General features: G+C 31.4%; 4 protein-coding genes across 15 annotated transcripts; 3 read left to right on the top strand and 1 right to left on the bottom strand.

Moving 5' to 3' along the window:
- Nucleotides 1–10,639: 10,639 nt before the first annotated feature.
- LOC113401554 (ecdysone 20-monooxygenase) lies at nt 10,640–45,872 on the top strand. Of its 2 annotated transcripts, XM_026641506.2 has the most exons (9): nt 10,640–10,868; nt 33,025–33,238; nt 34,012–34,210; nt 36,842–37,032; nt 43,090–43,285; nt 43,593–43,755; nt 43,936–44,169; nt 44,491–44,688; nt 44,917–45,872. In XM_026641506.2, the coding sequence occupies exons 1-9, from the start codon at nt 10,818–10,820 to the stop codon at nt 45,019–45,021; spliced, it is 1,551 nt and encodes a 516-aa protein (XP_026497291.1). In that variant the 5' UTR covers nt 10,640–10,817; the 3' UTR covers nt 45,022–45,872. The 2 variants fall into 2 exon arrangements, with proteins under 2 accessions (XP_026497291.1, XP_026497292.1); XM_026641507.2 differs by lacking the exon at nt 10,640–10,868 and having other exon boundaries at nt 33,029–33,238; nt 34,022–34,210.
- A 2,842-nt stretch (nt 45,873–48,714) lies between these two features.
- On the top strand, nt 48,715–50,532 carry LOC113401559 (putative hydroxypyruvate isomerase). The gene is made up of 4 exons (XM_026641513.2): nt 48,715–49,006; nt 49,133–49,417; nt 49,600–49,730; nt 50,229–50,532. The coding sequence occupies exons 1-4, from the start codon at nt 48,817–48,819 to the stop codon at nt 50,403–50,405; spliced, it is 783 nt and encodes a 260-aa protein (XP_026497298.2). The 5' UTR covers nt 48,715–48,816; the 3' UTR covers nt 50,406–50,532.
- LOC113401558 (aurora kinase B) lies at nt 50,473–52,683 on the bottom strand. The gene is made up of 6 exons (XM_026641512.2): nt 52,508–52,683; nt 52,238–52,429; nt 51,719–51,875; nt 51,279–51,415; nt 50,867–51,098; nt 50,473–50,617 (listed from the first exon to the last, which is right to left on the bottom strand). The coding sequence occupies exons 1-6, from the start codon at nt 52,582–52,584 to the stop codon at nt 50,534–50,536; spliced, it is 879 nt and encodes a 292-aa protein (XP_026497297.1). The 5' UTR covers nt 52,585–52,683; the 3' UTR covers nt 50,473–50,533.
- Nucleotides 52,684–57,241: 4,558 nt separating this feature from the next.
- On the top strand, nt 57,242–118,311 carry Kmr (kramer). 11 transcript variants are annotated; one of them, XR_003369148.2, is made up of 24 exons: nt 57,242–57,449; nt 63,062–63,200; nt 99,842–101,094; nt 101,184–101,391; nt 101,503–101,548; nt 101,799–101,890; nt 101,997–102,765; nt 102,838–103,530; nt 103,639–103,834; nt 108,284–108,525; nt 108,655–108,777; nt 108,878–109,042; nt 109,236–109,480; nt 109,628–109,785; nt 110,006–110,121; nt 110,511–110,640; nt 111,130–111,252; nt 111,328–111,561; nt 111,979–112,685; nt 112,845–113,012; nt 113,776–113,871; nt 114,638–114,734; nt 116,204–116,430; nt 116,557–118,311. XR_003369148.2 is itself a non-coding variant. In XM_026641503.2 (23 exons), the coding sequence occupies exons 2-23, from the start codon at nt 63,082–63,084 to the stop codon at nt 116,664–116,666; spliced, it is 6,081 nt and encodes a 2,026-aa protein (XP_026497288.2). In that variant the 5' UTR covers nt 57,242–57,449; nt 63,062–63,081; the 3' UTR covers nt 116,667–118,311. The 11 variants fall into 11 exon arrangements, 10 of the variants coding, with proteins under 10 accessions (XP_026497288.2, XP_026497287.2, XP_026497286.2 ...); XM_026641503.2 differs by lacking the exon at nt 116,204–116,430 and having other exon boundaries at nt 102,838–103,521; XM_026641502.2 differs by lacking the exon at nt 116,204–116,430 and having other exon boundaries at nt 110,006–110,112.
- The last annotated feature ends 475 nt before the right edge of the window (nt 118,312–118,786 follow it).

The raw sequence follows: 118,786 nt of genomic DNA, 5'->3' as shown, positions 1-118,786 counted from the left end.
CAATGTCACTTGAGCTTCCCACTGGATGTGGTGAAGTTATGAAAATAAGACGCCTGAATAGAAAGACAATTACTGACAGTGTAACTACATGGGTTCCTACCCAATCTGTTGTAATTACATTTAGAGGTCAAATACTTCCTTCAAAAGTGTATTCCTACCATACGTCCCTTCCAGTAGAAACTTATAAACTTCCCACTATCCAATGCCTTAATTGCTGCCGTTATGGTCATATTAAAACTCAGTGTCGATCTCAACCTAGGTGTTTTAAGTGCTCCAAATCCCACACAGGTGAGTCTTGTAGTGTAAGTAAGGATAACGCCACTTGCTTACATTGCTCTGGTAACCATTTTACAACAGACAAGGATTGTCCAGAGTTTTCTCGCCAACAATCGATCAAAATTGTTATGTCTCAGGACAACATTTCATACATTGAAGCATCCTCTCGGTTCCCTCCTGTACGTAGATCCTATGCAGAGATTGCAAAGGAGATGTTTACCCCTCCCACATATTCTTCAATTCTCCCTAGTCAACCTATCCCTTCAACTACCAGGTCCTATCGGAAGACTGTTATCAGTACTCCTCGCCCAAGATCACCTCTTGGGAAAGGGTATGATAAACAGGCCCATCAATCGATCGTTAGTAATTGTCCCTCTACTGCTCCTAATGGTTGTGCTCTCAACCAAAACACTCCTAACCCTCTTAATAACAATCCCAACTTCTTAGAAATGCTAACTAAGATACTTCTTAGTATTATCTCAACATGTAATGATATCCCCTTACCGTCCAACGTTGCTCAAGACTTATGTCAGTTATTCTCCATCCTTCACAATGGCCCCAATCAGCTTCCTTCAATGGAACTGCAAGAGCGTCCGGCCTAAAAAACATGAACTCCTCTCTCTAATAAACCTCCATAAACCTGTCATTATTGCCATCTCTGAAACATGGTTGATCCCTGGATCCCGATTCCGGGTCCCAGGCTTCTCCTGTTTGAGGGATGACAGAAGTGATGGTTATGCTGGGAGTGCCATTTTCGTTCGGCACTCTCTTCCCTTCTCCCAAATTCCTTTATCCCTTCCCAGCCAGCATATTAATGCTGTTGCTGTTAGAGCCCTTAACATCTCTTTTCTTTCCCTGTATATTCCTCATCCTAATCCAGCTTTAATTCCTGATATATCTGCCATCATTTCCTCTCTCCCTAGTCCTATCCTAGTCATGGGGGATTTTAACGCCCATCACACCGCCTGGGGTTCACATTTCTGTGACCCATTTGCTCTCTTGTTGATGGACATATTTGATGATGCAAACCTCTGCATCCTCAATAATGGCTCACCAACACGTAGAGTATATCCTAACCAAAACCCAAAATCCGCTGTAGACTTATCCTTAACTTCTCCAGCCCTTGCTTCTCAAATATCCTGGAATGTCCTCTCATCCTCTTTTGGCAGTGATCACTTTCCTATCCTCCTTTCTTTAAATCACCGATCCATTGCCCATATCAATCCAAATCCCTTATTAAAATTCAAATTAAAAAATGCTAACTGGTCTGCATATGCTGAGTCTGTTGATTCCATGATCGACACCCTCTTTGTTTCACAAGACTATGGAAATGTAATTCTTTGCTATGATCTTTTCCTTAATGGTATTTTAACTGCAGCTAATCTCCACTTCCCTAAAAAACACACCTCAAAAAATCATTTGCTTTCCACCCCCTGGTGGGATGAGGAATGCAAACGATTATCTGAACAGAGACTAGAGGCTGAAGCATCATACTCATTGTGTATGTCTTTGGATAACTTTTGTAAGTATCAGAAAATCGACGCCAAATTTAAACAATTAATTTCTAAAAAGAAAAAGGTTAGTTGGATTCATTTCTGTGAATCCCTGAGTCCTCGTTCCTCTTCCTCTGTAGTCTGGTCCCAACTTAAAAAATTCCGCCGATGCCTTAATTCTGTTGACCCTTCCTCAAATACTCCTTCTGAGTGGCTTAACAATTTCGCTGATAAGCTTGCCCCCCCATTTGTCCCTTATGAGGACAGTTTTCTAAATTCTACGCCAGCATCCACATCCACTTTGGATGAAATGGATGCCCCCTTTTCTTTTTCCGAACTTCAATGTGCGTTAAATGGTTTATCTGATTCTACTCCTGGGGAAGACGGCGTTCCTTACTCTTTTATTTGTAAATTAAATGATAAAGCGAAAAAATGTTTTTTAAACATAATTAACTCGGTTTTTATCAAAGGAATTGTCCCGCAATCTTGGAAGACACAAATTGTTATCCCGATCCTTAAACCGGGTAAGAACCCTTCGGATTGCAACTCATATAGACCGATAGCTTTATCATCAACTTTGGCAAAGATCACTGAACATCTGTTGAAGAACCGCCTGGAATGGTTAATGGAAAGCAGAAATATACTTGCTCCCTCCCAATTTGGCTTTCGGAAGGGGTTGAGCACCATTGATAATCTAAGCATACTCACAACAGACATTCGAATTGCCTTTGCTAAAGGAGAGTACCTTGTGGGAATCTTTCTAGATATATCTTCTGCATATGATAATGTACTTCTTCCGTTACTCAGGCAGAAAATGCAACAGCTGAGTATTCCACCGAGGATAGTTCACCTCATATGTAATCTGTTAAGTTGCAGATCAATAACGGTTAGACACCAACATCTCTCTCTTCCCCCCAGACTTATCTGGAAAGGTCTTCCTCAAGGCTCAGTACTCAGTCCTCTGCTTTACAGCATATACACCCATGATCTCGATTTGTCTGTTAACAATTTTTGTAACATTCTCCAGTATGCTGATGACATTGTTTTGTATTATAAATCTAGCTCCATTGAAAATTTAACATTTCGATTAAACTCTGCTTTGCATTACCTATCCCAATGGCTCTCTGACCATGGCTTATCGCTATCGATAGCCAAAAGTCAAGCAGTGGTATTTACTAAAAAAAGACGTATACCTACCTTTAATTTGTTTTATGAGGGTCAGTGCATTAACTTTGTAGACAAAACAAAATTTCTTGGTATTATTCTCGATCACCGACTGAACGGAATTTCACACTCTGACTATTTAGCCAAGAAATGTGAAAAATCAATTAATGCCCTTAGAGCAGTATCTGGAGTTTGGTGGGGAGCTCACCCTTATACATTGAAGCTGATCTATAACGCAATAGTTCGTAGTCATTTGGACTATGGACTGTTTGTTCTAGATCCATTCAATAAATCAGCTTCAGAAAAATTAAACAAAATTCAATTTAAATGTTTACGCATAATCTTGGGTGCGATGAAATCCACTCCTACTAATGCTCTACAGGTTGAGTGTGTTGACCCTCCTCTACATATAAGGAGGCAATACTTATGTGACCGCTTTATCATCAAATTGTTACAGCTATCTTCCCATCCTCTATTGGCCCGATTAAACAAATTATCCCACCTTTACAACCCAGACAGACCGAAATCCTCATTCCTATTAAACAGTTTCCTCAAGTATACCAACCTCCCTCATCCCCTTACCACTTTTCCCTCTAATCCTCTTTTTTCCACCTCCTTTAAAGCTCTTATTTATAATACCCCCGTTATTACAAACCTTGGTCTTATAAAAGGTTCCCCTGATACTAGTGTCCAATTTCAAAAAATGTTTCATCAAAATTGGCCAAATCACCTCCCTATATATACTGATGCCTCTAAACTCTCACCGACCGGCTGCGTTGGCGCAGCTTGTTGGATACCTAAATATAAAATAGCCCTTTTATTTAAATGCCCCCCTGAAACCTCTATATTTTCCGGTGAGGCCATTGCTTTACTGGAAGCTATTATGTATGCCCAGTCACACAACATACAACAATCAGTTATTTTATGTGACTCATTAAGCTGTCTGTTGGCCATTAAAGAAAATCCTTTTCGTAGCAAATTAAGACTTTCTATCGTTTTTAAGATCAGAGAGGCTCTGTTGTCCTGTCACCAACAAGGCCTTCAGGTTTTGCTGGTCTGGATTCCAAGTCATTCCGGTATTATTGGAAATGAGAGGGCTGACTCATATGCTAAGATTGCCATCCAATCTGGTTCATCTGAGCATTTTGTCAATTCCTCTCGAGACCTGCTCACTCTTGCGAAAGCTCAAATGGTTAAATCCTGGAATGCTTTTTGGATTTCATCAAAATCGGTTAAAGGTAAGTATTATTCGGCGTTACAACCTGAAATTCCGAGGCGACCTTGGTTTTCACTTCACAGGCACGCTGACCGTTGGGTCACATCCACTATCTGTCGGTTACGCCTCGGCCATTCTTGCACACCTACCCACCTAGCAAAGATAAGAGTTCGAGATCACTCGCTGTGTGAATGTGGCCTAGACGAAGGTTCCGCTACCCACATCCTGTTCCGTTGTCCTAAACTTCTTCATCCCATTTACGACGTTCTCCCTCCTAAAGTTCCTCGTCCTATAAATGTTGAATGTTTGTTGACGTTTGTGTTTAGTCCATTTTGTTCTTTTTTGTGTAAATACATTAAATGTAATAAAATTAAGTTGTGAATAGTCCAATTGAGTGATATATCTTATTATATATAGTTTAGAATTCTAACAATTATTTGTAATTTATCCTATTATTAACCCTTAATGTTTGTGTTGTTCTAGGTTACGGATTAACAAGGAAATTACTACTACTATACTTGGCTTTAAAATTTAATTGAGTTTGTTATCTCACCCATACCGATCAATCTCATTCGTGTCTTCTCCATCCTACGTGACATTGGCGAAATAATCTGTGCCCTGTCGGCACAACTAAAAGCCATTAAACTAAGAATTGAATGAATGATTGAAGTGATAGATTTTGACAAATCTAATTCAACAACTTGCCGCTCGAAAATCCTGACTTGCATAAGAATGCTGGGTGACTTAAGAGTATAGGAAGCCCCGTTTAAGAATCTATAGACGCGTTAAATACGTTTCGTTTAACCAAAATTTTATAAAAAGTTACTGTTGCCGTTAATGAGATAAAAGCTTTAAACAGTATTAGCTTTCGTTTTGACTATTTTTTATATAAGTTGGTCGTTATTAATCAGTATAAAATATAGTTTATTGACTTTTTTATGATTATTTATGGTTGAGATTTTTCTTATTTTTTATTCCATATTAGTGCTCCAGTGTTTCATTCTTAACGTTTTGTATAATTTAATATTTCTCTCGCTTTGAAATTGGCCTTTGTGACCATAATTGATCACTAGGATATCATCATCTTTATGAACTCGATCCTCTAAGCCCAAGAATTATATGTGCCAGTAAGCAATATAAGCAGCATCTGTTATATAACGACACATTTAAATGTTTAATTATAAATAAATATAATATTTTGTCAATAAATCCCATCAATATGTAATATTTTGTTATTAACACAATTACTGTATTCAAATGATAAAATGCATTGATGTATAAATCAATCAAAATTTAACCTTTATTTTAAAAAACTACTATTGGTTTGGAAAGGTCAGTATTAAGAATAGCTGTCGAAAGAACGGATTTTGGATTATTTTATTTTTAGCATTGTTGTTAACAATGAACATATACAGCTAGTACCTTTCACATTCGAACGTTTTTTCAATTTTAGTTTGTTTTTAAGCTAAAATTTCTTATTATTTTTCAGAGGTTTAAAAATATTTTTAAAAACGTTTAATATATTATTCATTAACATACATACATTAACAGCCTGTAAATTTCCCACTGCTGGGCTAAGGCCTCCTCTCCCTTTGAGGAGAAGGTTTTGGAGCATATTCCACCACGCTGCTCCAATATTATTCACTGTCTTATAAAATAATTATAAACAATGGTAGTCTAAGAATTACTAAAAAAATATCTATTATATTTTTAAGAATACGCATTATATTGCAAAGTAGATATTTTCATATATAGAAAAGTATCATCCGATATTTTTATTTCTTTAAATGTATTTTTTCAAGAAAATAAAAAATATATCGAGTAATAATCGATTATAATGTAAATCAGCTATTTACATAACTATAAAAGCAGAAGCGTATTCGCATCACTAGGCTCAATACCAATCTTCTTCCCACTTTTATTACTAATAAACTGTTGCTAACTTAATTCTGACTCGCGCTTATTGTATGTACGTCTTTTCTAAACGTAAAAAAAGTCTTTATTGTTCAATATTATTGTTTATTATTATTATGCTAGACAAGCTTACCTAAATCAATATTTGAACAAATTGTACATGGACGTTCTTGCCTATCATAAAATATATATCAATACTAATAATGACCTAGGCGCCTTACCACCTTACTATGGGCTTACTGTATAAAAATAGATTGTTTAAACTGCATTGGAATGACACTCCATTGCTTTTGAAACTAAAATTGTAAAATATTAATTATTGTACATATTTAATATAAAAAGTTTGGTGTGTTTATTTCGGTTTCATTCAAAAATACAAATTCTATTAATATGCAACTTCCATTGATATTTATTTATTTATATAATATTTTAGGATGGTTTATATTTATATCATTGCATAAAAATGACACTCGAATCCTTATTCTACTCGTACGAAGTCACGACTGGTAGCTAGCTTATTTTAAACACAAACACTTGAAAATTCGATGCTGCTTGGCCTGGTTTGAACTCACAGTCAACGTTTAACATTCACGTATTCTAGTCTAAAGGCTTTCTCGGATTATATTGAACTAGTACTAGTTTACTCAATGCAGTGGTAGTTTCAATGCATTGAGTAAATTGTTACCTTGTATCAATGAAGTACCTTTAACTTAGGATCTTAATAATCCATGATTTTCTTCGTATATTATTCGTTATTTAAGAGCGTTCAGTATGCAGTTCTCATCGGCAAACATTCATTCCATTTCTATTCAGTTAAAATTTATATTGATAAGCTATATTATAAAGTAATTTAAGTAGGTAGTTTTTGTTTAAAAATGATTTAAGTAAAAAAAAAAACATCTATATACATTTGTATTTATATTTGATTTATTAAATTTTACCGAAGATATTCAAATCAAATACATTAGGTATTACTTTAATTAAAAATTACTTTTATATGAACTATAAAAAGTAAATGTTCTTTTAATATACGAAAATTCGCAACGCAATTAATTTATTTCTTATGTTTTTATAATAAGCGATCGAATGTCGCCCTCCGGCTGCGATGCATATAAATGTTACATCTGCAGAAAATAAAAATCTTATCGTAATTATTGTATTCAATGTCGCTTGTCAACAGTTTTGATTTACTTTTCAGTATCATAATAAATCAAATGTTTTTTGTAGAATAGTGTATCTCAATATGGTTGATGTGTTTCACTGCTACATATACATACTAACATACATTTCACTCATAAAATATTAAGAGATATTCGATTTTTTAATATTATTACGGCTAGAGCTTTTTACGAAAAGCTATGTGACCGCAGTTTAAACCAATACAACCAAACCGATAGCAACATAACGCTTTCGGTCCTATTCTGGGTGAATTTCGAAAAATCCATAAAATTGTTTTTAGTGATTATAATACCCTACATATAAGTATAAAAAAGCGATAAATGCAAGTTCTAAGTATTGATAAACTTATAAATTTTGAATGATATAAAGACTGAAATCTATCTTGGAATACTCCAATAGGAGTAGGAATATATGTCTAATAATAATTAGACATACATTAATAATCCCATGACAATGACATAAAAATCATATTTTTATCCTAGATTTATAAATGACAACAGTTTTTCCAGTTTTCTATTCGTTTGTGCGCAACAATGATTAATATCCGTTTATTTGATAATTTTTCTTTTACTACCTCAAAGGTTTCTCTGGGAATGTATGCGAAGTGGATTTAATTAAGTTCTCTGGTTGTAATATTATTTGTTTAAATAGATCGAAAGCAAGAAGCATACTTAGGAGGACGAGCCAATGGGCCACCTGATGGTAAGTGGTTACAATTGCCTATACTAGAAACTGGCGTCGTAAGAAATTTTAACGATTCCTTACATCGCCAATACGCCATCAACCTTGACAACTCAGATATTATGTCCCTTGTGTGTGTTATCTGTACTAATAGTGTAAATGCGAAAATAACTCTGTCGGTCTTTTCATGGTTAAACAACTGAATCGAATTTGATAATATTGGTACGAAGCAAGCTTAAACCCCAAGGACGGTCATACGCTAGGTTTTTCCACACTGAGTGGGTAATGTTGGGTGTAAGGGTTGTATACAAGTTCTTGAAGCAATTTCGTGAATTCAAAGCGGTTGAAGCCGCGGGTTCATTTAGTTATACATATATCATCACTCTGTAAACAGTACAATGTTAAGGATTCTTCTCCCCTATTAATATTGATTAAGTATTATAAACGTTTAAATGTTGTAGTCTTATAAGAGTCAATAATATAATTTATTTTTAATATTAATAATACAATTCATATAATCATAAATGATTATTCTTATAGGCGGTAATTGTAATAAAAACATAGATTATTATTAATTGCTAATTTGTTATATCTTTGAATCATTTATTTTATTAAATATTGTATATATTTAAACATACGTAGCAATTTTTTTCGGGAAACAAACAGTATATTAAAACTTAATAACTAACCGTGCATAAATGAAACATTAACCAATTATGTTGCCACTGATTTGTTAAACATAAAAAGTAAGTAAACTAACCAGCAATGATTTATAAAAATGCACGCTGTCGCCCATAGCTTCGCTCGCGTTTTAGGGGTTGACCGTCAGATTTTAAGTATAAAAAAGCCTATGTACTTCCTTGGGGTTCCAGCTTGTTTACTTCGAGGCAGGATATATTACATACATATATAATTGTATTTAACTACCATGACTGTACTTTTAGATGTTGAAAAAGAGTAACTACTGAGTTTCTTGTCGGTTCTTCTCGGTAGAATCTACATTCCGAGCCGGTGGTATACTTAATATAGTTTGTTAAGTGACGATTCAAAAGTGCTTGTAAAAGCCTACTTGAATAAAGTATATTTTGATTTGATTTTATTTTATTCATACTAAATTTTATCGAATTAGGTTCACTAGTTTGACAGTAAAAGCGTAACAAACAGAGTTATATTCGCATTTATAATATTAGTGAAGATATATTTACCATTTAAATCAAAATATATATTTTTTTCTTGGTGGTAGGGCTTTATGCAAGCCCGACCACCAAGTCTCGGTAGGTACCACCCACTCATTAGATATTCTACCGCCAAATAACAGTCCGTGTGTTCCTGTCTGAAGGATGAGTGAGCCAGTGTAACTACAGGCACACGGGACATCTTAGTTCCCAAGGTTGGTGGCGCATAGGCGATGTAAGAAATGGTTAATATTTCTTTGTCTATGGGCGGTGGTGACCACTTACCATCAGGTAACTCATATACTCGTCCACCGACCTATGCCATAAAAAATCCTGCTTATGACCATCTTCAAGAAGTTGAAAATTGGCACACCTACTGATGACCGATGACAATATATTCATTTAAAAATTTTGTCGTAGTATCCTGGCCAGGATCGCCAGGATAATAAAAGACTGGTATTAAAGGTTGCCTACGTACAATTTTAAGATTTTTTAAAAACGAATATAATATTTATCAAAATCTTTCTTTCTTCTATTTTTTATATTTATATGTTAAATTCTTCCAGATTTTATATTATTAAATAGAGCGCGAACATGAGTCAAGTGTTTAAAATAAAAGAAATCATTGTAAAGATTTTTTATTGAAATAATTACACATTACAGTAATATCAAAATCATAGAAGTACATAGATATTATTAAAATTAATAAAATATATCTTGTCATAGTGTAAGCATTTTTATCAGAACATAAATATATATGTTTTTATTACCGCATTTAAACTAAATAAATATTTTTTTCTCGGTACCTTATACAGATAATATTAGCTAAGTTTAATGACTTATTTGAATATCAGTTGCTAACTTTTTCTTTTTATCTTAGGAATAGATTATGGTCGCTATTTTTACACTGCAGTGATATGTACATAATAAATGAATTAAGCGTCATTTTTACTTTATTATAATAGCATACCGACGGTTCCTTTTGTTGAAATTCGCGTAAAGAAGTTTACTACGTGTAGGTACATTAGTGAAAGTCAAAAGAAAGTACTGTCTGAAGCATTTTTTTATTAGGATTAATGAAACAAAAGTATCATTAAAATATTCGTATATTTAAAAACAATAGAAAAAAGTTTAACGTAAAAATATTTAAATACTAATTATTTTTTTATTTTTTTGACCGAAGTTTTATAAAAATAAAAACTACTATAATAAATATATCTATAACTTCGTACTTGGTTATAACATCATAAATAACAAAAGGGATCGTTATTAGTTAACAAGCAATTGATCTTCCAAATGCAATAGGCGTTTAATGACAGCCTTGAGCTGATTTTTGATTTTTTCACGAGGCCCTTACTATTTATATTAATAGGTCGATGCGATGAAAGTCTGACAATCAGTCACGTATACATACATATGTCCTGGTTGTCGATTGATATCCAAGATCCACAGTTATTAGTTCGTGGATATAGAGCGTGAAATCAAGCGTTCGGTAAGAAGTAGTAAGGTAGGTACTAGGTATATAGGAGCAAAACGTGCCGCCGACTCCTCAGTCGCAACTTGCTAGCTCTCGAACCCTGAGCGTCGCTCTGTAACGCTGACTACTGACTATCGAAAAGGAATTTCTATGTACTGTGATGTTAGTAAACAATAAGTGTATAAATAAAAAACGCGTCGTGAATCCCCCGACAGTCTTGTTGTGAATTTAAATGGACAATCATGTCTCTTCCGGGAGTTTTCCTTTTTTCGCATTACGTGGAAAGCTTTTGGGTGAGTTATGTTCATTTTACTAAGTCAAAAGTTTTATCGAGTTAATTATAATATAATTTCTTACGCTTCTTAATTTTATTTTAAAAATGTATTGTATTTTATAATAATAAAAAAATATATAAAATACATAATATTTAAAAAAGAAATATTAAAATATCATGTTTAGTATCGTACTATTTAATTGATGAGTAATTTTAATTACTGTGACTTAAAATAAATAACCTAAGGAACATAATGAATGTGAATATCGTTTCGTGTACATACAATGTAACATTAAAAATTGCATTACATTAGTGGATCCATGTACATAAAGTATAAAACATTAATGTTTTTTTGTCTCGGTGGAAGCTATACATTATTCACGCATTTTTCTTGTGTATCATCCGTTGATTAGACGTTACAACATTATCGCGTGTTTCGGGATCGAAGTTACTACGGTCGTGGTTAGTTAGCGACTTTAAATTTGTTTTTTTACGTTGTATTCACTGCGTTATATTTGATTAAAGAGAACGTTATATTTTTAATTTACTCCATTATTGTATTTTTCATTTGTTTTTGCCGCAGCTTTATTTTTATATGGTTTTAAAATATATGTAGTTATATTTTAAACGTAAAGTCCTAATATTATGTGTTATTGATATAAATTTACAACTACAATTAAGAAAAGTCAACTACTCATCCATAAAGCAGGTTACGGTCGATGTATTTTCTTTAAAGTTCATAGCTTCCTGTGGATATATATAATTGTTTTAGTGAACTGACCTTTTCGATAGTACGAAGCAAACGATAGGATTAAAGTTTACATATATATATATTTTTTAATTACTCTAAAATCGGATTTTGGTGAATTTAGGGATTTTCTATTGGATTCAAAGATTGACGATATCTCTAATACATTTGGCATCGCGACATTGATGACTAAGCTAATAAAATTATTGAAGAACAATTTATCGTTTTTTTTCCAGATATTATTAATTTAGTGAGTGAGTAAAAAATCATAGATGTCAATGGAATACGTATTAATTAATCACACTGTTTTATATTTTCGTCTCCAAACAACACTTAGGAAAATTGTATAATTACATTTATTTACTAATAAATATCTCTAGCACGTCTAACGTTCTTCCGGGGTCAAAGATTTTCATATACTTTGATATATTTCTCTAAATATGAATACATTTTAATTGATATTTAATTGATAAGGTACAATGAAACTATAATACTATAAAGCTAGAGTTTATTGAACGAACGAAAACTCGGTCGATTTTTGTAACATTTCTATTTAATTATCGCGTAATAATTTATTCAGACATGTGCATAAAGCCTAAGCAACCAGAAGCAATATAACATGCGACTAGTTAACCGCGACGTTGAATATTCAGTAGTTGTTCACTCATCACGGTTTAATATTCAAACGGTCGCTTACTCTTGTCTGATTCAAGGTTAATTTTTTGCTCTACATAATGTATAATAGCATTTTATTGAAAACATTATGATATCGGTCATTTGAAAATGTAAACAGGGATCAGTCTCTTGGTTACAATGTAATTTTATTACTTGAACATAGGCTGCACGCTAAATACGCGACGTCTCATTTAGAGGCGTGAACTATTAAAAACGAGATCAAGATTTCAAATTTAGAACGAGTATTAAAACTACAAAATAAAATGGTCATTACAATTCACGTTCTGTTTTATAGAAATTATCGTAAATGTTACAGTTTAAGTTTACCATTTAGAATAATAATCACTATATTATTGAATTATGAAAAGGTTAAACTAAGTTTAAATAATTATTTTATAAAGAACATATGTTTATAGAATAATTATTTACGTCGTGGGCTTTAATAAATGTAAACAAATAAAAAATTAAAAAAAATAATTGTTTTAATTTTTCCGTATGATATTTTTTTTTTATAAATTTAGGTATAGCTTTATTTAAATATTTTTCTTAAAGTATTACAAAAAGTCAGATATTCAATAGTGATTTCCATTAATATACTAAATCCATATTAAATACGTGTCATTAATTACTTAGAATCTTCTCGTTTCTATTGGAATTTCTCTGTTGATGAATATTGCATTGGTCCATCTACCTACGTCGTAAAAGGAATGTGCCCTCCAAATTTCCTGTTTCTAGAACCCGTGGTTTAGGTTGTGCGTCGATACACCAACGAGACATGTTATATTTTCTTATAAGTTATTGCATCACAGTTAATTATATTTTAAAATTTACACGGGAATTGTAATATTGTACTACCGGAAGATGTGTCAGCTATTTCTAAGGAGCTTCAAATTACTTCTACGCATAGTTTCGTTTACATCTTACGCAATATTTTATTACAATATTTATACGCAAATATGTGCCAGACCTGTATGAAATTAATACGATTGAATTTAATTAGGTTGTTGTTTATATCAGAAGTAGATCAGAAATATAAATCGAGAATGATGTAATAGTTTTATATGAAATAAGTCAAATCCTTATTTATTTGCGATTAATATATTTTCTGCATGCTTTGCATGAAACTGTATGTACCAAAATAAGTAATTTTAATTCGATGCTATAAGGTTTACGGAGAGGATACAATTTAGTTTATGTTTAAAATTCTAGAACACCACATACAGTTTTATCGATGTAATGCCTGATAGAGTCAATATGATAACAGTTGCAAACATGAAATCGAAATATTTGTTGCAAATTGATAAGTGATATTTAGTATAAGAGATACATTAAAAGAAAAATCATAATGTTCGTAAAGAGACACGTGAATTGTGTGTTTTGAAACAAATAAAATATATACTGCATCTACGCAGCGAATGCGCTGGGACAGGATGTGGAATTACCGTTTTTCCGTATCCTAGAGAAGTTATTTCATTTCCTTGGATAAAAATTGTAGTATATATTAAGCCAAGGCCTGAGCTAGCATAATGGTGAGTTTGTATAACAATCAACTATTCATTTAATTGTAATATGAAGAAAAAAATATATAAAAGTACTTATTTCGTGTATAAGTACAATTACCTTAAATTTTAACTTGCAAATATATGCTTTACACGGAAAACACTGCCATTTAAATTTGCGTGACTATATATAAGAATTAAGTAAGGTGATATCTAACTAAACAGTCACTTTGACCACCCACTTGAATGTCAAATTTTGACCAGGTGTTGGGCTCTACAGCAGCGTCTAACCTTCTTGGAATACTCAAGGAATTTAATATCATGAAAATATAAGGCTGACAGTCTTAAACAAAATAGTGTGTTACAGTTCATATCATTGAACTGTTGTTTTACAAAAAAATAGTTTTACAATGTTTGAATATTTATAAGACAAAAAAAAATAAATTCTATAACACATAATTTATTTATTTGAAGGAAATACGTCGCTATTTTTATACATATGTAGGTATATGTTTTTTGTTTATGGTTTAACAACATGAATATGTATTCATAATTATGAAACATAATAATTACATATTTTATTATGTTTTAGGCAAATTATAAAAGATAATGATTACACCTTTCATCGTAAGCATATATATTTTTTAAATTTTCAAATGAAACTTTTAAAAGAATAAAACGGACGCAATGCGGTTTCTTTTATTGCCCACACAAAATATATTTAATTTTAACTTAGAGTTAGAAGGAACAATATGGATAGTGTAGTTCATAGACATGTATATTGTACTGATAAGATCGACTTGTATTTCCTGTACGCAAAGCCTGTAAAATGACTCACCTTGACACGTAGACGAATTGTTCTTATTTTAAAACATCCTCCATGACCTTTTTGCAGACTGAAACTCGAAACATACGTACATTAATAGAAATAAATGATTATTGAATTCGTTAAAAGAGGGTTGCTTTGAGGGGTCGCTCCCTCGCGTCGGAGGCGGTATATAGCAGTTAGATGAAAATATATGAGAGTTATGAGTTGGATTCGGTTGCGAACTTTTTTTTCGATAAATAATTGAAGTCTGCTTTTGTATCTACACATAAGTAATAATTAATCAATATAAGTTTAGCTTAGTAAATATTTACATATATAGGAGACTATATTATTACTGATTTAATACTTTATTACATTACATTAAAAATATAAATTTTACTAAAAGCGCACTTAACTCTGAAAGCATCTCCTCTACCAAGCTTAGGAAGTATAGAACTTTGATTGGTGTGTTAAAAAAAAGGATTCACACAAACAAAGTCAAGAAGTTTACGTACTCTTAACCTATGCAATACATTAATAAAATATATAATATTATACATATGTGATACGTATATCGTAGATTAATGTTTTAAAATGTTAGTATAACTATTTAATAACCTTGATATTGTTATACTTAGTCAAAATTAAAGTCAGTTGACTACTAATTAAATGAATTAAATATATGTATTTACAATTGAAAAAGCTCTACAGACAAATAAACGCCCCTTCGTCCTATGAAAAGGGGAAAGGATCGCGTGAAACAGTATATTTTATAGAGTAATAGTTAGCTATTTACTGTTAGTTTATAGAATAACAGTTATACACAATCGTGTAGTCCTGACCAAACGGAATAGCTGTGAAACAGGAATAAAATGGGGTCGCTATGGTAGGAAGATAATCTGATACTATTTCCGCGTATAGCTGTGCTAGGTAGCTGCATTAGCTGTTGCGTATTACTAGATATTATTATTTTTATTATACGGTAAAACTATTGTTAGGAACAATGAAATGAAACGATTAGAAAAATTGTCTTTAAAAAGTTTTTATATAATATTTGACAGTACGCCAGATGACTATCTTAGAGTAGTCTATGACGGGGGACTCTGAAGTAATAATCAATATATATTATAAATAGTAACTAAACAAGACTACGAGTTCAATAGTGATAACAGGACAACTACTATTATGTAAACTTAGACTTTGTGGTTTCTGGAAAAATTAAAAGAGCGAACTGAGGTATTTTTTATTTTAGACCAGCCGAGCGGCTCACAATTCGTATGTTGACGATAAACGAACATACCAGCAAAACTATACCCATGGAGATATATTAGTGATTTTTAAGTCAACTGCCCGAGTTGCCCGTGAGAGCCTCCTAAATACTTAACTACTACAAGTATAACTATGTCGCATGCAATATATTTCAAAATGTATGTGAACCGAGAAGGTTGAATTCTGCATATTATGAAGGAGGCCCCCAACTATTTATATTTCAGTCGGAATCACTGGAGTATTACCAAATAAATAATGAGGACAAGCAAACGATGCTGGTGTGTAATATAATAAGTACTATACAAAAGTAAAAACAGTAATCAATAGTAATCCTGGTCGATCGGCGAATGCAAATAACGGTGTGTGCGAAATCTCGTCAAGTGTAATTACTAGAAGACGCACACAAAAGTATTTTATCGATTCGCGATTCAAGAAGCAAAAATAACTTTATGTTATGATACACCAATGATCATTCCCTGTATAATGTACCGCATTAAATTGTAGTAGTAATAAAAAAAAATATATAGGTTCATTATCGTACAACGTTCAACTCGACAAATCTTAATCTTGAAACATTACAATGTATGAGACTTACCTTACGTGTTATGGAAACGTTCGTTATGTGGCCATTATGAAAACGGTTATTTTTTAGTACGCGGTCATTTGTTTCGGGAACGCCAACAGGTCAGATCATATTCGTTATCAACCCACCTGTTTTGTTTGCATCAATAGTTTAATCGATTGCTCAGTAACTCGTTAACTTACTAAAACTACCCTATTAGTATGATAATGGATTGCCAAACCGGTCGTAAACCTTCATGATACGAAATTTCGTGACGGCTACGCACCTACGGCTCGCCTTGAACCTCTATCAAGGACATGCAAGGTTTATTATTCGCTATTCAATATCGGAGCGTGTGCTCGACCTCGTACTTGTGAAAATATTTACGACGAAATGTACTCATTATCATTTCTCTTACTCTCATTACGGTTTACAAATAAATCGGATGGGCATATCAGTGGCGGAGCTATTTTTATGAATAACATTTTATTTACGTTAAAATTATGTAATCTCGACTACAATTAAGTGCAGGAATGCATAATGTTTACTTTAGTGAATAAAATTAGAGCGTCATTTTATTTGAATGCCGCGTCTCCGTCTCGTCTGAAGGTTATACGAAGGGAAGCAGACGTATGCGTAGTGTTATAGTGACACATATCCGATGTGGCGAGACGATCGGACTGGGCGGCCTTCGGGATACAAAACGAATAGCGCGGGCTCCGCCGCCAGTCTGCAGGGAAGCTGGGCTGTATATAGCTGTAGCTAAGTTCAGATTGTCGCGAGAAATAAAATAATTATCAGATACGCGCTGCACGAATTAAATACCGGCTTGAAATGTCCATCAAAATATTTTCGGATGTCCTTAATTTACAGAACAATATTTATCGTGCTCGTCATAATTAGCGCGTCGGCGTTGAAATAATTTATATTAATAAAGTTAATCTAGACTGAACTTTTCTTAGAATATACTTTTGAGGCGATTGTACGTAATTATTTTAATACATTGTAAGCGATATTAGGGCGATATAAAAATGATTTGTATGACTTTCATATTTTATATGATCTTATGCTGTATAAAATGCTGAATCGGGCAAAAGGAACGTTTGTATAAGAAACACTTAGATCTTAGAGTAATAGTCAAAGCTTTACATTCTATCATGTTATTAGAAATCTAGGATTGCTTATTTATTGACTAGAGTACCGAAATCACGATTCATAGGAAAAATGTTGACAGCGTTCTAGTCGTCATTATCATGGTTTGTGCAGCTTTAATTTCAAAATTTAATCTGTATTTTGTACTGTATTAGATTTGTTGTCCATATAATACAAAAATACGACAATCCAAAAACTCAAAAGGTTATAATGAAGTTATATTGCGTAAACACAATACTTGCAAGCATCAAGGAAACGTTCTATTAATATAATATCATGAATATATCTCAAAATCATGAATGCTTTAAATTTAACTGGCATATGCATCACTGCATTATAGAGGCAATTAATTAAACAGATGAACTGTATGAACTGGCCTCGATAAATACGGAAGAGTTGTTCGGTCCAATACCTTCATCCATATAACAAGATATGTATAAACAATTTATTAATATTTTACTTTAATCACTTAAATTTTTCAACATTATATAATTTAGATATAATAGATAAATTTTAAATCGCTTGAGATTATGTGTGTAGTGCATTTTTAGTAAAAAAGTTTTGCATAGTATTGATTGGGATATGAGTATGTAAGACTTTATTTTTAAAATGTTGTTTTTTAATAAATATTTGTTGACAATGTTTAACTTTTTATCTATAAAAGATATCGTTTGTAGATTTTTTTAACACACGAGTCACGGTAAATAAATATATAAATACTATCGAAAGCTGTTGCAATATTAAAGTAAATGACGATCTGATGTTTTTTTTTAAGTTTTAGCCTTTGGCCTAATACTATATTATTACAGGCGGAACCACATGCAACGCAAGTTATAATAATATATTTAGAATACCCAAGTGCGTGTCAAATTTCTTACGGATAACAAAAAAAAAAAAAACATACAAGATCTGGATAACAAAAGGGCTCGTTCACACGCATTTTATTTTAAAAGAACGGATTACTTTAGTCACGTCTGTCTGGAATTCTGAACCAATTCGTAGGTAGGTAGGACCAGTTTTGGCTTGAGTTTTATTATAATACGTTATCTACACAGAATACAAACAAGCATCGCCCAATTTTACGAGGTTTTTGACCTAGGCATCTTCTTTGTTTCGACTCAAACTATTTAGATAAAAATATAAACGATAATTTTAAGAAACAGCTATTCGGCGTGGCGATAACCCCTTCTTACGTAAGTTTTAGGAAGAGTTGTTGCTACAGAAACGTCTGGAAACACGAGAATGCCGTATATGTACATTCGACAAACATTTAATACCTTTATTTGGTTTGTATTTCAACGGTGCAGTCCTGTTAGTACTATAAATAGGTAATAGCGGTTATTTTAAAGTTGTCTAACTGTCCACACCCTTTCGTGTTTGTAACGCGGCTACTTAACACATTAAGCCGGTAATTGCAAATATTGGGTGTGGTGATATTTACCACCGATCGTTATTACATGTTAACATTCTGATTATAGGCTGTGAGCGAGGACTATTTTTTATTTATTTATTTTATATTGATAAAATATTATTAGCTTCGTATAAAAATAAATAGATTGGCTTGCTTTTAAATATTTTATTTTTGAATAAGTTATTATGTTTATAGTAAGTAATAAATTAACATAAATTGTGAATGAGTCCAAAAAATTTTGAAGACATGAAGAGCATGTTGATATCTTTTAAGGTGTATTTTAGGATTTATATCTTCTATCTTAATAACTTCATTTGAGTTTTTGAGGCTCTAATTGGTGATATTTTTAGTTATGTTTTTGTTTATACCAGGAACACTGCTGTAGGTTGTTTCTGTGAAAAATTAACCTCATTTATATTAGAATAGTTGTCGGCTTTGCTCGCTTTTTAGAGGATGTTTGTTAGGTGTTAGGCATAAAAAAGTAGCTTGTTGCATAGTAAATTTAATTAAATTCGGTTCAATGGTTAGCAATAGACATTCAGACAGACAGACACTTTAAGTCACTTTAAGTTTTGCCGACCCGCTTATTCTCCTATCAGTAATGGCTTATTTTGCTGTGTTTCGGTTATATGATGAGTACCAAGGTAACAGCAGATATAAAGGGACATAAGATCATGAATTATGTAGATGACTTTTCATACACTTGCAGTATATATGAACGAAGGTGACTGCTTACCGCCATGTGATCCAATTGCTTATTTTAAAATGAATTGCAGAAAAAATAAAATAACATTTATTTTTAATGTTTCATTGCGATTATTATTAGCATAAAACATTAATATAACTAATTATAAATCTAAAGAAATTAATATATAAGTTAACACAAAGCTACAAATTATACTGTATGTTTAGCTGCCAAGGAACGAATAAAAGTTATTATTAGTTGGTATAATAAATATTTAATTCTAGATTTGTAATATAATAAACAATTTAAAGTGGCATTTGACATTTTTTATTCATACTAATTGATATAAATGCAGCTGATATTTGGTCGATAATAAATTACCGGTCACAAAAAGTAAACCGATGTCTAAACGAAAAATCTTAATGCATCGCTCGTATGTAAAACATATGGTGATTAATTTATTTATTATACAGTATAAAGATGAAATTGTATATTTGAGTTGAATGAGTAACTCCGTATGCACATGCACGTCCTTTTATTATGTCCAATGAGATGTAATTGTTATCATTGACACCATGCAACCAATCAAACTCATTACGTGTCATCTCTTGGTCATAAACTAGGCGCTTTATGCAATAGACAAACGTTTTTAACTTTATTTAAATTAGATACATTAAATACTTCTTTACTGAAAAATATAAAATTAATTGTTTATATTTTATATTTTACAAAGTTTTTTGATAATAAATTGGTACTTTTAGTTATTAATAATTTAAAAGTATGTATTTTAATTGTACAATTTGGTTGAATAAAAATATAAAATTACATGAATTCCATTAAAATGATAATTAGATATATCAACTACTATATTACTAATTTAATCTAACAAAATAGTCTAATAATAATAATACAAATGTTTGATTTAGAATGTTCAAAACGCTTACCAAATAAGAAATAGTCACAAATTAATCATATTATATTTAAGTACGAGTACCATAGTTCAACGCATTGAGAAGGATTAGATTTGAATTTTTTTTCTCATTACTAGTATAATAATTTAACGTATTCGATCAACTGGGTATTTCGATAAAAATATTAAGCTATTTCTCAAGTATATTTTTAAATACTTATGTCGTTTCGAATATCTTTTACTATTTCACCTTTAACCAACGACGAATTTTGATAGGACTGGTTTATAATAACAAAAAATACAATAAATTTAAAAATGAATGTATTTTTACGTTGAATTTATATAATGTAATATTTGTCTTTTTTTAAGTACATTGAATTATTGTATTCTTACATATTTTTTGCTTTTATATAATAAATCTGAAATATTTGATTATTTTAACGTTTATTATCTTCAAGCGAGTACGATACAGATAACTTGTTTGTAAATCTGTCGGTAGAGCTTAGCTCATATAACTTAACTACGCATAAACTTCAAACATCATAAAGTTTTTTTACGTGGCGTACGTGATCACACTGTCAGAATTCGGCTCGTTGAACTTACACAGATAATGTGTACATTTCCTGCTCAGGAATATTCAAGGTAGGGTTCGCATTGACCTTGGAAGGGCACCATTCTCGTTTGCGACTGCTATCTGACCTTCACAACCCTATCAGTTGGGGAGAGGGAACGTGACTTGAGGGACGCTAGTCGGAAAGTAAGTGCATAAATTATTATAACAGGCGATTACTTTTATTGTTATAGTTATGTAAATACACGAATTATTTTTCAGATTTAAGTTGAATGTCAGCCAAATTTTGTTTATTAGGGAATAATGAAAAGTCAATCGCATCGGACAATTGTTTATCCAAGTGCACGCCGTAAGAAAACACTTGATAAGGTTTTTAACTGCAGCCGAATGTTTACCGAAATGTATAAAGAATTTAATGCTAAATTCAAACATGTATTTATTACTCGTGTGTTATTTTTATCCCTAAATTGATGCAAACAAAACTTTATCGCTAACACCACGTGGTCGTGCCACGTTGAGCGGTAATTTCAAGTAAAAAGTTCGAGTAAGGGCAAAGATACGCGGTTTTGTTTTCTTTATAATATGTACCTTAATTATAGCTCTCTAAATAAATGAAGAAGTAAACTTTGTAGGGCAGTAACAGGCAGTCTATATTATACAATATAATTATATTTATTGTATATTACTAATAAATTTAATGAGTTCGTTACCTATTAAATAAAAACCCGACCCAACGTTGCAAAGGAAAAATTAATTTCCATTTTCTTCAAAATATGAATAATCTTCAAAAAAAGGTAAATAAACCTGTTAATTTCCTAAATTAAAAAATGACTAAGGTCTTCTCTCAGTTTGAGAACGAGAACATTATATTACGCAGCTTTAGTGTTATTTGTTTTTTTCTCAATTTTATGATACAAAAGCAAAAAAAATATGAATCCCATAATTGTTGGAGACATATATATGTATGAAAAATTAATTATAAATACAAATTACGCATATATATATGCATATATATAATAGGCACATGAAAATTCAATGTAGTTAGCAAGTATTGTAATACAAGTGATTAGGACTCGCCTCACGTACTTTTTCACACAATATATTTATTTTAGTTCAATTTGCACAGTGTAAAAAGTAATTTTGATATACTGAAAAGGCTTAAAATTAATATGCTATTTATTTCGATAAGAAAAACTGTGTGGTGAATAAATAAAAAAAAAATTATAATGCTCTTTTTTATATATGATGTCTACTGAGATTTTTTAGAAGATTTAAGCTAGGATGGGATTTTATGTAAACATTTTAGACATCTATAAATGTTTTATACAAATGTTTTTGTGTATTATCTGTTATTATTTTTGCAGCGCTCGCTTTGAACGCGCCTGGACGGTTATTTTTTCTGCGACTACGTTGACATAACATTTTATATCTGAAATGCCTATTTATGTCTATATCCAATGTAGCCAATAACTATAAACTAAAATTATATAAATGTGACCGAGTTTAGCAAATAAAGATTGGATCGAAAAAATAAACAAGCAATACTTATTTCTATAAGATGAATATAATGATGAATGCCTATAATTCCCATCTAATCCATCAAACGAATAAATCCGGAGACGTTTTTTGTAATAACTAACTGAAAAACCTACCAAAACCAGGGCCAGAAGACGCAGCGCCTTTCGGAGAAGGTTATATAATGTTATTATATAAATAGATGAGATTCGCAGTTTTACCGACATTAAATTAAGACAATTCACGTGACAAGCGTGATTTTTATGTTTATGTAAAATATATATTTGCTACCTTATAACCTCTACTTCGAATTACTAGTCTGTGTATGTAGATTGTTATAATCTACCTATCTATGTATGTCTATAAAATGATCGCTTTTTTTTTAAAGCGTATCATCATATCCAAAGCCGCTGAATATTTTGCCATTAGTTTTTAGTTAAACATTATCCCACAATATCATTCAAAGTATAACGAAGCCAGTAACGTGTGGCCGGATCTGTTAGTATGATTGTTTATATTGGAACAGTCTAACTAACCGTATTTGTATTTTCGTAGTCATATTTGATTTATGCAGTTTATCTATTAGTACTATTATATAAGGCAGAAGGTTTTGTTGGTTTGTTTGAACAGTTTGAACTGGATGTACAGGATGTACGAGTCTGATATGAAAAAAATGCGTTAGATAGCTCATTTATTGAGGAAGGTTACAGACTGTTTAACATCACGCTACGACCCACGGTAGTTGAGCTGTAACGTCCAACACGGCTGAAACCACGACAGATATTTTATTTATAAACTTTATGTTCTTTTACAGCGTTTAATTTATAAGTTACAAAAAGAAAAAGTAAATATCGTCTTTGTATTTCTTTTTTGTAATCGGATTGTCCCAGTGGCCAGAATGTGTGAATTTTAATCGGAGATCATGGATTTAAAACTAGACGAGTTTTCATGTGCGTATATGTATTTTGTTCAACGGTGAAGGAATAAATATTCATGTATCGGATGATATGACACTTGTATACCGAGTCCGAAAAACATTGTGTAATAATCTGCGAAGTATTTCCTTAACAAAAGAGGTCTTACCTCATCTATGAACTGATACTTTTATACTATTTTATTACAGCGATGGTTTATTTAATGTTTTCATTTTTTTTTAATCTAGAGAAGTATTTTGTTTCATGGATTAACTAATATTTTAGCATTAATGCTCAAAGTTTATTTATAAATGCATCTGCATTGGTATCGTAGTCATTCCTAGCAGTGATGATAGAATAAAAATATTATTAATTATACCTTTATGAAAAGTAATACAATAATTCTATCAGCTTAATGTTATTATTATTTATAATTAAGAACTTCATACGCATGAAAAACAGATAAATAAATAAATAATAGAATACCTACCTAAAATTTAATTTGATTCAATGTTCTTTTAAAGTATGTGAAAAAAATACGTATTTTTATTTACAATTATTGAAATCAAACAATATATAAAATGTGTTCTTAAACAAAAGATATATATTTCAATATTTTAAATGTTGTTTTTTATGTAACTCAATTAGCAGTTGATTTAATTCCTTTACTTATTATAAAACTGATGTAGAACGTATTTTCAATGAATTTTATTACAAGGATGTTGGAGCTTTCAAACTGTGGTAATGTCTAGACTCACGACGTCTGCTGAAAGCTCGTGCTATTGATCGCAATTTGCTGCGCTATCGAGTTCCTTAAGAGTCTGTACAAATAGAATACAACGCTTTCTTATTGTATATCCAAGTCAACATAATTATATGCAAAACTTCTCCTTTAATACACATAATCAGTTTTTATTATGAAATAACTATTTAAATTGAATGTTACAAACTTTGATGTCTATCGTATGTTCTAGTAAAACTGGTGATAATAATTACACATTGAACTACATATCAGACAGTTAATTTTATTATTTATTTCTGATATTTAGGTACGTTTGGGAGGAATATTTGTCCTCTAATGAATACTTATCAAATGTAGAGCAGTAAAGCACTGGTGCATTTATATGAGCACTACTTTAAACCCAATGAGTCTTATTTTAATATACATAAGGTCCATTATCTGAATCCTTACGACGCCCTTCGTATCCTTACGTAGGACTGTTTGGTTTTATTATCTTATCTTTTTGATTGCTCGCCTTGTACCCACTTCTTTGTTAATGATGTCCTTCAACTTATATTTAATTTAGTTCGGAATTCAAGGTTGGTTACTAATTAATTAATCAAATAATTTAACATAAATGATCATAATTTTTTATATAAGAAAAATAACTAGTTCTACAGGATGTAATTACAATTCAATAAAAGCAAAATTAAAGTTTAGCTTGCATAGTGTACTTGTTTTGGCATTATAGTTTAAAAAATTAGATATTTCAATATCGAAGCATCCATAAAATTACAAAATATGATTAAATAATTACTATCATAACGACCCAATACGATTTAAAACATCATAATAATCTATTCTTTCTAAAAACGCCGTATCATGATTATAAGCACTAAAATATAACGATAAATTTATTTTTAACTCGTATTCCGTATTCTTATCAAAATAAAAAAAATCTGTTGTGATTATTTCAAACTTAATCTTTTGATTTTTTTTATAATAAATTGTAGATTTACCAAGCTGTTAGAGTAATCTTTCACACTCTTACTCAATAACTGTAGTGTATAATAATATAGTTACAAATGAATCAAATAGTTATAATTAGGTTACATTTTATTGCAGTCAAGGTTTATTTTATATTTATCATAATAAATACATATTTATTAGGCTATCTGTCTATGGAGTCCAAAAATAGATTTGATAATGATATTTACGTCCATGATGTGGTGTATATTATAAAAGTTGTTTTCGTCTAACCTAAAATCGATAGATCTGTACCTTTGAAATGGGGTCAATAGATAGTAATCAGTACCTATTGTAAATATTTCTATTATAAAGTCAACATTGTTGTTTTTGTTTGTTGTTCGTATTTGATTAGTTATATCATTGTTGTATATCTAAAATGTTTCCTATTTAAACATAACAATATGACATACTTAATATTTATATTAAATATTACATAAAATTATGTGAGGTTTACATAATTTTATGTAATATTTACTTTTAAAACTCGTCTACGTGTTGTGTACGCACATATTGTCAGAAAACCCCAAACTCTTATGACTTCTATTATGCACTATTATTATTATTATGTTATATTATATATATGTTTTTACTATAGACAGTATATATCAATATTTATTTTGTAGATACTATATGGGTATGTTTGTATATGTTTTTTTATATGGTTTAATATATAAGTACATATGTACATATATGTTTATACTATATTGTTAACTCATTATTAATTACCGCCTTCATGGTTTTCTGTTTGACCTAAAGGTTGACTGGCAGAGAATGCCTTCAGGCATTAAGTCCGCCTTTTGTCCCATTTATTTTGTCGTGGTCAATATAGTATTTAAACAAATAATTTAGATTAAATTTAGATCATTATTATCTAATAAATGTTAAAAAAAAACACCACTGATTTTTCATGTGCTTAATTTGTGTTTATAATTTATCTCGTGCTCGGCAGTGAAGGAAAAAATCGTGAGGAAACCTGCATGTGTCTAATTTCAACGAAATTCTGCCACATGTGTATTCCACCAACCCGCATTGGAGCAGCGTGGTGGAATATGCTCCATACCTTCCCCTCAAAGGGAGAGGAGGCCTTAGCCCAGCAGGGAAATTTACAGGCTGTTTATGTATGTATGTATGTAAATGTTAAAAAAAGGAAACAAGTTACCTTGAAGAAAAACTCATCTTAAACTATACAAAACAGTTTTCATAACAAAAATATATAATGATCGAGAAGAAATGTACCATATTTCTAAGATCCAGTCATTACAGTGCCATAATGGCAGTACTAATAATCACAAACAAGAACCTATACATTACCGAGCTGGGGTAACTGCATATTAGACGAAGATAGACCGGGAATTATCTGCGACTAGATTCACATCGGAGTCTAAATACAAATGTATCGATTTAAATATCAAACCCACAACAAATCTGTAGACGGAAAATTAAACAGGTATATCGTATACTTGTACGTAGTATAAGCAGACGACGTGGGTTTAGCGGGCTGTTCAACGACTTGTTAGGATAAATGAAATATCGATTACTTGCTACTCGTTCCGAGTTCATACGGGAAAATTATGGTTTTAAATAAAGACATATACACAAGTATTACATAATATATCATAGACTTAGAACTAAAAAGGCAGAGTCGTAACACCAAGTGTCCGACTCCGCAAAATTCAATTCGTTCTACATGGGGCATATTATTCGCTTATGTAATAAAATACCCCAGTTTATTTTTAGCGTTTGCCAATTAATCATTTTAAATCTCAAATTAAAAAAAAATAACCTTAATAAGTACAGAACAAAAAACAATATTAGTCAATAATATATTATATAGATTAAATATCATATAATGTAATTGTTTAGTTGTTTAATTAATTTTCCTATATAATTTAATTGGTGGAAAAGAGACATGGAAAATTTAACATTCGACTGGGTAGAATCTAAATTCCGAACCAGTGATAGCTTGACATTTAATATAATTTTGTAAACCTCAATAATTGGAGACATTTTTGCATAAATCTCGAAAAGCGAAACACAAAATCTGATTTCATTATTATTGGTTTGATTTTTGTTCACAACAATACTAGTAGGCTGTAAATAGTCACTAGTAGATATTAAATATAAGATTATATTATACATATTATTTTTATCTATAAAATCTTTGTGGGATATTTTTATTATATCATTATTTTAAATTGAAAGTCATTAATTTCGATTCGTTTCAGTCCAAGGTCCAATATTCTAGTATCTTAATTTTTTTAGCCTATAAAAATAGTAATTATAAATTCTGACCAAAGCGGGGAATTAAATGTTTAATTTCTAGACTAACCTTGTAAATCTTAATTCGCTTGAGATAATCTTATAAGTACGATATAACCGATTCACGGATAAATCTAGTTTAGCCGGTATCGTCACTAAACTAAAACTAAAAAATGGGACGGTTTTTCGCAAATACTTTATGACTTAATTAGTATAAAAATAACATCAGTTTATCGTAATACTTGTGACCCGTAGAATTATATATTATGTTAATTGTACTGCCAGATATTATTACACCTCCGTAGTATTACAATATCTTAGTATTATGTTATACATATACTTATGTATAATATATACTGTATGTATACAACAACAGATACAGTTATTGGTTTGACTTTTATGAAAATCTTTTTATATATAAACAAATTAAATAACGAACTGTTTTGATAATTTATTTATGATTAAAAATATTTTCGCTTTTAAGATTAGTAATAACTGCTTTAAATTGTTTTTGAGATGTTAAACATTAACATAATTAGTATAAAAGTTTTTGAATTTTAAACGTGCAAAACTAATTGATCTTGAGTAGTAATTCTACTTGTCTAAAAATAGATGACCTTAGTACGAAAAATAATGTTAAAATAAATTGATTCATCGATAGACAAACAAGCAAAGTAATCGTAATTCAGCGCTTTAAAATTAAATTCCTATAACTGCAAAAAAATTTATCCATATATGAAGATCTGAAAGTGCTATTTATGTTTACAAGAGACAGCTTTTTAAAATGCATACGAGATTAAGAATAATCCGTCGGATTTTGTAATGTAAGTAACATGCGTTTTGGTCCAGAGGCCAAGATTTCCTTTAAGGAAAAGTACTTTTTTAAATCTGATTGGAAGTATTTTTTTTTGAGTTTTTTTTGATGATTTACAATGAAACGCTGTCTGATTGTTAAAGCACCCCAAATTACTAACAGATGTACTTGACAACGGTGCAGCAACGGTTAATTAAAGGGGCTCTCTGATTCGAATAGCTTAGAAATTGTATTTCATGACTGAATTATTGCTTCTGTTAAAAATAAGAAAATTAAGTTTATATTTTATTATTTAGGGGTTACTTTCGTATTCAAATTTAATTTTTATTTTAAATATCTAGATTATTTGCAATGCAATGCAAAGAAAATAATATTAGACATCAAGTTCATATTAGACGATGCATTGCGTTTCAGAGAAGTTTTCAGTATATACATAATATATGTTTAGTTTAGTATATATGGCAGCCGTAACGTGAGAATATGTATTTCATACTATACATAAAAAATAATTAAAATTAAATTCTAACAAAAAAAAATCTTCCATTTAGGCACTGGCAACTATTTTTTCTGATAAGAACATTCATAGCTATTTACAACATATTAGAGATTTGCTCAGGATTTGACGATGTTTTCAAGGCATCTCGATTAAAAACATAATATAGTGATCAATCAAAGGTTTATTTTTCTTTAACTCTGTCTGGTTCTTTGCACTTATTGCTAAGCAGCTCCACAGAAATAGCATCCCGATCAGTGTTGATCTTGTTTCCAAAGCACTCACATCGTTGTCTACGTTTTGCCATCGACGTTAACTATGTCTTCAACATATTTGGCATATCTATGAGTTGACACCTCACAAATAATATAACTAAATATAGACCTGAAAATGTATTAACTAGGTATATACTCTATATATAAAATATATGTATTGCGTAATAAAATAAATCTTTTATTATATTCGAAATACGTTGTCTTTTTGCTTGAATGGAAGAGAATAGATGAGAAAAAATACATTGAATTCTTATATTTACAAAGTTTTTATTCAATTACATTTTTTACAAAATTTAGTCGATTTCGTTTGAGATGATTCAAATTGTCAACACTCAAGCCTCGTCTCTGATACCTACTGTAAGAGATTTCATAACTTAATAATGTATTTTATTTGTTTTTCAATGACTTAGACCATGTTTACAAAATATTTAATTATACTATATGTTATATAGTAGTTGAATTTTAGAATTTTTATTTTCACTTGCTTGTTTTTTTCTATAGAAATTATGTAGAAAAAACAAATTACATTTCAAATATTGATTGTTATATTTTGCAGATACAATGAAAGACCAAACAGTCTTAATAAGTTCGCCTTTTAAATATGCAAAACATAGACTATTAGAGTATAATATCTGTGACCGGCATTTGAGTAAAATACAATGAAATACTTTGAAATCAATTAATTTTATTTATAACTATTGACATATATTCTACGACACACAAGAATGTCCATGTAAATATTTTGTTCAAATAATGGTAAAAAGTACTAAAGTCATCTATATATATATATAAATGTCATCTATTCTCGTCATTATGTCATTTAAAATCAAACTATTAAATAACATCGCGCTAGATCGCTTATGGAGAATAGTTTTCTCGTGACTAAAACATTGTAAGGGCCGGATTTTCATGGCGCTTACGCTTTTCGTTCAACGTATGTAGGCACTATAGATTTAAATAAATGTTAAAAAAAGAATAACTCTAGTGCAGATTCGTGAAAAGGCTTTACTCGACGATTTAATCACGACTATTTTTGTTTGATGGAAATTCCTCGTATTTTTTATTCAGTAATGATTTTTTAATATAATCAGTTTCATTGTAACATTGTAGCGGTTGACCTTTAATATGAAGAAATAATGAATTAAGATAAAAAATATTCTTTCAATGATCAAGTTTAATAAAGATTTGATTGTATTTATGAAGACGGTCGTTTAAAAACAGTTATGTTACAATCATTCAATTTATATTGAAAATTAAATCAGCACGAATTTATGAAAAAAAATCTTTCCATAAGATATTTTTTTATCATTAACAACTTTTAATAAGAATGAAAAGATAAGCAATTACAAATGACATAAATAAAAATGGTGTTTCAATTTTATTTTCGAAAATAAATATTGCGGTAATCATAATCACAGGACGTTAAATCTTTACATATAATTATGCATAACAAGTTCAAGAGTCATCGACATATCAATACCGTTAAAAGTGAAATCCCGTTAAACATCAATTTGTCCGGAATAACAGATTCGTAAAATAAGCGGGTCCCGTAATCGCAATAAAAACGGCGCCTAAGGCGTCAATCTTTTGCGTGATTGTCGACTGCAGTGCGCTGGCGCAAAGCGTATGGCGTTACGTCTGCGCCCGCGCCGGGCGGCAGCGGCAACGCGACGTTACGTTACGTAAACGACAGTTACGCAAAGCCAATGTCAAGATCGCTGCGTCAACATATCACCACTAGCTGCCGGGTCGACGACCGCGATAGCAAACAATGTTAACCCGACACCCGAACGCGTTCATATGCGATGAAGCGATAAAAAACGAAGCTCTTGAACTTGCGTTCAGTTCATTCATAACTAACGACTGCTGATTTCACCTGTCGTTCAAATTAGATACTATTCAACTCGACTGAATACCTCAATTAATAATACATATTAAGTCGACGTGAGTTACTTATAATGCGCTGTAATTTGTTTACGATCACTAATAATAATAATTGATTTCGTGTTGCGTAAGTGTGTTTAGAAGTCTAGACTATCATTATAATTTCATGTTTTAGCATTATTCTCTCTTTAAAATTACTTTGTTAGGATAAATTCTAACAATTCATTACATTTTTCACTTTTATTTTCTTTACTTCTCATTGTTTTCGTTTAATAGTATCTACATTATAGAATGTGCAGTCAGAGTAAGAAAACCTTCGTCAGTTTTCAAATACATTCCTTTATCAAGTCGTAAACTCTTACTACCTTTTGAAACTAAAATAATAAACAGATAACTGCATATAAAAATAAACCAACATAGTATGATAACATGGTTCAAAATAGTGTAACATCTTTGGACTACGTCTAGTGTCATATCAACATAAAAACTTTTTTATGGCCTAATTAGTCATTATAAGATTTAAATTATATTGTAAGTAGATATGATATCTTAATTGTCAATTGTCAAAGTCTGTCAGTATCATATATTTTCTTGCAATATATTGCAATCTTAGAATAAAAATAAAAATTGTAATATTATTCGGCCGTTATTTCAAGCGACGGTTAATGTAATGACGTGACGTGTGATGAGTGGTTCCATCGGCACCGGGAAGTGGTGGTGATTCGTTGGTCTGCAAAAGCGGCGGATATACCCTATCAAAAATCTATGGGGTTTGATGGTGCAGCGGTGGATAAATAATAACGATAGAACCAAAGCAGCTGTCGTAGAACATTGCCGAAGTGTCTACGAGGGCTTCAGAGGAATTGATATATACTATCGCCTTGTTGGATCAATGCGACAGCGACTACAAGCTGTGATTGTTACGAATGGTAGATATACTCGTTTTCAATAAAATAAATAAGATTTGTTTAAATGAATAAATTTTACCATTATTACTATTTATTTTTACTATTTTATTTACTACTTCCGTCTTGTGGTTTCACCCACGTTCCCGAGAGATTTTATATTTTCCCGGGCTATAAAGTATCCTATATGTTATTCCAGTACATATTCTATCTGTGGGCCAAATTTTATCCAAATCCGTTCAGTATTTTTTACGTGAAAGAGTAACAAGTATCCATCCATACCTCATAGAAATCAGCCAGATCCATACACACAAACTTTCACGTTTATAATATTAGTAGGAAGTAGGATTACTACTATGCACTCTCTTTTATAAGAGATAAGACAATGTCCTAATCTCCAATGTTACACGAGCATTCACGAAGGGCTATAAGGTTTCGTGAAAAGTTGGTAATTATCATCCCGATTGACGGCGACCGACAGCCCACTGGAACAATTAGAGGCTTACTAGATGCGAGTATATATTATTTTACTCTATGTACAACCCGCACAGTCGTACATAAGCTTACTTCGGGAACCAGTAAAACACTTCAATTTTTACACTGAAATTTTATTCTTCACGTATACATTATTATTTTTGAACTGAATACACAAACATTTCTCGCACATTAGTATTTACAACAATACCAAACGTTAGCGCGATTTAATTTCGGTACAGTGACATCTATTATTTAAATAATAAAATATATTAAAAATGACTTTTAAGTAAATACTTTTTGTATAGCTCTGACGTTGTACCTAATGACACAAATCGAACTATAGAGATTATACACTCTATCTCTTATTATTATAGCTTTTAAACGCAATTTTACTATTTGCTAGATGCGACTTATTATGATATTGCGACGCAATATGTCAAACTCAATCGGTAAAACAGATTATCGCTCATACTATGCACACGAAAATAGATCTTAAGGTGACGAACCTTTTCTTACCCCGACTGTACATTTATTTGTAACTTTGAAGAACGTTGTAAGACGACTTTTGATCAGCAATATTTTGTTTTTCTTTTCTACAGAGTACACCACCACCCCTCGTAGATTGGTCAGGCGTGCCAACGTTGGTGCTAGCTTTAGTTGCACTTGTAATGGCCGCAACAGCTTTGTTGACGCGGTCAGTAGAAGGGAAGAGACCATGTCGGCTTCCTGGGCCAGCAGCTCTGCCCCTTCTAGGGACCAGGTGGTTATTCTGGAGCCGATACAAGATGAATAAGCTTCATGAAGCATATGAAGGTGAGATATTTTAATTAATTAACATGTTTAGAAAACACCTACCTCGAAATACGTTTATGAATGAGGATGTTTGTAAATCTTAGTTGTAAATTGTGCCTTTTATTGAGAATTAACAAACGTGAAGAAATCGTAATAATTTATTATTTTTAACTTTCTACGGGCGTGCCGTGAGGGGTGGTCTTAGCATTTTACATATTATATGTAATTAAGAGTATAAATAATTGTACAATTTGTACTAAAATAATTTATGTTTAATAATTATTCAACTCATGAACCACTACATTTATTAATTTTGTTTGATTATTTTAATTTTAAATTATAATTTCTCTTCAGACACTATCGGTATCGAATCTTTTCTTCGACAATTGTTGTAAATGTTTTGGATTTGGAAGCGGGTAAAACTTTCAATAATTATTATGATTAATTTCTTTACTTGGTTTATAACGTTCTTTCCAATAAATTGACAATACTTATATTTATCGTTATTATTATAACTTTTAATGTATATATGTAAATTAACGTCCACTATAAACAAGAAATTTATAGTGGCCATTAATTTACATATGTACAACATAATAAAGAAATTTTAGTGTTTTTATATTATCTATTTATAAGAATAGTGACGTCACCAGATATCCAATTACATTTCTATCCACTAAAAATAATAAGGAATTAAAGTTTATGCGGAGTTACAGATATCCTGTTCTTTTTAATTCCGAGGGTCTTTCAGTTGATTTGCACCCTCGCCGTCACAATGAGATATTTGCACGCAGATATGTTCAGGCGTTACGGGCCGGTGTTCGCTGAGACGACGCCGGGCGGTGCAATGGTTGTGTCCATCGCTGAAAGGACAGCGTTGGAAGCGGTACTACGGACACCAGCTAAAAGACCATACCGGCCACCCACTGAAATCGTTCAAGTATACAGAAGAAGTAGACCGGATCGCTACGCTTCCACTGGACTTGTAAATGAGTAAGTATTTTTTTAGCTGGTATTATTATGTTAGCATTTTTTTTTTAATACTTTCACAAATACATTAACTGTAATTAATTTACTTACTTAAATTAAAGAGCATGATAAATTACTTTATAAATCGTGCTCGTAACAAATGCGTACCTATATCTAAAAAAAAAAAAAACTTTTTGTTAATACTTTTAAATAATGATATGAATTAATATAAATGAATATTTCATTATATTTCATTTAATTTATTTTCTTTTAACTTTGTAAAATAGAACTCAAAAAATACCAAAAATATATATTACATTTTACATTAACAACATTTATATGTGAAGTCGTAAATGTCTTCAAATATAAACAAACCATTTCTGTTACGGAATTTTAATTAAAATTAAGATATATTGTTATTGTCATGTGCATATACATACTGTTTAGCTCCTTAAATGGACGTTACACAATTAACCTTTTATATTATTTACATAACAACAACCACATAATCTGATTTATGTGTTTTTTACAACCATTTTAAGCGTTTTCTGATTTTTATTGCATATTAGAAAAGAGAAAAATAAATTGATTGATCACATCTAATTATTTTTTAATCACTATTTAATTGAGGAACAGGACTTACCTGTTTGAGATATACTTCGGTTAAATTTTTAAGAAACCTTCCGATGTGAGAGGTGATTTCGAATATTAAAAATCTGCAACATTGTATGATTAGTTAGAATGTTTATTTAATAAAGTTTCGATACTTTGAATTGAATATAAATGCGACTAAAATAGCATATTTAACAATTGTAAATTATATTTTATGAAATCAATTTGCACTAAATAAATTTGAAGCTCGTATCAAATCAAATAATTATATCTGAATAAGATAAAAAGCGTTGAATTGATATTATAATGTTGTTTTTCTAAAGAATATATTTTATGTTATTGGAATAAGAGTATATATGACAATATGTTGTTATTGTCTGTTGGGTTTCTCATACGAATTGAAGGTTAACTCTTTTAGGACTATTTAATTAAACAACATTTTATATTGAATTTTAGTTATTTTAATTGATTACACGAATATAACTACTTCGTTACTAAATATACTTATAATATTACCTAGGTAGTTTTGTGCAAGTTCACCTGGGTAAGTACCACCTTATCATTTAATCTACCGTCAAACAGCAACGTTTGAGCAATGATTGTGTGTTATTACAGGCACAAGTTGTTCCAATTATTGAGTCTGGCCAACTATCAGGCCTATTTGCCGGTCATCTTACCTATATCAAATAAAACAAATCTTTTTAACAGGTTTATTATAAAAGTGCATGCAAATGTTTATGCATCTTATTAGCGTCCCGATAGTTCCGCGATGGGTGAAAGCTGTCTAGACCTGGCTACTATCTAAAAACATGTAGTAAGAAATAAATTATCAGGATGGTGCGGTAGCGAGCCGCTCATCCGTTATTATGTTTTTATGTAAAATCCTTTTACGTGTAGCCTTTATAATTAAAATAATTTGTGATGCGCTTCATCATCTTGTTCCATATATTTGAATAAATATCTCAATCATTTGAAAATAACGGATATTGAAATACAATACGTATAGGCACAATAAATGTATTTTAATCAAACTGCGGTCTTATTTTTTAACAAAATATAATTCCCTAACTTAAGGCCTGGTAAGTTCTCTCGTTCATACGAAACAGGAAAATGACATATTCTTATATTTCGGTTGCTTTTTATGATTCCGGTCACGTTGCCTTGTATTTGCGGCGTAGTATCGAGTCAATAGCTTTTTAGCACCAACTTCCTTTATTATCATGCGATTATTATTTGTCATACGAAATTATATGGAATTTAATTCCCTATAATGTCAAGCTCATTTCATTCAATTTGTTTTTTAATACAATTTTTTTTTGTTGCTGTTGCATTCATATTATTTTGAGTTCATGTAACTAAAGAAATAACTGCATCTTAATGTCAAACTGCAGGGCTAAGAGACCTCTCGTCTTTAGGAGTAGGTTAGGAGCTTATTTCAGCACGCTGCTCCAGCGCGGGTTGGTGCGGGTTTCCAAACGATATTTTGTGTATGAACAGATTAAACAAATGAAAACTCAGCGTTGCTTGCCCAAGTTTGAACCTCAATTTTTTCATCTGAAAGTTTAACCCACTGGACTATCTCGGCTCTCTCATAACTATGTGTATCTGTGTAATGGACTATCTCAGTTATTAAATACCAGTATAGTTTGCCAGAATCATTGCAGAAAGCTAAATAGATTTTAACCTATTAAAAATATTTTATCATAAAAGACTCGTAGTTTTTGATATTCTCCATTATCGTAATATAAATTATTGTAAATGTTTGTCCGTTTGAATGCGATAATGTTATATATTATATAATAATAAAGGACTAACCTTACCCGAGGACTAACTTTAGTCCGAGTTTATCAAATCTTTATTTATGCATTAGCACGTTTATTGATTTTTTTTATAGACAATCCAATCATTGTACAATTATAACATACAGGGCCGGATAATTAAGGTTTAAGGATATATTATATAACATTAGAAACGTAACATATATTAGATAAGGACCATATACTGTTTAGGAAAAAAAAAACATGTACTATTTTTATTCTTCAGGCAGGGAGAAAAGTGGCACCACCTTAGGCGTCATTTGACCTCAGAGCTGACGAGTCCGCACACCATTCAGGGTTTCATTCCTGAGTTGAACAGCATCTGTGATGACTTCCTCAACTTGTTGAAGAATTGTCGACGGCCCGATGGTATCGTTCATGGATTCGATCAGCTTACCAATCGCATGGGATTAGAATGTAAGTATTTTTTTGTTATATTGTTTATAAATGAGAAAGCGAATGTGTATGTACTTTGTTAATACATCAGGACTAAACCACTGAACTCGTAGTGATGATATTTGACATAGAGATAACCCTGGACCTGGATACTATGGGATGGGAACTAGCAAATAAATTAGATTTACGAAAAAAATATATTTGACAGGAACCGTCGCGAGAAACATATTTTAATACGTAATTGGGAACTATTTAACAATAAGAGAATATATAATTCATTAATTCATAATTTCATAATTATGCTTATTATTATCATTCATAATTTGCATTTATAATTCGTCTTGAGCTGGCCGGTGAGGAAACCTGCATGTGTCCGATTTAAAATCTGTCAAATGTTTATCCATTTAACACATCGGAGCAGCCTGATAGAACAAGCAACAAAATATATTTCTTAAGAGGAGTAGCACATTTATATTAACAAAAAAAAAGGATTTAATGATGGCCTTCAATATTCCGTGTATCGTTCATTTGCACGTGATCCTTCGTCGAATGTTACAAAAAAGCTGTTTCATTCATAATTTTACACACGATACCGGATGTGGCTAATAGTGAATCTTCAATGATAAGACGTTCGGTCAAGTAAACAACTGTGTTATTTTATATCCTAAAAATTCTGTCGTTGCTCGATATTTGTATACCGTGATAAGTATCATGCAGTTCATTCACTATCTTAATAGCCTACTGACAGTTCAAATTTAAAACCGGTAAGTTTGTATGTACCTAAGTATATATTATGTTAAACTAGGTCTTTATTTATTTTTAACATTCAAAGGTTAATTATAGGTCATCGATATGTTTTTTAGTACAGTTGTTTTTAGTTGTTAATTTCTTTTAAATGTAAATTATATAACGTACTTGCGCGACAATACCACAGATATTTTTTTACGATGATTATGGTATGATTCCAAATTTAAATATTGTCATTATTAAATTAAAAAAATATTTTTAATGACATGTATAACGTTGTTTACCATAAATTATTGGCATGTTTTGTTTTCTTTGATTGCCAATTGGTTGTCAAGCTAGACTATATGACAAATTAATATGGTATTTATTAATTCCTTTTTATTATCGTTTGTAAACTTTCTTTGGGGCGAGTAAAATAGGATTTAAGGGCTTAAATATATCATATAGATAATTAAAATTCAGATAAGACATTTACTCCGCTCGGAATGTAGACAAATGTTTAATTTCATGTATCATTAAGGATCCCAGAAAAAAATATTTGATAAACAGATACTAACAAACTTGTTTATTTTATCTTAAATTATTCAAGTGTCTCGTCGTAAAATTAATGGATTGATATGATTAAGCCTAATAAAAAATGTGAGTTAATTAAAGGATTTAAGTTATCTCGTTAGTGTTTATAGCGTATAAATAAATCTGTCATCGCTGTTTGACAATATACGATTGTTTGTATATAAAAACAAATATATTTTGAACTAGTAGTGCAGTTAATAAATCGAAGGTCACAACGGTTAAAATCTGGTCTAAATCAAAATTATGCACTATTGAGTTTTAATACTTGGCAATTATAAATGTGTCACACAAATTCTATCATATGAATCCTTATTGGAGCGCGGTGGTAGATTAAGATGTAAACCTTCTCCTTACGGGAGATAAAATTTTTTTTTTTTTAAATTAAAGTTTGAATTTATTTAAGTAGATACCTTTTTTAATCTATTTACAAATATAATTAATTTACAAATAATAATTTCAATGAGTATTCGAAGAGTAAGGTACATATAGTGTATATGCTATAAACTGATAAATACTAGTGTAATTATAAAGCATTTTTTCCTGGCTTAACGTAACAAATTTTATTTTAATTCTTATTTCAAAGTGATTGTATTATTAACAACCAAGGCCGAGGTCAATTTTTTCCTTCAAATGATTCTATGGACTGATCCGAACTTTTTTGTTTCCGACAAAACTATAAAGATAAACAGTAAAAAATATTAAAACGCAGAATCAATTGATGAATAAATATTAACTCTTTTTGTGTATGACCATGACAATGATTTTCGTATCTTTATTTTTATCGGAAGCATTGTGTATTAATATTATACAACAATTTACATTGTTATTATAATTATGTAATCATTGAGAAAATAAATTAACGTATTGCGTTGTATGGAAGAGGTTACAACGAATTCGACAAATCGAGTAATCTCATAACTAGATAAAGACATCATCAACTAGTATGTCACAGGTGCGCACTCTATTCCCTAGCTTTCACTTTACGTTTCACTGATAACTTCCTATTACAAGTCTACCAGAAAATCACGACAATTTTATTAGATTGAATCAGGATTTTAAATCATAAGCTTTATAGGAAACCTGAATAACAGAATAACTTAACCTTAGGTTTGATCAGTTTTTTTTTAATACCCTTTTTTGCTACGATATCTAAGGCTATATGCATAAACGTAATAGAATCATCGGCGGTAAATATAATAACATATAGAGCGAATATGTAACGGAAGCTTGTTAGTTTCATTGTAGCATAAAGTATATTTTAAATAGACTTTAATATTCATAGAAATTCATGAACCATTTCCGCCTGTTCTGCTTTATATTGGTTTTCCCACGATGTTTCAAGAGCGTATTATTTTTGGAGTATAGGTACGTTAATGTTTTTGTGTATATGTAATTATGGGAAGTTTAGAAACCCAATCTAAAATGCAATCTTTACATACAAATATATATAAAGCGCTTTTATTTTATTTTCATTAGGACAACCAACAGTAGATACAATATCACATCCAAAATAAAAAAATAAAAATTACATTTCAAAATTATCAAGGCAAAAGTTCTACTACTTACAGGTAGTCTCACCATGCATTATCATATTACACAATGGACTTATTGAAAATATAAATTAAACATAACCATAATAATTAAAAATAAGAAATATAATACATTTTTTAAACTATTATATAATAAATAATAATTAATAAAACCAATAAGATAAACCATATAATTAGAATCGAGCACAAATAAAATTAATTTATTTATTTTAATGTTTCTATACCATTAAAAGTATGTTTTATAAGTTTTTACTCATGATTTAAAAACTGATATAACAAAACAACTCTTCCATAACATTTTCAAAACTTAATGCGTCGTATTATTTTCTTTGCAAATTAATTCGAGTAGGTTTGATTGCATCATCGAACCTTAGGAAACGAAGACTGACGTAATTTACAAGTTCTCGATTAAATAAATATAGATATGCTCAACGTAAGCCGTAACTTGTCTCTTCGCTACATCGAATTTTAAAATAATATTATAAATATCTATGTTCGGATTTATTACGGATAGTTTATTAACCTCAAATATTTTTAATACGCAATATAAAAAATAAAAAGCTAAATTAGTCTCAAATCATATTTTAACATTTTTATTTTTAAAATCGGCCATAATCAAGGTTTCCGTATGAAACCATACATAAATTATCATATTTATAATGCTGTCACATAGATTCGATGACGATATTATTAATTTCTATGTTTTAATGTAATTGGGAGCGGAGTCGGCGTCTGATTTTTAATCAAGCGACAGTTCTATCAGTATTGTCTGAACATAAATTCTCAATGAAATATGACGTTCGGTTGTAGATAAGAAATGCAATATAGGTCAGGATGGTAATAGTGTAGAATGCAACATTAGAAACACGTCATACTACATATCACATAACTGGGACGCCTTATCGTTGAACGCGGTGCTCGTGGTCTGGCCAATTCTGTGTACATAGGATACTTTATACATATATTTTTTCAACGATGTAGATATTATACATGTGGAGTACGTTCACGTTATTCCTTATTAAAATATGTAAAGATGTTGTTCAATGTTAATTGTATTAATAAAGATACATAAAGTTCATAAATTATTATGAACTTTATGGATCTATACCCTGTACAAGATAGCTTGATCTTTTTGACAGATGTAAATTTTTGTGATCGACATAACTTTCCAAAGACGAACATATTATTTTCTTAATTTAATTATTTTAAAAATTGTAAAAATATTTAAAAAAATACATATAATACAAAAGTTCCTAAAGATTTAAGCGTTATCCGAAAATTTTAAGACCATTTCTATTATATATTATTGCTTCAAAGTAAAATTTAAATAGAAACACTGAAAATAATAGACGCTTGTACAATGTTACATCGGTCGGACGGTAGGGACGCGAATAACAGGCAGTAACTGTTAAAAATATCGATTACAAAAATCCTTATTAAAGATCATTGTTAAGTTATTGTTACGAACCGGGGTTCTTTTTATTGGGGTCTCTTTTTAGAAAAATAAGTTAAAAAAGAAATTCTAATTTGAATTACGCATTCTATCGTTCCATCGACTGTTATATATATTATATTTTCTGTTTCGCATCACTAGCCCGTCTGTCAAAAAGATCAAGCTAACTAGAACAGGGTTTAATCTGTGCCAGTGATGGTTAGGCCTTACTGAGAAAACATTATTAATACTTGCATATTCGTAGACTTAACTGAGTACAATTCGTTCTTATTCATATTCAAAAATAAACTATTTATTTTATAACATTCCACATTATAATCTCAGTTGGAATTTTATTACAATAATTTGACATATACTTATACTTAATATCCGAAATGCAGATGCTAATAAACCCATTAAATATGGCATAAATGTCATAATTTTCAAATCGAATATCTATCTATATTGTTTACAACTTATACCGACTTGATTCGATAAAATTTGACTATTCGATTAGCTGGTTTTGCTGCTAAGCATCGTCTCTTATAGAAATTCAAAACCTATCTTATACATCTTTATTAGTCTCTTTGATAACCAGTTCTGCGTAATTTTAACTCCGTTATTATGAAAAATATAGCATTTTATTGATTGGTATGCAGAATGACGAGTTAGTTAGAGTTGAATAAATCGATAAATTATTCGATAGTTCACTTAACATTTATGAATACAGATGGGTCTATTTTCTTTCATTTCATATTGGTAATTATAAGTTTTATTCTTGTTAAATCAGTCGATTTAAAAGTCGATTTATTTTTGGCTCACTAAATAATTAAGTATGTATTTAACAAAAGAAGATCGCAACACCCTACAAATTATATTACAACACTATGTGCTGAGAATTATACCATATAATTATTTAATTCAAAATGAATAGTTTTACATAATCTTGTCTCTAAATTTGTAGCATTTGTTGTAACTTTTTATATTTAATAGAATTAGTACGGTATGAAGTCGCCATTAACTTTTTGCATTTGAAATGAAATGCTAGAAGTTATTATATATAACACAGCTATTTATACACATATAACACAGTATCTATCACCTGATGTAATTTTATTCACGTATTTTCGTATTCATATTATATAGGTAGGAAATAAGTCAATGAATTTTCTTTCTTCCGACCTAAACATAAAACTAATTAACATTTTAAAATACTTACAATATCCTCAATATAAATAATGAAATAATAATAAAGTTTCTAATGTATCGAAATCAATACAAGGTAAATAGTAAAATAGCAACGATAACCCTAGCAATCTTAATATATTCCGGTCAAATAATAAGAATTTGTATGTCGACGTTCACGTCATCCACACGTAATATTTGGGTTAAGATCATTAAACGACTATTATTTGCATATAGTATTGATATATCATAGATAAACAAGTATCCCTTACAATTTCGTAACGTCTATTTGTCTGTAGGATTTCAGAGTTTTTTAGTAGCGCTGAAATGGCTGAAGTGAATGGTGACCTTATATTGTGAGCTCAAGCCCAGGCAAGCACCTTTGAATTTTCATGTGCCTAATTTTATGTTTATAATTCATCTCGTGCTATAGAAACATCGTGAGAAATGTTCGAGTCAGATGAAAATCTGCCACACGACTAGTTTCCAACTCGCATTGAAGTAGCGTGGTGGGATAAGCCAAAACTTGGTGTCAGTAATGAGACGTTGTCAGGCTTATGTAATGTTCAAATATGTTATTTTAATTTTTAGCTGTTTGTGGTTTGATGCTGGGTACGAGACTTGGGTTTCTCGAGAGGTGGATGTCAGGTCGAGCGGCGGCTCTGGCGGCAGCAGTGAAGGCGCACTTCAGAGCACAGCGAGACTCCTACTATGGCGCACCGTTATGGAAGTTCGCACCAACATCACTCTACAAAACATTCGTTAGAAGTGAGGAGACGATACATATGTAAGTATGTATAAGGTACTTGCATTAATATTCTTGTACATACTTTTTATTTAAATGTAGTCATTAGACTATTGTTATTAGTTTCCTGATCAATAAATATTTGAAAAAAGAAATCTGTATCTGTAGATGACGCCAATTTAAAAAGTGATGAATGTATTTGTTTAAACCAAATTATATCATTACTATTTAAATATTCATGTAGAAATATCCTTAAACAATTTTCAGCAGGAAAGTCTTATTCATAACGTTTGACTATAACCCACAATGTCAGTACCATCTAATCTGATTACCAACTCCATGTTGGTAGGATAGTATCAGAACTAATGGAGGAAGCGAAGTCTAGGACACGCGGCGCGGCGCAAGACGATGGCATGCAAGAGATCTTCCTCAAGATATTGGGCAACCCTGAGCTAGACATGCGCGATAAGAAAGCAGCCGTTATTGACTTTATCACCGCTGGCATTGAGACGGTAAGCATTGCTTAATATACATACTTAATAATCATTCAAGCCAGATAATACTTGTATGTAAAATCAAGTGCACGAGTACTTTTGGCACTTAATATATCGAGTACCGTCGACTTCAATATAATTTACTTAAGACTTAGAACTCAATATGAAGGTTATTAAGATAGTATTTTGTTTGTCTAGTTGGCGAATAGCTTGGTCTTTTTGCTATACTTATTAAGCGGAAGGGCGGACTGGCAGCAAAGGATCCGATCAGAACTACCCGCTTGTGGTGATCTACGCGTTGAAGAGTTAGCGGCTGCACCATCTGTTCGTGCGGCGGTGAATGAGGCGTTTCGACTCTTACCTACTGCACCGTTTCTTGCTAGGCTGCTAGACGCACCTATGACAATTGGAGGTCATAGACTGCCTGCTGGGGTAAGGTTATTATGGTTTATGTTTAAATATTTTTTACATTTAAAACTTTCGCGATGTACAAAGAAGCTTACCGCGACCTGTGCAACTCTGTTGAAACATTGGTCAAAGTAATTGTCTTGACCGGTATATATATAGCTGGTCAAGACCTAATAATACTAAGTATAAAGGTATTTTGATTTTCATATTAAATTAAAAAAATATATATAAGCAAGAAGCATTCTGCCATTAAGCATAGAATTTGTGCGTCTGTGATTAAATTATTATTAATTATACAAGAAATATTGGCTTTGTATAACATGATCTTTCCACTAATTATTACAGACGTTTGTGTTGGCACACACGGGTGCAGCGTGTCGTCGAGAGGAGAACTTTTGGCGCGCAAGCGAGTACCTCCCCGAGCGTTGGATAGAAGTTCGCGAGCCGCACGCTCCTGGTATTGTCGCGCCGTTCGGTCGAGGACGCCGGATGTGCCCTGGCAAGCGTTTTGTAGAGCTCGAGTTGCATTTGATACTGGCTAAGGTAAAGAAATTATTTATTTATATAGTGTACGTAATGATTGTGTCTATTAAAATATCAATATCTATAGCCTTAAAATACACTGCAATTACTTACCGATTTTTTCTGTTTTTAACTAAAATAGAGTGACTATTAAAGTAAACACAATATTATGTTATTTAGATGCTCGTTATTTACAAAATAAAGTAAATAGGATTGACTTTAATCTTTATTGAAATATATAATCAACAGATAATACAACACTGGCGAGTGGAATTTGACGGGGAATTAGACATACAGTTCGACTTCCTCTTATCACCAAAGTCTCCAGTATCGTTGCGGCTAGTTGAGTGGTAAAGCAAGTAGCTTACTTGCCTCATGCTTAGAGTTACCAGTTGTTTTATAATCTTGAAATAGTCACTTCTTAAATAATTAATTTTAAAATTAATATACATTGTAGCTAACGTGCTTCGTATACAAATAAAAACTTCGATAAAGGTGCTTTTTATAAAACTAGCGATCAACATTCTATTTTAGAAATTACTTCACATCATATTTCTATGAGATCAATCTTTTAATTTTTCACCTGGTAACACTAAACATGCAACTGTCTCTACCACTTATTTGTGCTCTAAACGTGCTCATTGTACTGATTATTTTGTAGTGATATAAATTGCTCCTATGTTGTGTTGTTTTAAGTTAATAGTATTGTAAGAATATTTGATATTTTGTATGAAGGTAGAGCAAGAATTTCGAATTTATTTGCAAACTAATTCGTGGTGTGGAATAATAAAATTGAAAATCATTCCTAGTTTGATATTATATGAAAAATGGTTTGAAATTAAGTAAGTGCTTTTTTAATGTATATGTTATTGATTACTATTATTAATATATAATAAGCTGTTTTTATAAAGGGTTGCCATGACTGAAATTCAACAGGATGAAAATGTTTTACAGGGTATTGGCACAGTCTGCTCAAATTGTACAATTCTTTCAAATTTTGAAAGAACTGTTCGCGAACGCACTATTAAATAGTTAAGTATTTTATATTTACATTGTATGCTAGGCTTAGTTTATAACTATACAACGTAGTAAAATATGGCTGTGTTAATATCAAAAAGCATATTTATATAATTATTATCAACCATAAATACCTCCTTTATTAAATACTGCACGCTGCAAGCAGACGACACTGACTCCGCAGATAATATAATCAATTCCGTGCAGATAAAACTATATAGTTTAGTTGTAAGTTACTTTATAGAGCTGCCAATTAAAAAATAGTAATACCTAATTAAATTCAATGAATTGATATATCTGTATTGTTTCACTAAATAATTTTGTAATGCACAGATTTTTCATACGAAGTTACAATAAGTTCAAAAATTTTGTTGTGTCAAATTTAAAGTAAGTCTTATTTCTACATACATTTATTGGCAGCTCTATTTTCATTCCACCTTTACGATTAAATCACATGTATTATTACGAGCAGCTCCGCAATTATGTTAACCAAACATAATATGGCAGTGGCCATTTCCTATATTTAATTTATTTTTAACGTATTAGCGATGCAATCATAGTTAAGATTTCATCCTTGTTACATTTTTATATGGTCTTATTATGATCAAACATTTACTTATGTAATGTATAAACATATAATAGGATAGAATATAGGCATTGCTATATTGTATTCCAAAAACGCTGAAGTTGTTTATATTAAAGGAAAATAAATATTGCAATTTTTAAATAGATGTTTTATTTCAAGGAAAAACGAAATATAATAAGATTTTTGCAACTTATTTAACAGGACTGTTCTTTTTTCACGTCTTGTGTTTAAAAATTGACCTAGTTAAATGCTATAGTAAATTAAAATTTCAGAATAACTAAATTACACAAGGCGAGCGGTACCTATATTGATTAACAGTCTTTTTTATATTGCGTATGCTACAGAATTGAGTCTACGCGCCAATCTATTTATATGGAGTCCACGTATTGGAGTTTAGCATCTACGGTAATGCTAAGGAATTCAGATATTTCTAAAACACCAAATGCAATGAAATAGTACGTTTCTAAATACATTCAATTCACATTAATTGGAGCTCTGTGCTCTTATTCTTTTTATTTATATCAACCTTCTGAATTTGATTGCTCAATTACTATGAAGGACCGCAGAAATAAAACTAAGTTTTGCTGTTTGGCGGTACAATATATTATGAGTAGGTGGTACCTAACTACCCAGACGGGCTTGCACAAAACCCTTCCACCAAGTAGAAAATAGTTCATTGGCAATCGGTACATATAAAACGATTAGCTCTATTTCAAAAGTAGACCTTAATAATATTTACTTATTTGTTTGAGCACTAATTATGTAAAACCTGACGTTACCTTTCCGCGCTTCGGTATCAAATGAAAAAAGGGGTAGGATCAACAGAATTTAAAAAAAACCAAGAGCTTATAACTATATACGGACCGCGTCAATTTAGTTTCATTCCGATACGTTCAGCAATTCTGAAGTTATTGACGCAAAAATAACACAACCTTTAATCATTTAAAAATTAAAATTGGAACAGACTCTAAACTACTAAATGCAACATTATTGTATTCGTTAATAGCAGCAGCGGCTGAAATAACCAAAACATTAGTTGTTTATGCAAAAATGTAATGTGAATAAACACAAAAAAAAAAATCGAATCCAGAACCTATTGTTTTGCAATTAATTTTAAATACTTCGATTATGCATATATGTTTATCATATACATTAAATATTGACTACCTAGCTTGTGTAGTGGCTATAAGGCGGCAGGCTATAAGGCTGCAGGTTCAAACCCAAAGTCAAGCTCTTAAAAAATATTGGTTTCGCGTAATATTAAGCAGCAGTTTATTTAAAGCATGTAAAGCCAGCGCTTGAACTGTTTCCTGTCGTGTCGGATTTGCTGTCCCGTAGGATTAAGTGAGTAAGAGAGTCGAGAGAGTGCTGTGTTTGCACACTGCATTTTACACATTTGTGCACTATAATATGTGCACTTGGCTGGTTTCTATTGACAATGGCCGCCGTGACCAAATTCGGTTGCCTCTCGACCTCTATAGTAAAAATAAATTGAAACTGTTTTATCATTGTTATTGTTAAAATTGTTTATCTCGAAATCTCATATGAATAGGGTCTATGCCTGCCTAATCTATATAGAATTCTATATAATGTAATTAGTAGTTAAGTAAAATAATAACTTAAAAAAAACTTAGTATAAACCCAAATCATAAATAATATGCCTGGCAAAACACAATAGCAAAAGCGCAAGAATAGCAATGGTAGCAGAAAAAGACGTCTAGCGATCGTCGATCAATACAGAAATATTCATTAAAAAAATATATATTAAGAAAATAGCTTATTTTAACGTTTCATTGAGATTATATAGTAATGTTATACAATAAAATAAAGAATTAACAATCTTAATATATTAACTGTGTATTCAGTAATGTTTAACGATATATTTGTGATATTATTATAGATAGAAATAAATTTATAAACTTCGGTTGCAGTGGCTATCGTAGAAACAATTAAAATAAGAAAGTTGTAAATTTTTGTCAATATTAAAGTTTTATATACACCACAAAAATCGGATTGGATAGATGACCCGAGCAAATAGAAATGTGATAAGTGTATAAAAAAAAGAAAGCGTATACAATTTTTGCTTAAAATTACTCAAATACGATAAAATATCGTCTCTGGTAGGAGATGCCTTAACACTTGGACTACATAGAGTACGTGAAAGATAAAAAATGTTATATTGACATTTGACAATGACAGTTGATTCCACAAAGACTGAGAAAAAAGTCAAATATACATATATATATTCTTTTTTAGTTAATGTAGATGTTTAAGTTGTATATGTATTTATAAATATAATGTGTTTTATTTTAAATTTTCTATGTTGTCGGCTGAGTTAACCGCATAAGTAACTTTCATAGCACACTTGCTTGACATAACAAATTGATAAGAGCTTGATAACAATATGTTATCAGAAATTTTATAACAAAAATAGTCGTTGAAATCTTATATATACACTTAATTGCTTGTTACCTTTTATTTAGTTACGGATCCTCTTACAACTGAAATATTATTTACTTTGAGACTAACAACGAAAATTAATTAAAATGAAGTTTTGTGCGAATCTTGCATTTATGTTTACGGAAAGCTCAAGTATATTAGAAAGATACGCTCTAGCAAAAGATGCGGGCTTTAGAGCAGTGGAATCTGGATTTCCTTTGGGTTACTCTTTGGAGCAAGTTAAACAAGCAAAAGAAATGGCTGGTATTGAACAAGTATTAATTAATCTCAAGACAGGTAAATATTTATTTTTAATGTTCTGATTTTTTAAGCCGTTACGCAAGCAATAACCATAATGTTTATACAAAAAATGCACAAATTTATTTATTTTATTTACATTATTATTAAGTTTAACATTTTAAGGAGATGTAACTAAAGGGGAATTAGGAGTTACTGCTGTACCAGGCAAAGAAAATGAATTCAAAGACAATTTAAAGTCAACTATTGACTATGCAAGAGCTCTTGGTGCCCAAAAAATTCACATTATGGCTGGAAAATTGGAAAATGTATCCTCTGAAAATTGGACAACCTATGAAAATAACTTGAAATATGCTGCAAGTGTTTTAAAGAATGAAAATATATTAGGTGTCATTGAACCTATAAATCAACACTCTGTGCCTAAATATTTCTTAAGTGACTTTCAGAAAGGTAAAGTTATTTAAAAAATATTTATATTATTTAGATGAGTCATATGCATAATTATGTAATTGTTCTCTAGAAGTATAATAGAAAAGTTACTTAAAAATCAATATACAAATATATAAAATATTTTTTAAATGTGCCTAGTTCAATTTTTATAAACAATACTTAATTTACAATTTGTGTTTCAGCTGTTGATATAATCAAAAGGATAAACAGTGACAATCTAAAATTGCAATTGGACATTTTCCACCTGCAACATATCTGTGGTGATCTCTCATACAATATCAAGAACCTAATGCCATATGTGGGTCATGTGCAGGTACATCATTTCTTAACATAAATGTTTTTCAGTATTAAATACACAAAAGGTTAGTTCACAAACAATACAACAAAAGAAACAAACCATGTACCAACTATATCATGTTTGCCCTTTTATCCCAGACGTTTGCTGATGCTCCAATTATTGTATTTGTATTATTAATTTTTAGCAAACTTTTTTGTTATTTTTGTATTTCATGTAAGTATAATAAAATATATTTCATGTTGAGATTTTTACAAAGCTACAAAAAATATAATATTTATGTATTGGTTATTATAAATGTATTCAACTTATGAGCAAACTAATAATTTATTATGAAAAATGATTTACATTTTTTTTTATTTGATTTTTAAAATGTCTTTCACTAACAATAATTATTGAGGTACTCTTATAACTTCTTCATGTTCTTTTAGAACTTTTGGTAATGATACCTAAATTGAGATGATATTCATATTATTTTTTTTTTGTATAAATGTACAATTATTTTTATTATTACAGATAGCTCAAGTCCCAAACCGTAACGAACCAAACACACCAGGAGAAATCAACTACAAGTACATACTTGAGCACTTGCAGAGATGTGGCTACAATGACTGGATAGGCCTTGAATATAAACCAGCTGGCAACAGTAAAGAGGGACTCAAATGGGTCAAAGAATATGGCTACACATTGTGATGTAAAAAAAATATGTTGTAAATATGTTTATATGAAATACTGGTGAGGATTCTGTAAATAAAACAAATTTCTAGCAGTTGGTTTGTAATATTAAAAAACTCATAATTAACATAACCCATAAATAACATTTATACATTTTGAAATTGTTGTACCCAATAGTGTTTTTTAACTCCATCTAGTGACAGTCTTTCTTTGCTGGTATGTCGTAGAAGCTGGAAAAGAATCGAAATTAATATAATTATATATTTATTGATATAAAAAACCCCATTGGTATATTTACAAAATAAAACAAGAAAAGTTTGATGTTAATAGACTAGTAAAGTGGAATACACCAATAGGCATTTACAACAACATACCTTTTTTTAAATGAACAACAAGACTACATTTTAAGAATGAAATTATAAAAAAATTAACCATCTATACAAAACCTAAATATTCTATTAAAAAAGTATATAAAATACCTTCGAAATTAAATCCTTAGCTCCTTCGGGTACATGTTCTGGGTATGTCATATCTAGGGTTAAAATCCTTGCATATGTTTTGTCTTGGCCTTCACTTTCAAAGGGTGGTTTTCCGACTAAGAACTCATAGAGTAATACACCAATACACCAGTGGTCAACAGATACATCATAAACCTCTCGTCTAATCATTTCTGGCGGTAGATAATCAAGAGTTCCACACATCGTTTTTCGTCTGGAAATGTTTATTTGTTTTAGAAGATATGTTGATCATAATTAGTATTTTTTACCATTTGACTTTTAATTAAACAATATGTACAACAAATAAATTTATTATTTTTTAACAATTGAAGCTATGTTATGGTTATAAATTTTTTTTAATAGAAATTATTCATAACTATGTTCAAAATATTACCTTTCTGATGGAGCATGAACTGACCAGCCAAAGTCTGCTAATTTGAGATCACCATTAAAAGCAACTAAGATATTCTCTGGTTTAATATCTCTATGTATTACATGGTGTTGATGGCAGTACTCTACTGCATCGGCAACCTGAAAGATTATTATAACCGACAAGTTATTATTCTAGTCATAACAAGATCTGGTCTGATTAAGTCATATGGGGGTAGCGTCTCCCTTGGCTTGTGTCAATCAGTAAACTTATTTGACAAGACTCTTTTTACCAGGTAACCAGGTATATTTCTAAGATCTTTATGTTGATTATGTCAACAAATTCAATACTAATAATTTATTATTTCAATAAATAAATTATATAAAATACTTAGATAAAATAAATTATAGAAAATTCAGTTATAAAAATAATGCTTTTAATGAATTCATAAAAACTTAATTTACCTGGTAAATATATCTAGCTGCTTTATTTTCTGGAAACCGACCCTTGGGTGAGTTTGTCAAATGTTTGTAAAGCTCTCCGCCCGCAGCAAACTCTACCACTAGGTATATCCGCCTTTCATCATGGAACCATGTCAGTAGGCGTAGAATATTTGGATGTCTAAACAACAAATTAATAATTAATTTAGAAAATTGATGTCTCCTTACCAATGTCAGTGAATACAGCTATTCTTAGAGAAGACTAACTAGCTATGCAGGTCATATTATAGTATATAAATATGTTCAGTAACTGTTACACACAAACAAATGTGCATAAGTGCATTTTCTATTCTAACACTTATTAATTCTAGGTGCAGATGTCATGATTTTTCATGTTTACACTACCATAACTTCCTAATTTCGGATATTTACTGAGATTTTCTTTAAAAAATTACTGCCTATACGGGCCTGGGTTTGTAATCCTTACAAGATAACTACTTCTCTGTGGTATACACTTACTTAAATTGAAGTAATTTAACTTACTTTAAATGTGATTGTATTTCAATTTCTCTCATAACTTGTCGTTCACATTTGGATTTTATTATTTGCGATTTGAATAATGCTTTGATAGCCACTAAATAGCCAGTCTTCTTCTCTCTAGCAACATGAACATGTCCAAATTTACCTTGTCCCAAAGCAGATCCTAGCTCAAAATCTTTAGGAGACCATTTGTATCTATAAAAAAGCATATGGAAAAGTTAGATATTAGTTTTGTTTCAATTAAGAATTTAAAGTAATAAAAACAATAATTACGAGTTTCCATAAGCTTCATGCGTAGTTATTTTATGTTCTAGGTCTAACACTTCACTAAGATCACTCTTCATAGTCATAATAGATAGCTTAAACAAATTAAAAATATTTCTCTTGCTACACAAAAATAATCAAATAACCGTTGTTCGTTGGCAATTTGACAGATACTTTTATTTGAAAATGTATTTGTGTCATAGACAATAGCGACGTACTTATTATATTAACGTCCATGCCCACTGAGAAAAGCACAGATAATCATGGTACAGTCTAATATTAAAAATGTGAAAAAGCCATTGATAAAACGAATACATTTAAAGTGAAAAATAATATTATAAATAATTATTCAAAAAAACATAATGTTATTTATAATGTTTATTTAATAAAACGAGCATTCCAGATACCTACCCTAAGAAAAAAATTATAGCAAAAACAAATGAGCCTGAAATATGAAAATATACTTACCAATTATAATATTAAATCTATTATAACATTATAAGTTTAATTTCAATAAATATTTATTATATATAATAACTTGTTTATTATGATAATGAATTATTATGAAACTATTAGCCTGTAACACAAAATATCCTTATTGTGCTCGCCAATGCAAAATTATATGCTTTAAAAAAAACTGTCAGCGCATACATGTTGATTTTGTTAGATTTGGCTAGAATTATAGTTCATGTGGTTATCTCTATCTGTTTTTTTTTTTCTTATTGGTTTGTACAAAGTTTAAGCTAATTAATTTAGCTTTTATCAAATCACTTCAACTACTGCCGTTAGTGAATAAAATATATGTAAGACTCCATACAGGTTATAATTTTTGATATCCCAAAAAGTATTTATTTGATTTATATTTTATTACTGCATTTGAGTCTACTTATACATATAAGAAGTACCAATCTTCGTATAGGTATTGAATTATCATTGGCGTAGCAACTTAGAGCCCCCGAAAAAAGACTTTAGTAAACTATTATTTTATTAAAACCCAAATTAGTAGAACCTTACGAGACAACTATAAAAACCTCTGGCTAGCCAATGTGAATAATATTTTATAAGTCTCCGAAATTCATGTAATCATAAAAAATGTACAGCTTGCTTTTCAAAGAACAACGAAAAAGGAATTTCGTTATGAGATGATCGATATTGATTACGATGCTCTAAACAACATCATAATCGAAATCGTGCATATCTAGACGAAATTTCTTTTTAGGTTTCTCCTTTTTAGTAGTGTGGAATTTAAATAAAGTGATTCGTGTTTTAGTACTGACATCATACTGACATTCATAAAAACGTACACTCTTGAACCTACCTTTTTGATGTATTACATCTGTCGTCATTCTTAACTTTTTTACAACTAAGTGGCTGTGAACGCTTTCAAGTAGATAGTCTAGCGTAAATGGGTAGTTATATTGCGAAAGTCCAGGTCAGTTTATATGACATGTTATGGAACTAGTTTATTGGGGTGTTTTAATACCTTTGCACAATGTAATTGTACTTATAAATTTTTATATATACTTATCCACTAAGCTTAGTCACACAATGACACAATTAGTAGACAGCGACATATGTATGTCACATAGGTGATTTTATCTGTATCTAAAACTCGATGTGGTATATTTAATAGCTAAGTGCTCGTGAAAGTAACAACACGAATAATACTTTACACTATTTTCATTTTATGAAATGATTCATGGAGTCTTCTTCATATCTTCTTTGTAGGTACTATACTTTGTTGCAGTGCTTGTATATCAAGCACTGCAACAAAGTATATGCAGATTGCTAGGAAGCAAATAATATGCATTTTTAATATTGTGCATTTGTAATATGTTTATTTTATAATGATTAAAATAAAAATAAAAATTATCCTGTTTTGAATCCGTAAGCTGTTAGAATTCCGTATCTATGATTGTTATTTTTCTTTTAAGACAATGATTGGCTAGGATTCGTACGTAGATACTTACGCACAATGTATGTAAGATTTACTAGATTCAACGGTCCATAAAAAGTTATCGGGTTCTGTTAGTCAAGTCGTTAGTGTTCAGTCGATAGTGTCGGTTAGTCAAGAAATCTTTTGCGGCCAACAGTTTGACAGTTGCCGTCTCATCGGATTATGAAAGTGCAGGAATAGGTAGTTGAATAATGATGACATGAATGTTTCATATGTACATACTTAGAGAGAAATGAGACAGAAAAAAATGAAAAATTGTTGGAAGAAGTTAAACAACGCCTAATGGCTTAAATACTTTTTTGTTATCTCTTAACTTTTCCTGGTGTCTGTCACTTGCACTTTTTTTTAATAAACCGTTTTTAATGCTTCCGTTCTAAATTTTATTATTTCTACAAAAATGATTGACGCTGACCTCTGATCTCTGACCTTTATGAATTTTCTCGCGATTTTAGAGCTCACAAACACATTTCTGGTCATAATGTTACTGATCTGACTATTATGTTAACTTTTAGATTTTGTAAAAAAAAAGGTACCGGGCGGCTATAGGTTTCGAACGAATCAACTGATTTTGGTCCGAAACGCGGTATTTTACGTCGTTTGTTGAGGAAAAGTAGTGAATAGATTTTGAAGTCTATAAGTTGAGCAGTTATATCGTCTTCTCTTAGGGTTGTAAAAAGCAGCTCGGGCGCTTATGGACCAGTTCAACCGTGAGCCATGGTTTTTTTTAAAATCGATATCGAATAATATTAAGTTCGATGTAATTTGTTACAAATAACATTTTAAACTTGGATGAGGAAAGATACTTACGTTTATTAAAATTGATTGTAATCTCCAATATAATGGGAATAAATTAAATAATATTAGAAAACATCATTACACTAAAACAAAGTGATAATACAATCTGTTACTTTTATTACTAAGCCGTGACGGTGCAGGGGTTGATCCCCTACGTATTGGGGTTGGTTAGGAACAGCCACCCCACTTCCTCTAAAGTATTTTCACAACACGTTGCCTCTTTGCTACTCTTTTCTTTTGAGCGGAATGTGTTTATTCAAGTTTTTAATTTCTCTTGACTAACTCTGTGGAGATTAATGAAGTGTCATTTTTCTATTATTGTACCACTTAAATGCTTTATTTAATCAACACCATATGATATCACGTACGAAATGGTTGTCTTTTATTTATGTAACGAAATCGATTAACAGATATATTACGTCATTTTATATTTAAATTTTCACAAAATAATTGTAATTTCTTTGAAAATTGATTACTTAATTCATTTTTAATCTAATAATTTATACCGAAGAAGTAAGTATTAATTATGGATAAATTCGGTGTAATCAACATGTCATATGCATTCTTCTTTAAACAGTGCCCATATACTAGCTGTTAAGATTTACGTCTTACAGTTTAACCTTTTACACTGATTTATCTCTGTCTTTCACGTGTAGATTGAAATACGAAAGAAGAAGACAACACATTACGTAACTACAGAAACACTACTTATCAGTACGTGGAATAAATAAATGCATAATAATAGAGATTTGTATCACGGTATATGACAGATATAAAATATATATTTATATAGAGGATTAGTGAAATAATTTGAAAGACCATCAAATGGAGATTAACTGAAATTGAACCTAGAATTAAGACGGTACATATATTATTTAATTAATGATGAGAGTTTTTTTATTACCTAACTTACATAACTTAAAATTAAACACAACTGTATGTGTATAATTCATGGCTGACGACTGTATTTTTATAGGGTTCTATTAATTATACTGCTTTGAATTCGGAGTAAGTGCGTAGGTAGTAAAATATAATGAATTTGTAAAAATTAAACTGTAGGTACGATTTTTTGTTTAAGTAAGGCTCTTTCTAATTTTGGTTGCTTAAATTAACATATTATCATCGAAATAATCGAAGTAATTATATTTATGGTGAATTATATAAAGTTTGAATCAACATTATGCTTTTTTTATTGACAATATATTCATTTACGTCAATAAAATAAAATATTATCATCCCATTTAAAACACCTCTTGCCTTCACGACGGTTGCGAGTCGACATTGATTTTTATACTAGTGGGCCGCCCGCGAAACTTGTCTTATTTATTTATTGTACAGATTTTTAGGAATTTCGAAACCTATGACAGATTTTGTTTTGATTTAATTTCATTGTAAACTGACGATGTCTGTTCGTACATTTCATATTTGCGGCTATCTTTCCTTAATCACTGGGACTAAAATCGGCTTACGCTATTAATATATAAGATGCTTAAATATTATTTATTGAGCCTCAAAATAATCAATCAATTACTAAAATTAGAATATCAATCATTAATAATATATATTTTTTTAATTTGTTAAATGCCCATAGGATAGTTTTAAATATTTATAATCTTTAAGAATACCAAATAAAAATTAATACTATTAATTAAATAGCAATACTGTCTTCCGCATAACATCGTATGGAAGAACAACTCCGGAACTTAAAACTATGCCCGCCTAAATATTTGATTAATATTATATATCTAATATTTGTTCCTCATTTTATACATAGAAATACGCTAACTGTATAACTATTAAAAACGAAATATTATTTCAAGAGAAAGGCGGTAATCATTTTCAAGGTCATAAAAGAATTCTAAGGTATCGTGTTAATATTTGGTAACGTAACGTAGGTATCACGTCACTAAGCAAATCCACAAACCCACCCTCTGAGTGGCGGGAAAATAAGGAAAACGCGCGCACCCCGGCCGCTTTCATTCGGTGACAGACCGCGCGGCCGCGCGCCGCTCAATCGATACCAAGCCTTTATATTAAAAAAAACATCATATAATCTCAATAAAACCGAATAATATTGTTCCTTAAACGATAAAGATAAATATTTTAACGTAAAACAGTGCATAACATTCTTATAAACAGTGCATTGACAATTCTATTAGCGTAAATAAGTGTGGCGCAGAAACGTTTAGGAGAGACTAGGTAAGTAATACATAGGTAATTATTGGCACGTTATGATGACCTACATATTTTTTTCTGCACAACCTTCGTAGTTATCAATGATATGTGTTTATATATATAGTTATACGTTGTATTATGGTATAGGTATGCATCAAAATGAGATTAGAGTAACGCGTAGTAAAACGCGTAGTAAATTCAACATTAACGCAATTATACTATTACGATAAATTATACAAACATTCCAATCATAGATAAAAAGTTGATATATATAGCCTATTTTTAGACAATAATTCAAAGCTTAATTTATTTATTTTCATTCGATTTCTTACAATAAATATATTAATACATTAGTGGAGAGACGTAAAGAAAATTGAATGTGTGATGGTCATTGACCTTGTGAGTCTCCCCTAAATGCCTGCCAAAATGCCCTCTCCATAAGCCGCCGGCGGGCGGAGATGAGACTGACAAGACGTGACGGTTTAAGAAGATAAGATGTTGCTAGAGGCCGAATTTTATATCTAATTTTTATATGTATAAAAAAAAACAAACCCGAAGGAAAAGCTGTTGCATCACATATCAATTTTTAAAAAGTTGAAGGTACACACAACACGTATTATAATAATAATAAATGAAGGAATAAAAATGTTTAAGTGTATTAAAATAGAAAACTTCTAAACACGTGTGAAAGTAAATGCAGTGAGAATTTTATACGCACATGACACCGCCCTTTAAATCATGGAAAGCTGTTTATCGACATTGGTTCTTCGAGTGGTATGACGACGCAGGAGAAAAGTACTGCATGTGTAACCATATATTAAATGTTACGGGACATCGTGACACAATTGTGACAAACTATTAAATCCTTATCGTGTAACGGTTTTGGTGGAACTTGTTTAATCGAGAATTTTGACATTAGTTAATAATTTTGACAGCTTTCATCTGTGATTGTATTTTTTTTTACTTTGTCTATGCCCGAAAATGAAACTATTTTTTATATATTTTTATGGCTTGAAAAGGAAGAAATATTTATGATATCAATTATGTATCATTTATATAATAACTCGCTTTTGTGTATATCATGCGCTTAAACTATCAATGATACCTTTATAAGTGTAGGTAGCAGAACATTTATTCATGAAGTTTATTCATTTAATTAATAAAATTAAGATTTCATTGAATTAGACACCAATTTAGTAATTAATCTTTAGTTATTAATTTATTCTTAAATGCTTTTGTAAAAGGAAAAACGTATTCCTTTCATATGTTAATAAATGTCGTCTAAGACTCAAGCGTAGCGTATCTGACTCTTTCAACAAATCCTTTTAATGATAGGAAAAAGATTACCACGTCTAAGTTAAACATATTTTTTACGAATTTTATAAATGGTGTGAGCCAAACCTTCATACAAAATAATAAACTACATGATTAAAAATAATACAATCCACGATTTCAATATCGCCTTATGTAAAAATCACTAGCAGTTTGTCTTACTTGTAGTAACTTGTTCGTTTCATCTGTCATTCAGGATTTTTTTCTTTATCTGGTTATATTTTATTCGTTATCTCTAACTCAAATATATTAGATACGGGTACAATCTCCGATCTCAAATTAAAATTAAATAAGTTGTATTAGTAAAGTTACGGGTTATTTAGTTATTAAAATTAAAATTGGGTCGCCATAGCAACGATGAGTTTTCTATCTAATAACTCATAAAATATCTAATATAATGTAATCTAGCTTTACATTTAGAAAAGGTATTATGAGTAAATGGTGGTCACCCTATGTAATTATCTGATAGTAGGGACACTTTCACTCGCAGTACGCCTCGATCATCTGATAACAGTTACCTTACACGACATTGGAGTAATTGTCATTGCCCTAATAAGTCCAATGGGTTTTTAACAACTCAACAATCACCACAATAGATTAATGATTGTGACTTTAAGTTTCATTGTATAAAATCATTACTTGAAGCGTGGGAATAGGCATATTAGTAACCATCTCCACTCTATTAATTAAATGTGAAGAAATGTTTGTTTGTTTATTTGAACGCGTTAATATCAGGATCTAGTGCGATTCGATAAAACATCTTCCTGGGTTAGATAGCGCAATTATTGAAGAAGGTTATTGACTACGCAACGTTGGCGAACGTTGGCAACGAAGCAGTAACGTTGAATGTGGAGGAAGCTCGTGACATGACAGCGGAGATCGCTCATTTTTACAAAGAGTTAAGACCTACCCACCAAGTACCTGTAAGAGGTTGCATCAATCCTTGCCAAAAAAACGTGATTGCAATTATCTTATCTGCATTGCTGGCAATATTTGAGTATTGCTGATGTTACATAATATTTTTTTTTTCACTAGTCACTAGCTTTGAGACATTAAACGATAGTGTTTAGAGTGACTTAAGTGTGCAATTATCGGGTTTCCTTCAGCGCCGAACATGAGATGAATTAGCAAAAAATAATTGGAATTGGTTTGAATCCGCAATTATTGGTTTAGATTGGGCCCGTTCTAAATACTGGGCCCTCTCGGCTCGGTATTCTTTGTAAATTATAATTTTTTATACATTTTTGTACGTAATAATGCACATACTACAGTGTTCTTTTTTTTTTTAAAAAAAAAGAGAAGTTATGAATTACATTTTTTACATGAATATTTGTTCAAAGGTATGCAATTTTATGCCAAAAAGAATTTTCGTGTTTGCGTAAATAGTTCCAAAGCTTTAGCTGCTTTTCTGAACATTTATTGTTGTCACATTCACTCAGCGCCTATATGTGCGATTTTCCAGTCTGAATAACCGCATTTTATGTCCCCACTAATGTTTTCCAAATGATTAGAACGGTTACAATTATGTCACTAATTGTATTTTGTGAAATAATTGTTTAATATATTTTTATTTAGTGGTTAACAATGTTATATAAATTGTTTAGTCAATTACGGAATTCCATATTTAAAATATCTGCCGGATGTTAGGTTAGATCTATGACTCAAAAAATAAATAAATAGGTAGTGGCCAATGACATCATTGACGAAGATGGGAAGATGAGTAGGTCTCCTTCCAGAAGGATTGATTTTGCATTGCAGAAAATAGGGAATTGTGGAAAGATAATGTAGAAACCTTTGCCCAGTTGTGAGATATACCAAGCTGATAAAAATAATATGCAAGTTTCTGATAAAAATGTAGCTTTATCTTAAGAAGACAGTACATTCTTCACTTTTAATTATAAATTACTAGCGGAATCTGCATTGCAAAATTCCAACCCCGTTTTACCCGCTTTGAGTTCGAGATTCGTAAAGTCCTTTCTTTCGTATTCGTAAATTTTTAGCGGATGTCTGCACCTATAAGGAACCTACCTGCCAAATTTTAATTTCGTAGGTGTTACAGTTTCTGAGATTTCGTGATTAATCAGTGAGCGGTATTTCGCTTTTATATATAAAAATTATAAAATATTTTCACGTTTAAGGTTTAAAGTTGTCGATAAAACATTCACAGGAAATATCTTCAATTTATTTAGTTACGTGTATAACGAGATTAAAAGTTGTAAACCTAATTTACTTTTTTATAAGTACACGAAGAGTATCTTCAATTAAAGAAAGCGTTTCAAGTGACCTCTTCACTCCTCTCGTGTTATACGTGTATAAGTTTAGTTCCTTTCAGAGGAAATGCGTAGCTATGGTACTTAAGAAAAAAAGACGATGAACTCAATGAATAATCTTAAATTTTTTATGTGTAAATTTTTTGCAAATATGTATATCACGTATTAAATACATAATGTACTCAGAAATCGCGCATTTTAAGCAGTTGAATCCTTTGGATCTCGATATTCTTGTCAAACCGAAAACTCACTAACTCGATTTTTTTGCATTTCCCTTGACATTTACGGTATCGAGATTTGACTATATATATATAGAGAAGCTAATTTCAAAGGAAAGTGTATTTTTTAAAATATTTAAACAATATAATATTTATTTTGATATTCTAAAATCAGTATCCATTATACTAACGGCGATATTTTTTCAAGTAGGTAAATATAACTTAAATAAATAAAGGAATAAGTTAAAGGTTTAAAGTAGTTTAAAATTATTTATAGGTAACAAATGATTGTAGGTAAAGAAACACGTGGTAATCGATATTGTCTCTTCTACAATAATATTAATAGTCGAGCACTAACATGTAGGTCGAAGTTTTATAGCCGAAGATCGTCCACATTCATTTTTCTTATAAAAGAACATTTTGCAGTTGTCAAACCGTTTTCATTTAATATATGTATATTTTTTTTATTAAAACTTACGAATTATAAAACGTTTTTACATCTATTTAAATTGTATTTGTTCCCGTATTCTGTGTTTTATCTATTTTAGAGTCGGTAGTTGGTAATCTCTGAAATGTATGGGAAATTTCACAAGTCATATGTATTGTAATACACTGTAAAGTGATTAAGAGAACATTTTGGTTTTTCAGTAAATCTTTTCTGGAAGTAACATTTCAAGGTCGAACTAAAATACAACATTTCCAGTGTCTACATTTCAACATGAAATTATACATAAATACAAATGAATGTTCAACTCTTCGACTATAACAAGCTAGCTGAATATTTAATATCCTAGGATTGTGCGTCGTGTTGGTTTATTCATTAATAAGTACGGGTTGAATGCTAAGGGAATACAATTACTATAGGGGTAACAATAATACCATAAAATTGCTATTTATAGAACGTTCTAAAATGACGCATTGGTAAATCTTTAATGGATGCTTAAATATTTGTAATGATATTTAAAAATCCAAGATGTCTATTTGAGGTACTTAAAATTTTACAATATATAATGTTATGTTAAATTATTTCGTTTCAAAATGGTTAGTTTTGTATCATCGGATTTAGACGATCATGTATTTGAAAAATGGCTTACTATAATTATAGCGATTTCACGAAAGTTATAAACATAACATTATACATGATACAAAAACGATTATCATTTTTATTTTATTAAAGCATTGTCTACACGAACCAAACTATAAGGTACATATTCGCTTCGCTTGTAAATATTAGACAACTTTGCATATTGCACATCTCCATTTTCCACCTACGACACTTAGACGACAAAGCTTTTTATTATTCATAATAATAAAGTAGACGGGTAACAAAAGCAGGCGGTTGATGGTCAGTTTTGCATCACTTCAATAATGTAAAATAGTTATTCTTGTTTTTGTAGTTTTAGCTTGTGGACTGTGTTTGAGATTTCATCCAAAGCGGCCATTCTCACGGGAGACTAGCCAAATGCACAGGAAATATTATGGTTCACAAGGGTTTGTGCTAACACATGTGAACTCACTATTTCCTCAATCACATAGTCCGATGGGACGGCAAATCCGACACAATCGGAAATAGTTCAGACGCAGGAGCAACGGCCGATTATCCGAATCACAGATTTGGAAACGCTGCTAATTTCCAAAATTACTAAGTGTTACTAAGAATATCTATTCAGAAAATCTTCAAGACCCATTCCGGGGGCAATACGAACAATGTCATAAAATATTGGATAATTAATCTGTTATATTTATTATAAAAAAATAATTTAATTTTAAGGAGATTAATAAATAACAAAATTATTAATATCTTTTCTTTTTGTAGTGTTCGGCACACCGTGCTAAATGAATCTTGCGGTGAATTTGGAGCGGGAGGATTACAACATGGCGGGGGCTCCAGCATCTTGTATGAGCGCGGAGCACGGCTGCGTCATGTTCGATTGTCTCGTACATCTGTGGGACTGGTGAGTTTTGTAATTAGTTAAGTAAATAAGACAATATCCATATGTGTTGTTCGTTTGTTTTTGCTTGTAGATGTTATTTATAGAGAATTACATTAATTAATAAAATAAATGAATATGGGACAACATCACATACATTACTCTGATGGTCAAATGTAAGTAGCTAAAGCACTTGTGCTATGGAAAGTCAGGAGTAACGACGTTACCACATACACCCAGACCCAAGACAACATAGAAAACTAATGAAATTTTATTTCTACATCGACTCGGCCGGGAATCGAACCCGGGACCTCGGAGTGGCGTACCCATGAAAACCGGTGTACACACTACTCAACCATGGAGGTCGCCGGAAGAGTTGTTCCAAAAGCATTGTAAAATCGCTTAAATTTTACTTACGTTTCTTGTTATTTTCATTATATAATATAAATTCCAGCAAATTGATATTAAAGTATTTAAAAAAATTAAAATATAAAAATGGTGAAATAGATTAATTGCACTTTTGATTATAGATAATTACAGCAACTTAATTTATCATTAAATAAAAAACACACAAAAACATTACTTCAATTAACAATTATAGATACAACATAGGCAACATATGTAGGTACTTCTGTAATAAAACTTTACTCTACGACTCTAGGGCCAGTAGTATGATATCAGTAGTTACTATGTAATCGCGCCTGTACAATGTTAAATGTTGTTTATTGGTCTTTTGGTCTCTTTTGGTTGTAATAAACTATAAAAGCGATTTTGAATTCAGTCAGAAATGAAACACGATTGAAAAGTACGCCCTTTACTTGTAAACATTTATTCTGTGAAACATTGATTCCTCTAATTTATTTTTTGAATATAGAATGAAGAAGACGGCATTATTTAATTTATCATCTGCTAAAATACATATTATGAAAACCGGTACTTGTTTCATATGAAGTAAACAAGTTCGTTAGCAAAATTGCTGCTAAAATGATGACGGAAAGAGTAATGGCACGGCCGGCGCGTGCTCTTTGTCCGTAATGAAAACACTTATTATCTGCCACCCGTTGAGATTAAATTTAATATTTCATATAAAATTAATAAAAAGTCCGTGACTATTATTTAAAATTGAACGGCATGAAAATATGTAATGTTGACGTATAATACAAAATGACAGATTTTTTTTTTAATTAAAATAGTGAGGCAGTGTGGCAAATGGCACACCTGATAGTGTCCCTTGGCACTATAAGATAATAGTAAGAAATATTAAGCATCCCTTGCATTGCCAATGTGCCACCTTGGAATCTAAAACGTTATGTCCTTTGTGCCTGTAATTACACTCGCTCACTAACCAATCGAACAGAGCAATACGCAGTATTTCTGCTTGGCGGTAGAATATTTGACAGGTTTGCATAAAGCCCTATCAACAAATGATGAATATAAAATTTTAAGCGCACTTTTCGTTACTTTATAAGTAACATTATAAGTTACGTCAAGTTTTAACGGATACCCTAATGTAGGTCATTATGAGATTGGAAGTGAAAGTTCATCAAAATACGTTTATTAGAATCTGTGTGATGCTCTAATAAACAGACAAATAGATTTTTTTTTGCAAGAATTCTTTAATATTCACTTTGGTTTTCACTGGGTTACAAACAAGAAAGAAGCTCAAGTTTTTTTTTTTAAATAAAATTGTCAGTTAAAGTAGAAAATAAAATAAACAAAAAATTTCATTAAACCTTTCCTCTCGATATAATCCATAACATAGTTTATATTCTAAGATATTATGTCATGATATAATTGTATTTAATGTATCGTTTTAGTTAAATCTGTCAAAACACCTATTACTAGTACATAGTTACCAAATACCAAAAGTGACTAAAAGTGGAAATAATATTTTTTCGTAGTAGTTAGGTATACCTATAACGTATCGAATGAACAAGCGTCAAGTACTTTTAGTATCGCCATAAAAATAGAATTTCGAATCGAAGTCGAGTCTTGAATCGAAGCCTCTAATGCATTGGATGGAAATACTATTTTGAAAATGTTGCATTCGAGCTGAGAAGGCGTCTCGTATCATTTAATTTGACACCTGTTTGCTTCTAGCGATTTGAATAAAATATTCTTTTGAATACCTATTGTTACGGAAGAACAAAAGCGGGTAAATTATTGCAATGGAACGAGACTAGACTGGCGTTTAGATTTTTTGTCAGACACGAGTTGAGATTTTGTTTCTTAAAATACTTATCCCAGATCTTTATTTGGGATAAGTATTTTTGAAGTAAAATCTTTTTAACTGATAAGAGTCAATTTCGAATGTAGCGTTTCTATGTGTAATGTTTTAAAGGGTTTTTTTAAGAGATGTGAATAAAAATAGAAATTATAATTTAAATTTAAGTACATTTAGTGGTGTTATATATATTACTTGTATTGATAAAAAATATGTAAAAGTAAAGTATCTTATTCCAAAATGCAGGTTAATTGCCGGTTGTTGATTACATATGTGGCAGATTTTTATCCGGTAGAAGTTCTTCACGAAGTTTTCATTTAAATTATCATAACCACAAATTCAACACATAAACGTCCGGTGTTGCTAGCCCGAGTTTGAACCTCCAATTTCCGGTCTTGGCTCAAGAAAAATGTTTGTTTTGTTTTATTTATACATGTTTTAAATACCTATACCGTTAAAACTGTTAACTTAGACAATCTCTGATGTAAATTAAACAGCTCGATAAAAGGTAATACGTTCACACGTACCTACTATTCTTTATGGTTTTTCGCTAATTACCTCTACTAAAATAGTTTTGTGTAGTAAACTTATAATAGGATTATAAATAAATGAAGGTTAAGCGAGCCGATAATTTCCCGTATTATTTAAGGGATTACCTTAATAGGTTTTGGTAAAGTTGTTCGTAGAAATTCGTTCTTCAAACTGTCTTTACGTAGAAATATTAATTTATAGTCCTATGTTTTATTAAAGTTTTGATGAATGATGAAATAAAAATTTATAACAAGTATTGAATTACTGCGTTAAAAGACTTTTTATATAAATTCTGAAACGAGTTGCTGTGAAATATTTCGAACGGAAACTTGGCCTAATGAAAAGTCTAGACAGATTGTTAGCGCAAGAAAAACTACCCCTTACGTATATATTTAGAACACCTATATTTAATTTTTGTTTGGAACTTTAAAGTTTTATACTAAATGTACTGTGTATGTGTGCATTTAAATTGTAAGAACACATATTGTGTAAGTTTTATAATATTATAAATGCGAAAGTAAGTTGGTATGTCTGTCTTTTACGCTTTTACGGAATATAACGGCATTAAACGATTTTGATGAAATTTAGTATAAAGCAAACTTGAACCCCAAGGACGGACATAAGCTGCCCTTTTTCACTCTGAGGACCCCCTCAATGTTGGTTATAAAAAGTTGTGAACAAGTGTTTGAAAGATTTAACATCACAAGGTGAATTTCAAGCGGGCCAAGCCACAGGATCAGCTGGTATTATATATATAATCTTATATTTATTTTTTACACTACAGTAACATGCATACAATAACATGCATACAATAACAAGAAATATCACACAGCGAACATAAGTGTCCACTTCTGTGAACGTTAGAGTTTATTCCATCGCGCTGCTCCACTGCGGGCTGGTGAATGTACATTTAACAAAAGATTTCTTAAAATTTATGAATTCGATGGGAATTTATACGTTGTGACACCCTAGCTCAGTCTAGATGTGTTCTGTCTTATGATCCGATATAGAGTTTCAGTTAGATTACTGATATAGTTTTAGACCATTTTATTTTGTCCAGTGATTGTAACCAAAAATTTATCATGGATAAATTATAAGAACAAAAATTTATTTGACACTACCCCAGAAGTATGTGCTTTCCAACACGAAATAAACACGGGAATCCGTTGGTTTTGAATTATTTACTCATACGAGTACGTCGCGTAGGTTATTTTATAAATTTGGAAGACGTTCTTCTCATAGATTGCATTATCAGATGTTCAACAAATGTCTTGGAAACTACGATTGAAGTACCTTAGTTTGTAAAAAAATAAGAATGTTTAAAATTGCCTATTATACAAAACAAAAAATATATCGGCGATTTTGGAACCTTATAGATTTTTATTTAAGTCGGTTATTTAAAAATAACATTTATTATTACAGTTGGACACATTTATGCTATATAGATCAATGAAAGTTAATTTAATATTTGGAATGGATTCAAATCCCTCTGGTATTTGGGTGACATAGTTTGAGGAGCGTAGAACTTGACATTCAGCGACTGTCAATTGCGACAGGCATACAAATCTATATTCAAATCTTTTTATGATCTGTTAAATGATTAATATTTTTATGACTAAAGTTATCTGTTGTAATGTTTTCGAAATAAAAGTTTTCTAGTGGTTTAATACATGATTAGCGTGATAATATATTATTATATAATATTATTTCAGTTTATTTTGATATCATTGTTATTTTATATACTGCTAGTAGATACGGCAAGCTGTATTGACCCGTTCTAAATTAGATCTTATAAACTTACCGGTTCTCATAATCATGATGAGTAATTTCGTACTGTTTGCCGGATTAGTTCACATTTATGGTTGCTACGGTCTTAGAAGTTAAATCTTTTCTCAATAAATGGATCATATAACTCAAACATATTCTTCTAAAATCGGACAGGTAATTTAATGCGATCAAACAAGTTAATTATTTCGCTTATTAATATTGGAATATATACACAATAACTATGAATAAAATGTAAAAGCTTTACTAAAAATGGTATCTAAAAAATATTTGGATTTTTGTCATTTAACAGATATGATCTACATGTATAAATAAATGTAATTATAATTTATTACTGTAAATAGAAATACATACATAAATAAACTAATATAAATTAAGTATAATTTAAAATATTTTTTACACTATAATAATTTAAATCAACGCCGTGTAATGGTTTAACGTCGAACGCTGCGATTTATCTCAAGTACAAAGTTGCATTCTTACGCATTCGATTCAAGGAGTCAGAATCTAGATTTAGGCACGTCTGCACGTATCTAAAATTAAATATCGGAAGTAGTTCTAAATACAGACATAATAATGAAGCAAAACATTTTACTACTATTTAGTAGTATAATGTTTAGTAGTAATGATCTGTAAAAAGGGGAATTAATAGCCTGGAGACGACCCACTGCTGGGCTAAACCCTTCTTTTGGGAATAGATCTTGAGCTTATTTTACTATGATGAATCAATGCGGGATGCTCAAAACATGTGACAGATTTTCATACGACATGCATGTTTCCTTTTTATGATTTTACACCGCCAAATGTGAGATGAATTATAAATACAAATCAAGCACGTAAAATCATCGGTGCTTAAGACTTGAGTTAGGATTCCGTGTTTTAATCAATTGGGGTCAAATCGGCACCAAGCTTGAGCCGTAGGTTTTGATAATAAGGTTATTATTATACGTTTTGCGGCCAATTCTACTTATAACGATTATGATACGTTCTGATTCTATTTCGATCCAACTTCGACTATTCCTAACAATATAAAAATAAATCTTAGCTTAATCGTAACTGAGGGTCGATTCTACTTATTTAAATTGGTTACGATACAACCTCGATTGGATTCCGATCCACTATCGACCGAACCGCAACTGGATCGTTGTGCTAGTAGAATAGGAAAACGGCAGAACGGCAACGATTCTGTTTCGATTCGATTGTGATAAATTGACAATTTATTAGTAGAATTGGCGCCCTGGTTTCAATTTAGTTAAAAAGTTATTACTCGAGCAATGCTCGACGTTTTTCAGGAAGAGTGTAGACTACAGATCCGTCATCATGGAGCGGACGTGTCTAAATCACTTCGCCGTCTGTTTTTTTATTATTTGGACGCCCACTTATTTCCCTTCGTGATGATGAATTAGAAAATAACAAAAGTAATGTTAGATTTAATTTATTTATAAACTCTACCGATTTATTTTATTGATGATTTTGATTATAGATATTTAGCTTACACCGTTTTGACACACTGCATAGAGATCTGGTATATTTGATTTTGGAATGAAGTTCCTTAACGCAGTTTACTCTCCAGACACTGCCAAGAACTAAGCGTAAATATGTGTCACACGATGTTATGAGAAATGCTATAGTATGTCTGTATTCTTATAGTAGACACATATAAAACATGTTTTTGAATAATCTTTTATCCTCGACTTGGAATATTAAAATTAATTATTAAGTAATCAAACTGTTATTACGATTCTTTGATAAATATTTTTATATTTGATTTAATTACTCTCGAACGTCAAAACAAGACAGCACTTCTTTACAACCAGGAATCCCCTATACTTTTCGTTATTTTAAATTATAATGGTTAAATTAATATAGATAATATATATATATATAATCATTTATCTATTAAATACATAACCGCAATCTATTAATGGAATCGAACTATAAATTGTTCGTCCAAGAGAATTTGAAACACGTGAATTATAGCAGTTAATAGGAAATCGATTACACTTAATGCCTGTCAATGAGAAATCGGATGACGAATTCGAAAGCACGTACAGCCTACTAAGCTGATGGACTCATGATATGTGTTCGAGTCGTGCGATGTGTCCAAGTAGGGTTATTATTATTCATCGCGGAAAGAGGTCAGCTGTGGATTCGATTTCCACTGTCTTAAACCATTCGAAGCACGCGGCGATATCTGGCGTAGATTGCTACTTTCGTTCCCTTCACTTATTAGATTCACTGTAATAATCAGAGTATTACACACAAATTGATAATTATCTGAAAGCTGAGACAATCTTGTGTATTTATTTACTAATTGTATTAAGTCTATGGAGTGACCCGAGAGTCATTTGCTTGAACACGTGAATCTTAATCGAAGATCTAGGGTTTTAATCTTGTCTTCATTTGTGAAGTCATCTCGTACTTATGTACTTAGCGGAGAAGGAAAACATCGCGAGGAAACCATTAGTTCGTATCCACCAACTCCAATTGGAGTTGCGAGATAAGTTTATACCTTATTTAAAAGGAAAAGTAGCTTCAACAATTGAATATACATATATATAAAGCATACAAATCTAAAACGCATAATGACATTTTTTTAAATTCAATTGATTGATTCGATGGAATGAAAATTCTCCCTATGCCTAGAACATCTACTATATATAACCAATAGCTCCAAGGTCAAATGCATATACTTTATATTCGCACACAATACGTCGTGATTCAAATCAGCTTTAACATATGGTGATTTATATTTATATTTTTATACATGCGTTTATCTCGTAATATTATATTATATTATGTGTTCAAACTTTATCGTTAGCTTCATAAATATTGAAACTATGACCTAAGCTCATCTGAGTAATCACTCAACAAACTTTCAAGGGAACCAAGTTGTTGAGCGATGGAATGTTTGTAGTGCCTGTTTAGATAAAATATAAGCTTAAGTGTAGGAAATAACTGTCCCTAAAATGCTCTACATATTTATGTCGACTCTTGAATTTGGTAACAATATATTATACGTATTGTTAGTGAGTTAACGTTTCCTTAATATGATGGTTGCGGTCAAAATAATGGTTCCTATTAAATTTATTTCATTTCATTCAATGTGACTAATATAATTTCTGATAGAGCTCCGCGTTAGTCATCTTAGGTAGATACTAGAAATCTTTTAATCCGGAACATATCAAAGAATGAAGTCGTTCGAACAAAAATTCTTGAATAAAATTTGCTAAAATGTTTAAACACTGAATATATATCATATGTATTGTGATTAAGATTCAGAAACTGTAGATGGTTTACATCGTACTACTGTATCTATTTTTAAATATTAATATTCGTTATATCATAGATCCCATGATTGGTAGGGCATTAACGATTGTTTTACACTTTTCACTGACAATGTATGTAAAGGTTACCGCTCAGCGTCACGTACCAGACGGCATTGCATTGACATTTTAAAATATTTGAATAAATATTGGTTATAACAATACTAAAAAATGTAATTAATTCCCAGTGTTGCTGTGTTGTGGAAATTAAAATATGTACGGTTCGATATTACACAAAATAGTTTAAAAGACCTTTTTTCAGAATTCATAGACGTATAGGGCGATGCCAAAATGTTTATTTCCTTTTCCGACGTCCGTTTTCCATTTTAGATTTTATTTCAAATTACAAGCCAAAATACGATTAGAGCCACTATGTTGATTTAGAGCAGGGAAATGGCTGCAGTTTATTTGTTCAGTTGCTATTCGCAAGATGAAGGTTAATGTGCCTGCATTTAGCTCGGCTATATAATAAACAGCTTTTAAACACTGCAGAGAATTTGGTTTGCCAAAACAGTTACAAGGCTAATATTCATCCTTTCCAGTTGTTACTTTTATACCTTTTATAAACTTTTTTTCAAAAAGTATATAGGTACGGAATTCTAATGTACTTGTTAAAATCATACCGTGGCTATGATTGGGTTTGATGGTTTTAATTATTATTTTATCAGAAGTATTTAAATATGCCTTCAGGCTGTTTAAAAAGAAAAGATTGAAATCACGAAAATCTGACAAAAAATGCCCCGGTTTCTTTCGCCGGTTCTTCTCAGTTTTGAAGTGTTTATTTCCGAACCGGTGCTAGAATATTGAGTATCAATAAGAAAGTGTAATACTTCTATGTTGAATAAAGATATTTCAATTTATGAAATTTTGGAATTATTTGATCTGAGTTACGAAGCCGAACCATTCAAGTACTTTTACATTTGAAGGAGATTTAATATAGTATATTGTGTTACAAAACAAATCTGTTATAAGTTAGGTAATAGATATAAACATTTTATAATTTAGTACTTATGTAGATATTTTATTGTTAACGTGTTAATGTATTCTTAACGTGTATAATCGTAAATCAAGGGTGTGATATCATATTTTAATTATTATTTTAAAATATATAAATTGTTAATAAGTCATTCCAAACCTTATACAATATTATTATTGTTTAATAATATCACGATTTCTGAAAGTAAGGCGTATATTTTTATATACAATAACAATACTTTTTTTTTTATTTAAATTAATTTTATATAGCAAGTCAACCTCATGATTCTTAAAACGAAATACTACAGCGGGAAATCTGTAAAGAAATGGAAACAATAGAAAATGACGGAAGTGTGTCGTTATTGAGGACTTTTAACATGCTTTTCACTTGTTTTCGTAAAACAAAGCCGCCGTTGTCGTCGGCTGAGCGTGCGCAACCTAGCTAATTGGTAAAAGTAAAGCTTCGTTGTCCACCAATAAGAAAGCCAAACAAGATAGTACGTCTGAATCACCGATGATAATAACCGATACCCGAACGGTTATTCAATCTCTGACACTATTTGGCGTAGGGTTTGTTTTGTTTGTTAACAGATCTTATGGTTTTATTACGCGCGGCCAATGGAGCAATTAGAAAGTATACAATTTCTCTAAACATCTATTACAACTATTTAATTAATGGTAAATTATCTGATGTGTGTATGTCCCGTGAATCATCAGCTAGAATAACCCGGTCAGTCAGGTTTAGAGCCAACCGATCTGTTGTAACCGTTAAAATTTCCATTATTCAAATTAACGTTTTATTTCTAGCTATGAATCCCTTTGACATATTGTTCGTTGTGTCCGTTAAAGCCTCCGTCAGAAACCTCCATCTTTTTCACTCCGATGGAATTCAAATTACCTTATCGGCACGCGGCCGAGCACAGGTAAAACCGGTATTACGTTGTAAAAATGTAGATACACTAGGCGTTGAGTGTTTTTATAGGTTTAAAAGACAATTTTCATTAGTTGCATTATAGATGTTACTCGTGTACCGGTGATGACGTTCGTTTTTGTCTCTTTCTTTCTTGGATGCGTTTTATATTTCTATCTCGTCGCCTTCCTCCCACCCGATGGTGTACGCGCCCGACGCTAGACTTGTGTAGGTACGTTACTACTTTACCAGTCGACGGCTGACGGTCGCTTACGTTCACGATACACGCGGCTTAGTTGAAATTTTACGCTCTTATCACCGACAACAAAAGAGTATTAGTGAAAATTTTTGAATTATAACATTAAGGAAAAACAAAATACGTTTTAGAAGATACGATATTATATGTGCTCTTAATATTAAAATGAAGTGAACCTTAATTTAATTACATTAGAGCTTAACCAAAGTTTTTATGTTTTGTGTAAAGTGTATTGTGGATTGATTTAAGTACATTGTGTAGCAGGATATCTAAACAAAGCGGTACTCTGGCAAGAGGATCTGATGCCACCAGCGAAAAAGGTATGAGAAACCGGATATTGTACTAGTCGCTTGCCCGACTAGTTTACACATCTATAATTATGAATGTGTAGGTATATTATATAAAAAAAAGTTATTCCTCTTGATAAAGGTACGATAGTCGCTTAAGGTGCTATTTAAACCAACCGACGTCCTATAATTCTCTTCGGTCACGCTAAGTTTAAATATTTGAGCGGACGGAAGAATGGTTTGTATCAAAGGATGCCACCCTCATGTAAATTTAAGGGCCAGGTGCGCCTTCACCAGGTGTATTTGATTTGACATTTATGTTTAGATTTTAATTAGTGTCTTCCCTATCTAGTAGCGAGGATCAATCAAACAAAATTACACATATAAACGACTTTTTTAATAGCAAACATTAGTTAGAAATTGTGTTGATAATTTAAATATATTGTAGATTAATAACATAATTTGTTTTCATAATTTGAATTAATGTAATAATACATCTTAAATAAACACTAAAAACGTCTAACAATATCAAACAGTTCAATATATGTATATTTTTAATATAATCATATCGAAACTGTCGCACAGTAGTTTAATATTACGACGCGGTTCAATAATCTATAAATTTTAATGGTTTTTTAATTATTTCAAATGAGTCACCGTTGTGACAGATCAGCTGCCGAAAACGAGAAGAATAGGATATAAGGTATCATCGAAGCCGATGTGTCATTGACATCGATTAAATATTTATAAATACACTTTGTGCCGTTTCGTATTTAGTTTTCCAATAATATTTCCATTTGAAAATAAAAATATCTAGTTTATATATTGTATTGTAGGTAAGTTTTAAATTAAAGTAAAGCTTTTCCAATTGATATTAATGGTAACGTAAACATTAATTTATCTCCTTCTTTCATTAGCGATTTATCACTGGAAAGAACGAGACAACATAGATTTACAAATCACCCCCTTAATAACATTTATAAGTAAAGCCGTGCGACTTTATTATACTTGGCTAAGGTAACTTGAAACAACGAGTATATTATTTCATCATGAATTTAATCCGATCATTTTCTAGCAAAAATGGAAAGTTTACTTTTAAAATCTAACATTTGTAATAAATATAATATAGAAGCAACGGCAAGTAATAGTTTGTGATCCGCCTTAGTTAGACATGCAGGCAGTCGAACCTTTCCGCAAAGCGGATTTTTTTTACCTCAAACCTTTGTACAAAGCTGACTCATCAATGGTTCCTTCGAGCATTGCTTTGAATGCACTGGTTGCGTATACTCATTTTGGTTATTGTTCATAATTTAAAGTAGTTCTCGCATTAAAAGCAAATTAGTAGGAACAGTAAGCATCTTTAATTGTCAATGTGGTTACGTAATTTTTCAATAATTTGATCTAATATATCATGGAGTTAATTTTATTTATATACATAATGTATATGTCGAGTGAATACTCGATACTTTAGTTTAGATGGTATAACATAACATTAACAAAGAAGTAATACGTAATCCAATAAACATTCTTAACCCTTAATCTCTAACAAGGCATTAGTTTCTAATGTTATTATAATATTCATACAATTTTTGCTCATGACTGTCGGAAGGATTTACTGAGTAGTCCTGACGTAGTATCAGCTGGTTTGCAAGCTTCAGGGTGAGTGCCCTGACGCGCACACAACAGAAACGATCAGACATTAGAACTTCTGTGGATTATCTCAAAACGACACTTTTTAATTTAACTATTATTTATTCAATAACGTAACCTATATATAAACAGGAGTCTCTTCCGATACACTAATTTATATATAAAAAAAAATAAAGAGTTTCTTTCAATAAACCGTAATGTACCTATGTCAACTAAATCGTAAGAAGTTTTGGATATAGACAAAAAATTATAAGAGTTGAGATAAAAATACGAGTACATATTTCAATTTAAACTTTCTTTAAACTTGTTACGTTACGTAAAATTGTGTGGAGTGAGAATTCTATTCGATCTTGAGATATTGAATATTATAAGTATAATATTATTCATTATGAGAAATATGAGTCATACATATTCATTCTAACGTTTTATTTTATCACTATTTAAAAAATGTATTAAGAAATTGGGTACATGTGTTTCGTTTTAACTCATTCTGGCTAAGATTTTCACACAGGGACTAATGTAAAACTACTAAATACAATATTACTCATATGCCAGCCAGATATAAACAATAATTTATAAAATAATAATCATAGTTTTAACAAGTTTCTTATATTTTCAACGTTGGTAAGTAGGGCTTTGTGTAGGCACCGTTTACCCACTATTATATTAACAATAAACAGAAATACTCTGTAGTGTTATGTACCGTTTAAAAGGATGAGTTAGCTAGTGGAATCATAGGCATAAGGGCGCTGACATAATATAAGAAAATTAATGGTGTGTGAAGTTTTTTATAATTCTCACAGTCTCTCTCTCACATTTCCGAAAATTATAAAAAACATCTCTAATAATCTCAATTAACATACACTTAAATGTATTTTTATTTAAATAAAACTGAAAAAATAAAATAAAAACAGTTATAAGTTATGGTCTTTCCCAATTCTCGACCTACGTGGTAGGGCCGTTAAGAATGCAGACAGGTCTCAATACAAAGATCAGTGATGCAAAACAGATCCATCGTTTGACATTTTATCGCTATTATGGTGAGCGTGAAAGGAGGCAGGAATGTGTCTGATGGCCCTGTTTTTACTAACGTTGGAGGCAATTCCGTATTACTCATTCAATCAAGGTTATTTTCACGTTATAAACTGTTTTATGAACATTGTAATAAGTTATTATTTTAATATTTCTTACTCTAGTAGGCTTACTTGTGTCAAGTCATCGTATATTTTTAAGAAAAAATGTGCTCTGAAAGGTTGTTTTAAAATTATTTTTATGAGATAACTTGTTTTGCTTTATCATTTTAAGTTGCCATTGAAGTTTCGGTTAATGTTTTCTTTGTTCTTATTTTAAACTTTTCACTTTTTTTATATTTTTATATAAAAAATGACAAATGCTATTAAAAGTGTAAAAATTTAGAATTTGAAAGGTTTTTCAAATTATTAATGAATTCAATATTTTTTTTGTCTGTAGTGTTAAATACAAACTGAAAATTACAAAAGCTTTATAACTGGTCATTAATCTTCACACTGGATACCAAGTTAAGCACAATAAGGCTATGCAGTTGCTGGCCGGTCGATAAGTCCGCTGCGGTATTCGCTTGCGTAACACTTTTCACCTGTGCACACAGGGCTTTAGAAGTTGTCTCGGAACTACAGTTATACTAAGAGCAAAGAGATACATAGAAATGACATGTTATAAAATATACTTTGCAATTTAATTTTGTTATTCTAAATGTTAATAATTTCAAATATGAAATATTTAAATATATTTACGTAACTATTAATTTACTAATTTCAAGTATAATACCTAGATTAATTTCAAATAAAATACTATAAGCCGTGCTAGTGTTTGTGCTTTCTCAAAAGTACGTGCTAGTGTTAGTGTTTGAAAATATGCTTTAATGTTGTAAACAAGAAATAGTTGTGTGATAACTAATTTCAAAGTTTCCGTTGTTCTATGTCTTGTAGGTAGTTAAAGGTACGTTATCTCCCTCGCTCATACTCACACACTCGACAAACACAACACATGTCGAATGGAAGGCGTTAATGAAATTGTAAAGAAACTTGTAGTAAGGTATTGTCAACCAGGCGGTAACGAGTTTCTAATACTTTGGTTTAAAAGAAAGACGTTCTTAAGAGCGTGAAAATTTGATTCATTGCATTGTCACGTGACTTAAAACTACAAGAGAAACCTAAGTACACTGTAAAATAAAATCGTATTGTTATTATAAGTTGCAGACTGGTAAATTGACTGCCTGATGATAACTGGTCATCACGGCTATCAGTGGTCGGCACTGTTAAAAATATTAACTATACTTTACATAGTAATAGACCCAATCTTGGGAAATAAGATGTTATATTCATTGTGCCTATAATTACACTGCCTGTTTGCCTAAAACGCTGGAGATATCTAAATTAGTTTTGTAAATATGTATAACCTCATTTAGGTACACTCAAATAATTTTAGAGTGTGGTTAAATACACATCACTGTTCACATTCTTTCGACAAATAGATACTATGTCTAATCTTAACGTACTTATAACAAAAAAATGTATTATGATCAAAATAGGTAAAGGTATCATCAATATGGTATCAGTTTTGTTCTTATCCGAAGACTGCGAGTTCAAATTTGCAAGCACCACTGAATTGTTGAGCTTTATTTTTGTTTTACAATACATGTCGTCATTCGAATTAGACGGTGAAGGAAAATATCGACGGGAACCTTCATGTTTCGGAGTGAAATCTATCTTAATATACACGTGTCAAAATCTTTCCATTTAAAAGAGAGGAGGCCATACTCTGTAAATATCCTACTAATAATACTATAATAGCAGTAGAACATTCACAGAGTTTTGCTACAACTACATAAATTTATAACGGGATATTTCTTCGTGAACAGGAAAAAAACAATTAATATGACTTTGTGAACTTCTATTATTCTATTTTTATTCTAACTTTACTTAATTTTATATGTAACTACATACATTTCAATGTCGGATTCGCTCGCATGTTAGGTACGTCGTAGGTATAAATATGTGTTTCACCAAATTCGGCTCAGCGCTCTAAACGTGAAAACGTAACAGACAGACAGGCAGAGTTATTTTCGCATTCATAATATTGTCTACATTGAGATGCAAAAGAAGTAAGAGCTGCACCAGCGTAGTAAGTTTTAACGAGAAAATTATTTTCTCATACTTCGCTAAAATATGCATTTTACATAAAAGGTTGGCAGCACTGGAAGTACTACTACTTACTAATAAAACATGCTCTCGGGAGTATTCTACACTAGAGTGTAGAGTTAACAACTTCATTACACAGAATCCTACATTCCTCGCCCTACATTTTCAAAAGCTTCGCTTTAAAGGAGTTTGCTGCATTGGACTTTTAGAGAGAATTAATGGATTTTAGATTAGAGTTTCTCCTTTTCATAATGAGTTAGTAAATTATTATATTATATTATAACTTTATAATATAATATCTTATTTGTTTAGTTAATATAAATGTTTTATGCTGCTTAAACTACTCCAAACTGTTACATTCGCGTTAAACCTTATCGTCCCTTGTGTTTGACTCCTGTGATTATATATTTGATTTATATATTTTTTTATAACATAGCTTATATAGCTTATATATATATAAAGGCAAATGAACCACCTAATTGTAAGTGGTCACCACTGCACATTGATATTGGCCCTGTAAGAAATTTTAGCCATTCCCTACATTAATGCCCCACCAACTTTGAGCACTGAGATGTTACGGCTTTGTCCCTGCAAAAAATCGCTTGGATTAATCCCGGCTGCGGAATTTCACCTGCGGACATCTTGTCAAAATTCTAAGTTTCACCCGTATGACCTAGATGTCCGAAAATCGATAACAGCACGATTTTTAAGATATTTTCTGCCTCGTACAACCACTCTGTGGAACCCGCTTTTGACGGCGGTTTTTCCGAACTGATACGACTTGGGAACCTTCAAAAAAAGAGGGTACTCCTTCCTCAAAGGCCGGCAATGCACCTGCAAGCCCCCCGGTTTTGCAGATGTCCATGGGCGGTGGTAGTCACTTTCCATCAGGTTTGCCTCCTGCTCGTTTGCCACCTATCACATAAAAAATACACTATATGATGAGTTGGTGGTACCCAATCAGACGTGCCTGCGCAAAAACTTCCCACCAAGTAAAAAATAATACAATCATATTATAAAGATGGAAAATTTGTTCGTTCGAACATGCTAACTTCAAGAACTATAATGTAATAGAATAGATAATCCGTTACTTAAAACAGACGAGTGTTGAATTTTAAAAGCGACAAAACATTTTTAAATTCCACCTGCATTTGTGTAGGAAATTGAGCGAAATCCGTTTATCGACTGTGTCTCTATACTGGCGAGAGGATTTACAAGTTGTGCCAGCTTTATTAAAAAAAAAAAAAACGATTACCTTTGTAAATTGTTTTATTGATAAGTCTTGCTTTTAAAATAAAGTAAAATAGTATTCTGGCATGCAAATTCATTGGTATATAGTATTAGTATAAATTTAAAATGGACGAATTTATTCATTAATATTGTTATAACAAAACTTTTTCGACCGATCCTTCTTGGAATTTGTTTGAATTGGTTCTGGGGAATTGGTCAAGGATCAAGTTACGTTAAAAAAAACGAAATGCTGATGCTTGATACTTACAGATTACGATAGAAATACTTTGTGTAGATATTCTTAATGCTTTTATTTAACCAAGTAAATTAAATATTAATGTTTAAAAATAAATTGGTCTGTCTTATATTGATTTAATTGTCTTAGTTGGATTAATATATATATTTTAAAATATTAATTAACATTGACATTTTTAACATGAATAAGCATTTGGTTAATTCTTAAATGAAATTCTAAATGTTAAAATTATAGATTCAAAGCCCACAACGGTCCGAGGGCCAGTGGCCAAAACACGTGAATTTTAAATAAATGTTGTGGCTTCCATCCCTGGCAGGCAACACTGCGTTACCAAGTGTTTTTTTTTCCATTTTGATTTTATAATTTATCTAGTGCTCGTCAATGAAGGAAACGTGAAGATCTGCATGTGATCGATGAAATTTGTTACATGTGTCGGTACATATCTATCAACCTGAATCAGAGCGGGGTAGAATAAGCACTAATGAATAAAGAATATTTTGATTAGATTTGATTAAATATATGAAAATAAATTTAAAAAGTAAGTAGTGTCAACAAGTATGTTGTCACTCGTAACTGTTACCTAACGAGATAGGTAAAGTCGGTCAAATATCCATTGCTGCGTAATCGAGCAATTAACTGGCACATTACCAGAATTACGCGCCAAACGATATTATTTATCTTGCGATAGTCCACATAAGGAGTGATTTGTAATCAATACCATTAACTAGGTCACGATACAGCTATATACATGCGAATCGCATATATTCATCAACGAAATTGATTAAAATAAGTGATGATTAGGAACACCTGTATTAAAACAATCGTTTAGCGTCTTTATATGTTACTAACTTTGCCCGCGGATATATCCGCAGTTATTTCAGTTTGTAACTGTAAGAGTCTTATTGTTACTGATATAAAAAAAAAATGCTATTGCTGGATAATCGGTTCAATACATTCAGATTATATCTATTACAAACAAACAAATCTTTGTTCATAATATTATTATGTATTATATGAAGATGATACTGATGTTTTGATGTAACTAATTCAGGCAGATAAATAACATCCTTATGTGCACTCACGATGAAACATTCGTTTCAATCTAGATATCATATTAATTTGAAGCATGTAGTACACAAGCTCTATTTATTCATTTGGTAGAATTGGAAAATTATAAATATTGCTCTTTATTTCAGACGAATGTATTTAAAAAAGGATGACACAACCAATTGTTACTGTTACAGTAATAGGTCTTATGTACAATTAGGTGTACTCGACAGCGAAATATATTATCTCTTTGTGTTTTACTAATCACATGTAAATTCTTACATCGCCAATTTCTATAGACGTTGGTGACACTTAACATAATTCGCCAGTCTGAGAGTTACTAGAAAAAAAACAAATACATACAACGCCTATTTACCCCCAACTACGGAATAGTTTATTTTATCTGTAGTATTGGCTCACTCACTTAAAACCAGAATACATCATTAAAAAGTATTGATGATAGTATAAGTTTGGCAGTAGTATAAGCGTTGAGTAGGTGGTACCCAGACGGGCTTGCACAAAGCCCTACCACTGAGAGAAATAGTCTATTGTAGTTTCACTTTCTTACGGGTCACGTTGTCGTCTGTTGTATTCGTAGATTTTATCTCAATCAGTGTTATAGACATACCACAGTTCTAAATAAGCGATGTCGAGGTGCGAAGCGCTCGTGAGAGAGGAAAGTCATTGTCAAACGTGTGTTCGAGTTAAGGGGGGAGGGGGGATGTGTTGCTACTTAATTCACTTTCTGTTATGAAACAAGGTTAACTACTTATTATAATTTAATTCGCTTCCCTTGTGAATGGGGGCTGTTAATTTTCGCGATCTGTATACAATTAAAGATTTTATTTGATAAACGTAACAAAATTTTATACTAAGCATGCAATCAGAGAATACAAAAAGTGTTTATGGCTGAAATTATGATAAAAAAAATTCTGAGTACGTGGATACTGAGAAATACCATTAATTTGTTGGAATATTTTCCTAAACTATATTATAGCCTGTAAATAATAATAAGTGAACTGAATAAAAGCGTGATTATATTATTAACGTTTATATTAATCTAAATAAAGAAGATTATATTAAGTATTAAGGGTATTATTTACAAATGTTATCGTAGAGTAACTTACTATGAGCTTTAATTACTTCGCGTGGTTATAGAAAATAAATTGCCCATAATTATATTTTTCCTCTATACAAAAAAAAACTTGCTTAACTAACAAACAAACCTTTCTTTTAGATTAACACATTATTCATTTTTTTGTTGATATATTTTATAGGCAATCTTAAAAAAAGGTTTAATATATTATGAGTAAAAGTCTGTAAATAAAATAAAAATGGCTTTAAAAAATTAAAAATAAAATTTAAATTTTATAATCTGTTAATTGCGTTTTTTCTCAAGATGTCAGATGGTTTGTTTCGTGAGAATCTCGATGTTTATGAATCGGAAACATTAATGTCTCGCTCATCGGTTTCATTTCTTAATTCACTTTTATCTATAGGGTGCTGTACATAACAAGTTCTCATGATTATTATGTAATTTATTACTCCAGCGGCTTTTATGTATGTTAAATACTGATGACTGATGACATTTAAACTAAGGCCACGTTCAATATTTTGCAATGTAATCTTAAAACGAAAGTATTGGTTTAAAAATTAACTTATTTGATACAACTTTTCTACATAGATTACTAGTTTGTTTTTTGTGTCTGTAGAGTTATTTAAAAAAACGCAGAATATTTGTGAAACATAAAAGATATATAACGTAGTTTATTTGTTACATGTGAGCAGGCCCTTAAGCTTGCTTATAAACATGAAATTATAGGTTTGTCTTCTTTAGCGCCTTTATGTTTATTGGTGAACGTACGCCTCTCCAAGGCTTTTTTCAGTAGGTTAATACTTCACTTGCCTTTTCTGTGTTTACACTATATATTGTATTTACTTAAGAGATGTTCTTTAGCAAATAACATAAAATTCGCTACTTAGTTCAACATAAGCACAACGATGGGAGTCAGTAAATGAAATAAAGCAATTATACCATTTGCACGTTAAGTAAGTCCCAAGATAATTACATTCACACGCGCTTAATACGGAATACCACGGATAATTATAAAATATAAAATTTAATATAAATATTTACAAGAAATACAGTTTTATTTTACATTAACCTATTATAATTATATTTATTATTAGTACTATATTTTATATTATTACATAATTTATTTCGTAGTCACCCGAGATCAAGCTTGCCTTTAAGGAATCTGTCGATCTCTCTTTTCATTCTCTGTGTATCTGGGTGTGTGCTTCGTAAGTGCGTACGTGCGTGCGTGTGTGCGTACGTCTTTACAAGAGTAAGCGTCATAGTATTTCGTGACTACAAATATTTTAACAATTCTGTACATCTTATTTTAAAGACTGTCTGTTTGTAGTCTGATATAGCATTACTGCCTCGGAGGTCGAGTGGGTATCTGTTACGGCTGCGGTTTGTTAGACCTGGGCTCTAATTGGAGCCCAAGCCAATAAACGCTTTCGAGTTTTTCTTTTGACGATGTTACGTTGCTGAACATCGGAAAGCATGTAAAGTCCTATTCAGTGCTTGATTTAATCAACATTATGGATGGCTATAGAGATACATCTTTGGGAACTCACCTGCACTGATATCACATACTCAGATGATTAGTTTTTGACGTTGGTTACCGTGGTTGAAACTCAGATATAACGTCTAGGTTGTTCTTATGAGGTAACAATGCCTTTAATACTCATGATGTTTTGCTCCTGGCTGATTTCAGCCACGAATGCTATCATTACTAACAGAAGCTAACCAACATCGTGAACACAAGAGTGCGCGAAATCATAAGTGTATCCAATATGACAGACAAATTTTCAGAAAATTTCCGGCGCAAAAATACTTTTTAATAATAGTTCAGGTTTCAGTTTAATAGATTTCTTAAAAAAGTTTTTTTTTCTAGGAATCAATTGCAGTTCTTGTAATAGTCATATCAGATTATATATTCCAATACGTACTCGTATTGATATGATATGACAGGAGCAAGATATTTAATTTTATCAAAGGAAATACGAAGCGTAGTTAACCATATAATTATATTATATAATATACTAAAACTTCTAAAATTAAATTTCATGTAACATACATATACTTATACTTGGTGGTAGGGCTTTGTGCAAGCCCAAGGGTGAGTGAGCCAGTGTAATCACAGGCACAAGGGACATAACATCTTAGTTCCCAAGGTTGGTGGCGCATAGGTGATGTAAGGAATGGTTAATATTTCTTACAGCGCCTTTGTCTATGGGCGGTGGTGACCACTTACCATCAGGTGGCCCATATGCACGTCCGCCAACCAATTCCATGAAAAAAAAAATATATTAGTATTTTTTCAGTTAGGCTTTACAAATAGTCTTATCCTTTATTAGTATAGCAAGAAGTAGGAATAAGATTAATTATTAACATTTAATTAGTTATTAAAGAAAAATAGTACCAGAATAAAAATAAGCGATAAAACAACCTTTTAAATAATTTATCCTACAATTGAAATTGGATCGCCTGTAATCAATTATACCGTAATTGGTACAAACATATATGTGTGGCTTCCGATGAACACGAGATTTCGAAACCACGAAATTAAAATATATTTTCATTTTCTCTTCTTCAATAATAATACAATTAATTAAACTACTGTCACAACTATTCCATATTTATGCATATCATTTATTTATTAAATTTTGTTTCGCAATACAAAGACTGCTACAAATATATAGCTTTATTGGTAAATTAAACCCTAAGACTTTAAGTGAAGATTGAAATTGGCGTGACAATGAAAATAATGTTCTTTTTTTACAAATATCTATATTCAAAATGAATACTTTTCAGTACAGTTCATTCTATTCAACATATAATGTCGCAACTAATCAAGTTTCTATTACACCTGGTTGACGACCATGTAATGAGTAAATATTACAAGGTTGATTGTTACTTTTAAGAGTTTACTAGTTGCTTGTCGCGGTTTCACTCTCGCTACATAGTCGTGGTAGTACAAAAGCTCGTCTGGGTAGGTACCACTTACTCATCACTTTTTCTACCGCCGAACAGATATACTTACTATTGTCGTGTTTCCGTTTGGAGGGTAGTAACCCATTGTTACTACAGGCACAAAGAAAAAGGAATAAGTTTCCAAAGCTAGTAGTGCATTGACGATGTTCGGGATGGTTAATATTTCTTACAGTGCCAATGTATATGGGGGTGGTGATCGCTTATGGTTGCTAAATTGCCAGGCTAAATTGCCAGTCTGGCCACATTATTTAAATAAAAAAAAAAAAAAAGTATTGATGATCTGTAATAGTAACTAGTATTGTAACAGAGAATTAAATAGCTTCAAACATTCTGTACTACACTTAGAAAACTCTTCTGATCACTCGTGTTCTAATAAACATCTTTAAATAATATCCTTCAAATAGTCCAAGAATAATTTGTTCTTGACGAAGCACTTAAAATGTATATGTTGTTTGGTTTGATGAGAATAAATATCAAATATCGTAGAAGATCTAGATAGACTTAGACGGGTCGTGAAACAAGACTTGAACAAATATAATATAATCACTATATTTGTTCAAGTAAACTCTCCCAAGGACTTTGGTTTCGTCGTTTATTTCTTTATCCGACTGGATGGATAAGTGGATTTTACCAAGACAAAACAACGAGGATATCATTCATTAGTTACTTATTTTTATTTTTTTCATTTAAATAATTTTGTATTGAATAACATGTGTTTTTTTTAACATACAATTTAAATTTATTGAATGGCAAATGTAAAAGTATCTGCTAGATTTCTATGGAGGAATGAGAACCTTGAAGAATGAATTGAATTTGAGATGTTCATACAAGGTTGACATTATTATTATAGTATACATAATATTACACTAATGTTAAAACAACTCGCAGATCATATACAGGATTATAAATCGCCTTCACAGTCCTTTTTAGGAAATAATACAGTATATATGTCTGAAGCATTACCACAAAATATTATAACATATGATAAATAAAGAAATACATTTCGTTTTTTTATTTATTAACTAATAAATTATTTATTTGATGTCAATATCGCGGCATTTATTTATTTGGGCACGGTCGGAATGCAGAGGCGAACTCCCACGCTGCATCTTAAAAATGTTATCTAGAAGATGATGGCGTATTTATTTTTAGTACAAATGAAATATTAATATTGGCAGACAATAAAAAGTGAAAATACAATTTATTGACTTAATTTTACGATTCCAGAATGTCATGTTAAAATGTCAGTCACGCAGATTATTAAATATTATTATTATTTATAATACTTGTCCAAGATGGAAAAGAAAGGAATACTAACTCCATACTTTTTTTCATAAATATAGTTCTTCATCGGGTAATGTCGTCTTATTAATCAAAGTTTTCTTTCTTCAAATTTATTGATTGGCATAGCTAAATTACTGTTTTTTTTCTATTTATTGTTATATTATAAAATAACAAGATAGTCCTTCTGTTACAATTGTTTTTACATTTAAACGAGAGTCTCAATCTAGAAAAAAATAGATGTATTGTATGTACGATTTTTGAAAGGAAATAAAACATTATTATTATTAATTAGTACGCTAGTACGTTATTACTAACATTAGTAGTCTTTGTAGTTTACACTAACGTACTGTCAGGTGTATGGAAATATTTTTATTAAAAGCGTACCACATTTTAATGAGACCTTTGTTTCAGGTCTTCCGTTCTTTTTATGCTAATTACTGAGAAACATCGCTGTCTAGATAGACTTTGTTCTAGCTAATGTTTATCACTCTCAATTTATTTAGATCTTAATTGGAATATTTTAAAAATCTTCTATATGTTTTTGTTTTTAAATATTAAGCGAACGCTTAATTTGGTCGACTAATGGTAAGTGTTCTTCAATACTCATAGACATTGGCACCATTAGAATTTTTAACGATTCCCTACCAATACGCCACCAACCTAAGCTGGAAACTAATATGTTATGTCCCTTGTGCCTGTAGTCACCTTGGCACTCATCCTTTAAACCGAAATAGAACAATATTAAGTATTGCTGCTTGGCGGTAGAATATATGACGAGTAGGTGGTACCGACGGGCTTGCAAAAAGCCATACTAAATGTGTAAGTAAACCGTATGCATTTTAATTAATACAGATGTACCTAGTATATACCCTTCTACTACTACTTTTGGCGTACTTTTAATAACAGATAGATAACAATAAATTAAATACATTAAGGTTTTCCCATCGCCTAACAAATATATGTCGGAGTTTCGTCACGACTGTAATTATCCTTCGCATCAGACATGGTAATATTGTCTATAGTAATGAGGGTAGGTAGTAACACAAACACAATAATCGTCTATAATTTAATTCGGTTCATAATTAGCACAAATAATAAGTCACAATAATTTAATCACGGGTTTTTAATTAGATAATATGTGTTTAGAGTAACCGAGGCAAACGTTCCGTCATCGGAGGAATGCGAGTGCACTCAACGCTTGTCGACCGAGGACTGTTTCTCGAATCTGCGCTGGCCCCGACGTTCCGTTAGTGCGAACTGCCACGCCATCTGCCGGCCAACTACGCACTTTGCCTCTAAGAAGTCAAATCAGCACCTTTTTATTATTTGCGCCGACATATATATTTTTGCAAAATGTTTTTAAAAAGTATTAATAATTTAATTCACTCGTTTAAATGAAAGATAAGCTTAGTTTAAACTACATTGTTCGCGAAGAAAAGCGTTTATGTGCACTGTTTCTCTTTGCTGAGTCAACTTTGTTAGAAACTGCATACAGCCGTTATCTGAGAGAAACTTTAGACATCTAACTAATGCTACAAAGTATGACAGGTAGTTTGATACTATTTTTAGTGTAACGAATATAGAGTTTTTAATATTTTTGTTAAATTATATATATAGGTATATATACTTAGAACTATTTCCTGATTATATATTATTTTTGGTGGTAAGTTAGTTGAGAATTATATTTTATAGCATCGATTTAGGTTTCTGGTTAGTCTCTGTGATTCCCGTCATGAATTCGTTTCAATTTGACATATGTGCGGTTCCTTTTGTGCTATGCGCAGCTTGTCACTCAGTGAAGCTCATCAAATAGTGATCTCAAACTCCCTACCAACTCCTCCTTAGTGCGTATAGCAGCGGCCAATTTAGCCGCCGTCCTCGTTTCTGATACAAGAAGCCCTAACCACCCGCATCCTCATTCTTAAAGTTCGCCTTATATTTTATGGCCCAGGCATCGGGGATTGGTGAAACGATGCCTTGTGTCTGTGCATTCCGCTGAACTGCATCGGCCCTTTCCGTCTTCTTTCTTTTAGCACTATGACGGTCCTAGAGAAGGACCGTCATAGTGCTTCTATTCCCTACGGAATATCGTCGACACGACTGCACGCCCTTCAGAAGTCTTGCTTGACTTAGCGGATTCACCTCTCCACGTTCCACTGGAAAAGTGCCAATATCTTAACGCCAGTGGACAAAGTCTAATTTGTTATTTTACCCTTTCCCAGTAGTTCTAACCCGTGACGCCGTCACGACCCCGTAATTCTACACTGTTTAATGCAAACCCGACCACAAAAACAGGCGTATTGTATCACGGGCATTGTGAACTCTTGTCATGGTCTGCCGATTTACGTTTACTACAACGTTTTTTCAACTGTAATTGATTACTTATCTGCTTATGTAGACGTATGATTATGAGATGTCAACATTTTTCTTCTTAGTTTTTTTTTGTTTTGTATTAACGGACCAAGACGGCTGTTAACTAACAGATCATCCGTTCAATATTCAATTTTCAATAAGGTTTCATGTGCTAAATTTTATTGATGTTTAAAATTCATAACTTGCTGTGCGATGAAGATGACATAACTGTCATGAAACCTGCATGTATCACAATAAACGTATACACACTCAATCCAGCAGGGTAGTAATAAGTACTAAATCCATCTCCGGTATTAAAGTCTTTAGTTGCTTTTTTATAACAGTGCTTTCAAACAAGCAAAACAAAGTTGATAATGTGATAAATTATTCTTTATAATTCATATCTGGCTCGGCGATAAGAGTGACATAATATTTGTCAGGAAACCTGAATGTGTCATAATAAATTCTGACACATACATCCCTTACCTACCAGCTCTCGTTGCAGTATTGGGGTTTCATTCCAAATCCGTCATCCGCATTCGTATCTTCAATGGTCTTTCCCCAGAAGTAACTACGAGCTGCATCTTAAGTTTTTAATGTGTGTGAACCTTTGTAAAAGCTGACTCAAACTATTTAAATAACTATTGTTTTTTTTTTATGTGACACATATTATATTATTGACATCGATAAAAGAGATATGATTTACATGAGTATATAAACGTTACTAGATCTAAATTTATTATCAGTGTCCTACTTATTGTTTACATTTTTTACGTTGATTATATTATCTTTATCACAAGTACCCACTTAGACCTTTTTTAATATATATTATAATAATAAATAAAATTAAAATTGGAACGGCTTATCTTTCGAGATTCGTTTTCCTACTTTCGAACATATACACGTTGTATTTTTGTTATATTATTGTCTGAAATTAAGTACTAAATTCTCTTTAAAAAAAAATGATTCGATAGAAGACTTACACAATTTTTTTTCGTTATTTTTTTTTATGATATCGGTTGGCGGACGAGTAAATGGGGCAATTGATGGTAAGTGGTCACCACCGCCCATAGACAATGGCGTTGTAAGATATATTAACAATTCCTTAAATCACCTATGCGCCACCAACCTTGGAAACTGAGATGTTACGTCCCTTTTTCCTGTAGTTACACTGGCTCACTCACTCTTCCAACCGGAACATAACAATTCTGTTTGGCGGTAGAATAACCTATGAGTGGGTGGTACCTATTTTTGCATACATTAAGTTTAAATGCAAAAACCAAACTGGAATAAACAGCATAATTCTTACTATGAATAAATAGTAAGTACTTGGTAATGTTCGAACTATACTTTAACCTTGCTATGTTTTCCTACATTTACAATACCTTCAATGACGTCACTCCAAGTACTCGTTATGATGTATGTACTCGTAATTGCTCGATGTAGAAGGAACTTGTCTTACATATATGTTTTGTAAGGTTTTTCTGTTTTTGTTTCGTTTCTTTAATTGCGAACTTGAATTTCTACACATACATATCCATGTCTACTTGGTTGACTTACGTGACCGTGTATCTCATATGAAGAATTGTATTTGTACTTTTCGTATAGTTAATTTTATATGACGATTGTACGTATGTTTGATGATGAAGAGTAACTGAGTTTCTTGCCGGTTTTTCTCGGATTATAACCTATATTCCGAAACGGTATCTTGTATTAATCTATACTAATATTATAAATTCGAAAGTAACTCTATCTGTCTGTATTGCGTTTTTACGTACCACTGAAATCTGATGGAATTTGGTATAAAGCAAGTTTGAAATCCTTGAATGGCAATTTTTATGGTATTAGGATACCTGACGACCAACCTATAAAATCCACGCGAAGCCGCAGGCGACAATTAGTTTTCTATAAATTGTGATTCAAAAGTTGTGCTTGTTAGGTTCCTGTTAGAATAAAGTATATTTTTGTTTACAATTTTCAAATCTTTCTAAAATGGCAGAATTAAAGACATAATGCTTGTTTGTTTCTTTGTCATCTATAAAATTCATTGATCCCGATTAATGTTATGTGTTATTGTATATACTTAATCAGTATATTTTTATAGGTCATTTTGGTTTTACCAAATTCAAAAGATTTTTTTTATTTATAATCAAGACTGCCAGTCCTCATCAATAAATCCGTAAGTTGGTCTGAGAACGTAAAATATTTAAATATAGACATAAAACATAATATCATTCGACTGGATTACTAGATACGAAAATAAATTAAATTTTAATTGAATTTTGTGTAAGATCATTTAAAAATTCGTTTCGATATTATGTTCTTTTACTGTTTTCGCTGCAATAAGAAAAAAGGTTTAAAGGTTTTGAATTTTAAACTTTTCCATAAATATTTTCTCGTTTCGAGAAATGTCGTGTGACGAGACATCTCGCTTTAGGGGTTAAGTCAAGAATCTCAAGTCGTCGGAGTCTGTAGAAAGGAGTATGTATCAAGGACGACTGCGCGCGCGCCGGTTGTTAACCTCGACAAGAATGCGCGGGACCACGGGAACCGAACTTGCGGTCGCGGGACCGGTGTCCATTCGGACCGCTGTATGAATTACCTATTAGAGCAACTTATAACTCAAACAAGTATTTGCTGTTCATTCAGATACAGTTCTGCTAAAACATTTTAGTTAATATTATTCCGGGATCGATTAATACTAAATTAACTTTGAGATCAATTTTATTATTTACAAATAAATTGCTTTGTGTAATCACAAAATAATGACATTCCATTGAGGTATATTTAAATAAAAAATAAACTAAATTGATACTATATACATTTTCTAGTTATAATTCTTTATTGTGTTTTCTTTAAATACGTTACAGTAATATTTTAAAATGGTAAACTGAGAAATATTATGATGAAGAATGAACGTAGTATGTTAATATGAATACATTGCAATGAATATTAAATTGAGTGATAATGGTAATGGTTGTTTGTACTAATATAAAAAGGCAGACAGGCTAACGGGACACCTACGTAATCGATTACTTACATCCCTACCCGTACTAATTGGTATTGTAAGAAATAAACCAAATGAAAATAATCTATTATTATTAATACCGTTAAGTCCCGCCAATTTCGAGAAATATGGAGGTCCCTTGCTTATAAAATTACTATGGCCCTTGAAATCTGAACACAGTAATATAGATCTTATTCTTTAGTGATGGAATAAGTAAAAACTAGTTGGGGTTCATCTAGACTGGTCTACTACCGAATGTGTAGTAGAGCTTACTTCAGTCGCTTTTAGTTAAATTCGGTAGAAACTAAATAAGACCAGTTGAAACTATTCAATATCCTGAGATCTAAATAGCTTTTAAGGCTTATATTTTTATAACTAGTTTTTTAATTGAAATAGCAAACGACTTTATAAGCTTGGCCTAGTTTATAGAAGCCGTATTAAAGGAATTGAAACTTATCGATACGTTTGATACGCGAAGGTTGAATTCGGTTTGTTTTATATATGTATACTTTTTAATAGGTAATGTGCTCTTAAAATATACACGTGTACCATGATGTTTATTAGGAATATGGTACCTAGGTTAATAATTAAATAAATAGTATACACAAAAGGCATTACTACTACTACCCATCCTACTACCCTCTATCTATACGAGAACAATATTCCCGAAAATAAAAGCAAGACTTATTTAATAGCATAATCTATTTTGTATACTAAATTTAATTCCAAGTTTTCTTCATATTTATTTTTATTAAACGCGTATGTGCAGCGAGATTTTCCAATAATTCACTTTGTATCTCACTCGTAAAATATTGACAACCGTCTTACTCTATACGATTTTTATACGTGTATCCTATAAGTTTTAAAATAATTAAAGTCAATATCGCATATCAAATTCTGACATTTCACGCTCGTGTTCTGCGGTGAGTTTCGAGTTTATTATTACGGAATAGCTCCACTGTAAATAATCATTTTTAACATCAAGAAATTCACTTGCCTAAACCTTGTTCAAGTCACGAAATCGTCAGCAACGGCATAACCTTGCTTAATTTTTATTTAACGATTTTAATAATGCAAATAACCGAATATATGATACAACCTTCGTGTGTAAACAATACTTTGATATTTGTATATAAAATATACGAATACGTTTCCGGCTTAAAATATATATCTTTGACTTATTACAATTAAAATGTAGGTATCAAATTAAAATTGCTATCTCTTAGGTAATTAATATGTAACTTTTTGAGTTTTCATGGGTGGGTTAAAAATTTACTATTAATGATAACATTTGTTAATATTGTCCTTTTCATACCTTACACCAACACCACTTGCAAATTTATAAGGAAAGTTCAGAAAGGTCGGTCGAAAAATTTTGACAAATCATCCATGTAGAAGTATTTAAGGCACTTACGTATTAACGGGATCGCGAAAAAACATGCACCAATATAGGTTAGGTAACCTAACCTACCCTTTTTTTTTTTTTTTTGTTTAACGAGGAGGAAATGCATTTACGCATGCCGCCCGGTCGGGGGACCGGGACGGGTATGTGGGACTCAACCGGGGCCTAATGCCCCGTGCCAGGGCAGATGCCCTGTCCTACCCACTAAAACCATCCTCGGGTTTCCACCATGCCGCCGAGTGGTGAGGCCACGGGATCGCCAAGGGCATGCAACCGCGACCCCACCAGCGGCAGCCGCCGTAAGGCGGCTGAATATTCATGGAAAGCGCGCCTAGTGCGCGCCTTCCCCCTCATCCTCCATGTGGGAATGTGACGAACTCCCCCGAGTCCGCCACTGGAGGCTGGGCGTCAACGAAGCTGACGCCCTGCGGCGGATAAGATGGTAGGCTCCGCCGCTGACCGCCGGTGTAAAACACCTGGGAGGCTCGAGTAGCGAGCCCTCCCACTCCCTCCTAGCCAACGAGGCCACTCACATGGTCCGCCCTGACGCCGATCAGGGACGTACCAGGAGCGGCCCCGCGGCATCCCTCCCGCCAGTCTTAGCCGTGGCCGACGAGCAAGCTCAAGCCGGCCCCGTTGCCCAGGGTACACCACGAGGAGGTGACTGACATGTACCCCAACCTAACCTACCCTATATTAGCACATTTGCAGATTATTTTTGCTGCGGTGGCGTTGATTCTCAAGTACCTTATTTAATAAAGTACGTCAAACCCAAACAAATGATATAACAAGTGAATGATAATGATAACAAACGAACGTAATGATTATAAATCGGTGTTATAATATTGTTTTAACAAAGCCGAGTTTATACAAAGCCGTTCAGTCATCAGTGGATAGCTTTCAAAACAAACATCCTTTGATGTCAGTATCGCAGTAGAAGTTTGAGAGAGTTCATTGAAGCGTCAATTTGCACAACAGAAACATTTACATTTATGTAACAATATATTCATTTTTTTGGAACGTAGTTCTGTTACCGGGCTTACAGTAGAGTGAACTGGCAGAAATCGGCACGTAAGGAAAAAGCGTTATTCTCCAGGCGACCTTCCTTCTCTTTCCCTTTCTCTCTGTCTCTTTCTAATATATATCATAATGTTTCAACTAATTTTAGTTTTTTATTCGTACGGGATTTTTAATCACAATTTTATTTGTAATATAATTATTTTCAAATGTTTTTAATTAATTACAGTGTGTCTGTTATTTAATACATAATTTAATATAGCAAAAGCAACTTCGTTCCGTGTCCCATGATACCTCTCTTTTTATAATATAGTCAGTCGTACAGGCAAAAGGCAAAATGGCAAGGGGCTACTACCGCTGTTACCCACTGCCGCCCATAGAAATGGGCGCTGTAATAAAAATTAACCATTTTAAAATTTCCAATGCGTAACCAACATTGGGAACGAAATTTATATGTGCCATGTATCTTTAGTGGCTGGTCCACTCCCCTTCAAACCAGAACACAACAATTCAGTTAGTATTGTGTTCTGGTCTTAGCCGGGCTTACACAAAACCACCATGTATAATTATGTAAAAAATTTAAATAATATAATAAAAATATTTCTATATGTGTCCCGTATACGATATCATAAAGCAATAGCACTTCACTGAATTCATTTAGCGCTTTTTATAATATGTAAATTAACACTCAAAGTATTAATAACAGTATGTGGTATTTGACAAGATAAGAAAATAAAAACTCAACAACTGCTGCCAATATAAATATTTAGAACTTTCTTAAGCGATAAAGAATGACTGTTTAATACATTAATTGGATGTCTTAATAACTTTCAAAATAATGTTAAATTAATTTACTCTGTTGAATTTAGAAACTTTAAGCAAACAAAACTCCATTCAGTAATAAATTAATTTTGTGTCAAGTAAAAAGTGTTTATAAATTGAAGTTATTAGATTATTTCTCTTAATCTTAATAAACACATTTTAATTTTTCGTACGATGTAATCTCTAGTCGTAAAATGAAACTGTTTTTGCTTAGCAAACTGGTTTGATTAATACCTATGTTAATGTTAAATATAATGATAAATTCTATTTTATGAAATATAGTTTTTACCACTGTTCAAAAAACATGATTTTTTGTTAATAACTAATTTTGCACTAAACAAAAAAAGGTTGAAATTTTAATACAAGGTAAGTTATAATTATTTATACCTGCTGTCCAATTTTCAACCATCTAACAATTTTTTTTCACAAAGTTATAAGCAAAAACGCTTTTCACCCTCTCAACCCCTTAGCGTTCACCCCAGAGAGTTGAAAATTTTAATTTGTTATTATTTTAACGTCCCAAACCACATATCAAAAAATCTTTATTGACTGGCCTATAAGAAATCCTCTTCACTCAATTATATTTGTTCCAATGTCTATTCCTATTATATCTTTTAACTAAAACTGTGCCATAATAGGCCAAATTGGTGCAGGGTCAAACTTAAAATATTATATTATACACTGACGGGCTATTTAAGGTCCTGACCTTTAAATTTAATCTGTATAATATTACATCAATGTACACAGATTATCTATGATTATGATCTTTTGTTTTGTTTTTAATTATATATAAGCCTGTACCGGTATTGTTACAAGTAAAAGTACGTGCATTCAGTGTATACGCGGAGTTTAATTTCGGCTATTCGGTTACAAATGCTGCAATCTGATAGAACGTCAGTTGTCAGTATCTGTATATTAAGGTATGCGGTCAGATCTTCAAATTCAAGAAATATAAATATTTTTTATACAAATTTATATTGTCTGAATATGAGAAAGCTTTTTTTATAGATACTTTTCTTTTTCATATATTAAATAAAATTGTTTAGATGATTTTAATCGATGTCACAGGGAATGATATATATCTTACGTTTTCGTAAAATACTTAATATTATTTTTATGTTTAAGTTTAAAAACGATTTCATTAGATGTTAGTCGACATTTAAAAGACAATTACAAAGCTATTCATTTAGATTTATGGAAAATCGATAATAGATTCTCGAGATATCGATATTTGCTTAATATCATTCCTATATTGAGCACCGACAAGTGACGTTTAAATATCAAGGCTGCATTTCGATTATTATAAATCTTGTCGTAATCGTAATCGCTTTCAGTAAGATCTTTAATAAAGTGTTACTTAGATTCATAATAGATTGCATAATATTGTACTTAGATAATGTACCGTAATCACACTAACGTTTTACAAAGGAGTAATTACATTATTTACAACTAAAACAATGCAATTAGTGTTGTAATCGCAAAATCAAATGAGCTTAAAAACAACCATGGATTCGGCAAGAAAATCGTTAATTACAAAAAAAAAAAATTATGATATTTTTTAATTAGTAAAATTTTGTATATGTATACTATTTATTAGTCATTTTATTTTCGTGAAATAGTTTTATTTTAAAAGTAACTTTAACCTGCAACGCGAATATTTAAAGAGCAGAAAAGCAATTTAAACTATATAGTATACTTCTTTGCATACTTTTCGTTTACTGTGAAATACTTTGTAAAACATTGAGTCATATTTACGCCAATAAGGAAGTTCTTAATAATTTTACATACATACACTTAATAGATACAATACAAAATGTGACTACTTCGATTATTCTACATAATCAAACATATTATACTTTAGAAGTGCCTGAAACATACTTTTTACTAATTTAATACTAGATTAACAATTTTAATTTTCTTTGTCATGCAAAAAATTAGAAAACTCATTAAGTTCAAGCATGGCGCAGAAAATAGCCTGCAAAAATTCAAAAGAATGCTTTTAAAGCGCTTAAAACACGTCCGTTTCTTGCTTGTTTAGTAAAAAATGTTGTGAATAAAGGAAAAACAAATAGTACAAAATGATATTACATTTTTTAACGTTTAAAGAAAATCATACTCAAGTCTTGTTTATTAATTTAAATTCGTATTAATAATGATACAATATTGGGCCTTATTTGGAGTTTATTCCACCACACTAATTCAGTTGTTCAGTGTACGTTGTTGGTAAACACGTGGCAAAATTCAACACTTACAGTATTCCTTCGTCGCCGAGCGCGAAATGACGGATTATAATTATAAAAACAAATGAACAATATAAAAAGTAAATTGTGCTTGTTCGGATATGGAACGCGATTTTAGGCTAAGATCCACGTAATCTACCCAGTAAGCTATCTCTTTTCAAACTAAAAATAAACTTACGTACATCTAATCATTCTATTATATATTATTTTAGTGTTTTTTTTTACAAGTGTTTTTCTATCGTTTATTTTATGTATTAAATGTAACGTATTTAAATTATTGCCATCCATGTGCATAGTTTTGGTGCATTGTCGTATTGCTTTTTATCTAAAAAATAGGTCAGTGGCAACTTGCAAGTTTGACATTGAAATGAGATTAATTTGGCGCTGTGTCTCTTTCGTGGACTCAGGACTGCGGCCTGGCGGGACGCCAACTAGACTATCCCTGAATAGAGCGAGAAATAATCGTGATAGTCAAGACTAAACAGTTTTTACTAAAATTAACTGCTATCTGGAGGCAATTTTTACTAGTTTTTGGCTACTTCAATCAGTTGTGTGTAAATATAATTCATCGATCTGTTTAATTATTAAGGTAATTTATGTTTAAGGGAATTATTTGTTGTGCAATTACATATCTTTTAATGTTAATGTATTTTAAGTACTTTTTACCTCAATTACCTATAAGTTTTAACCTAAGAGTAAAAATACTTTTTATCTTAAAAATAATTGTATGTATTCATTATATAGATAAAAATATTATATAATAAAAATATAATTTCAATTTGATTAAAAAACAAAACTGTCTACTAATATTATAAATGCGAAAGTAACTCTGGCTGTCTGTCTGTTTTTCTTTCACGATCAAACCACGGAACCGAATTTGATGACATTTGTTATGAAGCAAGTTTGAACTCCCAAAGGACATTTTACAAGGTTTTTTATGCCTAACACCTAAGGACTAACCTGCAAACGACAAGTTTAAAAGTAACGAAGTAGATGATTATAGATAAGAATTTTTTTATTCACAAAAAATGCCTAATTTCTTTAGCCGGTATATTCTGCCATACCAGTTTTGCGATAACAGCACAGCCGTGAGATAAATTCCAACTAACACAAATTAAATTTTATGAATTTAAATAGATAGTGTAAGACATAATTTAATTTGTGAAAGAAATATTAAGATTCTTGCTGATTCTATTCGGTACGCAGTATATTATGGAACCATTGTTTCTTGGGAGCTTGATGTTTGATTAAGTCTTGTAAATTACGATTCCAAAATTGTAATGCCTGCTGGAATAAATAAAGTGTATTTTGGTTGGTTTGAGATTATTGTGACTAGTTCATTAAAAGTTAATGCGTCGCATTCTTGAGTTGTTTCAGAAATAGAGAACGTTACCGTGTCTTCCTTTGTCGAACTAATCATTGACGAGTCATTTGTAACCGAGGAAGTGGACGTATTGACAATCCATGTTTATACTTCCGGTCATTACTCTCACTGATAATAATAATTAATTTTCACATTTCGAATACATACAAATAGTAAACATTTATATCGTGACTTTTTTGATTTTATAAAGATATCGAATCGCGATTTGGTTCGCTTTAACTTTGATGTAATAGAAACTATCATCAGTCACAGCATCAAAATTATGTTTTAATTATAAAAATGTTACGAAATTATTTCGTTTTTTCACCATAATAGTGTTAATACTTAATGCCAATCTCGAAGTTCACATGATCTATATTCACATATAACAAACTGATATTGTCTCATATGATATAAATGATTGTATATAGCAGACCATAAATATTCATTTGTGTAATTATTGTATATATATGTTTAAGATCACGTGAAAATATAATGATTTTAAAATAACGATAAATAATGTATTTATATATATATATAGTATTATAATTATTTTTTAACATTTTTATATTTATCTAGATTCTTTAATAAGGGTGAAATGACCCCAATTTAATTATTATATTAAAAAAAAATACCTAAAAAAATTGCTTCAGAATCTTAACCGTTCTTATCGTTTCAATAAGCGTGGGAAAATTAATTCAAGCATTAAATATAATATTGCTATCTTTCATAAAAATCTTTGAGAAAAGATCTTTGCTTATTCGCAAAACGGTTAAAAAATACAAAAAAAAAAAATTTGGTCTGATCTGATCTATTAATAAAAAATCTTTAATACACAATTATGATGGGATGTGTTCTTTAACTAAAAGATAATAATTATAAGACCTATCATTACGATAGATATATAGAGATTGCCCAGTGGTTAGAACACGTTGCACTCAGGCAAGCACCAGTGAATTTTCATGAGCTTCATTTATGTTTATAATATATCTCGTGCTCGGTGGTGAAGGAAAACCTGCAAGTGTCTAATTTTAACGAAACTCCAACAAGCATCGGAGCAGTATGGTGGAATAAGCTCCAAACCTTCTCATATAGGAGACTATATCCCAGCAGTGGGAAATTTACAGGCTGTTACTTTGTACATAAATAAATCGTATCGTTTATAAAGTTATAAATCCCATTTTTTATGTGTATGATTTCCAAGTAAAAAAAATATTACGTGCTGATACGCAATATCGACTCCTTTGCTGTTTATCATACACGCATGTTATCGAATGGCGACGGTTACGATTCGATTAGGCTGCTCGATTTGAATCGTTTATATAGTAAACACGCGACCTATCGCCACAAATTTAAACTATATCCTATTAGATGTCAATGTAAAATGTAACCTTTTTGTAACCTGTAAGTTGAGATATATCGTATGTATTAAGTAATATTACGTTTATTGTTGCAGGATTGATCCACCGGTGACTCATACAGATTTTCAAATGGAGAATAAAAAAAATGTGACGGCAACGCAACAACCTCTCACGCAGCAACACCTCATGGCACACCATGTTCACCCCGATCAAATATATTCGCCTCAACATTCACAGTTACCTGCGCATTTAAACAACCAGTCCGCGCAAATTCAACCTAATGGCGTCATGCACCAGCTATTGCAAAGTCAATATCATTCCAACATGAATGCACGATCGCCGCTCCTTGAAAACAGACACGAGATGTATGGAACTGGTCAAAATCACGACTACGCCAGACATTACGGAGCGAACGACAATTATAATTATGCACAGTCTCCTCCACGCCTCGAAAGAACGGAAATCCACGTAGACCAAAATGTAAACCATGAACTGCAAAATATTCCTAAAGGATATAATGCAGAAGTGTACCAAGATTACTTAAAACGAAACCCACCGAAAGAAAGTAACCAAATATATCAAAACCATCAACATACGTATAGGCCTAATGTTAATCAGTACGGATCAAAGCCGTATCTTCCATATTCAAATAGAATAGGTCCACAGAGTAATACCGAATTGTTAAGGAGACAGTATAATGAAATACAGCAAATGAAAATGCAACAACAAATGCACTATCAAAATCAGGCACAGATGCATCAGCAACAAAAATTTGCTGAGCGACAGTTACTACTACAACAAATTCATGGCGTTCAACCACCGCCGAATTTACAAAATAGTATTTATTCAGATAGTTCTTATAGAGATTTGTACAGTAGTAAAAATGATTTCAAAGATTATAGCAGTCCAGATATACAAAAAGATATCGATATGTACGCTAAGAACAACGAGTACAAGGAAAGAGACGTACCTATCAGGCAATATCAAGAAACACAATGGCAATCTAATCAACCTGATTACCGGGAGTCAGAAAGGCAAAATCAACTGGACCAAGGCAAATCAAAAAACCAATCTCAAGCTTCCGAATTCAACATTCAAAAGAATAACCCGGCAGTGGTTTCCCCGATGAAATCAAGCGAATCCAGTACGCCTAGTATAAAATCTCCTTCTTTAGAAAGTCGACGGAGTAGTAGTGGTACTCAAGCATTACGATCTCCGACTGCGCAACGAATACCATCTGCTCCTGTAACTATGGCTGGACTATTATATAAGCAAGGATCCGATGGTCTTAAAGTTTGGCGGAAGAGATGGTTTGTTTTATCGGAATACTGCTTGTTCTATTATAAAAGTAAGCATTAAATATGTATATTTATATAAAATTAATTTATTTAATAAGTTCTAATGTCACATTATTATTAAATAAAAATATTATCTTAGGTCAAGATGAAGAGAAACTCCTAGGATCTGTGCTTTTGCCATCTTACAAAGTATCAGCATGTACTGCAGACGATAAAGTGATGCGGAAGTTTGCTTTTAAGTTGGAACACGCAAATATGCGGACGTATGTGTTAGCTGCATTAGACCAGGAAACGATGTTGAAGTGGGTTAAAGCGCTCACTATGGCCGCTCTTATGCAAAGTCCCACGTAAGATAATCAATATATAATAATCTCCAAGCTGAAATTGGATAACTGTTAATGCAGAGTTAAGTGGACAGTAACTCTTGTTTTGTTAATTCCAACTGTTTCTAATTCCAGTGAACAGCAGCAAAAACAAAATGACCGAGCAGCTGCGAAAACAGAGGTAGGTATTATTTATTGTAAATGAACATTTACCGATTCAGGTGACTGACAATTAATTCGCTAGAGCGTAACCAAGGACAGATATTATGTGCGGTTGAAACTGTAAAACTACGTATATAACTGCAAATTGGCAGCGCAAAAAATTACATACATAACTGAACCTTTTACATGTTTAAGGAACGTCCCGATATTTTTTATTTGATATATTTTTTAATATAATTATTAAATTAATTTTACTTAATAACTTGTAGGATGGCGATGAAACAGCAGGCCCAACATATGCAAATGCTCCACCGAAACCGAGACGATCTAATGATGGATATAATTCACCTAGTCCTGATATGTGCGTATCATACATTGTAATTTTTATTTATTTTGTTGTAAAGTTGTAGTCTTTATTTATTTTATCTCCATACATATAATCAATTTATTAAATTAAAATATTACAGGTACGATCCAAATTACGATCTACTCAAAAAACCTGCATCACACTACAGTCAAGGCACCAATCATACTAGATACCAGGACACAAACTATAGCACTAAACAGGAGATTTACACACGCACCCCGATATCACCGCCAACGCAAATGCCATATCCAACAAAACGGCCCTATGATATGCAGAATCTATCATTACCATTAACTAATACTGTTTCTGAAACACTAGATAAAAATCACACACCCTCCATGTACAAATCTAATTCACAATCCCCTTATTTCGATAGTAGGAAAAGTCAGCAACAACAGGCAGAAGATGATAAAATCGAGAGTCTATACGAAAAGCAACCAAACTACAATCCATTCTTACAAGATTATGGACAGAAAGTTGAACAGAAGCATAAAGTAGATGAAGTTAATCAGCCACCTACTGATTTAAATAAAATATCCATTTATAATGAAAGTTTTTCTGAAACTCGAAGTGACTCAAAACCATTAGCCGATTCGAGTGTGTACGGAAGGGAATTATATGGCGATTTAAATAACAAGATAACTAAACCAACAACGTCAATGAATGACCGATTAGCTGAGAGACGCACTCCAGATGCTTATAGAAGATCGACAGCGATGTCTTCATATAACTCTGAAAAGATCGGGGATTACGAAGACATTTATGCAGCCTACGGTAACGAAAAAACATATACAAAATCACCAAATCCATCACGTGATGCCGTTAGTCTATCTAGTAACAAATCTCCGCAAGAACAACCCTTTGGTTATGTAAGTTTAATTTACGAAGTTACTTTATTATATAGATTTTTTTTTCGATTATAAATATTTTATTATTTTCAGACGCAAGAAAAAGTTTTTAGTGGACCCTCGGTTTTACGTAGGAAGAAGATGCAAGCAAGTGGCATTCAGCCACCGATGCCACGACCACATAGTGCCGATTTCCTAGAGTATGAATCAAAGAACGAGGCTCTCAACAAAACCATGCCGGCACGAAACACTTATGATCCACCGAAACAACCACAACGTCCTAAGTCTAGCCTTGATATCAATTCTTATTACGATCCTAGTTCAGATAAATATTATTCGGAGGAAAGTTATGCACAAAAAATGCGACAATCGGCACAATATTTACAACAGCAAGGTCTTGGACCAAAAAATATCCAAATCCCCCTAGAGAAATATGCAAGTGGACTTGCTGAAAAACAATTACATTCTCCATATGCTCAAACTATTAATAATAACTACGAAACCGAGTTTAATGTTAACCGTAATATTCGTGATAATGTGAGTTACAATTCAAAGTACAGTGATCTAGAAGGAATGAATTCTAACTGGACTTTGAAGGAAAAAGATCTAGAAAAACAGAAAGATTATTTAAACAGAAGTGGAAGTGTAATGAGTGATAGTTCTAATGTTAGTGGTTTTGTTAAGGATACTAACAGATATGACCCGAATATAGAAGGATTTATAAGATCAGCAAGTGCAAGACTTCCTTCATCTACTGAAAGAGATGGTGAAAAGAAGGTACAACAGGTATTACCAGTAGAAGTTATAATAGGGCAATAACCTAAACTAATCATTTAATACACTATGTTGAGTCTGCCAAAATTTGTTTCGATAATGTTGTAATTATATTTTCAGCGTGAGGAGTCAATGAAAAGACTTTTGGAATGGAAGCAAAGGATGTTGCAGTCTCCGCTTACTAGAAAGAGCACACCAGCTACCATTTCTCTAGCAAGATCTTTAAATCAAAGTAGACAATCATTGCGATCAGATCAGTATAAGCCTAAGTCCTACAAAAATGCATCTTACAACAGTTATTCTTCAGACGATGAAGGTAGGATTCATATTTTCAAATAGTAAATCTAAAAGTTTTATTTTCAAAGGTTGACCTAACATGAATTAGCATGAAGAAGTTCTTAGAAAGCTTCTTTACAGTCAACCGAAGACGTCGAAAAAAGCATGTAAATATTATTAGTGCATGAATTTAAAATTTATTCTATATAGTAGAAATAAAAATCATTACATGTAAAACCAAGACATATACCTTATCTTACATATATAATTAAATTTATTACAGTCTATTACCATTGAGACATTTATTAATATATTATTATCAACAAATAATTGTATTAGTTTTATATTTAAAAAAATACATTTATTTATAAAATACTATTACAGAATATAAAAATGCCACAATATAATATACCTATTTTAAATTATATTTTATATTGTTATAATTATACATACATATGTAATACTTACAATGACCACACAGTAGTATATTATAATGATGACTTCGCTTTAAGGAGAGGTACCTTCCTGCCTGCTGGGACATAGATACTAACAAGAAATTCAATTAGTTTAGTACCGGTGGTGGGTTATGGAGTTTTAATTTTGGTGTCGTTGTATGAGTAGATGCATTACTTTAACATTTATATTTATTATAAAGTAAAAAATTAAAATAAACACTAACAAGATAATAAGCACATCACCTGCGGCAAGTGTCTTCTTACTACTTAATAAAACGATAATAAATATTTATTAAAACGATGGTTTCGCTTTTGCACCCCAGAAGAAACACCGGGCACTGATCTGCAAAATACGAGAGATATGCAGGCAGGAAGGTCCCATAAAGCTAATGTTACTAGCCCTACCTTAGAGCGGCTGACTTCTCCGCACGCGCTTAGTTCTACTTCACTTGCAGAATGTACTTTCACCAACCAAACCACAACATCCGTTACGGAAAACACGTACGAGAATATTTTCTGCACAATTTCTGTCCCTAAAATAGTTACCGACCTTGACAGCGGTGACGATGAGGTTAATAAATGTGACTTCAAAAGTAGTGAACAAGAAGTTTTACCATCAACATCTGGATTATTAGAAAACGAAATTGCATTGTCGTGTGAAGCACAAGTAAGTGATAATGAAGGCTATGAAACACATGACAGTGAAGCAGAATCAGAAGCTCATATTGAATATACAGACAATGATTTAGACGAAGTTTTACTAGCATCCGATAATGAAGTTGAAAATTTCAGTGAAAGTATCGAATTGAAAGTAAATACAGATGTGTCTAATCTAGTCGCAGACGAAAAAAATGCAAAAAAGTCGGAAACACCTCCAGTGCATCCATTAGGTGAAGATCATTATTTGCCTATGAGCCCACGGAAAATGTCAACTATTGAACCTGCTCATAAAACGATATTAGAAAATATTAGCGTATTTGATCAAAGCATGCCTCTTAACTATGAAGATAATCCTTATGTTGAAATGAATGTAGGATTTGAAGAAGATGATATGCAAGCATATGAAATCGTTTGTGTTAATAATGGAAAAGCAGAGCCAGTTTATATGGAGCTAAGTAACGTGATATCACAAATAAAATCTAATGAAGATTTAGTAAAATCAAATAATATATCCGAGACTGCATCTAATTTTGCTGATACTAAGGATCACACTTTAAAAAGAAGTTCAAAAAATCAAAAAGAAAAACTAGACTCATCTGAAGCTGAAGAAGAAGGTTCAGTTGATTTATCTTTTCGTAGATTTAGTATCTCTGATAATTTTCGACCTGCTTCTTATTATCTTGGTGGCAGTAGATCAATATTGGAGAGACAAGATAGTTTGGATAGTGATATAGTACCGCCTCCTCCAGTACCGAGCTCTTCGCCTCCATTTGATGACTTATTGGACGAAGAACTGTCTAAATACATTTTAGATAAACTAGATAAATCTGATATTTCACAGGATAATTCTATAATTAAAATGTTAACAAGGGAAAATCAAAAAATGAGTATAATTAAAAAGAAAACGACATCTTTAATGATATATGGCAGTAGTACTTCAATACATGATAGTATTTCAAGAGGTGAAAAAATTCGTAATAGTAGAGCAAGTCTAACTAGCGAAAATAGTAAATCTATCGAAGTTTCTAGTACTTTTTATAATAACTCAATCGTGGATCAATTTAATAATAGTGGCAACGAAACAGACTCTCTAAGAAGTATTAATCAAAATAAAGGAAGCTCAAGATTGTCTTTAGAATCAGATGTAAGTAGTAAATTTGAAGCATCACCATCAAATCACTCAGATTCAATAGCAGATCTGCGACATTCATACGAAGAACCGAATCTCGAAAATGAAATTAAAAGAAGACCTCTTTCTAGTGATTCTATATATGAACTTAATGAGTCAGAACATCTCATTGACAACGAATATTCTAATGTTAATTTAGATTCCTATTTACAAAGTCTAAGAGCGACTACAAGTGAATATGATAACATAGTTAATTACTCGCCATTAAATAGAATAAGCACAAATAGTAGTTTAACATATGAAAGTAATTCAATAAGAAATAATGAAAACGTCGTTGTTCATCACCGGTCTTCTAGTACACCAGTAAGCCAAAACATAGCCTCGGTTTCTAATGAGAAAAGAAGTAGTCTAGAAACTCAAAGTAAATGGTATAACGAAAATGGTATCGCACACGCAGGTTCACAAAGTTCCAACAGCTCCATTGGATTACCAATTTCGCCTATTTCTTTCTATCGAAAAGAATATAATGGTGATACAATCAAAAAGAAAAATTTAAACAATAATGTTTTAGCTGATAAAACAAAAGAATTTGATACTGAAAAAATCTCTTTAAGGCCTAGTTTAGATACACCTGGTTCTTCAGCTACGACCGGATTTCATAGCAGAGAAAGCTCAACGGAACATAGTGCACCATACTATTATTCAGATCTTTCGTCTCAGGAACATATTAATGTCCTCCCTGTTTCACACTTTCTTAAAAATACGAATATCCATCGCAAATTAAATAATCAAAGACGGAGGGGCTCCATGCAGAAAAAAAACGAAATATCACATATACATAATCCGCTACGTAATAATCAAGTAATAATGTCTGATCACCAATTTGATTTAGCGGCATCAGCAAGAAGTGTTTCAGTTGAATTTTTAAGTGCAGTTGAAAAATACCCAGACATTGATTTAAAAAACATATATGAATCTTCAAGCAGCAAAACTTCAAAAATCCCAGAATCAATGAACCTTATTTCTAGTCTTAGTTGTAAAAAAAGTATGAACAATAAAAATTATGAAAGAATTTCATCGCCAAGCCGGAGTATGATAAATCAAAGTAGTGCTCAAACCAGTACTTCAATGAAAGTTTCATCAGGAAGTATGTCTTCTCATTGTAGCGAAAATTCATCTAACACTGTTTATTATGATGCCGAAGCAGAAGCAGGTGCTTATGAAAATATTATGTACCATGGTGAAAAGCACTGGGATGAAGATAATCTATGGCGAGACAATTTGAGACGAGTTTCTCATCGACATGCTCGATCCATGGATGATTTAGATGCAATGCCTATAGAACGTTCATTATTAGATAGGTCTCATGTTAATGCTTCCGCAATGAATAGTATAAAACGTGTAAAGAAAACAGTTTTAGATAAAATGAAATCAAATACAACTTATGTTAATTGTGACATCCAGGCTCAAGCTCAAAGAAATAGAGACAGCAAAACTCGTAAAGAAATAAATCCTCAGAATGAACTTAAGAATGAAAATGATGTTTATGTTAGTCTAGCAACAGATTCTGAAGTATGCCAGGAACAAACTGATGAGGGGGTATATGAACAGTTAACTATAGAATCAACTGAGAATTCACTTCCACAGAGTAACTTAGTACATGAATCATCTAACAGTGGTAAAAAAAGGCGTCAGTTCGAAATCGATAGAGAAAATCTTAGACAGTGGGATTTGATGTCTAGCGGTCTCATGAAAGGTGAATTAGGTCGCGTGCGGAGTGCAGTCGTAGGTATGCGTGCAAGTGAACATATAGGGAGTTATAGCATGGACAATGGAACTGACAATGCAAGCAATGAAGGTATCCTATAGCATACTATGGTCCTGTAAGGTACACTATGTAAGTTTTATTTCTATTAAGATTTTAGCAAAAATCAAAATATGATATGTAAATAATTTGGCATTTTTATGTGGAAATGTTATCTATACTTTTTGTGTATCTTTATTATTTAATTTAAGGATGGGTTAAGCAAGATAAGGTGTATAAAACATATTTAGCATGCGAAACTAAACTTGGTCTGCGTCTATTAACTGTAAATATAATAAAAACAATACTAATATGTGAAAATGAGCACTTTATCATGTTTTACCATCAATATCATTTTTATATATAAAATAGTTTAACTCATAAAAAACATTAAAAATTTAAATAAATTAAATATTAATATAGAATATATGACACTTTTAGCTTCTATGACGATGTCAGGCACGAATATCGAACCAAGCCCAAATAACAACAACAATATTAATCACACAAACCAGCAAAATTTGTCAAAAAAAGCATTTCTCGGAAGTAACACATCTATTGGAAGGAGTAATAGAGATGGCAATATACCAGTGCGAGCTGTTAGTCCAAGAGTACGCTGGGTTGAGGAAAAACCGTCTAATGACCAATACGATTCGCAGCTGATTACAACCTCGCAACAAAATGTGAGTAATATTTTTTCACTTTATAATTTATACTCTAATATTTGTTTAATAATTTTAATGAGATTATAAATAAAGAATATTCTGGTAAAATAAGGTTTAATTGACAAAAAAATTCTTTGTCCGATTCAGTTAAATACAACAATGGGAGCAGAAGAGTCGTGGGCAACGGTTAGGTCTCCATCAAGAGTTCAACAACAACCGATTAAAGCGGTGAGCCCTAGGATACGAAGGAACACTGAAAATGATGATATGGTATATAATTATGTAGTCTTAGAAACGTACCTTAGTGAATGTTATATTTGTTTAATTAAGCTTCATTATTGTTTGTTTTGCTTTGGTTTTGTTGCGTTAGCGTAAGGAGATTCAAAATCAAGAAATAAGTGAAGTACCAACAGCCGGTGAACTTCTTGGAAGAAGTCATGAGGAATTAGTTCTGCTTTTGATTCAATTAAGAAGACGCCATGCGGCGACTCATCGTGCTATTGAAACGTGCTGTGCTCAAATTAGTAGCATTGAGGTGCTTTTTTATGCTTTTATGTTTCGTTATGTTTATTTTTTGTCAAATTATTAGTTTTTGCTTTGTGTTACGTCCATTACTTTGATATATATTTTTTCATATAATTTTCATATTAATTAAATTTATACTTAACTGTAAATCATTCAACTAAACACAATATATGATGAAAACACAATTTGATAATATATTTCAGGACTGTCTGAGTTCATTAAAAGCTATGGAGCGAGAAGAAAGTTTGCAACGCTTAGAACAGTTGAAGATGCAACTCATGGAACTTGAAAACCAATACGAAAAAAGCAAGCCATTGGTACAATTAGTCGATAATATGGTCAAATTAGGATCATTGTATAATAGACCAGGTTCTACTATTGAAAGATTGGAAAGAAATCAGCGTTTACGGCAAAAGGTCCTCGCTGAACATGCTATGGAGCAACAAAGGTAATTGGTTTGAGTAACTTAAACTAAAACAAAGTCTAAACTTGTCTATAATATAATTTGACAGGCGCGATAAAAATATTTTCATTAGAAACAGTGTAATTAAAATGTTTGTATTTATATATTTTACCATACAATTTATATTTATAGATGGTTAGAAAGCGCTGCAGCTGGCAAGCCTCTTGAAACAGAAGCAGCTAGAGTGAGAGTTGCAGAATTATGGGCACTAGAACAAGAATTAGCCGATGAAGCTGCAATACTGCAGGGTTTGAAAACTGATAAAGACGCCATCGATTCTCTTCTTACTGGTACGTGTTTACATTATGGAATCATTATTAATTCAATATTAATAAATGATAAACAATAGCGATTGTTAGGAAGTAGAATTATTTTGATGTGGTTTATAAGTAAATGAAGAAAGTATTTTTTTGTAATTTGAAAAAAGAATATATTTGTCATTTTACTAAAATAATAGTACGTAGAAAAGTTAGTGTCAAATTAAATGTTATGAATACTATTATATTGCAGGAGTTCGCAGCAAACTCGATAGTGTCAGTAGCAGGTCTCAACAATCGAATAGCGGTTTGGAAGTGGAGCTCGCCCGAGTGCATGCCATGCTGGCGCACAATTCTAAGGTTTATAAGGTTTTCATCTATACCATGCACTTTTTTATTTCATTAAATAATATAACTTTTCTTAACAATTTTTTTCACTTTTTTGTTTTAATTTCAAAAGTGTTATCACTAACATATTCATAAGTTAATTTTGGTCTACTATTATACGAGGCATTTTAGTAGTTTTGTAAAATAATTTCCCATGGACCATACAATCCTTTGTAATATTTCCAATTTTTCCACATGCATGTCAGTTTAGAAATTCTATTATATTTTCTCACTTTTAATAGTCACGATAAAAATATTATAATAATATTGTAACTAGCGACAATCTACAATCATCAAAAATGTATTGAAAAGTTTGTCTAAGATATGGAGATATCTACATATACATTGGTAAAATAGAAGGTTTTTAACAGAAATTGGAACAAACGGTGGCTGACAACGCGCGCCTGGAGCGCGAGCTGCACCACCTGCGGCGCGCGCTGCGGGCGCAACGCGCCAACGCGCACGCGCAGCCCGCGCACCCCACCGCCATGCTGGAGGACGGTGAGTGACTACATTTTGGTAGTTTTCGTTTCGATTTTTTGATTTATGATCTCATGGTATTTTTACCTCTTATTGATTTTTATAGATTTATATTTCATCTCAATTTTGTATGAGTAGCTTTCAGGGAGGTATATAAACTATGTTTTTTTGTTCGAAATATGATAAGTAATTTTGAGAAAACAAAGTATGGTTCTAAATTTCAAGCTATGTTCGTATGACAAATAGGTTATCACCGCTATTACTTTAGGCATTTTCTTACCAATTCATCCATAAATCAAAATCTTAATATTAACATAGTACATGTTTAGATTAAGATTAGTATAGTAATATTTAATAATTATGTATTAATAATTATTGTTTTATATGAAATATATGTACCTAAATTTAAATTACGTTTTTAGAAAAAAATCTCAATTGTATAAGGAACGTGTGGTTCCGTACATGTTAATTTTAAAATTTATAATTAATTAAAATAAAATTCAATTACAGAGGTAACTCGTGTTCAACACCTAGTGTCGGCGCTACAACGTCAAAGACAAGAGCTGAGCCGTGCTGTTAGACATCTGACGCAACAGTCCCATGCACTGCAAACCACTCACGATTCCATGCCTGGTTAGTTTTTTTTATATTACTAACGTTACTTGCAACAAAATATCAGTCTTTCAATTGTTTCAATTGTCCTTTTAGCTAAACGTCCTGGCAGGAATCCGACCACATGCTGGCAAGAAACTAACTTAGACACAGGTCATACAGTCGACCACGGTCAATCTGATTACGATTATGAAACGGGAACTCCAGTTTTCCCACCTGGACATTATGGACAAAGCAATGTTGAAACACCACTCTATGTTGATACTAGAACACCTGGAATGGATGTGGCATCGCCAATTAACAGTGAAGACATGCAGCATACTGCTTTTGGTAAGCGTGAATTGGAGTGTGGTTAATATAAATTTATATCTGTGTTATTAGTTTATTGTTATCTGTACTGCAATTCCATAAGAACTCATTTCGCATCTCTCCTATGAAATTAATATCGACCAAAGGTGATTATTTTCTTGTGAAATAATTGTAATAGCCAAAATCGGTACGACTTCTAATATTTTACGATCGTGGTCTGTGGTGAGTTTAAAGTTTGATCTTATATATATTTCTGATCGGAAGGTAGTTTATAATAGCATTAAGCTCTATAATCTTTATATTTTTTCTGATATGTTAATTATTCATTGAAACGATTTATTTTAATGTATTTTGCTTATATAATATAATGTGTTATAATAAATAAGGATTATCATTTTAAATAAATAGACATTCAATTGGGAAACTAATTTATTACAGGCAATTTATCGAACGTAGAAAAACAGGAGATTAAAACTGTTCGTATTGTAAAAAGAGAGAGTGAAAGACGCCAAAGAGATAGAGAGCGATCCTTGCAGCCGATGTCCGATTGGACCACCAACAATATCACTGCCAACCTCGACCAGTTCCTAGAAGAAGAACTAGTTCAGCCTATTAATAACTACCGAGCTTCATCCTTGCCTAGAACAGATTACAATAAATACGAAGAATATTATACAAAACCACAGAATGTCGAGCCTCCTAATTATCTTCGATTGAACGATAAAAATATGGATCAAAGCCCGAAGTACCCATCGAGCCCTTCCTTGTCCAACTATGATTATTCTCGTGATATGTCATCATTAAGCAGCAGCTACCATAAGAGCTATGACAAATACGATCGTACCGTTTCTTTGTCAACCCAGTATTTGAACAGTCCAACTGATAGTTCTCGGACGTTGACCAACGACCCAATGTCGAAAACGAGCAGCATTGTCAGTTTAACGAGATCCAATATGGAGCTGTCTCCTATATTTAAAAGCGAAGCCGCGAAGCAGATTATAACTGAAATGTCAGGAGAAAACATCAAAAATGGTTCTATGCACAGACGACAAGTGCCAAAAGAAAAGAGAAGACATTATACTGCACCGCATCATTTAAGCGCTAAGACACTTAATGAAATGCCTAAGGATATGTACAACCAAGACGTAAGTTCCATTAATAAAATTAAGGCTTAAAATAATAATATCCAAATATTTTAATTAATTTCTAACTATTTATATGGGTTTGCAACAGCGATATTAAAAGTAATATTTTGGACTTTACTCCATCAATATATGATTAAAGCCTTTATCAATAAATTTCAGGCTCTGGGTAGGTCCCTGGATGACGCTGACATGGAACGAGCTTTAAGAGGAGCAGCACCAGACGTTGTACGGTCTGCCTTGCCATCTAGAAAAATGCCAGATTCTATTGACCAACTGCTGGCTGCCCCGCAGAAAATCATTATACCAGAGCGGTATATTCCTGAAAAGGTTAGTTAAAATTTAGAATTATTTTTTGACATGATGTAACTTACAAATTCATTATTTTATTTTAACAATCTCAGGTATGCTTGTTATGTAATTAATCTTCTGACCTCAATTTATTACGCATTTTGTCATTTTTTTGTTATGCTTCCTCACTTTATTTTATTCATCCTACTGAGTGACTATATAAAAATTAACGAATTTTAACAGTTCGGTGGCGTTCCAAAATATGCGGTGACACGACATATGAACGTATTACCAAATTAGTTGTCTCCAAATCGTTTTATCTTTTATAACACTTTACTTATATATTAAAATATCTATGAATATTGTTATAAAGATCTTTCTAAATATAATCTCAAGATAACACTCATAAATTTCTTAAAATATTAATATATAAGGTTACACGCACACATACATACAACATAATATTATATTCAAATGAATATGAAATATAGCAGCATGTAATGACTCACGAGAAATATGCACCTACCGTCATCCAGTTCACCTCGTACGTAGGGTAATAATATACGTCGAAATTTGGTTGCTTAGCATTATATATTAGTTTTAATAACCGACAGTTACGTTTCTCTACTGAATCCCTTATATTATAATTCTTATATGTATTTCTTTTATATTTGCAATAAGCTAAGTTGTTAATTGGTTAAAACAAATAAATCAAATCAAATCTCGGTGATTTTATAAATAATCTGCTTATATAATAATTATTTTATCTAAATGAAATAATCTAAGATATTTTGTTCATCAGCCTCCAGAACTATCGCCAGAGGAGCAGCAAAAACGTCAGGAAAAGGTAGAGTCTATCAAGAAGATGCTTACCGGTTCTTCTGCTGATCCCAGCAAGGTCAGTAAAAACACAATAAGTCAGTTGGAATTTTACTACAGAACCAAAGCATTTCATCTAACCTTGAATAACATTGTCGTCTATTCTATAACTTCTTATATCAATCAATATCATAAGTAAAATTAATCATACTTTTGAGTACGACCATTTGGCAATACCATTGAATCACTGGATAATTATTCTGCAATCACTAACTGTAATTGCTTTTTCATTTGTTTAATATTCTCTGAACTGTTAGAAATCATAAAACTGTCACTAACACTCTATAGAATACATTGCATTTTGCATAGTTCGCTCTGCTTTTACTGTTGTAAGGAATGCCCCCATATTTCATTTGCATGTGTATTTTCACTATTTTTCTCTTCATCAATTATTTCTCATAGCAATCTTATCTCTGTTTAGATTTGTAAACACTAATGATATATGATTAGATACACAGTATTTGCAGATTCAAATGTCTATATTAATTATAAAATTACTTAAAATACAAGAAAATTCTTATAAATTATTAGAAAAAAATTGGGACGTTCTTAAAACTGATTCACTCGGTATATAATCAAATTAATTTCAATTTATAAATAACAAAACCTACTACTACCTTTATTAGAATATATATAAATGGAATTTTATTATTGCCTTAACGAATACGATATAATTTGAAATACAAAGAGCCTCCCAAATTTTAATGAAAACAATCTGCAAATACAAGCTTGAAATAGCCGCTTCGAATGTTGGCTGTACATAAGCGCAGTGATTATTGTATTAGAGCCCGGACGGTGAAGAGAAGCGACAACGAGAACACTTGCTCCAGATGAACCAGATCCTTGCCAAGCAGGTCACCGAGATGAGCAAAATCATAGCTGGTGAGACCTCTGCTTTATTAGTTAAGCTGGTTTTGTACTTAGCCATTGAATGACATCACATGCTAAATGATTATTGTACAATTTTGTAAATCATAATTGTATAGCTTATTCATTGGCAGAATATGTTTATCTCATAGGAAGGAGTAGAGATAAACAATCCTTAGATATTCAATGCGAATCCCTAACAAACGGGTTTAGTGTTGTGTGTGTGTGCAGGTATGTGTTTCTTAATAACACGACACTACTTTACTTATTATAATTCTTATTGTAATACGGTGGTGTATATATATACACATACATCGTGTAAATACTATAAGTACCGAATACGTGTAAATACCGTTAGATTGTAATCTATCTAGCGAGAATGTAAGCTGTCAAAATATTGTGAATGGTGATTTAACTCAAAATAAAACGTCAAAAATTGCGATAGTTTAAAATATTTCGGTTAGGTTAGAGTTTTTATAATTTCACTTTAATTAACTACGGTTGATTATCATCTACCGAAAAGTAATGCGTTAAAATGTAAGCAGTAAGTTTCGGTTCACAATCTTTCGAGAGTTCACAATCTCGCGACTAATCTAACGTTATTTACAATTTTACTGTATATATAAATATATATATTTAAGGGTTCAGTTATTTATTTATCTTTCTCCTCCTGCCAATGGAATAGACTATATATTCAATTATTTACTCTCATACCAAATTTATTTAATTTTATTGCGTTTATGAACTTGTGGTGACGTTTTAATTTTAAGATAAAATGCAACAACAGAAATAATATAATTTCTTGTTTATGCGGGAACATTATCTGCCTTGAACTGCATACTGTAAATAGTTTTCGCCACATAGCTACCAGAATATTTGAAATACATAACGATACGTTCAATTATGTAATGATTTATGAAGCTGATGGTATGATGGTAAATTTAAAATTCAAATACTTATAACAGGTTACTTTTTAGAACTAAAACAAATTTGGAATTAATAATAATCATTTAACATAAGCAATGTTTTGACTTCATTGTATGTGTGTACTTCACTGTAGCTGCAGAATCCGTTTTATAATGATGATATATTGTGGATTTTATTTTTTTATTTTACATGTTTTTGCTAGTTTTGTATCGCGAGGATTATCAAAGCATGATACGTTAACAATAATTCATGGAATGTTTTCTCTTTGCTTGATTGAACGAAGGCATGATTTTTGTAACTTGCAATTCAGTATTTAAAATGTAAGATAATTTTAAAATCTCATGAATTTTTAAGATCCATCTCCTTAAGATGTTATTGTAACTTGCGTCAACTCCAAGTTAACTATCGAAGTGAAAATTAAGAATTTTCCGCCTCAATTCATAAGTAATCTCCACTATCATATATTTGAATGCTTTGATGATTTTCATTTTGATGTAACTAATATCACGTGTGTCCACGCATGTAACTATAATTCGCTTGACGTTTGCCCCTCGCAGGAACCACCGCCGAAGGGCCGTCCAGCGCAAACAACTAATCAACGAAATATACCACTTTTCATATCACGCACAATTAGACATATAGTTGACATATAGCATTATCATCAACAGGAAGAAAATAAATGATAATAAAATTTTGCATAGAATTTTATTGCTTTAAATTTCTGGCGGTCCTTAGAAGATTCATCCACTATATAAGAGCATGGTTTCGTTTTTTGCATTTTGTTGTAAGTAGTATTTTTTTAGTACCATTATTTGCATTATCAATTTGATTTTAGTAGAGATAACTGAATTTGATTTTAATGTTTTAGTTTTTTATAAAAATAAATTAATACTGGTATTTGTATTATCAGTAAAAGCCTTGGAAGAGCTGCCTCTACACGATAACAATGATGACTACGAAGACCGATCGCCTGATGTCGAGCTGCCGATTTATCAACAAAGGGATAATTTCTTTACATGAAATGAATATTCAAATTTATTGACCCATTTTGAATAACCGTGTTTACTTTGAATGATCGCTTTCTAATCTTATTGTCTAATTTAATCTATATTCATTTCAATGTATTCTTATTTGCAGATAATATCTCTTACAATTGACGTAGTTTAAACTAATGATTTTTTTTATGATATCATTGTTAAAATTGGAAGTTTTTCACTCTCAAAACGCAAAATATCTTTTGAGGTGAGGTCTCATCTGAATCACAATGTGAGTCGTGGCTACGTAAATGAGTAGTGATCTATATTAATCAACGTAAATCTAAATAAGGAAAATCTTGACGCCATTTATATGGCATATGTATGTTGTGTGAATTGCCTTCCCAAAAGCCTTCCTAAAATAAATAAAACATCCTTCGCTTTCAGCTTACTTACGTACATATCGTGACATATCTCTGGAGTAACAAAGTACGATCCGTGTCCCCGGGGTTGAGTTTCTTATAATAATTGCTCAATTTTATAAACATTCCTCCAATAAACTTTATTTGTTACGTAGATAATGTGTTATAAAATGAATTTCAAGCTGTTCATATTAATTCTAGGGCCAGTTGATAATAAAATTCTCATAATCAATTAATGGAATATAGTCTTCTATGTAAAGGCCTTCAATTGTTACGTTAGATGTAAGATTATATGACTTACAACGTAGATTATTTATAAATAAATTATAATTATAAAGATGCCATGTTAAAAAGTATACTTACTATAGTAAAGCACACGTTTAATTTAATTTCTTAAACGAATATAAAATGCGTTTTAGTATTGTTTCGTTATTAAATTATTATTAATTAAGATGTATTTTGTTAAACGAATTATATAATTTCAATTAAACCTCCTTTAGATATTAAAAAGATTTTAGTTTTGTGTCAGCCGTAGATATTATATTATGTAATCGTATTTGCACATAGTTGTCAATTGTAGGTACTTAAAACTTCTTATGAATATAATATACCAATGTATTTATCAAGACTATTATATTATAGTGTCGTATATCCGAATGCTTCGCGTATTATTTGTAGGAAGCAACGAATTGGAACACATGTGATAAACATTAATATACCTGATTTTTTTATGATATCACTTGTATACATCTTTCAATATATAAGTAACCCTTATATGTTAGACGTAGACAATTAGTACATGACTGTATTAGCCTATGTAAGCTTTAAATATTAGTGTTATGACTCCGACAATTGTATAACTTTGTTACTGTCGACGTTGCTTCACGTAGCTTTCTATTATTAAACGTTTTCCCGGAGTATGTGATGAATATATTATATAATTAGATACATCTTCGTTTTATACTCTTTTACTAACAAAACCTTTAGTTATAAAATTTTCATACAATATTGAAAAGTCACGAATTTAAAGTTATGTATGGCGATTCGCGTTATCCAATGCGACTTAAGCCTTAATCATCCCACGTAAACTATACTATTGAAGAATTTAAATATAATAAATTGGTAAAAACTATTAATTTTCTAGTAAATTATAGACTGATATAGTTTTTGCCTTATAAGCCTGTCCTTTAAAAGATTTCCTAATATTTCATTGTTTATATTGTCAATTATGTATTTGTCTGTCTGAATAAAGATAACATTAATATTGTTTATTTTTGTTTTATTTTTTTGCAATCCAATAATATGTAAGACAATATAATGCTTAGTATATCAATGAATACATGATAGAAGAAATAAAATAAAAAATAAAAAAGCTAGAGGATTCCTTCTAATGTGAAAAGTGTTGATGCCTATGTTATTATTCTTAAAAAAAAGTATCTCATAAAGAAGATATGCTGCATTCCACAAATATCTTTAAAAATAATAAATATTATCTCGAGGTCTTAATATCTTATCGTCAAGGAAACAGCAATATGTACTTAGTATTGTTGTGTTTGAAGGGTGATCGCTGTTTTAGCAATAAGTCCGTATCTTGTGCATCTTTCTTGAATGTGTTTATTGGTGTAAAATAGAGAGGATTTCATCTTGATTTTGAAGGGTAAGTGAGCTAGAGTAACTACGGGCACAAGGTTCATAACATCTTAGTTCTCAAGGTTGGCGGCTCGTTGACGATATTAGGGGTGGT

The sequence above is a fragment of the Vanessa tameamea genome, chromosome 20 (assembly GCF_037043105.1).
Source record: "Vanessa tameamea isolate UH-Manoa-2023 chromosome 20, ilVanTame1 primary haplotype, whole genome shotgun sequence".
NCBI classification, from domain to species: Eukaryota; Metazoa; Arthropoda; class Insecta; order Lepidoptera; family Nymphalidae; genus Vanessa; species Vanessa tameamea.
This window is presented reverse-complemented; position numbering and strand designations above follow the sequence as displayed.

Excerpts from the sequence above, each read along its gene's own strand:
- LOC113401554 (XM_026641506.2), top strand. The coding sequence starts at position 10,818 with ATGTCTCTTCCGGGAGTTTTCCTTTTTTCGCATTACGTGGAAAGCTTT. Across the intron at positions 10,869-33,024 it reads ATTACGTGGAAAGCTTTTGG|AGTACACCACCACCCCTCGT; the intron begins GTGAGTTATGTT and ends TCTTTTCTACAG. Across the intron at positions 44,170-44,490 it reads GTCATAGACTGCCTGCTGGG|ACGTTTGTGTTGGCACACAC; the intron begins GTAAGGTTATTA and ends TAATTATTACAG.
- LOC113401559 (XM_026641513.2), top strand. The coding sequence starts at position 48,817 with ATGAAGTTTTGTGCGAATCTTGCATTTATGTTTACGGAAAGCTCAAGT. Across the intron at positions 49,007-49,132 it reads ATTAATTAATCTCAAGACAG|GAGATGTAACTAAAGGGGAA; the intron begins GTAAATATTTAT and ends TAACATTTTAAG. Across the intron at positions 49,731-50,228 it reads CATATGTGGGTCATGTGCAG|ATAGCTCAAGTCCCAAACCG; the intron begins GTACATCATTTC and ends TTATTATTACAG.
- LOC113401558 (XM_026641512.2), bottom strand. The coding sequence starts at position 52,584 with ATGACTATGAAGAGTGATCTTAGTGAAGTGTTAGACCTAGAACATAAA. Across the intron at positions 51,099-51,278 it reads GTTCATGCTCCATCAGAAAG|ACGAAAAACGATGTGTGGAA; the intron begins GTAATATTTTGA and ends AAACATTTCCAG. Across the intron at positions 50,618-50,866 it reads CTAAGGATTTAATTTCGAAG|CTTCTACGACATACCAGCAA; the intron begins GTATTTTATATA and ends ATTCTTTTCCAG.
- Kmr (XM_026641497.2), top strand. The coding sequence starts at position 63,082 with ATGAATCTTGCGGTGAATTTGGAGCGGGAGGATTACAACATGGCGGGG. Across the intron at positions 101,891-101,996 it reads AATTCACCTAGTCCTGATAT|GTACGATCCAAATTACGATC; the intron begins GTGCGTATCATA and ends AAAATATTACAG. Across the intron at positions 103,531-103,638 it reads GTGAAAAGAAGGTACAACAG|CGTGAGGAGTCAATGAAAAG; the intron begins GTATTACCAGTA and ends TTATATTTTCAG.